At 31.8% G+C, this 137,609-nt stretch overlaps 7 protein-coding genes and 1 long non-coding RNA gene across 14 annotated transcripts; 5 read left to right on the top strand and 3 right to left on the bottom strand.

Annotated features, from left to right (window-relative positions):
- Window positions 1-9,866: 9,866 nt before the first annotated feature.
- LOC110013179 (uncharacterized) lies at window positions 9,867-10,710 on the bottom strand. Its single transcript, XR_002288381.2, has 2 exons — window positions 10,490-10,710; window positions 9,867-10,319 (listed from the first exon to the last, which is right to left on the bottom strand). It is a non-coding gene; the product is annotated as an uncharacterized LOC110013179 (long non-coding RNA).
- A 29,183-nt stretch (window positions 10,711-39,893) lies between these two features.
- Window positions 39,894-48,810, top strand: LOC105178225 (uncharacterized). 3 transcript variants are annotated; one of them, XM_011101651.3, is made up of 17 exons: window positions 39,894-40,160; window positions 40,239-40,330; window positions 43,504-43,579; window positions 44,489-44,610; window positions 44,746-44,799; window positions 44,928-45,044; window positions 45,145-45,264; window positions 45,379-45,514; window positions 45,737-45,907; window positions 46,087-46,242; window positions 46,325-46,431; window positions 46,580-46,670; window positions 46,760-46,901; window positions 47,107-47,263; window positions 47,345-47,458; window positions 47,527-47,653; window positions 48,514-48,810. In XM_011101651.3, exons 2-17 carry the CDS (start codon window positions 40,251-40,253, stop codon window positions 48,772-48,774), a joined length of 2,031 nt encoding a protein of 676 aa, XP_011099953.2. In that variant the 5' UTR covers window positions 39,894-40,160; window positions 40,239-40,250; the 3' UTR covers window positions 48,775-48,810. The 3 variants fall into 3 exon arrangements, with proteins under 3 accessions (XP_011099953.2, XP_011099952.2, XP_088741507.1); XM_011101650.3 differs by having other exon boundaries at window positions 39,894-40,330; XM_088885381.1 differs by lacking the exon at window positions 48,514-48,810 and having other exon boundaries at window positions 39,894-40,330; window positions 47,531-47,655.
- A 6,966-nt stretch (window positions 48,811-55,776) lies between these two features.
- LOC105178227 (uncharacterized) lies at window positions 55,777-63,508 on the top strand. Its single transcript, XM_011101653.2, has 15 exons — window positions 55,777-56,040; window positions 56,929-57,004; window positions 57,361-57,485; window positions 58,008-58,061; window positions 58,476-58,589; window positions 58,699-58,818; window positions 58,907-59,042; window positions 59,965-60,135; window positions 60,587-60,745; window positions 61,426-61,532; window positions 61,863-61,953; window positions 62,074-62,372; window positions 62,480-62,596; window positions 62,880-63,006; window positions 63,162-63,508. Exons 1-15 carry the CDS (start codon window positions 55,892-55,894, stop codon window positions 63,390-63,392), a joined length of 2,076 nt encoding a protein of 691 aa, XP_011099955.1. The 5' UTR covers window positions 55,777-55,891; the 3' UTR covers window positions 63,393-63,508.
- Window positions 63,509-71,063: 7,555 nt separating this feature from the next.
- Window positions 71,064-77,632, top strand: LOC105178228 (uncharacterized). Of its 3 annotated transcripts, none has more exons than XM_088885220.1 (16): window positions 71,064-71,171; window positions 71,255-71,354; window positions 72,083-72,146; window positions 72,935-73,056; window positions 73,178-73,231; window positions 73,330-73,449; window positions 73,789-73,908; window positions 73,984-74,119; window positions 74,201-74,371; window positions 74,531-74,683; window positions 75,076-75,273; window positions 75,376-75,517; window positions 76,309-76,465; window positions 76,557-76,673; window positions 76,766-76,892; window positions 77,112-77,632. In XM_088885220.1, the coding sequence occupies exons 2-16, from the start codon at window positions 71,266-71,268 to the stop codon at window positions 77,355-77,357; spliced, it is 2,016 nt and encodes a 671-aa protein (XP_088741346.1). In that variant the 5' UTR covers window positions 71,064-71,171; window positions 71,255-71,265; the 3' UTR covers window positions 77,358-77,632. The 3 variants fall into 3 exon arrangements, with proteins under 3 accessions (XP_088741346.1, XP_088741345.1, XP_088741347.1); XM_088885219.1 differs by having other exon boundaries at window positions 73,306-73,449; XM_088885221.1 differs by lacking the exons at window positions 76,766-76,892; window positions 77,112-77,632 and having other exon boundaries at window positions 73,306-73,449; window positions 76,557-76,677.
- A 2,403-nt stretch (window positions 77,633-80,035) lies between these two features.
- On the top strand, window positions 80,036-83,753 carry LOC105178229 (cinnamyl alcohol dehydrogenase 2). The gene is made up of 5 exons (XM_011101656.3): window positions 80,036-80,194; window positions 81,248-81,361; window positions 82,533-83,046; window positions 83,164-83,314; window positions 83,400-83,753. The coding sequence occupies exons 1-5, from the start codon at window positions 80,097-80,099 to the stop codon at window positions 83,600-83,602; spliced, it is 1,080 nt and encodes a 359-aa protein (XP_011099958.1). The 5' UTR covers window positions 80,036-80,096; the 3' UTR covers window positions 83,603-83,753.
- A 7,839-nt stretch (window positions 83,754-91,592) lies between these two features.
- On the bottom strand, window positions 91,593-93,183 carry LOC105178230 (dof zinc finger protein DOF5.7-like). The gene has a single exon (XM_011101657.3). The coding sequence runs from the start codon at window positions 92,918-92,920 to the stop codon at window positions 91,904-91,906; it is 1,017 nt and encodes a 338-aa protein (XP_011099959.1). The 5' UTR covers window positions 92,921-93,183; the 3' UTR covers window positions 91,593-91,903.
- Window positions 93,184-101,914: 8,731 nt separating this feature from the next.
- Window positions 101,915-110,260, bottom strand: LOC105178231 (Di-glucose binding protein with Kinesin motor domain-containing protein). 3 transcript variants are annotated; one of them, XR_016067505.1, is made up of 20 exons: window positions 109,884-110,260; window positions 108,941-109,239; window positions 108,668-108,839; window positions 108,505-108,575; window positions 108,203-108,386; window positions 107,035-107,144; window positions 106,847-106,946; window positions 106,686-106,772; window positions 106,411-106,587; window positions 106,007-106,277; window positions 105,755-105,916; window positions 105,434-105,649; window positions 105,301-105,338; window positions 105,030-105,193; window positions 104,691-104,942; window positions 104,543-104,608; window positions 104,380-104,454; window positions 104,218-104,286; window positions 103,235-103,770; window positions 101,915-102,458 (listed from the first exon to the last, which is right to left on the bottom strand). XR_016067505.1 is itself a non-coding variant. In XM_011101658.3 (19 exons), exons 1-19 carry the CDS (start codon window positions 110,110-110,112, stop codon window positions 103,300-103,302), a joined length of 3,213 nt encoding a protein of 1,070 aa, XP_011099960.1. In that variant the 5' UTR covers window positions 110,113-110,260; the 3' UTR covers window positions 103,046-103,299. The 3 variants fall into 3 exon arrangements, 1 of the variants encoding a protein (XP_011099960.1); XR_002288299.2 differs by having other exon boundaries at window positions 101,915-102,425; XM_011101658.3 differs by lacking the exon at window positions 101,915-102,458 and having other exon boundaries at window positions 103,046-103,770.
- Window positions 110,261-115,457: 5,197 nt separating this feature from the next.
- On the top strand, window positions 115,458-121,734 carry LOC105178232 (tRNA/rRNA methyltransferase (SpoU) family protein). Its single transcript, XM_011101659.3, has 4 exons — window positions 115,458-115,852; window positions 117,964-118,258; window positions 118,371-118,421; window positions 121,292-121,734. The coding sequence occupies exons 1-4, from the start codon at window positions 115,545-115,547 to the stop codon at window positions 121,691-121,693; spliced, it is 1,056 nt and encodes a 351-aa protein (XP_011099961.1). The 5' UTR covers window positions 115,458-115,544; the 3' UTR covers window positions 121,694-121,734.
- The last annotated feature ends 15,875 nt before the right edge of the window (window positions 121,735-137,609 follow it).

Below are 137,609 nucleotides of genomic sequence, written 5' to 3'. Positions count from 1 at the left end.
CTGATCATTACACTCCTTTTCTGTCATGATTGGTATAATTACACGTAGATTGATTTATTTTCATCTAATAAATAAGTCCCCACGTTAGTTAATATTCACTGAATTTGTTGATACTAACAAAAAAAAAATTAAATGAAAATTGATATTTACCCTCGATTGACTTATTACTGACTTACTGCAGGTCAAATAAGTTTTTTCGAATTAAACCACCCTTATAGCGATGAAGATATTCCTCCTCATATTCATTAACGCATTTGACCTATTATAAGCCAGTAATAAATCAATCGAGGTAAATATAAATTTTTTTGGTTAATATTAACAAATTCGGTGGATTTTGACTAATTTAGAGACTTATTTATTAGAAGGAAGCAGGGTTGCTACATGTAATTTTCAAATTACAAAAAATTTACGTGTAATTAAATCAAACCTTAGGAAGGGGAGTGTAATTATTCCTTAAAAAAAATAATGGATGTTTGCATGATTAACACTTTAAACATGTTAATAGTTTACAAATAAAATACTCCATGCATGTCCCAATATAAAGTGTTTTTTTTTTTTTTTAATAATACATTGAATCAATCAATACATATAACCAGAAAAAATAATAAATTATATTGATTCAATCAATATATTAATATAATAAATTATAACAACTCATATAAAGTGAAATAAATACTAATATAAAATAATATATATATATATATATATATCCATATATTCGATTGAAATTTGAACTAATAACCTCAAATTTGCTCTTAATTACGACTCCACCTTTATACTGACAAATACCAATATAAAGTGTTATTCATTGAAATTGGATTCTGAACCAATACAGCTGTTATAAGCCATTAATTGAAATAAATAAAAATTTATATGTATTATAAGCAAGAATTCCGAAGCCAACAGTGCACAGTCGCAAATCTAATGGGTTCCTAAATTGAAACAGCTGTTTAAGGGTAAATTGCATTTTCTTTTTTCTTTTTTTGTCAATAAAATTTCAATTTCATTAGTTACGAGAATTTTGAAAATAGTCATATAACATCAAGAAATTCCCATTTGAGTCCTCGTACCAAGACCCATTAAAAAAAAAATTGACGAAAAAACTTACGTACAAGTTATATCATCGTTATCATTCCACATGACATGTGCCTGGTTTTTTTGTTTTTTTTATCAATTTCCTAATGAAAGTTGACAGAAAGACCCAATGGGAAGTTTTGAAAATTATGAAATTATTTTTTGAAATTTTCGTAGTCAAATTTTACAAATTTAAATTATGAGACGGAAAATACAATTTATTCACTTGGCTAACTATGAAATCCCACACTCACATTCATATTTTTATTCTATTGACATATATATGTGACATACTTTATTGCACATAATTCATAATCTTATGGAAATGGAATATTAGGCAAACCGAAATGAGATAATTAAGTGGACTTAGAAAGTGTGAATGCAGTTTGTTCATCTTTATCTTATTTAACCAATATTAGCTACTTTATATCTATGTCACAAATATTTAAAAATGTCAGTGTCCAATATATCTAAATTATTTATACTTTTTCTACTGAAAAGGTAGAGCTAAAAGAAGGAACGAAAATTGGACATGACATTAGTTTAAGTTATCATCATATTTATCCATATACGACTTGCTAGTGTGAATCCGATCACCAGCCGTAACCAAAAATGTCAAAAAATGTAATTAATTAGTTATGATTTCCATCTACTAATAAAGTAATTAAAGCAGCCAATACGGTCTAACTTAGTTGATAAAATTAAAGCCTCATGACTTTATGGGTACGCGTTCGTATCCCAATTTATGCGTAGCATATTATTTCTACTGAATAGTAGGTGTGTTGTTTTTACTGTAATAATAGGTGTTGGTTAGATTTAGTTTATTTGATATTATTGATCCGAGTACGATTGCTGCAATGTCTTTATTAGATATTGATATCCGTTAGAAATGATTATAATCAATTTATTTCAGTTAACAATAGTTTATCGCTCTTACTTAAAAAAAAAAAGTAATTAAAGGCCTAGTTCAATTGTCAAAGTTGCGGTCTCATGACCTTAGAGGTATTGAGTTCAAATCCTACTATATGCGTTGGTTGTTGTTCTATTGCATAGTAATTATTATCCACTGTAATAGTAAGTGTTGATTGGAGTTTATTTATCTGTTATTGTTGATCAGAGTATGACTGTTGTAAATGTGTATTGATATTTAACAAAAATGATTATTTGTAATCGAATTACTTTATTTAATAATAGTTCATCGCTTCAAATAAAAAATAAAATAAAAAAGTTAGAATGATCATATGGTGGATGTGTGGTCTCATGCATGCACTTGTTATTTGACGTGCATAAAATTCGTAGTTTGAAGTTAGACGCTGCGAAAACGTCCGTAATTGGAAAGTCTACATCAGTTTTGTAATAAAAACAATGTATCTATATATCAATGTTGTAATAAAAACAATTATTCTTGACTCAAATCGATTAGAGGTATGAGAATTCAAATGCATTTAGAATTTTTGGGACAAGTAAATTATAGAAGAATAATGCAGTAATGTTTACGGAGTTGGGATTTTGTTGACTTGAACTCGGACGATGAAGTCAAGAGTATGGGGTGAAATGTCTTATATATATAGTTAAAGATTGTTGGAATTGTAATATGTAGACTTTGCCGATTTGGTGCAAAATGATGTGGTCCTCATTTATTTATTTTATAACACTTTCTGACATCTTGAAATGTCCAAAAAAATGTTTTTGTATGTCTATAGATAAAATTGTACTTTTTAACTTTATAAAATTGAGGAAGTATATATGCTATTTACGCCCTATGCTTTATGCAAATTTTCCTAAGATGTCACAAAATTCTGAAAGTTTCACAAGTTTGGCTTTTTAACAGATATCAATTAGAACTTATTTGTTACTTCAAAAGAATATTAATGCAGAGTAATGGGAAATTATCTTGTTGGAAATTGAAAAACTGTGCCGTGGAAAATCACTGCCTTGAAAGCGAAATTTCGGTACTACCGTGGTGCAGATAGTATAAACCGATCGCTCCCCAAGGTTAACACAGCTATTACTTTCTTACATGCGCACGCTTGGAGGAAAGCTTGGAACAACGAACAAAATATAAAACTCAGAAGTGAAAGAAGAGAAATGAGCTAGAAGAGGAGAGTTCTCAAATTTTGGTGTGTAGAATGAAATGAGCTTACCCCTATTTATAGAGTCATACCCAAGTAGTTGGAAAAAATAGGACTCTATCCCATCCACAAAAATTCAATGGATTTATTTTAATATTTTAAAAGCAAAAAATCATTTTAGAAGTCTTAGGGATTAGTAGTCTAAAGAATTAGTCATTCTCCAATAATCCCCCACAAATAACTAATGTAGAAGACGAATATGATTTCTGAGTGAAGGAATAGATATACTTAAGCATTAATATCTTTCGATTGAATTAATGCGTAGTGAAGTGAGGCAATCAATTTGGCTAACGATAGTGATATGACTCTTGAACTTTCGATAGCTCAAATTGAGACCCCCACAATCACGTATGAATTCCTTAGTGTTCATTGTTCCGTGATAAAGTTTCGAGCGCTATTAATGGCCATGCGCTTATACCTTGGGTTCAAATGAGTACTCGAGATAGAACTTTCATTTTTCTTTCATAGAAGGTGGCCCACCTCCACACTCAACATAGATAGCTTTATCAAGTCTATAAACCACTCAACAACTAAGCTATGAGGCTATCTTCCTGAACAGAGTCAGAGTTATCCATCAAGTCCTTATTAGGACCACCCAAACACAGGGCTATGGATTTATATGGTCAATACCATATTTCATCAATCAAGGGATTTTCACCCCATTGCTCTCGAAGACTAAAAAATAATTCTCCTGGTTAGTCCTTTAGTGAAAGGATCTGCCAAGTTCCTCTTGGACCTCACATAATCCAGGGAGATGATCCCATTCTTTAGGAGTTCTTTCACTGCTTCATGCCTGATACGAATATGTCTCATTTTGCCATTGTAATCATAGTTCTTGGCAATTCCAATAGCAGCTTGGGAGTCACAGTGCAGAGACACTGGCACAGTTGACCCCCACAAGGACACATCTCCCAATAAGTTTCTCAGCCACTCTGCTTCTTGACTTGCTAATTCAAGAGCTATAAATTCAGATTCCATAGTAGAGCGAGCTATGCAAGTTTGTTTTGCAGATTTCCAAGAAATAGCTCCCCTACCCAAAGTAAAGACGAATCCACTAGTTTAGCTTACTTCATCATTATCGGTTACCCAATTTGCATCACAAAATCCTTCTAACACTGGGGGGGAGTTTATTAAAGTGCAAACTTAAGTTTATAGTCCCCTTTAGATATCTTAACAAGCGACGTAGTGCATTCCAATGTTCATTATTGGGATTATGGGTATACCAACTTAGTCTACTCACAGCATAAGCTATATTTAGGTCTGGTGTAGTTCATGAGAAACATAACACTCCCTATGATTTTTGAATACTCAGCTTGTGACACACTATCACCTTTATTCTTTCTGAGACGTATACTCGTGTCATAGGGTGTTTTGACTGGTATTTTATCTTGACCACCGAACTTATCCAAGATTTTCTTTATGTAGTGAGACTGACAAAGAGAGAACCCATTTTCTGTTTTTCTAATTTTAATGCCTATGATTACATCAGCTTCTCCTATATCTTTCATGTCAAATTGTGCTGATAAGAATCTTTTGGTTTCATCAATTCTTTCTATGTTGCTGCCAAAAAATCAGCATATCATCGACATATAGGCATATAATAACACATTCTGTCCCAAACACTTTTGAGTATACACATGTATCTGATACATTTATTTTGTATTTATTAGTTTTTAAAGTATGATCAAACTTTTCATACCATTGTTTGGGTGCTTGTTTTAACCTATATAGTGATTTTCTAAGTTTACAAACTTTATTTTCTTGGCTAGGTATAATAAACCCCTCTGGTTGTTCCATGTATATTTTTCTTCTTCCAAGTCTCCATTTAGGAAGGTTGTTTTTACATCCATTTGAGGAATTATTAAGCCAAGAATAGCTGATAGTGCAACTAGAGTTTTAATGGTTGCAATCTTTGTCACAGGTGAATATGTTTCAAAGTAGTCTATGTCTTTCTTTTGTGTATAACCCACAACCACTAATCGTGCCTTAAATTTGTCTATTGATCCATCTGGTTTTAATTTTTTCTTGAATACCCATTTGCATTTTATAGGCTTACTTCCTATAGGTAAATCTACTAAATCCCATGTATGATTTAACATTATAGAATCTAGTTCATTTTTAATGGCTTCCTTCCAGAAACTAGAATCTATGGAGGTTATTGCTTCCGTATATGTCTTAGGATCATCTTCAACTAAAAACATTGCAACAAAGTTTTCATTTATCTTTCCTTCGTCTTCCGTTATGAAAGCAGTTAGAAAGTCTGGTCCAAAACTATGTCCAGTTTTTTGTCTTTTACTTCTTCTAGGTTCATTCACAATAGAATTAGAGGAAGTTAACAAAGGTTTATTCCTTGACGAAGCTATGTCCATTCTAGAAGTTTTAATTAATAGAAAAAACTAGTTCAAAAAATTCAACATCTCTTGATTCACAAAGAGAGTTATCATTTAAACACATGAATCTATATGCGACACTATTTTGAGCATATCCAATAAACACACAGTCAAAGGTTTTAGGTCCTATGTTTGTTTTCTTAAATTCTGGATATGCTACTTTAGCTAGACAACCCCACACTTTAAGATGTTTAAAGTTAGGAGCAAACCCTTTTTCATAATTCATAAGGGGTTTTATCCAATTTTTTATGTGGGACTCTATTAAGGATATAACATGCAGATAAAGCTGTTTCCCCCCATATATTATCAGGCATACCTGAGCTTAAAAGCATAGCATTCATAATTTCTTTTAGAATTCTATTTTTTCGTTCGGCTATGCCATTTTGTTGAGGTGTATATTGACCAGACATTTCATGGATTATTCTTTTAAGAATTTAGTATTGTATTCTCCACCTCTATCAGATCTAAATCTTTTAATCTTCTTATCTAATTGATTTTCAACTTCAGCTTTAAATTTCAAAAATATTTCAGCAGCCTCATCTTTTGATTTTAATAGATAAATCCTAGTGTATCTAGAAAAATCATCAAAGAAAGAGATATAATATTTTTTACCACTCTTGCTTAATGTGTTTTTGAAATCAGCTAGATTTGAGTGGATTAATTCTAATAATTCAGTACTTTTAGATGTGATGGGTTTAAAAGGTTTCTTTACGTATTTTGCCTCTACACAAACTCCACATTTAGAGCATCGATTTGTGTCAGAAATATTAATAAGATTCATAGTTTTCAACCTTTTAATAGAGGAATAGTTTACATGTCCTAATCTACCATGCCAAATATCAACAGATTCCATCAAATAAGCAGAACTGGAAGAAATTTTATTAATGGCAGGCGAAACAGTGTTTAGAACAAATAAACCACCAGATAAGTATCCCTTTCCTACAAAGTCATTATTCTTGTAATTATAACCTTATTAGATTTTAACACAATTTTCAAGCCAATTTTATTCAATAAACTACCAGAAACTAGATTTCTACGTAAGGAAGACACATATAGTACGTCATTCAAAGCAAGTGTTTTTCCAGAAGTAAGTTTAAGGAAGATATTTCCTTTACTCAAGACTCCGGCGGTTGTAGAGTTTTCCATGAAGACACACTCGTCATCTGTTGCGTCGCTAAGTTCATGAAATAGTGCTTTGTTGGAGCAGAAATGTCTGGACGCGCCAGTGTCTAGTATCCAGTCTTCTTTGTTCTTTATCAAGTTGGCTTCTACAACTACCGCAACGATGATCTCATCATTTTCAGCTAGGTTGACTTGTGGAGTAGATTTAGTGGTTGGTTTTTGGTTTGTTTTTGTTGATCTTTTTTATGGTAGCACTGACACGCTTTGTTTCCTAGTTTCCCACAACAGTGGCACGATATTTTGTGCTTTTGGATCTTGCTGTCAGGTCCTTGAACGTCTTGTGTTGATTGTTCTTTTGAAAACCTTTTATTTTATTCTGAGGAAACCTGTTTTTAAATCCAGCAGACTCAACAAGGTTAGCTTTAACTGAAATAGAAGAGAGAGAAGTTTCCTTATCTTTTAGGCGATTTGCTTCCTCCATTCTCATATGGCTGATTAGTTCTTGAAGTGTTAGATCCTTTTTTTTTGTGCTTTAAGTGGTTGCGATATTCACTCCAAGTAGGAGGGAATTTCTCCAGTAGTACGTTGGCTTATAAAATTTCACACGTTTTCATGCCCTCTCTTAGCACTTCAGTTACTAGGTTCTCGTACTCATGGATTTGGTCCATTATAGGCTTCTCATCGACCATTTGAATTGAAGCCATTTGCCGATGACGTATTTTTTTCTTCCAGCATCATCACCTCCGTATCTTGCCTCCATTATAGTCCAGATTTCTTTGGCACTCTTATAGTTGACAAATAAATCGAACAGAGAATTATTCATATGATTCGGCAGATGACCTCTCACCGTTTTATTATCTCTGTCGTATTTCAGTTTTTCTCGTGCTCAGATTTTGTAGTCGTCTCTTCTGCTGGAATTGTCGCTGCAGTAATGACAAGAGTGGAGATTTCAGCTGGAGTTTCCGATGGATTCTGGAACAGCACATAGTCCACGTCCAATTGTTCAAAAAATATGAGCAACTTTTGTGACCATCCTTTATAGTTGGTCCCGTCAAGTGGCTCTAGTTTGGAGAGCTCAAGCAGTGTTTTAGCAATTGGAATAACCATTATAACAATATTTCGCTTTCAATTGTTGGAAATTGAAATATTGTGCCGTGGAAAACCACTGCCTTGAAACCGAAATTTCGGTACCACCGTGGTGCAGATAGTATAAACCGATCGCTCCCCAAGGTTAACACAGCTATTACTTTCTTACACTCGCACTCGTGGAAGAAAGCTTGGAACAAAGAACAAAATATAAAACTCAGAAGTGAAAGAAGATAAATGAGCTAGAAGAGGAGAGCTCTCAAATTTTGGTGTGTAGAATGAAATGAGCTTACCCCTATTTATAGAGCCATACCTAAGTAGTTGGAAAAAATAGGACTCTATCCCATCCACAAAAATTTAATGGATTTATTTTAATATTTTCAAAGCAAAAAATAATTTTAGAAGTCTTAGGGATCAGGAGTCTAAAGAATTAGTCATTCTCCATCATATCTCTCGCATGAGAGTTAGGGTGTCTCAATGAGAGTTTTGTTTCTTTCATGAGACTTAGATTTTAGTGTACGTTAGGTTTTCTATGAATATGTTGCATGAGTGAAGAAGGCATGAGGAGAGGATTGGATGTTAGGCAGCCAGTGAAATGATTTCTGACTGCTCGCATGTCTCAAGGTGATCAATTGACAGTCTGGTTTTCTTATGAGAGATTATCTAATATATGTTGAGTGTCGTATCTTAGGCCACATTACTCGCTATTGTGCGAAAAGGATTTGAGGATATATTTCTTGATCCGGATTTAGAAACATAGTATGGTACCTAGCTCCACGAGTCAATCAGTAAAGCACCTTTCCAACAATTCACAAGTGAGCCATGGATGCCAAACCAATCAAATTCAGAGAGTTGGCATTTTCTTACGTGTGAGACGTTTGCTAACCACGTTCAGCGTGATATTCACATTTTTTAACCTATGTTTTTAGGAGTTCCAACAATGCTTCAATACTGGCGAAGGTCATGGAATGACCGTTTTCAAAAAGAATGAGCTTGGTACTATCTGAATCAGATAGAAGGGGACACATGGTGAACATGTCAGATATGAGCTTGGGGCCGATTACGGATCAAGAGATCGAGCCACATGAGCAACACATCACTCTGCCCGATGGGGTTAGCCCACTCGGCTTGCTCGCTACTATTCACTGGTTCGTCGAACGCAAACCAACTGAAGCTGAGAATCAGCTCCTTATCGCTGAAGCCCATCAGCCGACCATATCTGTTTGCCCAGACCCTCTAGATTCCTACAGGGTTTTAGCCTATAGAACATTAGCCCACACCATTCTACCCCACACCGTGCTAGTTCACAAGCTCAATAATTATAATCTCCCATCTGTAATCCTCCTCTGCACCCGACCCAATCTCTTATCATGTGATAAGCCCATCTTCCCTTCACTAATTCCTTTCTCCCTCATTCTCACCTCCATCCCACATGAACCCACTATCCCAATTCTCATTTCACCCCCGCTCCCTAGTGTCTCCTCAACCATTTTACCCCCTTCTTTCCATCCCTACCCCTCGCGTCCTCTCTTGCCACCATTTCATCTCCTCCACTTGCGCCCCGTAGCTTGAGCCTCATTGAATCCTTCTCCCTCTTATAATCGACGACTAATTTAGCAACTGCCCTCCTTTTATACACCCCTTGATCCTGCTACTGCCTGCCCCTTCCTCTTCCCCACCCACCCTTCCGTTCCCTTTCCCTAAACCCCTATGCTAACATGAACCTCACTACACGAGATTCCCGCAACAACGATTAATACTCATCTCCTCCATATTGCCATTCGCCTATGACGTCGCCAACCTACAACTACAATCTCGCATAATACAAGCTAACACTCCACAATCATAACAAAGATTCGATAGTTGTCCATACATAAAAGACATCGTTTTAATAGCTCCCTAATATCCAACCAAACCCAGATATGAACCTTTGATCCCCATGTAAATCCAGCAAACATATGATCCGGATCCATAAATTCTCCCAGCCTATTTCCAATTACACCATCACCTACCTCGTCATCATTCGGATTAGTAGCCCATGAACATGAATATAAAACGGATACCAATTTAAGTCCACAGTCAACGAATTATCTTAAGCCCCCACCCGATTTAACAAAATCAAATTCTTATGATATGTCCAAAGACAGCCATTCATAATCCTACCCCTATCTAAACTATGATTAAACAGTAGAAGAAATCGATTTTCTCAAACAACTGCACTGTTATCCCCTTTAGTAGCTTAAGTAGATTAATCAGCATCATGCGCAATACCATCAAGCTCGCACGATCATGAAGATAGTAATCGCCCAACAAGCATGTACTCTGCAACTTCTATGCTCCCGGACCCTGCTTCATTTGACAATACGAGGACATCCTCTTCCTCCTTTGTAAGTACTAACTGGTTACCCAACTGCTCCACTCCCAAATCCTTCAAACTTATCATATTGAGATGATATACAACCACTTGCCTCCATCAAACCCCAAACTGAACCTCCCTTGCCTCCCCTCTCACCACCTGCAAAAGAAGCAGAGCCTACACCACTTAGAGGACAATTAATCGAGAAAATATGAACTTGAATTGCACAAACACTGAAATGAAGGTAAACGAAAACAAAAAGCCAATGGATAAATTCAATTAATTAAAACCCAGCCAAACAAAACATATGGGATGGATCCAAGCAAAACCTATGATAAAGATAGCAACTATAAATCCCCAAGGAAGAACACTCATCAAACCCTCACCGCACCACTCCTACACATCTCACACTAACAATTGATCAAAACCCTCAATTCCACTCCTATCATGTGAGAGACGACACTCCTCTCATGCTAGAGTCGGATCCATGTCATCCAAAAAGCATGACATAATTGAGCTTTTTTCTTTCTGGATGTAATTATCCCAGAATTTTGATACCTCTATTTGATAGTTTGGTGTCACTAAGCCGCCTTTGATTAAGTGTTGTGGCCAACTCATATTCATAAATTTAGATTGTGACATTAATATATAATCGTGTGCTTTCTCTGTTAAAAAACTAACAAAATTAAGTTTTTAAACAAATTTACGTATATTTCTAAATTTAAAAATTTTAAAAAATATCTAAAACATGAGCTGAATTTATACATAATACATCCACCATTTTGTGAGACTAAAGATATAATTTTCATCATGTTTTACGTGCAACAAGAATAAAGCTTGTGGTGTAATTTGCTGACATCATTGTCTTTGTTATTAATGTTTCGAGAAGGCTATGTATGCCTGCGTGTGAAAGAATTAAGTGATGATCACTGTGAAATCCAACGAAAAGTGATGAGGGTTGTCAAGTTAGGACAACTTGACCAGTAAACTGTTTTCCTAAATTTGAAATATGACGAAGTGTAAGAAGTTGGGGGGTTAAGGTTGTCTTTCCAACTTGGTACCTTTTGTCAGATGATGGGGGTCGGGGTTAGGTGGCTCACAATCTTTTCTATGCCCCTTTTTATTTTTCTAATCTTTTCTACCTGCTTACATCTCTTTTATGGTTCAGTTCACACCTACTATGTGTGGACTTCCCAGGGCCAATATTGGCAATACACATGGTGATATGCAAACATATTGTATAATTTTTAAGATATGTGATTATGCTTGTCTCTAGATTGAAGATTTGAATTCGAAAAAGGATTCGAAGTAATTAAGGATTTTATCATGATCAATATTAGTTTGATTTGAAATTTGCATTAATGAATAAAGATTAATGCAGAAATTCCACATTCATGATTATTCATAATTACTTAAATATTTGCAATGAATTTATTGTCATGATACATTTAAAATCCATAAATTCCCAATTCTTGAAATATTGACCACTAGAAAATGTAAAAGCGTTATAGAAATTAGGAGAAAAAACTCTTGTAATTTAAAACAATAATTTGACAACTATTTATCAACCATTACTAAAGTCAATATTGATATGGGGCTACGTTATGGCATTTTGAAATTATATAAATGCCCCTGAACTTCAAAATAAGTTAACTAATGATGAAAGATCAGTGCCCATATATATTTTAATTGGCTAGTGTCGATTTGGTCCTGACCCGACTTGAATACGGGCATAATATATATATATATATTTATGATAATTGCATAATTATTTGTGAATTAATAGTTCATGTGTAATATATTATTTGGGAAATACCAATTCTCTGTGCTTTAAATATAATTTTTGCTACTTTAAGCAATTTTATAACCTCATAATTCCTCTGACGAACTTACGAGCATCTAAGAGCTATAATTAGAATTTTCCCCATATGATTTTCATGTGTGTCTTCCTTACAGGACACCCAATTGAATTTCCGACTTACCTAAGCACTTTACAAGACTTCCATAAATAAATTAAATATATTTTTTAAATTTGAACACACAACATAAATGTATAACGCAAACTAATACAAAAATCTTCCATAGTTCTTAGTCATAATATTGATGCATTTATCGAACTAATGTATTGTTCTTTACCTAGTTTATTGGAACATTAATATAATTATGTAATATTCATTTCTATAAAAAGAATAAGGATGACACAAAATTCCTTCATTTTTTATTCTGAACTAAAGTTTTCACATCCATTTACGTAAAAAGTTCTCACTCTAAGATATTAGTAGAATATAATTTAAATTGGTGGCTAATGAAACGTAGTTCAATCAGTAAAGTTAAGTTTCTATAACTTTAGTGGTAATTTCAAACTCCACAAATGCATGAGATGTTATTTTATTGTATGGCATATGTTATTTAGATATAATTTATATTTAACATAAATGATTGTAATTAATTTATTTTAAATAATAATAGTTTAGTGTTTTCGTTCAAAAAATAATAATAATTATAATTTAAATTGTGGCGCACACGCAATCGAGCTCTAGAATTGAGAAGTTGAAACATGGAAACAATGGATTAGTAAGAGAGTAGACGATTGAGAAAGAAAGAAAGAAAAAGTATATTTTTCTTTACAGTCGGTAGCCAACTTCTATTCCTAAACACGTGGAGCCAAGAACCGTCCATGAACATATTCTAAGTGATTTTTCTTTGTCTCAATTAAGCTAAATGCTGAAAATCACCGCCCTCTTGCGATTAAACTATTTCAAATAATTATGAAATTTAATCAAAAGAAAATGATAACGAAAGAAAAAAGAAGAATTAAAACTCAATTTTCATATATATTTCTCTCTTGTTTTCCCAGACCTTCAGCAGGAGACAAGACAAAACACAGCAGAACTTGTCCGAGGAGAAAAACACTAGAAAACATCGAAAAAAGGAAAACCCACTTTCCAATTCATGCTGCTTAGACATTCTCTACAAAAGATAAGAATTGAAAAACCCAAAAAAAAAAAAAAAAAAAACCATCAAAAGGCAAACAAGAAGAGGAAAAACTAAGTAATATATCTACTTATTTACATTACAAAAATTGAGTTTGACCTTGCTATTCTTGCTTGAGCATAGGCTTTCTCTCATCATCTATTGACACCGAATTCCTCTTGATGAATTCCAAGCAATCTGCTATGGCTTCCGAGCAGAAGGAATTCGAGTGCGCCATCGTCCGTACCCCACCAGAACTATACACATACCCTCCAACTTCCTTCCTGCTGCTGCTGCTTTTCCTTCTCACCTGCAGGTTTCTTCTCAGGGAATTTCTCCATCTCCTGAAGAGCCCGAAAAGATACAAGAACTTGGTGCGCAGTCTCTGGACGGAAAATCTCCGGGGGTTGAGGCGAAGACCCTTTATTCCGCCGCAGCATTTCTTGCTCACTCTGTCGTAGTTTGCACTGCTCATGATTGTTGATGATGATTATGGGTGTTGGATATCTTCAGACGGATGAATGGAAACTAACTATGTCAGCAAATCAAACCCTTGTTGCAGGTGTATATAAAGGGAGAGAATAAGAGGGTTTTTGAGAGAGAAGGGCAATGATTTTTTTCAAGTTGTTGTTGGGAGGGGGAAAGTGCGTCGAAAACGATGGTTTTATTTGGACTTTGTCGGGTCGTACGCGGAAGCAGTATTCAAAAAAGCGTGAGAGTTCATACTTTATATGCATATACACTAAATTAAATCTGGTAACCAGCACACTCGAGGGTTTTATTAATTATACATATTTGATGTGAAGTTTAATATAATTTATTTATTTTTAATATTATAAAAAAAGTAAATATATTTCTTCCTGATAAAAAATTAATAGTAATTTATTTTTTTTATTTTTTAAAATGAAATAATTTATCTTCCTGTTTAAGCAAGTAAATTACTTCATCTTAAAAAACAAAGAAAGATAAATCGTTACATTCTTAAAAATATTGAAAGGTAAATTGTTATTTTTTTCATAGGAGATAATTTGCTCATTTGTAATATGTTATTTGTATTTTTCTCAATTTGACATTGATAATCGATATATGCTGATTATTAATAATAAAAATTTATTATACTATTACAATCGATTTATTTTAGAAACAAATATATATATATATATATAATATGGTACATAAACTAATCTCATTTATTGAATGAATTAATTTTTTAAATCAGTCTTAAGTAAAAATACAAATAAACATTAATGATAATTGTTTACAAAAAAATCTAAAATTATAAGATTAATGAAGAATGTATATAAATATAATAGAAAGCTTGAAAATATGAATTTCAATTATGATTAATTATAATAATCTTTCGCATTTAACTAATAGTATAAATGATAATAATGGATGTATTGTTGATGAAAAGCTTTTGGTTTTTATTGGAATATTAACGTGGGACAAACGAATAATTTATAAATAAATTGGAAAGGAGTGGGAAAAATCAGCGGAATTCCGGAGGGGGACAATGGGACCAGGACAAAGAGAAAACAAATTGGCTGCCTAAATGAGTGATGGGAGTTGTTGTAAGATTAGACGGGCATAGCAAGGAGCCATTACAGGTGTCATCAACCACCAACCTGGTACTCTCCATCACTATATATATATATATATTATGATGATATATTACGCTAGGAAAAAAAAAAAGGAAATTAGTACTAAATCAAGTGGTAATTTTTGTATTATTATTAGTTATATAAATTAAGTGACAAAAGTTTTATTTTTATCACAATAATAAATTTTGTAATTTTAATAGTACAACTATTTCATAAAAGTTCTCTACGGGTGTTTCTTTTTTTGTTTTTGGAGAGGCACTGATAAGAGTGTTAGTTCAAAAAAAATTGCGTGAGTTAGTCTGAAGATTTGAAATGAATAAATTTTAAATTTTTTGAATTTCAAATCGACGTATTCCAAATCTCTTATTTGGATTTATAGAAAATTTGTGCAAGAATTTTAAATTCGTTTGGCTGACGTTTTTAGAGCATTTTAAATGAATTTTTTAGTGGATTTACTAAAATGTAATGAATTCAATAAATTAAGATTTAAATTTCATTGATTTATTTTATAGGGCAAACCAGTTAGATGAATTTTAAGTCTGCATGTTCAAATTCATTGATCTAAATGCACCTAAATATAATTAGTAGCATGCACATGTTTAGCTATAAAGATGAAATAAATAATTATAGTTTGAATTCGAGACGTGTAATTCTCCCTTATTCGTAGTCATTATAACTCATTCATCATGTATATTGTAGTACATCTTTCATTACTATGTTGTTTTAGTTTTTAGAATAAAACTCCAGTATTTATAATTTTGGAGAAAAAATTATATTTTTTGTCTCATAATTTAAATTTTACGTACTTTTTATCCCATTGCTTGTGGGGTTCAAGTAAATAATCCTATCATCTATCAACTTTTATTAGAAAATTGTCTAAAAATATTCGTGTAAATAATGTGGTGGTTCTCCTCCGTTCTCGAAAAAGATTTAAATGACTTATACGTGGTTATTTTTGTTAATATTCTAATACAAGTTGGCAAAATAACTGAAAATTGAGATGTTTTGTAAGTTTCAAGACTATTCTTCACAACCTCATAAACAATGGGATTGAAAATGTATCGAGCGTAAATTGTGGACGGAAAATGCATTTTTCCCAATTTCGTACTTAGAAAATCGAGGAATTATTCTCAGTGTTGTAAAAACTTTTGTAGAAGAAAATTGGGCAAGTTACAACGAGCTCTCTTGAGATTTGGCACAATTACAAATACCTCATCGTTGTTTGAAAAATTAATACCTCCTTGATTTTAACGACCGTCTAACAGTTAGCTCAATCTGTTAGGCTTTCCCTTATTTTTTGAGGTGAATTGACCAAAATGCCTTTGTGGATTATTTTATTTATTTTTAATTTTTTTTTATTTTTTTATGGACTAAGTGGATAATTTTTTTATAATTTTTAAAAAAATTTCATCTGCTCCATTTGATTTTTTTATAAGTTTTTAATTTTAAAAAATAAAAAAAATACAGTAAGAGCAAAATTGACAATTTCATACCCTCATCCAAGCATTATACAATTTTATCAAATATCAGGAGGGTATTTATAATTTTTCAAACAACAAAGGAATATTCATAATTATAATAAATTTCAGTGGAGGTAATTGTAATTTACCTGAGAAAATTTCCATCTTATGCATTATTGGATAACAAACACTGGAAAGCAATTGTCTCAACCGTGTATAACTTAGATAGCTAGATTCCGATCAATTTGATTATGAACAAAACAGCTGTTCAGTTAAATTATTCTAAACATCACACCATTAACAATGACAAATTAAGGCCAAACATGAAGATGCCTTTGCGAGGACACTCATCACCAGAATTATTTTCTAATACTTAATTAATTTTATATTTAAAATTAAAACTAGAATAATCAGCATCAACTACGTACCACTCAAGACCAACTTGTGTATACAAACTAAGAGTAAGAATTATTATTAGCCTAATAATTTGAGCTGACTTGAGCTACATAAATTCAAATTCAGACATTATTTGAGTAGCTATGCCTGATGAAAGCTCATAATTTCTGTGCATTCATTCCCAGTGCAACTGCAAAGTACCAAATGTCATAAATAATGTGATTAGTCTAATTGAATTTTGGGATCATCACACTTGGCTTTCTTGAAATTTGATATAATTACTTATAAATCCTCTATAATTTAAAAAATTACATCTAATACTTCTGAAGTTTGCTTCTGTCTAACAAATAAGTCCATTCATTAGTCAAAATTTATTGAATTTGCTGATATTAACTAAAAAATCGAAAAAAATCTATATTTACCCCCATTTGACTTGTTACTGATTTATTGCATGTCAGATAAATCTTTTTATGGCCAAATTATCCTCATATGTCTTCACGTATGTTTGCATGTAAGAAGTATATTTTTATTATTATAAGAGCAGTTTAGTCGAAAATAAATTATTTGACTTGTAATAAGTTAGTAACAAGTTAATCGAGGGTAAATATCAAATTTCATTCAATTTTTTTGTCAATATCAGCAAATCCAGTAAATTTTAATTAATGGGGACTTATTTGTTAGACAAAAGCAAACCTAAAAAATATTAGATATAATTTTTCAAATCAAAAGAGATTTACGTGTAAGTTTCAGTTTTCATGATGAAGGTTAAATTTTTGACCTTCTCGTAATCGTGCTTTCAGATCAAACTAATTTTACCCAAGTTGATTGGGTCAAATATCCGGTCCAATTTAGAGCATATTATTTTGCCAACCTGGGAGATAATGTAGGCTGCGGGCCTCATACAATGTGGGATAAAGGGCTCATTACAAATCTACCAAGGACGTGGGGTTCATAATTTGGTTCAGCCCACTTGTGGGTGATTAATTTGTCTTTGTCAATTGGTCATCAAATTAAAGAGAGAATTGTCTAATATGCCCTAGATTCTAAGCGTAATATCTAAAAGAATCGGTATAGTTCAAAAAATGCACACATAGTGGAAATTGATAAATTTTTAAAATATAGAAATCATAAAACTATGTAGGGATCAAATTCCTTTCTCAAGTATCGTGGAATACCATTTTTGGTCCCATATACCTCACTTCTTGTCTCATTCTTTACAGGATTAGCACTGTCAGCCCCATAATTTTTAAAAGTACTTTTGGTTCTCATCCAATTTTTTGTCTATAATTTAACGACGCAAGTCACATGTCGGGCATCTGCCCATTAAGTATTTCTTGTTGGAGGGAGAATTGACGCATCTTCTAGTTTGGGACCATTTTCAGGAGGAAATATAACTACCTACATTTGAGGAAAAAAATAAATCTTAATGAAAATGAGGGCAAAGAAAGGGGATTTTTGTCTTCTCTCACAAAAATTGAATCACAGTCTTCCCATAGTTCTTTAAGTTGAAGCCAAGTAAAAGCAATACAAAGAATCATGTCTTTCACAAGTGAATCAAGTAGGTCAAGTGGAGCATTCATATGCTACTATGGAAAGAACGGCTAATTTTTCCTCTAACCAAAAGTACTTAATAGCCACGTTATGGACACATGGCCTACACCATTAAATTATACATGAAAAAGTTGATGAGTACCAAAAGTGTTAATTTTTGTAAGTTACGGGACTAAAAGTGCTAATTTCATAATGAATGAGATCAAAAGTGAAACCAACCTAACTTATGGGATCAAAAATACTATTTTTCCCTTGGACGTTCAACACTAATAAAATAAAAGAACATTAACGTGGCTAGATCGAGAAAACTAAACACATTGCATGAAAACGTAAGATGAATATTAACTTTTGTAGTTAGTCTTTAACCGGTACAAGCATTGTTCCATTGTTGTTCTTTTTGGCTTCCATAGAGGAGCTAAATCAAAGTCCCTCTATTTTGTCCATACCTCATCGTTGGATTTGTACAATCCATTTTGGTAGAAACTAAAGTGTATGCGGCAAAAACACAAAATAAGGAGGTACTATTAGATTAGTACTATCGTTTTGTTTTTTAGTTCTTCACTTGCAATATTTGTATATTCGGCTGAAGCAATTCAAACAGAAATCAAAATCCAAAATATAATAGAGTACAAAGGTGCAGGTGACCCCTAAGATCATTTGGAACAATTCATGGAAAAAGCTGACCTCCTAAGCATAAGCAATGTAGCATACTACAAAATCTTTAGAACGTCTCTCCCATGAAAAATCATGGCTTGATTCAACCAATTACCTTCTAGAACAATTGACAATTTAGAACAACTCCCCCAACGATTTCTACATCACTTCTTGATTAATAAAAAATACCCCAAAGGAGGAGTCTTTATCTTATCCTTATCACTTACAAACAAAAATTCAAATTTTGACAAAGGATGATACCTCTTTTTAAGACCATCAAATTCTTCCAAACTCACCATATTACAACAACTATCAACATCCATAATACGACAACGGAACCTAAATTGAGGGGCTGAGGAAGATCCAGTTCCAACTAACTCAGACTCATGGACAATTTTAGAAGAGGAGAATCATAAAGTTTCTTTGAAGATTTGCATTAACAGATTAAAGATCGATGGGACACTATTAATTTTTTTTTTTATCAATGATCTCCAAAGAAAAATCAGCACATGACAACCCAACCAGGGGAACCCGACCATCCGCGAGTTTAGGATTGGAAGCCTCGACTCCATTAGCCTAGGTCAAGAATCCTTGGCCGAGGCCAAGAATCCTCGGCCTCCCCTTGATCTAGACATGATGCCTCGACTTGAAGAAGGCCGAAGCAGAACCTCGATCTGATGGATATAGGAGGCCGAGGAGATTTGTCTCCCCCACAGCCTCTTCCACAAATTTGTGGGGGGGGGGGTTAACTTATCCCCCTTCCCGGGTAAATTTCTAGCATCACGATTCACACACGAAGGCCATCTAATAGTCCCCATGCGTGTCACTCACTGCTATTTGAACTTAAATTCTCATTAGTCATGATAAATAGTCCCCATGTTTATCTCCTCTTGCTTCATAGTTTTTTTCAAATGTCTTCTTATATCAATTATCATATTTCCATAAAAGAATACTTTTGATATAAAACAAAATGAGATGCGAGCATATGATATTCCTTGTTGTGTAAATAATGAAGTGCATGTGATCGCTATGATCTTTTGTCAAATATTGGCACAACCTTCAATTAAATCATTGAAATTTAAAATTCAATATGTTATGTCGAGTTTGCTTACTAGGGATAACTTGGGAGGAAAATCTGACTTCTGATAACTAATTTTTTCTTACTATAAGTGAAATTTCTTGTTGGATATTCTTGAAATTGAAAATGTATGTTTAAATATTGTTTTCTTATCAACAATGTAAGGCATGCTTAAGTTCATACAATTGATGGATTTTCCATGCTCAATTGTAAAAGAAATCCAATAATAATTGGAAATTAGAGTTGATCCAAAATCTCTCTATTGGGGTTAAAAACCAAAAGCATAAATTAGGACTGTTTTTGTTTGGATTAAAGATTTTAGAACATAAGTTAGAACTTCTCAATTAGGGTTTAAAATCGAAAATACAAGTTCCGACCGTCTCATTGTGGGTTAAAGACTGAGGTAATATTAAGACTCTCTCAGTTGAGGTTAAAGATTGAGTTTATAAGTTTAATTAAGATTCTTTCGATCGAGGTTAAAAATTAAAGATTGTACAATTGGTTCTAATAATAGTAACAAATAAATTTAGTGTACATTTTGTTGCTAGTGAATAAGAGAATAATTCAGAATACTCACTCCTTAACTATTCTTTCAAAATAGGTTGGTTCACATTAGTGAAAAAATATGATTCATGTTTCTGTCAATATTATTTTAACCCTATGCAATCACTTTAAATATATATATATATATATATATAAAGTACTACAATGAAAGCTTTTGAATTTTTGGATGTCTTGGTGGTATACTTTCATGATAAATGACCATTTATAAACTGGTAATGTGATGTCATATCCAGTAAGAGATAGACTACTTACTAAGCGATTAATCGCTCACACCACCTTTGATATTTTACAGAGAAAATAAATGAATTGTTTGGGAAAGCGCTACATTAGGAGTTGCAATTAATTTACTCTCGATATCTCCTAATAGCTATAGAAATTGAGTAAAGGTGTTTTATATTTCTTATGGATAAGTTCGAATTGTTTTGGTTATGATGTAGTTTGGAATTGAAATTGATGGAAGACCTCTTAAGATAAATATAATCGGTTGCGATAGTTTGAATTTATTCATTTGTGATTGCTAATATAAACTTTAGAATTATGCATTACGTTGCATTGATTAAGAGTATTATTTTTGGGATGTCATCGATATTCGTCAATAAGTTGTTATGATTCTTGCTCTGTATTGATGGCATCATGTTACTGAGTTTCTAGAGTCAGTGGTATGGTCGTGTCATGACCCTTGATTTAGGGCACAACTACAAAGCTCATCTAAGACAATCTATTATAGAAGATTATGTTGTCGATGAATACTTAAGATTTATTCAAAATTATCTTGAAGGAACAAGTTGAGTTATGGTTGAAGGTTACCATAATAAAAATGTCATTGAGTTCTATTGCATCATTACTAAATCATTGAGTTAAACTATATTGAGGATCCCTTTGTACTTAGATAGGGCCTTCGAAACGGATATAATCATACATGACTTCTCTAAAGAGCCCTCGGCTACTTGCCTGTGTTAAAAAAATTGTGTTCATTCCAGTGGCAAGCCAACTTCCGGCAATTCCAATACTGTAAAAATGATACACTCCATGAATGCCATGTCTTGCTAGCGTGTTATCCTTGCCTATTGGTCCCGTTGTGAAATGTGGTAGTGTTTTAGGATCATTGAAACGTACCTTCAAACATATGAGTAAACAATGATTAGCATCACTTGAAACAAAACAATAATTCATGGAGTTACTAATTTTCTCCAGGGCAAGCATTTCAAGTGATTTGGCATTAATTCTTTCAGGCATGTCATATTATACTAGCTAAGAAAGATTAAATGCAATTTTCATCATATATCTTTTGTATTTTTGTATTTTAGTCCTTTATCTTTCTAGGTAGCAAATAGGTCTTGCAACTTTTTAACTTTCCGTAATTTTGGTCCTTTAGTTACTAGAGCAAATATTGTTGGAAAAAAGCATGTATCCTGCACATATTTTTGGGCCTTTTTTTTCTCATTGGTCAATTTAAAGAACCAAACTCGCAACAAATTAAAAGTTATAGGACCTATTTGCTACTCTAGAAAAATAAAGGACTAAAATATCAAAATGCAAAAAATACAGGACCGATATTTTACTTCCATGCTGATAGAAATTGGCCAAAGAAAAAAAAACAAATTAAAGAAAGGACATGCAAGACATATGATTCTTTCCCATAACATTTACAAACTGGGGTAACTAAAGGACCAAAATCAAGAAAAATTAAAAAGTTGCAAGACTTATTTGCTACTCTGAGAAGATAAAGGACTAAAATGCCAACACAAAAAATACAGGACGAAAATTATATTTAACCCTAGCCAAAAAATGATGCTACATAAGGGAATATAAATTTCATACTTGTAATTCAGCCCTATTTGCTGATGCTAGGGCCAGTTGGAGGGTGTAGTTTGCTCCTTTGTTAATATTTTTCAGGTCGAATAAAATTTTCCATGTTGTTGGTACGTACTCATCATTTGTCGCTTTCCTAACCCATGAAAAAATAATCTCACTTTTTTGATTGTTCAATAGTTACAATTTCACAAACATTATAGAATAGAAGTATTATAAATCTATCTTGCATCTCAAGAAGTCAAAACGGACAACATACATGAAAGATTAATAGACAACATATATAAACATGTATTATCATGGTCAATTAATTTTACTGCTTTGCTACATAAAATGAAATTAAAGATTAGAAGTAGCTATCAAAGTAGATACCTACTAAAACAATAGTCCAATGATGACCTTGCCTTGTTTGTCTTTGGGTTTTAAAAAAAAAGTACAAAAATAGAACTTTTACCTTGTCACATGTGCAAAAAACCAATCTTTCTTATAATTACTGATACCAACTTTGAAAATTAGATCTTCTTGTGGATACAAATCCTCATATCTTGTCCAGAGACCGTATTGTCTAAACCTGTAAATGAAGAACAAGTCTAATTAGAACAATTGATCTACCAGATACTATTAGTTTGAATTTTAGAGATATATCTATGCCCATAAGTTCTAAATTCAAACCGTACTTTTCAACTTCAACTCTGTATTTATGTATCTTGAATTTCGGACTAGGATTTGGAATGAAAAACTCAGCAGCTGAGCGATCAGGGATTCCAATCTCCCACAATGTTTCACCTTCTCGTGGAGCCTTAAAAATCATATTTCTAGCCTCAACAACAGTTCCTTGGGAGATGGTGATGTCATAAGCATATTTATAATCTCCAAGAGTTCCAGGAATCCATGCAAACAGGCTGTAAGTCCCAGGTATCACATCTTGTATCAAGAATTTTCCATTTTGGTCTGTCTTTGTCCAAAATTGATAACCCTGAAGAAATAACAATAACCCTAGTTAGATTAATATAACTTAATAAAGTTCCCTATTTTTGGTGAAGAATGCTATTTAGAAGTCAATATAGAATGAAACATGATATTTACCTTGCTTTCTAATTGCCATGAACCAGCAACTCCTAAGGGTGCTAATCCCACAAAAGCTGAGGCTCCAGGCACAGGTTGCTTATTTATGAACCTATAAAAGCAATATCAATACACAATTATATGCACTAGTAGACTCATGGTTTTAATCCTTAAGATAAAGAAAAAAAATAATTTACTCTCTTGTTATATAAGAAATGAACAAAAAATTCCTTGTGAAGCAAAAAATAGCAAATTATCCCATGTATTTTGAAAAATAAAGCAAATTTCCCCCTATCTAAACCATTGATAGGAAGTAATTTACTTCATTTTTCAAAACACTGAAGGTAATTTGCAATTCTTTTTTTATTAAATTTTTTTTGTTCATTTCACATGTTAAGAGTAAATTGCATTTAACGCTCTAGATAAATAGGGAAAATGAAGGGGGAGGAAATGATTATGTTTAGTTTTCCTCTTAGTTTCTTTTAATCTCAGCTCTTATATCATGATGGTACAAAATTTATTTTCCAAGACCTACTCCACCTCATAAAATTTAATTTTCGCAATAAGTTGAGCTATAACGTAATGAAATTATTAACTATAAACTATGTATTAAAGTATATATATACCAATCGTCAACAAGTAATTGACCGCTTACAGCTCCCCTTTGATTGGATTTAACATAGTCTTTTGAAAAAGGAAAACGGTACGGCCAACTAGCTACCTCTTTCTGCATCTAATCAATTACCAAAACAAATAAGGAGTGAGTAATTATTAATTAATGCTCTGAAATAAATGGTTCTATAAGCTGTGTGCTGTGTGGAATAATCGATTTAAATTGAAATGTAATACGGTAGTACTCTCTGTTTGGCGTCGTTCCAAAGGACAGATGGATGGGATTTTGCCGTAGCATCAAAATTGAGATAGATAAAAACAGGACCAAAAACCTTCTTCCAATACTCTTCAGTTTGAAATTTGAGATCTATATCGTCCCCCGCATAGTGTCTGCTAATAAACATCTTTTCATGGACAATGTAAGTAATTAGTCAATCCAGCAGATATATGCTAAACTCAGCTAATTTCTTTATTTATTTACTTTGCATAAATTTGTTTGAAGTCATAATTTTAACAACCTATTAACTCATTTTTTAAGCCGGCAAATATATTTTATTTATAGTAAATTATTTATGATATTTGGATGAATTGTATCTCCTGCAAATATTCAATCCTCTAATTATTTGGTGGATTATTTTAACATTTTTTAACTAATATATTAAAAATCCAAATTAAAGTATACGGACATGCTAATCTCATTCAGTCTAATTGGGAACCAATCATCAGTTCAATTTTTCATTTGCCAATTAGGTTTAATTCAGTTGGCGAAGTTGAGGCCCCATGACTATATTATCATGAATATTAATGATTGTAATTAACTTATTAAAAAGAAAAGAAAAGAATAATAATTCATAGCTTTCATTACAAAAACTTCAATTCTTTATTTAGAATTTTAATTTGTTTGCCCATTCTCCCAAATTATTTTCAATTCTTTGGGAAAAGAAATTTCCTTCAGGTTTTGTAGACAACTCAAAAGTATTTTTAAATCACAAAATCTGGAACTCACTTATAAATAGTATATAGCACAGAGATCTTCAATTTATAATTTCTTCTATTACTATTTCAATACTTCTTATTCATTTCATCAGTTTAAGGTTTTATTTATGAAAATCAAGAAACTAAAAGGCAATTAAAATCTAGCTTTTTCTCCCCCATCGATATAATGTACGCATGGATAATTTGTTTATTAGGTGAAATACTTATAATAAGTTGAAATTAATAATGTTTTAGTCTAGTGGTTAATGTTAAGGTTGAGGTCCCATGAACAAATTCGATATCATGGCTTTGAGTCCCACAAAATGAGTGGATACTTATCTCACGTCATGTGAGTTATTGTAATTTGTTTATTTTTAATTATTTGTTGAATTAATATACTATACTTACTAATTTTAATTATATTAATTGAATAGATAAAAACTCATAAAAGAAAAAAGAGAAATACTTACAGCAAGAACATATGGACCAACATGGGATGTAAGATCTTGTTTAATGGGGCCGCCTGTACGAAACTCATTACTTGGCGTGATAATCCAGAAACCCACAGGGGGATCACTGCTTACCCACCCATGAACTTGATTGTCTTTATTGTCACATGAGTACAAGTACTTGTCATCCACCTAATCATGTTACATAGTATTATACGAAACTAGATACATTAGAGCTAATTATATTATCTGACAAAGTGTATTGCACAAATAAATCGGAGAAAAATTATTTGTTTAGCCTAATTCTATCGAAAAAGTCCAATTTTCGTGAAAATTTGCAGCCTAAATCCATTGAAAACAACCTTCTCGTATGCAATTCTAGGCCTTATCATTTCTTTTGTTTTTAGCTACGTGATAGAGCATGACAAGATATGTTCTCATGTCATCTTGACGTTTTTAAAAATAAATGTAATATTATGTTATAAATGCAAAATACAGTATTTACAAAGTATCTATATAAACAAATAAAAAATTCAAACACATCCTCATTTTTCACACTTATAAACCTAAGTTTAAAAACACACAATCCAAATATATTTTAATTTCTCCTACAAAAATCAATAAAGCATTTTGACCCCATTAAAAATATTGAAAATTAAAAATAAAATTAAAAACAAAAACCAACGCCCCAAAATTTCACAAATCAAGCCTCTAATGTAGTTGTTGAATTAGTTGTTCAAATAATAATTTACACCAACAAAAAGAAGAAAAAGAGAGAAGCACCTCGCCTTTGAATTCAGGATTGGTTGGATTTGTTAAGAGAACTGCTTCTTTATAATCTAAGGTCTCGCCAGTAAGACGATCCTTGGGCATTGGCATAAATCGTTGCCTGTCATCTGACATTGCCATGTAATGAAACCTATATATAAATTTATAGTTATACTTATGTATTATATATAAGTAAAAATAAAAATTACTATGATACATTACATAAATAAAAATTAAGAATAGAGAGAGTAAGGACTTTTTTCAGGTACTTATTTTCTTGAAGCTTGAACACAATTCTTCCTTCTTCGATGTTGAAAGCCGGCCATCCTTTCAAGCGTTCAAGCACAGCATAGGAATAGAATCCAGGGGAATTACGCAACATCACGAATCTACTTACCAATTTCAAATTTTGACGCAAATCTTCATGGATTAATAACAAGTATCAACAAAGTTATGATATTAGAACATGAAAATTAGGGTTACGTACGTACCTTTTATCAACATTTAAAGGGGCATCAGAGCTGCCAACTTTCCATGTTCTAGTGAAGGAAATCTCTGTTTGATTTTCATTTTGCACTATGATCTTGTAACTTGTTCCTTCTAAGCTGAACAAAGATCCAATCTTTATTGTATATTTGTTATAATTGTAACATGAACATGAATCGAAAATGTTGTGAATTTATTTATTTTCTAAATAATAAGATCTTGTACGTACAGTGCTATTAGAAGTAAAATCAAATAAATCAGGAAGTATTTACTTTTTATGAAAATTTGAATAAAATAATAAAAATTAAATTAAATAACACTGCAAAAAAAGCAATATTTAATCATAGCTAATTGCCATGGTTAAAAATAAAATAGCTGTAACAAATAGTTATTGACTACAGTTATGCAACCATAGTTGACCATGGTATCTGCAAGGGTGGCAAAAATATTTTCCATGGCTTTTAATCTTAGCAATGGCAAATTACTTTTTTTTTATGGTAAAATCTATATTTTTGCATTGATTTTATTTAACCATGATCAATAAAAATTATTTACTACGGGTTTTAGTCTACAACTATTAAAATTACAGCCAATAATTTTTTTTTCTAGTGTATATAAATTGATAATTAATAACTATATGCCTATACTTTTATTAATAAAGTATTATACTCTTAAAAATATCCTTAGAAATAGTTTAACTCTTTTGATGCATATAGTAAGTTATTTAACTCGATTATAAACAACATATTATTTACAAAAATTCAAAACTTAAAATATTCAAATACACTTTATTGTAAAATTTAAAATCAATCTTGAATCCATGAGTAATTAAATTTTGAGTTTTAACTACGTGTTGTCGATGTGTCTTAATAAAAAATTAAAGTAATAAATATTCATATTAACTATAAATAAATGAATAGTTCACAAAGCAGTATATATATATAGTAACAATTATTTAAAACTTATTTCCACAATAAAAATCTTCTAGAAAATTGCACTTTGTTGTAATAACAATTACTTTTACATACAACTTTATTTTAAGTAGAAAACTCATGTTCAGTACTCTCAATAAATCCATTTACTGCAAGTTATAGTGGTACAAAAACTTACTTGTCAACCATATTGCCTCCTTCTGGCAGCTTGCTCCAAACAACATTCCAGTGCCTATATATATATTTAGTGCATGTTAATGTTATAGAGTACTCAACCTGCATTCTTGATCAAGAAAATGTACAGGCAGTTGGGCAGGGATTGCACTGAGTATATATATGTAAATGTCTTCCCCTATACAAAGGCATATATACTATGTTAGGGGAAACATAGTATTTTCGTCTTGTAACTTAAAATTTTTTTGTTTTTGATTTAATTGGTAATTGGGATTCTGATTTTTGGTCATGTATATTAAAAAAGTAGTACTTTTTATCTCATGACATATTTTCGTTAGATATTTAACGAAAAATGCTATGTGGATGCTAAGTGCATCCACATAGACCTTCTTTTTCAATGTTATGAGCAAAAGTGAAAATTTAGTAATCAATGGGATCAAAAGTGTAAACAATTTATCGATCACGTACTAAGCGGGTGCAATTTTTCTTTAAAATATCTAACAGAAATGCGAGTCAGGGGTATTAAAAGTGCTACTTTTTAGAAGTTACGGGACAAAAAATGATAATCCTATAACCAATGGGCTCGAAAGTGGAAAGACCATCAGTTACGAAACAAAAAATATTTTTTCCCTCTTTTAAATATGTGTGTGTTTGTGTGTGTGTGTGTGTTCATCTTGTAGGAAAACTATATTTTTCATCCCATGATTTAGATCCAGTACATTTTCAATTCCATTTTTTACAGATTTTCAAAAAATAGTCTCATAATTTGCAAAATGTCTCATTTTCAATAATCCTACCAATTACAATTAGGAAATTGACGAAAAAAAGTATATGCAAATCAAGTGTCTGCTATCTTTTCAAAATAGAGAAAAACAATCACGTGAATTGCACATGTTTTATTTTTTTCCCGGACAATTTCATAACGAAAGTTGGAAAGAGAACTGAAAGTGAGACTTTTCGCAACTATTTCAAAAATTTTCCAAAACAATAGAATTAAAAGTATCCAAGAACTAAATTATGGGACGAAAAATACAATTTTCCACCATATCTTCCACATAAAAAAGAACTTGCAAGACAAAAAAATCACAAGAATTTGCATACCCTCGGTTATATTCTTTAGTGTCTTTGGTTTCAAGCAAATTGCCACTGTCTTTGTATGTTATGTTGGTAACTGCACCACCTGGTACTGTTAATGTGATGCTTACTATTCCATTACACATTACAATCTGCACACATGTTAAAAATATTTTCATGTATAGATAATGAAAACAATAATAAGATTTTTCACTGGTAGTTGTAGTTTTACTTGCTTATCCTGTTCAAGTAACTGCACACCAGCAGATGGCAAATCAGCTTGAATTTTGTCTTCTGAAAGTCCTTCCCTGCTGCAAGAAAGTATTTGTTAATGACCGTAGCCAAACAAATTTAAGGAAAACTAATTTTTGTTCTTCATAGAACATATTAGCTTTTCAAAGTTATCTTACTTATGGAAACATGTGATTTTTAGTTCTGTAAGTGTAGGGTTGATAATTTGTTATAATGTTGAAATCAAAATACTGCAATTTTGATCCCGAAATTTTAAATATTTTTGCAATTTTAGGACAACTTAAGTTAATTTTGTTGGAAAATCGCATGTGACTTGGATATGATTCAATTAAATTGGGGAATTTGTTGAAATTGCCCGGAGTTATCCTGAATATGCAATGTTTATTTAGTTACAGGATCAAATTGCTAAATTTGATTTCAACAAGACCAAAATTGTAACCTCTCAATTGTCACGGGACTAAAATTGTATTTTTTTTCTTTTTATTCTTCATACAAAACTACGAAATTTCAGTAGTACATTACAACGAGTCTTTTTGAGATTTGACATAATTACAAATACTCTCACATTGATTAAATAATTACAAATGCTTTCCTGATGTTTGATGAAATTATGTTATCCTTCAACTAAGGTTTGGAATTATCAATTTTGCTCTAAGTAATTTTATGGTATTTAAAAACATTAAAAAGTATAAAAGAACCGGACAAAGTGGATGAAAAACTTTGAAAAAAAAAAAACTGTAAACAATTTAGGGTTAATTACACTTGCATTCTCTCCGAAAATTTACTGTTTATAACTAGCTCTCTTTTGTTAGGATTTGAATGAAAAATGTCGATGGTAACAAAAAAAAATGCATAAATTTTCATTTTACCCTTCACTTAACGTGTTCATGTAATAAATTTATACTTATAAAGAAATAATTTAGTAATGTTAACCTTACTCTACACACACAAACACACACACACACATATATATATATATATATTACATTTATTTTTTTTATAAATGCAAAAATATACATGGGAATGTTCAATGAGTTGCAAAATTAAAAATTTATGTACTTGTTTTTTGCTTGCATCAGGAAGGGGGTCATGTGTAGATTGAGAATTTTTAAGGGGGGTATATGTGTAGTTTAAAAGAAATTAGGGGAAAATGTATTTTTAAAGGGGGTCATTAACCCAAAAATTTATCCACTTACTCTATAAAATTTTTTAGAAAATTCTGAAAAGTAAGTTAAATTATAATTCATAATCCACAAGGATAATTTGGCGAGTTCACTACAAAAAATGGATGAAAACCTAATGTAGACTAACAGATCGGGCTAATTATTAGACGTACACTAAATTCAAAACGTATTGATAATTTGTTAAAAAAAAAAAGTATTTGTATTTACACCAAACCTCAAAAAACTCATTATAATTTACGCAAGTATCAATACATGAGTATATAAGCTTATAAAAAGCGAGAAGAGAGAAATTAATTTGTCAAGGAAATTACACCACCCGTGCATGGCTGCATATGTCTCAACTCACCCCTGCAAATTCTGGGCATTGCTAAGTAAAAACAACAGCTGCAAAACCACTCCGACCCACCAAATAATCAAGTCACTCCACCTGCGTCCGCGTCCTACGACCATTGGCATTCTTGTTTACTGCGAGTAATCAGAAAATGCTGCAGTTCTTTACCTTCTTTTCTCTGTAGTCAATTGAAATTGGGAATGAAGGAAAAGAATAAATTTTATTGGTTGTTGGATTGAATTTCTTCTGACAAAAACAAGGGCAGAATGAAGGAGATTCTTGATTTTTTGCATGCAATACATGAAGGAGATTCTTGTCTACTTTTTTCTTCATTTTTTGACTTTTATAGATGTTGGTAATTTGATGAGAGGAATTAATGTAATCTTGTGTCTTATGATTTTGGGAGTATGGTATTCAATTCAATTCCCATATTTAGATTTTCTTTAAGATATGTGTTTTAATATATATGCAAAAATATAAGCAACCCCTGGGATATTGCAGATGAGCCAATTACCCTCGATAAAAAAATTAGCAATTACCTCTCCGTGTTTTTTAAAACGAAGCAATTTACATCCTCAGACAAGGATGTAAATTGCTTCGTTTTAAAAAACACAAAAGGATAAATTATTATTTTTTTAATAAGTGAGTAATTAGCTCATTTGCATGATATATATACAATTTTTTAAAAGATAGGAATAATTTATTTAAACAAACTATAAATTAGTTTTAATAGGATTTTCATTATGATAATCTTGATTATCCAGGATATTATTATATCTCTCCATTCAAAAAGAATTGTTGAATTTGCTAAAGAGTCAAACTTTGTAACTAGATGTTGTGCTATTTAGTATAATTCAAAATTCAGTACATTATTTGTAATTAACCAAAGAAAAAAGTTATATTGATAATCTACTAGAAGGGTTCGCTAATTTAATTAAGAAGGTGGTACTATAATCATCTACCTATGATAATGCAATCTTTGACCTAGCTATATAAATTTAATTGTTGACTACGAAAAGTTCATGACGAATGTAGCAGTCGACTTGCTAAGAACGAACGTAATTAGAAATCAAATAGTATGTCGATAATTTATTTGGATTATCAATAAATTTGACATCATTGCAAGAAAAAGAGTGTAACTATGTCTTGTTTAATTAAACATATGTACATCGGACGTAAAAAGCATTCATATATAGTAAAAAATTGTAATGGTAAGTACAATATTGATGATGTTTTATTAATTTTAGAAGCAGTTTGCAGGAGCAACATTGGAGGATAGAATTTTGAAACTGATTATGTATGTATAGAAATCAATGTGTTTGAATGACTATGTATTTTGAACAATGTGTTTACTAATTTTCATGGAATGAACATCATCATTTTGTCTATGCTATAAATTAATCTTATTTTGTGATTTTCATTTCGTTATTTTACTTATGCATATTCAATAGGATTTTGTACATTTTCAACAACCTTTTATTTCAAGTTAGTCCTAAAAATATTACAATTTCATCCAATAGTGAATATCAATATAACAATCACACACTATCTTATTAGTCCATAAAAATATATTAATTTTTTCAAAAATATATAAAATTATAATTAATAATATAATTTCTGTCAGTTCACAATAAATATTGGATGAAAACCTAACGGAGGCTAACGGAGTGCGCTTGTCGTTAGACGATAATTAAATTCAAAGGGATATTTGTAATTTTCAAAAAAGGAAATGGATAATCGTAATTATACAAAACCTCAGGGAGATAATGTAATTTATCTTAATTTTTAACTCACCGCATTACATTCCATAACTCTAAAAAATTTGCAAATTTAGTGACGAATCTGAATTCCTTTAAATTTTTTACAGAAACATCATTTGTATGACACGAGCTCAATTAAGTATTAAGGAGCGGTGACTGATGTTTCCACAAAACAATTATTAATATTAAGGTTTGGAACTAAAATTGCAAATTAATTTTTTGGAGGTATGAGATACAATATAGTGAATTCAATAACAATAGAACCAAATTTGCGAAAGGCCGAACTAATTGGACGTAAAATGCAATCTTTTCTATTACGAGCTTATAAACTCCTTAGAAAATAAGTAAGAAATTCCCAACTTAATTTTAAAATATTATTTTAATTAAATTATATTAATAAAAAATTATGTATTTTATAAACTTGAAAAATATATTATAAAATATGTGAACATATAAAATATTTGATATAAACTTAGTCAAAAGCCCACTAAAATTATCAGTGGCATAACAAAATAAAAGAAAAACACCCACCCACCCACCCACCTTTGAGTATAGACAAAGCAAAGCCCACCTCAACAGCATTTAATATACAAGAAAGACACCAAAATGAGGATATTAACGTGCATGTTGGCAGAGCCTTTTTAGCCAATTTGATGGACCCACCATCTCCACCTCTTCTTTTTTAATTAATAAATTTAAATATTATTGACACTTTTCTCAACGAAGCAATGACAATTATACCATAATTTTAATCATTAATAATTAATATACTGATCATCAATATTAAATATTTATAATTGATCAACAATTATTATTAAAGTAATAGATAACTTTTAATATAGAACAACAACGAAAAAAATACTGGTGAAATTTGAACCCATCATCTAAGCTTTCCAAATTAAATTAAACCTCGTTACCCTAATTTAATATTATTTGCATTTATTTGATCAAATTTATGATACGAAATAGGAAAGTAGTTAAAAATAGGAAAGAATAATATTAGCATCAGATATTTTTTGCAAAACATCTTATATAAGTACATAAAATTATATATTTTGACAAATCAATGTATTGCACATTAACTCCAATGATTTACTAAAAGTAAATTAAAGTATTTTTTCATATATATGGTGAAGTGCTCTATCATGGTTAAGTATACAACTAGAAAATAAAATAAAATTACAATCGGTTACGATATTAATGGTTGTGGCTAAAAATTATAATACATAATTATTATCAATCACGGTTAAATAAAATTGATGTAAAAAATTAATTTTTCTACTATGAAAAATTATTTGTCACAACTAAGTATCATGGTAAAAATATTTGTCATAGGCTCATAGCTTTTAGCCATGGCAAATATTTTACCCACCCTCACAAAAACTACGGCCAATATCCGTTACATGACCGTGGACAATAATTATTTAATATGATTGTTTATTATTAACCATGCCAGTTAATTATAGTTAAATATTATATTTTTTGTAGTGTGCTATAAATTGATCAAAGCTATGTATATATGCGCAATCTTTAAGTTCATGAGTAGTAATCAATCATGTCTCAGTTTAGGCTAAGGTCCCATGAGTGATTATAAATTTGAAATTTATGGGTTTGAGTTCCACAAACTGTATGAGTCTTTGTCTCACTTAAGTGTTGTTATTGTAATGGAATTGTCTCACTTGATGTGACTTTATTGTAATGCAATATTATTAACCAACCGATGCATTTTTCAATTTATTGATATTAATATAATTACCGTTTAATTTCAATAGGGAAAAAGAATTCACGAGTGGTAGGAATGCTCGAAGCTATTGTCCAATGAATCACTTAAAATACCTGAATCGGATCTTATATTTGAAATCCCGTTAAATCTTCTATTCTATTTAATATATCCACGTCACATGTACAAATTTTTTTCTTAAATCAATATAATACTTGCATGTACACTGAATACATATATATATATATATATATATTAAATGAAATAAAAATTACTATATGATTTGAAATAAATTATCCAATTCCCAAAAATCCCATTTTTGAACATTGAGTAGTAAAAACCCAATCAAATAAAATACAATAGAGAAATAACTAAAAGAGAATCTTTAATTTCTACTTTATTTACAACCTTTATTACAACATTGAGTAGTTATGTACAACTTTAGATTATGTCACCACATTTAGTAGTTCTATCAAACGAAATAAAAAATACATAAAACCATACCTCTTTTTTCATGTTGTCTTTTTTTTTTTTTTTAAATTAAATTTTGTGTCTTTCCTTTTGAGTGCGTATATAACATTGGGGCGGTGAGAACAACTTACGCTATACGTAATATATATGCCATCTTTTTGTTTTGCTTCCCACTCTTTTTATTTAAAATTAGCAATTGGGTACGTTCGATCAGTGTGCAGAACTATTAAGAAAAGCATTAGTGATGTATTTGTGGGGAAAAAGATAATAGTAAGCACAATTAAAAAGTAAATTTTATTAATAATGAAAACAGCCTCATTATGTATGTATAATTTAATTTTTTGTTGTACTTTTTTGTTGAATTAAATAAGAAAATGAAGGTAAAATAATAATGGATCGAAATTCAGATAATGAATTAGTAGTAAATATGCATGAAACAAAATTGTTGATAATTGGTTATCGGATTTGTAATTAATTGACTTGTAGGATTCAACAGTGCCGGATCAAGCGGCTAAATAAATGGATTCGAGTTTGGTTATTTTATAAGTGGTTTATTTCCCCTTGTGGTAAATATTTTATGATTTTACGAACATGAGTTGTATGTTTTGCACTAATTTGTTTCGTTTGAATATATTTATTTACTTGAATTATTGATGTACATTGGATATATCTCTGAATTTGAATGTATAGAATAATACAACAATTAAAGAAAATTTGCTTATCTTGTGAATCGATGATATTTTTGTCAATAATCAATTTATCACCTAAGTTGCTTTCTTAAGAGTTACATTTTTAATGAATAGTATTGATAAAGGAAGTAAATCGCATATATGCGGGAAATAAATCTCTCCAAATAAGGCAAGCGGAATCTCCCCATAAAGAAAAGTTTGAAATCTCAAGATTGACACCGAGCTTATCAAATCGGCATGATACGGCAAATTACTGGAATAGCCCTAACAAACTAATCGCGACCATATAATAGGAGTAGGACCATATAATAGGAGTAGGTGAGGGATAAAGTAGTACTTGACCCTTACCTACCCTAAATAGTACAAATTCTTACTAGTATAAACACCCCTCCCTATTCTTTTAGTTGATGGATGAGTGAAATTCTTGTAATAAATATAGTCGATCTTGCTTTCTGCCGACATCAAATATAGATAATGAAATGGTACTTAAAACAAAAAACATAAAAAATAGTTACATTCCTCGTCAGAGTCTAGAGTTTGCCCAACATTGCGACATAATTTCTACTTAGGTTAAAATTATAAATTTATAAATTTTGCAACATCCTAGTATAAATAGTTATGAGTGACATTTTCTTGTAGGTCATAAGAAATTAATCAAATCGAAGCATTTTGAGCAATCACGGACATAGAAAAATGCTCCAAACAACATAAATCTTGTGTTTTTGCAATTATCTTCTTCAAACATTTTCTACACATATTCACAATTTGGGCAAAAACGGCTTCTAACAATTATGAGATGCACTTTCCTAGCATTTTACTACCAGTCGTTGACATATAAAAACTCTCGCAATTACGACTAAAACAATGTTGATATAATATTTACTGTAGAATTTTATGAAAAGAATAAATTATCTTTCAAGTGTTCAGTTGCTAGAACAGTTCGAAGATGTTTGATTGAGCTTATAATTTTTTTTAAATAAAATATATTAAAACATAAAAAATATGTTCTATATATATTAATAGGAAAAAGTACTATTTTAGTCCCCTAAGTATGTTTAATTTTAACTTTAATCCGATAACTATGTCTATTTTTGTTTAGGTCCAGTAACTTACGAAATTGCTTACTTTTAGTCCTCTGGCAGATTTTCGGACAATTTTACCCTTATGAGTGCATATGGATTAAAACTGCCTTTCAAAAGTTGCATAAGGATAAAATTGTCCGAAAATCTGTCAAAAGACTAAAAGTAAGCAATTTCGTAAGTTATTGGATCTAAACAAAAATGGACATAGTTATCGGATTAAAATTTAAAATTAGGCATATTTAACGGATTAAAATAATACTTTTCGTATATTAATATGCCAAGTTTATATAAAATGGTTCAAAGTAGACTACCAACTGGATATAATTTAAAGCCACAAATTATATTATTTCCATATTTAAAAATTCTACTATGCTCAACACCACTACAATATTCAAAACTTACTGCTCCACATTTTTTCTTCTTGACATCCCAAATTGTAACATTCCATTGCCGAAAGTTTTTTGCTTCTTATATTAACTATCGCAGTCCGCACATATGTCCAAAATTTAAAAGAAAATAAATATTTATATGTTTGCTTGTAATAAATAATATTTGTAAAATAAAAAAATACTAAGTAAGGTATGTATGTTCTTTTACTATAACAACATTAATTAAGAAATGAAATTACAACAATAGAAATATTTAAAGAATAAAAGTTAATAGAAGATTAGCGGCAAAATAATAAAGTAACAATTTTAATATCGCCACTAATTATACATATTTAGTGACAAACTTTTATTTTCTCCAAATAATGAATTTTATGATTTTAATGGTCATATATTTTGTGAAAATTAATTATCACCGACAATAATTATTGACAAAAAATTGTCACTGAAAACAATTAGGCTCCGTTTGGTTCATGTGATTAAACATGATAAGATCATCTTATCATGTATAACGTTTGATTTATATTATTAGAGCATGGTATTACTACTGGTCCAGGATCTGAACAATTCTAATTTATGGGATAGTATATACAACCTATGAGGTAGGTACGCTATTTCATCGGTTAGTTTAAAGTAGGATTAGAATATTAGTGACATATGTATGGTTACAATTTATTTGTTCTCACTATATTTGTGTTGTCATGCACTACAGTGTGTCATTAATTATTTATAGTGATAACTTTATGCACAATTTTTATCACTTAATATCTATTTTTAGCGACCACTTTAAAATCCCTTCTTAATATTTTGTCACTAATATCATATTCTGTTATAGTAAAATTAAGCGTCATTAGTTACTATTCTTTTTGGATGAAATTATATTTATAGACCTATATAGTATATATATATATATATATATAAGGGAAAAGTATTATTTTAGTCCGCTAAGTATGCCTAATTTTAATTTTAATCCGATAACTATGTCCATTTTTGTTTAGGTCCAGTAACTTAGGAAATTGCTTACTTTTAGTCATCTGACAGATTTTCGGACAATTTTACCTCTATGCAACTTTGAAAGGCAGTTTTAGTCCATATGCACTCATAGGGGTAAAATTATCCGAAAATCTACCAGAGGACTAAAAGTAAGTAATTTCATAAGTTACTGGACCTAAACAAAAATGGACATAGTTATCGGAATAAAATTAAAATTAGATATACTTGGCGGACTAAAATAATACTTTTCCCTAAAAATGAATATGAATAATAAGAGTGTTTCCATAATTTATTAAATATAATTAAATTAATTCCTATAAATCCTTCCAAATTAATTAATAAATAGTTATAGTGATATATGCTTATCGTCAAAGTTTGGACAACCAACTCAAAAGGGTTTGAAAGAAATTGTACTAAAATCAACGCAGCAAGTAGTGTACATGTTTCTTTTGCCTTTTCGGTCCCATTAACATTAGCTAGTGGCTAACATGCGGATTTCAAGAACTATTGACAATTGCAAAGCCATCAACCAACCATCATATAACACCTGCCAACTTTAAAGTTCCCGATTTGTTTAGGCTGCGTTTGGATTGATGGATTGGATATTATAAATTTCAAAGGATTAATTACACTTTATTTTTCTATTAAAATAGAAAATTATACTTTCTGTAATTTTTTTTTTTAAAATTATACTTACATTCCCTTCGAAAATTTATTATTTACATCTGGTTTTCTTTTGTTAGGATTTGGAGAAAAAATGTTGGTGTTAACAAATAAATTAAATAAAATTTTAATTTCACTCATTTAACATTCTCATGTAATAATTTTGTATTTATAAGAAAAAAAATATATAATGATGTTAATATCATTCCACATATATATATATATTGCATTTATCCCTTAATAAATAAAAAAAATTATATACATGAAAATATTAAATAAGGGGTAGATTTCAAAAATTTATATAATGTTTTTTGTTAGTGTATGCATTTTTCGTCCAAATTTTAACGGAAGGGTATCAGGTATAAAGAAAGATTTTTCGAAAAAAGTGCAACTATAATTTTAAAATTTCTCTGAGGAAATGTATAATTTTTCATTTTTGAAGGAGGTTTAAGTATAATTCACCCAATTTAAAATTTATAATTGAAATTCATCTCACTAATTGTTTGGCTCAAAAAATGATGGTGCTGAAGCAATACATTTCGGAACAAGCAAATTTTGAACTATTCCAAAAATTCAAAAAATTGTTCATACAGTGATTGAAACAATGAAATTTTGTGACGAACGATGGCCCTCACAAAAATAGTTATCATTATTAATTAAGATGATGTGCGAACGATCTGCAACTTAATACTTTTATATTTTGAGGATTGTTTGTAATAACTTAAGCTCTTAGCAACTTTATTTATTTTCTTTTTGAAAAAAATCTGAAAATTTTGATTTTTTTTTTTGAATTACAGTGTATACTTTTAAACTATTCTTGTATATTTTTCATCCGTAATTTTGGTACTTTCCACTTTTATTCCTAGGGATTCTCAGTTTTGATATCGTAACTTCTAAAAAGAAATACTTTTAGTTCCATAACACATTTATGTTATATAACAAAAAATAGTACGTGGTCATTGAGCCTTTATACTTTTGGTCTCATATGTTACGAAATTCTCATTTATGTTCCCATAATTTTAAAAGTAGCACTTTTGGTCCTGTGCACTCGACAATGACGTGGCCTTTTTCGTTAAACATTTAATGAAAAGATGTCATAGGACCAAAATTGTTATTTCTTTAAAATTAGAGACCAATAAAGTGAGAATCTTGTAACTAATGGGATCAAAAATAGAAAGAGCCTAAATTACAAGAAAAAGAATGCTATTTTCCCTTGAATTTATTTGAGTCAAAACTTATAAGTTCCTCCCCAAACTTGACTCCAACTTCATATTTTTTTCCCTTTTTTACTTTTATTTTCAAATAATACTCTCCAACATTTATTACAACAAAACTTATAATTTTGTGTATAATTTATTTCCAACAAAAAAATATAGATCACTTGTAAGAAAAGAATATCAGAAAACCACCAGCTGATTCCCCTAAACAACCAAAAGTCATTCTTGGTGCATAGATCATCACAAGAAAACCAACCCCCCCCCCCCCCCCAAAAAAAAAAAAAACCCATAAAGAAACGACAAAAAGTACGCTAATTGATGGAATTTTTGTTTCCCGAAAAAGTTGAAAAAATATTTACACATTCATATTCAAGAATGCTCTTTTGCATTCTCTCTCTCTCTCTCTCTCTATATATATATATATGTGTGTGTGTTTGGCAGTTTTGATTGCATAAAGTTCCTTGAAACGAACATAAACCTCTACAGAATTTGCACTAACTGTTTGCTCACAGATTCACATATTTGCCCACAAATTACTCTCAACCAATCTTTTCCAACACCTCAATCCAACCCCTAACCTTCATTACAAGAACAGCAACTCTCATTGCCTGCTTTGGTTTCTGCAGAGGTGAACTCTCAGCACAAATTATGTCTGAAAGGCACAATTCTTGAGTGGTAATAATGAATGGTTGATGGAGAGGTGCAGGTGCTGAAGAAGATGGGGTGGAATAGAAGCTGCTGGCTGGCCATTCTTCTCCAGTTCTTCTTGCTTGCTCAATGTGCAGTACACAGAAGGCAGTTAAGTTTTATTCCAACCTTAATTTGTGTTATAATATGTTTTTGTATATGTTGTAGAGACTCTTGCTTAATTTGGGTTTAATTACCCATCCTTTCTGCACGAACCCTAATCAAATTTGATCCGAACTCGATTTGAATTAAAATTTTTAAAAATATAATTTATATATATGCATGCCTCATGCATAGGGATAATTCTTTACTAAGATAATATATGTGTGTGTGTCTGGTTCAAGAACTAACATAATAAAAGATGAATGCAGAGACCGATCAGTCTCGAGAAGTTAACCTTTTATGTTTGATTAGATTTATATATGAGATTTCATACATAGACAGGACATGACCAACCTAAAATTGGAAATTGTATTTTTTATTTGAATCATAGGTTCAGTACAATTTGTCTTAAAGTTTCATAATTCTCATTAATATATAATTTGTTAAGGTCCAAAAAAAAATTGATTTTTACTCTTTTTCGTCATATTTTATTAGTATATTTATCAAAAGACACGTCAACAACGACCGCGTGCCTTTCCATCGAAGTACTAATGGAATATGATGAAAATTCAAAAAATAAGATTTTTTGTAACTTATGAAATTATTAATGAGAATTTCATAATTAATAGGTTGGAACAAAACAAATTTGATGATTGCTGCTCTTTGGGATCTAACAACAGCAGCAACCACCAAATCCCAAGACCCGTGCTAGGTTCCAACTTCCAAGTGTCTTGTGTGTTTGTTTTCAAGACATCTGCCCCTCTCCTTCCCTTATACCCTCCACAAACGAGAAAATTATAATTTTAGTCCTAAAGTACAGGATAATTAATTTATATTATTAATCTCATATTTTTTAAAATAATTAATATTAATCATGCAATTTAGAAGACGTCGCAGTATTACTGCCACAGTCAGAAAATTGTAATATTTGGGATTAACTTTGTAATATTCGGGACTAATTTTGGAACTAACTTTGTAATATTTTTCAAATTGTGGGACTAATATTGAAACAAAAAGATTAATTTTGTCATATTTTCTTAAAGTATGGAACTAATATTACAATTCACCGTTAATTGAAGTCGAAATTGCAAATTTCTCCTCCACAAACATATTTTGGTGTGGAAAAGAGCTCTCTCTCCCTCACATGTACAAATACATACACACATGAAAACACAGACATACGCAGGGGTTTGTGTGTGTGTGTTGTAGGTTGATGGTCATGGATAACAGTGGGAGTGCAGTAGGGGTATGATTATGTGGCAGGGAAAGTTCGAGAGATCTATACCCCACAGTAGCACTCCCGTGATCACCACCCCAACAAAACTTCAAAAAAGCCCCATTCCTCTACATTCTCACCTCTCAAACCGCTTTCCCACATCCAACCCCTCTCCCTCTCTCTCTCTCTCTCTCACACACACACACACACACTCACACCACACACCACTTTTATTTACTTCCAAGTTCCATCCAGCCGTAATTTTGAGTATTAAAGGAAAAATTTCAATTTAAATTGGGTTTGGTCCAATTTAAATTAATTATATTACAAGTGTAATATATTTATGACATAATTCGTATACAATTTAAAAAAAAATGATCAATCCAATAGTAATTGTGATAAGCAAGAATTTTCCGGGTACTAAGAACATTTGTTTTTCTTATTCCTATGTATAATTTAGGCACAATTATGAATATTAAACAAGGAAATAATGCCTACTTATTCCTTAATCCATTCCCATTTTTTTTTAATTTTAGAAAATATATTTATAAATATAAGATATTTATTAAAAAAAAATAATATTATTTTAGGATCACATCATAGAAAATATAGCACATCTATACATGTTGTTTATTAAGTACGAGAGCGTTAAGAGTAACTATTTTAGTTGGGGTGCGGACTAAATTATTTTTCTATGAGTATGCAGGTTTTTGGTTGATGCGCATATTAATTTATTTATTTTATCTATGTTGATAGTTATTTATTTTATCTTTTTTTAGATTTAAATAAATGAATATAATAAAATATTTAAATTATGCACACACATCGAATATGCGATTCGATCATTAGTATTGAATAAAAGCAACAAATGATCGATTTTTCTTATCAATAATATATGTATATACACTAGAAAAAAATGACTATTGGCTAAAATTTTAATAGCTACGGACATAAAATCTGGGTAAATAATTTTTATTGACTACGGTTAAATAAAACCGATACAAAATCATAGATTTTTCACCAAGAAAAAGTTATTTGCCATGGCTTTTAGTCATGTCAAATATTTTAGCCACCTTCGTAGATACCACGGTCAACAACTGTTGCATGGCCGTGGTCAATGACTATTTACTAGGGCTATTTTCTTTTTAACCATGAAAATTAATTATGGTTAACTGTTGTATTTCTTTGTGGTGATAGATATATAAGGAGTGATTTTGCAAATACTGAAATAAGCACTCATCAACTTATTGTTGAAAAGAGCATTTTTGTTTCACGGTTTCTATTTTTTGAACAGTTTAAATTAAGTTGATCTAACAGACTTTTACAATTTATTAATAAAATTATAAATATTAAAATTTGTTTTTTCAAGCACTCAAATTTTAATTTTTTTTTAGTTTTTCACTTTTTATTTCAAGTGCTTTCAATTTTTACATTGTTTAATTACGACTTTTGCTGAAAAGTTATTGCAAACAACAAATTAGCGATTTTAACTTTATTTGATGGAAGTGAGAGAGACAGACATACTGTGGTTAGTTATTGATGCAACCCGTGAAATTCTGCCTTTTCGTACTTTTACGGGCCTTCAACTCTCCACGTATATGTGTTGGGTGGGATTCAGAAGCCCACAATCCATTTTTATCTCCACTTTTCGTGTAATAATTACTATAAATTCAGATTATATATATATATATATATATGTGTGTGTGTGACTAAGAAAAGAAAAAATATAATTTAGCCCCCTGTAATATTGCAAATGTGACAATTTAACCCCCATAAAAAATTAACAATTTACAGGAGATAAATTGCTTTATTTTAAAAAAATACAAGAGAATAAATTACTATTTTTTTCATAGGGAATAATTTGCACATTTACAATATCATAGGAGTAAATTGCATTAAATAGGACTAAGAAATATGCAATGTTATGTACTATTTATATGTTTAAGTTTATTTATTTCAATTGCAGAAGGATTCACAAGAACAGTACTAGCGACGATGAGAATTATTACCCTCCAGTCCAGTTGCATTTATTGGAAGACCATGTAAAGTCGCATTTTAATTATTTTTATCACTCCTTTTTCCCCCTTTTCTTGTGTATAACGTCTTTATATATATATATATATATATATATATAAATATGCATGCTTAATTATCTTATAATGATCTCCAAATAATGGGTCCCTTTTCAAAAACCTGATAATAATATTCCTCTGGTTTAATACTCATCGTTTTGTTAATGGAATTACTGTGATAATTAATAATAAAATACCTGAGTATATGCATGGATTATTTTCTAACAAGAATAGTTTTTAAATAATAGAGATAATTACCTTCTCTTCCTTGAAGTTTGATTTAATTATGCATAGACCTCTCTGGTTTGGATTATTGCGTCTAGTACCCCTAAGGTTTGTTTCTGTATAACAAATAAGTCCTTTCGTTAGTCAAAATTCACAAAATTTAATGATATTAACAAACAATTTGACCCTAAAAAAAATAAAAAAATTGGATAAAAATTCATATTTATCCTGATTGACTTATTACTTATTTACTTTAGGTCAAATAAAATTTTTTATGACTAAATTACCTTTACATATTTTCGCATATTAATGCATGTGAGGAGGTATAACTTCACCATTATAAAGGTAGTTTAGTCACAAAATATTTGTTTGACCAGCAAAAAATCAGTAATAAGTGAATCGAGTGTAAATATCGATTTTCATTTAGTCTTTTTTCTAATATCAACAAATTCAGTGAATTTTGATTAACAAAGGAACATACTTGTTAGAGGGGAGCAAACTTTAAAAGTACTACATGTAATTTTAAAAACAACATGAGGTTTACTTGTAATTACACAAAATCTCATATCGAAGGAGTGTTATAATCCCTAAATAATATTGTGACATTGTTATTTTCAGTTGATTTTTGGCTTAAAATGCACACTTTATTTGCAGGTGGTATTGGACAATGGCATCCTCAACGTTACGTTGTCGACTCCCGGGGGCATGATCACCGGAATAGAGTACAATGGAATTGATAATTTACTGGAGTATGAGTACAAAGAAAACAACAGAGGGTACACTATTTTCTACCTTATGCATGCATGTCATTTTTAACTCTTGAAATGTTCAATTATTTAGAGCTATGGTAGCCAAGAATCAGTTCTGGACACCCTATTTCTTACAAGTCTTACGATTCCAAAACAATGCAGGTACTGGGATCTCGTCTGGAGCAAACCGGACCATCAAGCCGACGTTTTTGACAAGTATGTTTGACTCTTACGTTTGTTGCCTTCCTGTGTTGCTTCTTCTCTTGAGAAGCATTTGTTTGCAGAACGAACTAGAAACCGAATCTATGAGCTCATGTCGTTAACTGAGGTGCGTTTTGATCCAGGCTTGAAGGGACCGACGTGTACGTTATAACAGAAGAAGATAACCAAGTCGAGCTCTCATTCGTGAGAACATGGGATTCTTCATCAGACACAGGACTCCCCCTTAATATTGACAAAAGGTGCATTGTAAGTCTTGATCATCGCCCCGTTTTTTGATCATTCATCAAGTTAGATTGATTCCCTTACCTATAGCTAATAACTTCCTGATATATTCTAAAGGTTTGTAATGCTGCGTGGTTGCTCGGGATTTTACTCGTATGCAATTTTCGAGCGATTGGAGGGTTGGCCTGATGTTAATATCTCGCAAGGACGAATAGTGTTTAAGCTTCAGCACAATCTGTAAAAACAACACACTCTTGCTCTGCTCTATGTTTAGTACTTAGCTTGAAAAGAACTACATAAGTTCAATCAAGATTTGCTTATATATATGGCTTTGTGATATTTAATGTTTAGGTTTCAGTACATGGCGGTATCTGATGATAGACAACGGATCATGCCGACTACTCATGACCGTGAGAAAGGTCTAGTTCTCGACTACCCGGAGGCTGTTTTTCTAACAAATCCAGACAATTCTTTTCTTAGAGGAGAGGTAAATTTTGATGCGTATAGGGTTAAATGCAACATGACCCTTTATGAAATCACTAATAGAAAATCGAATCTCTGATGCGGGAGTGAGTGAGCTTCTTTTCTAAAAGTTCAGGAGTGGTAGTTGCTCTGGTTTGTTTGTTTAGAGGGTTTTGTGCCTATTACTGATTTTGCAGGAGCAATAACTATGAAATGTGATCACTTGATAATGCATGTTATAATACAGGTTGATGACAAGTACCAGTATTCGAGCGACAACAAGGACAGTCGAGTCCACGGGTGGATATGCACTGACCCCGCAACCGGATTTTGGGTAATCACTCCAAGCAATGAATTCAAAACAGGAGGGCCTGTCAAGCAAGATCTCACTTCTCATGCCGGTCCAATTTCACTTTCCGTATGTATATTCCATTGAACATATATCCACAATACTTGTTAGAAGTTGGAACATGAGCACGAATGAAGAGCTTAAAATCAGAAAAAGACCAGTTACATCTACGATCGAGTACAACTTTATTATATCAGAAAGAGGTACAATTTCTGGATTATGTACTAATAATAGAAATGTATATGCAGATGTTCTTCAGTACTCATTACGCAGGGCTGCCTTTAATTATAGAATTTCGCGATGGTGAACCATGGAAGAAGGTCTTTGGCCCTGTGTATATGTACCTAAATTCAGTTCTACCTGATGAAGATCCACTTACACTGTGGGCTGATGCCAAAGAACAGGTACTGGTGACAATTCTATTGGATTACTTGCATGAAGATCTGATTTTCTTTATCATCCATTCTAACATTGATGTTCGCTCAGATGCTCCTAGAAACAGAAAAGTGGCCATATGATTTCCCACTCTCGGACGACTTCCCATACGCTGATCAGCGGGGTACAGTGACCGGCCGGTTACTGGTTCGTGACAAGTATGTTCTTCTCCCTTGCTAAATTCAGTATTCAAGAAAAATTGTCTGCAAGTTTAATTAGAGGGGTTAAATCAATCCATACTCCTGTGGTTTAGTTAACAGACTTCTTGCTTCAAATAACTAGCAAACTTTCATATATGGATTCCAGTTACATCAACGAACGGCTTATAACTGCAAACGGTGCTTATATCGGTTTGGCTCCTTCAGGCGACCCTGGATTTTGGCAAAGAGAAAACAAGGCAATTCATTGATTCTTCAATAAAATAGTAGTTCAGTTCTTCACAAGGTCTCGATAAATATAACTAAAGTTGTTCGACTTTCATTACAGGGCTATCAATTCTGGACAGAATCTAATGCATTGGGGTACTTTGTAATCAAGAACATTCGAGCTGGGAACTATAGTCTCTATGCTTGGGTACCTGGATTCATCGGTGATTACAAATATAACATCCAAATCACTGTCCTGCCAGGTTTGGACAAAACTTTTAACTTGTGATGACTATACATATCATAATACATGTTTTAACCTTTGTCTTTGTAATGTGATGAAGCGTAGTATATCTAACGGTTAATTGCATTTCACCCCCTCTCAGAACACTAATAACCACAAAATTTCATATTACAAAGAAACAACAACGCAATTCCTGAAACATGAAATGGTTACTTTTGTGTAAGGAAGCAAGATAAGGCTCAGAACTCTCGTGTATGATCCTCCAAGAAACGGCCCTACTCTGTGGGAAATCGGCATTCCTGATCGTACTGCTGATGAATTCTTTGTGCCTGATCCGAACCCAATGCTTATGAACCAATTATACGTGAGCCAGCCCGACAAGTAAGTACTTGTTCTTCTGAGGTATGTTCTGCTGCACTCTACAAAAGAAATGTGTTGATGATCTTTGTCTGGATTCAACAGATTTAGACAATATGGTTTATGGGATCGGTACACAGACCTCTACCCTGAAGATTTAGTTTACACAATAGAATCCAGCATTTATCAGACTGATTGGTATTTTGCTCATGTGAACAGGTGATTGTTAAATATATTTTTCAGTTGTTTAAATTTTTGTAGTACTGGTTCTGACCTTGTCAGTGTAGGAAGGTAGACAACAAAACATACGTACCGACCACATGGAAAATTGTGTTCGACCTTACATATGTGGATGAGTTGTCAAATTACACCCTCCAACTCGCACTGGCGTCAGCTAACGAGGCTGAATTGCAGGTAAACTTGAACTCTTTTCAGTATGTTTCTTGTCAGGTTAAATGCAACAAAAATTCTTGTAAAAATAATGATAGGCAAAATGAAGAAAAGGGTAAGGTGATAGACCCTCTGAACTTGGAAAAGAGGATAATATATACTTTTTGAAGTGAGAGGCAGTATGCATAACAAAATGCAATTTTGGTCCACTAATTATACAAAGGTGGAACTTTAACTCCTGTACGATTTGAAAATTACAATTGAGGATTGTAATAAGAAGAAATGGCATATATTTAGATCAAATCTTGCCAGAAAAAGTTAAATTGGTCGGAAATGATCACATGCCTTCCATGTGATTTAATTAATTTGGCACTTTGTAATTTTTTTTCCACCACTTTTACTGATGTGGCATGAGGAACGCAAAGGGAAAAATGCAATTTTGTCATAACTATAGGACGTGACACATTTAGTCCAAATGTCATTAGGGCAAAAATGCCACATTAGCAAAACTGATCGAAAAATTAAAAATTCTCGAATTAAAGGAGTCACATGCCAAATGCGCTAATCTCCAGTGAATTTTTCATTTTTCAGTGACATCTAAACTAATATACTAATTTTTTTTAATTATAGTCCTCAATTGCAAATTCAAATCGGAGAACCGAAAGTGCCACCTCCTGTAATTATAGAACCAAAATGCATTTCTCCTGATAGTAAGCTTCTTTCTCAAAAGCTAAGGAGTTGTCTTCTTGCCTTTGTACTTTTCAAGTGTATGTTGTGTTATTAGTGTGTTAATTAACCCATTTATTTCATTCCATTTTGTGTCTTGGATATAATAACTTTTATTTCGAGAAAATAAATTGATCCTTCTATTTTATAACGTTTAGGTTCGGATCAATGATGAAACAACAGAAGTGCCTCATTTTACTACAGGCCTCATAGGCCGGGATAATGCAATTGCAAGGCATGGAATTCATGGATTATACTGGCTATATAGTGTCGACGTACCAGGTTCACTGCTTGTCACCAGTACTAATACAATCTTCTTGACTCAATCAAGAGGTTTGAGCCCTTGGAGAGGAATCATGTATGATTATATCCGTCTTGAAGGACCATCATCGAATAATCAAACTCAAAAACATAAATGAAATTATTTGCTTATATATATATATTATTTTTGTGCATGTGGGTTCGTAATATGCTCCAACTTATAGGAGCTAGCAGGAATTAGTTATACTTGTATTTTTTATTGAATTTAGGTCTAGTTTTGCTACTATTGTTCCACTTAGTGTTCTGAAGGAGATCATGTTGTACATTATTTTGTAATTGTTATTATGAAATGCTAATTCGTACCAACAAAATTATCTCATAAATTGGACGCTAATTTAAAAGTTAATTTATATATTAGATTGAAAATGAAAAATAGTGTTTATTTGTCCCACGTAGGAAGAATGAGGAATTTAGTTGAGTTTTGATAAGTATATATATGTATATATATATATATATATATGTGTTGGGGTCCTAAGAATTAAAATAACTCGTGACTTGTAACACGATTGGAATGAGATATAATTTAGTTGATGGGTCGGGCCTAACGTCAATTAATATGATTCACTTGGAACAGGATACCTCCCACAAACACTATTTTCAAAATCGACAGAATCAATCTGTTCGACCGAGAATTGGTCATGTGTCCGACCCTGGTCAAGGCCATAAAATTGGGGCCTATCAACCCAATTCGAGATCGAGCCCAATCAAAAATCAGTACAAACAAAGCCCAATCTAGTCAATTTAGATAATTATTTTAAAAATTAATGATATGATAAAATATATATTTCACTAACAAATATAGTAAAATATATAAAATGAGAAGCAAAAAAATGCCATGTTTCTCCAATCTTTTTTGAATTTTTTTTATAAAAAAATTATATGAAGGCAAAGATTGCTAAAATATACTATCCCTATAGAGTCTGAAACAGATAGATTATGATTACCAACTGGAACATCACGAACTTGAATACCAAAAATCTTAGTAAATCCTAAAAATGCTTGGGGGATCCCACTTATAAAAAGACTGATTTTTGGCGAGGGACTCATACAACTACACTTATGCGGATACGAACACTGGTGAGACTGCTACACGAGGGAATGCTCCTACCATGACAAGTTATAGCCCTATAACTAACCTGTTTATTTAATCAATTCATATATAATGTATTTGGGAGCTTTCCAATTTTAAATTTTTGTTAGTTAATTTGAATGTTAACTTAATTTGCTTCCTTAAAGAGATCTGTGCCTTTTTATTGTCAAATTATTATAAATTGTATTAATTTATAAATTGTATTTATGTAATCTATTGGTGTATAATGTATTATATGTTATATGTATGTATATTACAATGCCCGCATCAATCGATTTTTTTAATTCGGTTGGACTAGTAACCCAATAACTTGACCGGTTTGATCCCTGGTCTAGTTCTGAAAACAATGCTTACAAGACTTTTTTTTATGTGAATCGTAAAAGCGGTGCGTAGAGAATTGCATTTAAGTCCACTAGGAAATGGTTATTTCCAAAACCCCATTTGAGAGGGATGGGTTTTCGCAAAAATAATGGAAGAGGTTAAGGACTAAAGACAAGTCCTTTGAACTTAATATTACTATAATCTACTTACTATTTTTTCGTTTTATTGAAAAATGTCTAAGAATCAACTAACTTCAATACTTGATGCTAGTAAATTTGATAGAATAACCTACAACGATTGACTGCAAAATCTTAAGATAGTCTTAGATTTTGAAAACCAAACTTACATTCTGAATATTGATCTTCCTCAAACCTTGCCACAAGGGTCAAATACTGAAGAATGCTTGGCGTTCGAGAAGTTGCATGCTGACCACCGGCAGGTCCACAACATCATACTAGTCTCGATGACCAACAAGATTTATAAGCAGTACAAAAGACCGGATGATGTGGGTCGAGTATGTTTGAATGCAAGAAGTCTGTGCGGTCCCGAATTAGTGTGTTAGATATGCTGCAATGAAGTCATTCTTTGGAGCTAAAGTAACTAAAGGATCATTTGTATAGGAGCATGGAATGATGATGCTATCCCTTATGTGGGAGCTCAAAGCCCTCAAGCTGATCTTGAAAAAGAGACGTACAATGACGTGGTCCTTCAGTCTCTTTCTCCCTTATTCTACGCATTTATTGTCAACTGCAACATGAATGGGCTTGACAAAAACCTTCATAAATTGATGAAAATGTTGGTCTAGTAAGAGACCACGATTGAAAAATCTACAATGTCAGTACTAGTGAGAGAGATTTCGAATTTTAAAGTGAAAGACAAGGATGTTGGAAGCCGAAAAGAGAAAGAAAGCTAAAACAACATCAACTGCTGCTAGCACTTCGAGTGTTGATCCTGTTACACTACAAGGGGGAGGTAAAGGAAAGAGGGAGAGGGTTGGCCGGTCAAAGATTCCAAATGATATATGCATTAACTACCATAAAAAGGACATTGGAAGATAGAGTGTTGTAAACTCCTCTCCAATGAAGGGACATTTGAACTTGAGTAATAACATGTTTACTGTTATACTTTTGGTATTAGATACCAATTATTCGTAATCTGCAAATGGTTTGGAGGTTGTGATAAAAAGTAGAAAGCTAAGACTAACGGTCCTAAAGCTTAGCAATGATCGAGATGTTGCTGCTGCAAAGGATTGGGACTTGTTAGGCTTATCATAGCAATGTTAGGATAGAGTTTGATAGGAAATTATTTAACCTAGCATGATCAAAGTATATTCATTTTTTCATACAAATTTTACATCACGTACATTTGATCAATAAAAATTGTTTTACTTGACAAAGAATGACTATTCTTGTCTGCTAAGTTGGATACACAGCTGTCTTTATCCTATAATTCGATTATGAACACTCAATATCAAATGAGTAAAAATGGATAATCAAGATTAACTTACGGATTTGACATCCATAGGCTAAAATGGTTTCCTCTAGTTAAGGATGAGGAAATTGGAAGATTCAAAAAGTCCAACGATAGACATATTGAGTTGACTAACTTACAAGTTATTTATAAGAAAGAAAGACAGTAAAGCTCTTTATTGGACAAAGTGGACTTATTAAATGGTCTATTAGATTGGATCCAGTTAGACATTTGTAGGTTACTGAATACACAGGGCCAAAGTTAAATATTTTTTAATGGGATCAAAAGGGGCTTGTATCAAGAGGTTCATAAGTCTAAGGACCTTAGGTAGGTTTGGGAATTAGACTTAGAATGGTGAACCAAATTGGCTATAAAATTACACATTTTTCAATGGGATCAAAGGGGAGTGTATTTGAGTGGGAGTTCTTGAATATTCAGTTGAGAATGGAATCTTCTTGAAAGAACCATTGTTGAGTGGTAGCTAATAAAAGAGAAATTAAATCTTGTTGGATTTTGTTTAATCGAGTTTTCACTGAATTACCTTAACCCATCTAGACATAGACTAGGAAAAGATTGCAAACATGGCATTTCCTGGTAGTCGTGATCTAGTTGTCGTATAAGATATGGTTTGGCAAACATGTTTCTTAAAGTCCTAGAGCATATGGGAAGGTCTTGCATAGGTCAAGGGACTAGTGGGAGACAAATCAGACTTCGAGTCTGATTTGTGCAAGTTTCATATAGAATAATACAAACATAATTTGTAATCGGCTTAATTCCACTAACTATATTTCAGTTCCTCGAGGGATGGCCAAAACACCTCAGATACCTGAATGGTAAAGGCCTCTGAATCGATCCGATCAATTGGATTATGATAAAAATAATACATAGAGAAGCGATGTTGGACATTAGGTTTGGATCAACGGCATGGAGCCGTAAGATCTGTCATGAAACTGAAACTAGGTTTGAGATTTTGTGTAACTGGAATATTCATTTTGACAAGCTCGTATGGAGTATGACTCGCCCTGTAATGGATTTTAGGGTCAGTCGAAGTATACTAGTGTTTTAATTGTTTAGTGTGTAGTGTCTTATTTATTTGGAATGAATTTAAGATGTTGGAAAACATTAAAGCACGAGCATCATTCACGCAATTCTCCATGAAATGAGTCGGATTCCTACATAGAGAGTTAAGCTGTTCAAGACTCAACCACGAAAGATTGATGAGAAAGCTTAGATGTTTGATATCTCCTAAATCTTTGCTAGGCAGCATGAATAGATACCATGATGTTCATCATAAATTCAAATGTACGGTGACTTTCGAAATCGTTTATTAAAAGGTTTGGATTGAAAACTACATCAATTGGATAGATGTGATGCCTAGCATGACCGAACTAGTAGTTGCCTTAGAGGCTAATGACTAAGTTAGGACAAAAGCCACGGGGCTTGAGATCTCATCACAAGATTCGGTAAAAATTCTTAGATAACTACCATCTGCAGGTAGTGATGGTAAGAATAGGTGAGGGACCGTTGACCCTGTTGCTTCAGTAGAAAAATATAGTAGACCTACAATACTTAGTCGGTATCGCAGATTGCTCATGCTTAGAAGGTTCTGAGTTATACGGGTAATTGGTTATCAGGTCAAGTGGGAGATTGTATAGGTGACGAGAAAGCCAATTGGAATGATTGTTGTTCATTGATCTTTCTCAATGTATATTATCCAGATGAATAGAGTAAGTATTCATTATTGACTTATATGATTGTTGTGCTTACTATTTACATTAAATGATGTTTCAATGTCGTAATAAATATCCATAGATCGAAAGGTCAAACTCGTGGAGTTGGTTTGCGCATAGGTTGGCTACTAAGAGACCAGCTCTTAAGGGTTGATTTGAAACGTTCCAAGTCGATGATCTCAAGACAATGTATCTCAAGACAATGTATCAAGAGTTTTATTGTGACTTGCACTAAGTTTTGTAGTGCCATGTTTCATCGGCGGGAAATAAAAGTCGTCTATGAAATTTTAGTGAGTTAGTTGGCAATGTAGTCGACTGACTGAACTGACTCATGTGAATCGTCATATGAAAACCTTAGAGGATTGGACGGTATGACTAGAACTTCCAGCTCCAATAGTAGGAAATTAGTATTCGGGCTTGAGGAATCACGATAGTCGCATACATACCAAAACTGTATCTTGAATAGAACCTTTGAGACTTTTAGACACACACACACACTCTTTATATCTTTGTGTGATTTTATTATTTTGTAGGGATAATTACATTTAAACCCCCTCACTTATTGTCTTTTGACACAAACCTCCCTACCTTTTGAAAAACTACAAAAACTACTTCTGGCAGCTTTTAAAATCTAAATTGCCCATGTTGACTAGGTCAACCTTTAAAATAATTTTCAAGGACAGAAATGCACTTAGGGTATTTCTGTAATTATCAAAATATAGAAGCGGTATCAAAACAATATTTATGAAGATGAGTAATATGACCTATATTTTTTTTTATTTTTACCAATTTTTAATTTAAATTTAAATTATTTTATTAACCTTTTTTTATTGAATCTCTATATAAAATTGTATTTTTTAATAACTAAAATATTAAATTATTTAATTAATATATAAATAAAATTAGTTAATAGATTATAAGTCTAAATTAAAAAGTTATGGCACTTGCATAAATTATTTAAAATTATTAAAATTAAAAGATTAGTTGTCCTCTATTTTATTTATAGCTAAGTTTTACTAAAATGAAAATTTTCTATAAATCTAAATAAAATAAATTAATTTATTTATTTAAATAGGTGAGGGTGTAAGTTTAGTCGTATTATATTACAAGTAATAGCTATTTATTTTATAGTCCAGATACTGACTTTTTCTTTTTCATTGTGTTGAAATTCTTAAACTTTTATAAATCAAATTAATAAAATGATTCATACTGACCGATTCGATTCATTTGCGGACCTATATTGAGTCCCTTCATTTGACCCCATTTTGGACCTGATCTATTTTGGACCCGATCTATTTTGAACTCGACTCAACCACCCCATTTGACATCCGTAAATACAGATTAATTTGTTCCAATTTTCATCAGAAACCCACCATCATTCAACTTTATTCCAAATTACTTGTTAGTATATATAAACAATTCAATAATATTACATTATGTAATTATAGAATTATAATGGATATCATAAAAAAGTTAAGAAATGTAAATCGATTCCAAATTATTCATAATCCTGTAATATATGTAAATATATATAATATGTACGTAATCTCATTTTATGGATGGATGCATTCGCTTGGTCAAAGATTATACTGCCCATGTCTGTCTTAATAACTCCCTGTCTATAATCAATAAGTCAAATTGACCATTTTTCTTTGCTGAATACAAATAATTTGGTCAAGTTTTCTTTCAAATTATAACCGCAAAGTTTACTTAAATTTATCAAAGAATTCAGACGATATATAGTTAAAGTTATTTAAAAAATTAAAGAGCCTGGCTCAGTACTTATAGTAAATAGGGTTTGGAAATCTAATCATGAAAAGTTCTATATCAGGAAATCTAGTTATGGTAATTATTGAATTATTTCAATGAAATATTCCTAAAATAAAAACACAAGCATTCAAGATTATATTCTGTAATTGACTTCAAGATTATATATATCTTCTAATTAAATGAATATATATTACATTTACGTTGGGGAAAAATGCAAGTAACGCCTGTCATATTGCAAAGAAGCAAGTAACCTCTTTTTATTTTTTAAAATGCAGTAATTTATCTTTTTGTATTTTTTAAAATGCAGTAATTTATCTCATATTTTTTTAAAATGAAGCAATTTACCTCTTTAGACAGGGAGGTAAATTGCCTTATTTTAAAAAGCACAGGAGGTAAATTGCTATTTTTTTTATGGATGATTTGCTCATTTATAATATCATATAAATAAATTGCATTAAACCCTTTTATATTATAAGAATCTGATAGAAATTAAACCCATTACAACTTCTTGAAAATTCAAATTTATACATACAATTCTTGACCGAATATTTGGAATCCTGAGCAGTAAAAGAAACCAAAAGTTTATCATAAAATCCGATACCTCGATTTATTATAAACAAAATTCATTTTTCTTTTTCCTAAAAAAAGAGACGAAAAACCCTTATATATAGAGTCCCTGAGGCCTCATCAGACTAATGATTTTTGTTTGTTAGGAGAAATTCAGTTCAACAATCTATCTGCCTAATCCCTTATAAGAAGCATAGCAGTGTCTATCAGCTTCATTTTCTACTGTTCAATCAAACTAAGTTTGAACTCTTCTTCCCTTCCGTTTTCATGATATTTTTGGCGAAAATTGTGCTGGAAATGATCGAAAGAATGGGAAGATTGATGGCCCGGCAACGGCATTGGTGGAATCATTACTTGATTCTGGGAGTGGCTCTGCAGTTATTCTTTTTGGTTGGCTGTTCCCAGAGTTTGCATAGGTACGTATATAGACCTGTGCAGCCTACAGCTCTATTTTTACTTCATTTCTTCTTTAGCTTTTTAATATTATTAAAGAATTGGATTGAGTTAAACCCGCTATATTTATCTCAATTAAGGTGGTTAACTGTTTGGATAAATTATGACGGGATTTTCTGAAATGTGTTATAATTATAAAATATTTTTTCTTTATTTAAAATATTATAAATATTCAATCTATGGACGTCTAACGAAAACCCCTCATAATGAACTGTCACAAGAGAGTATTTGTCAAATAATAATTAATTTTAAAAAATATTTATAATTATAATAAATTTTAAAAAACGAATTATAAAATATTCCTTTCATTAAAACTCGACAGCCCATCCCAACTTAAGCGAAGCACTTAATTCAGGACGAATCAAGTATTATAATTAAGTTGACCAAACCGTAGTTCCTGTCAAAATTTTAGGAATTAAGTTTCGATCTTTTAATTTTTTATAATTTTAGTCTATTAAATTGATTAATGGGAACAAAAGTCCAAAATTAAAAAAAAAAAAAAGCACGTGGGTCACATTTTTTTTCCTGACAATTTTTACAAATTTGAGTAATTGAAGTATTAAAATTATAAAAAATTAAAAAACTATAGAACCTTTGCTACCCAAAAAATATAAAGGACTAAATGTCAACAATTTTGACAAATTACATTCTTTTTTATATATAAACATATTACTCTGCATGACAAGAGGGGCAAACAAGTCCTTTTGCCTTTTCCGATCACTTTACGAATGATAAGTGTGTCAGTGTAATTACCGATAGTATAAACGTCTTTTGAGTGTTTTGACCATTTTTTAGGGGTGTTACTGCAATTTTCCCTCTATAATATGATAATGGGCTCTTCGTTATTGCAGTAAAAAGCTTATGGAAGACAATAATCAAGTTGATTTGTCATCTCCGGCTGTGCAATTGCTTCGACAGGATCAGCATGTAAAGCTAATCTTGCTCATTGACCAACAACAATTTAATTATGGTTTGATGAATACATGCATGTCTTAAATTAGACTAAATTCTAATGTATTCTTTTGAAAATTTGCCATAATTACAGTTATTCGTTCTTATTTGAAAAATTATAAATATCTTTTTAAAATTAAAAATGATCTAACAAAAATCCCTCGTGGCAACCAATTATAGGGAGGTATTTGTTATTAGACATTTATTAATTTCAGAAAGGTATTTATAATTCTAATAACGAGATACATTCATAATTATAATAAATTTGAAGAACCCGCTGTTATTTAACATATTAACTATGTAGCTGACAAAATCTCTAACATTTATTGCAGGTTGTAATGAGTAATGGATTAGTCAGCATAACACTGACAGTACCAGGTGGTGCAATCACCAGTGTGACTTACAAAGGGAGTGACAATTTGCTCGACACACAAGATCGTAGAGAAGATGACAGAGGGTAAACAAATTACCATATGATTTTCTTTTTCGGGGTTTGTTTGAGTATAAGGTTCACCCACCCACACAAACACACACGGACAACTCTCCCAATTTTTTTCACAATTTTTTTTTAAAATTTTACGACAATATCTGTTCGTCGTAAAACTCCTGTCTGAATGAAACGAACTTAGCCTAGTAGATTTGTTACGTATTCTTATCGCCCGTCGCAAATCCTCAATATATACGAATGTCTCTCAAAGGTGATTTGAGACAGGTGGTTTAGCGGCATCCTTTTTATTGTGGAATTTCCGTCACAATTTCAATGTTGTGATGAATTTTTCAGGTTATCTACCACAAATTTCCGTCATAATTAATGTATTTTTTTTTTTTCCCTCATAGTGTGTGTATTTGAGAATATATATGTAGAAAGGTTTCAGATATATAGTATGCTGCACACATAATTGCAACCCCAATTGCTTGTTTCTTGATTAAATATGAGAGCTTAATTGCGTAACGAATATTCATTGCACTAAATTTGCAGGCACTGGAATATTTTTTGGAGCAAGGTACCAGAAGGTGGCACATTGGTTGACAAGTAAGCATTTATCTTAGGTTTAGTGACATTTTTGGTCTCGTAATTTTGATCATTTAGCATTTTCGTCATTTAACTTCTTAAGTTAGTATTTCTGATTTCTGTCCCTTTTTTAATGGAATTCACCACAAAATGCATGTGCATTTCACATGACCTTTTAAAATTGGACTTACATATTGTTTCTACTAATGCATTTTTGTCCTCAATGAAAAAAAAAGGATTGGAATCGCAAAAATTAGAAAGCCGCTGAACCAAAACCCTACTCTGAAAAGTTCAAAGGACGAAAATGCCAAATAACTTAAGTAACGTGATAAAAAATACGTTTAATCTTTCATATTATTTTAGCACGCACACATATATATAACTCTATCAATGTTATAAATATCCAAAAATGTTTGGATCTTGTTGTTTTTGCAGCTTAGAAGGAACAAGTTACAAGATCATAGTAGAAAACGAAAATCAAATAGAAATTTCATTTACCAGAATATGGACTTCTAATAGTTCAAACGCTCCTTTAAACGTTGATAAAAGGTATGTAGTATATACGTACCTACCCTAACTTCTCATCTATGCCAAAAATTTCATATAAGTCTTTATTAGTTCACAAATATCTGATTTTGAATTTCAATTTGCAAATAAGATATGTAATGCTGCGCGGCTCGCCTGGATTCTATTCATATGCTGTGCTCGAACGTTTAAAGGGATGGCCCGCATTTGACATCGAAGGAGGAAGAATTGTCTTCAAGCTTCGGAAAGACAAGTAAACTTAAAAACACGTTTCTTTTAGTTTGTATATACACTTTTCTTGCTTAAAAATGGTCCAAGTATATAGTTATTTCCATATGAAGGTTTCACTACATGGCTATGTCAAATGAGAGGCAAAGGATTATGCCAACATCTGGTGATCGTCTTACTGGCAAGATTCTTGATTATAAGGAAGCTGTCCTCTTAACAAATCCAACCAATCCCGAGTTCAAAGGGGAGGTAAATTCTTTTGTTCTAGTTCTTATTTGGAGACATAATTTAACATTTAAAAGTAGACATGACACCTCAAATTTGGTTTTTTATAGAACTTGCAAACAGAAGTTGATGTTGTTATTCCTTAACACTGCAACAGTAAGTTGTAATAAATCTCTAGAAAAAATGCAATTTTTGTCAACTAACATACTTTGGTGGTAGTTTCAATTCAAATCAATTCAAGATATGCAATAAATGATTGTAATTTATGAAAAATGGAAATTTTGGTATAGAAAATCTAATTTGACTGAAAAGTTAAAAAAAAAAAAAAAAAAAAACCCAAAATCTAGGTTTCGTGTGCAGGCCATGTGATAAATTCCGCCCAAATTAGGACTTGTTGGACCAAAATTGTCATTTTTATGAAATACTGCCCTTTATTGCAGATCGTGTGGGCTGCAACTGCCACCACTCGTATGTTAGTGGACCAAAGTTATATTATTTCTGACTGAAATTGCATTAAGGAATAATGCAGTTTTCGTTCACTAACATAGGGTTGGTGACAGTTTCAATCCAAGTTAATTCAAGATTTGTAATAAAGGACTATAATTTATGAAAAATTACAATTTTTGTCTAACAAATTCAATTTCGCCGAAAAGTTTAAAACTCCTCAATTTCTAGGTGTCGTATGCAAGGCAAATTCCAGCCAAATTAGAGTTTTTTGGACCAAAATTACCATTTTTCATAAATTGTAGTTTTTTATTGCAAATATCAACATTGATTTGGACTGAAACTGCCACTTATATTAATGGACCAAATTTGCATTTTGATCCTAAATCTCTAGTAGTTTGTTTTTCCTTATTACATAAAAAAATTCAATGCTTTTAAGGTAAACATGCTCAAGTGGATCAAACTCATGGCATGATTGCGTGATTATGTTCTTATAAATTAGGTGGATGATAAGTACTTCTACTCATGTGACAACCAAGACAGCCAAGTTCATGGGTGGATAAGCAGTGATCCTCACATGGGTTTCTGGATGATAACACCCAGCAATGAGTTTCGTACAGGCGGACCTAATAAACAAGATCTTACTTCTCATGTTGGTCCAACTGTGCTTGCTGTAAGTATAATTAGTTGCTAAATAATGATTTTGTAGAAAATAAACGGATAAAAAGTCTTTGTTATTGGGTAAATTACTTAACATCATATGACGGTAAGCTAAAATACACAAACACTTTTTGTCTTTTTGAAGAATTACAGCGACGCTCCCTAAGGTTAAGATGTAACTGCAACTAAGCCCCCTATTCAAAAGCAAAGCTTATAAAAACATCCTTTTGGAAACCAATACACTGACAATCCTCATAGGTCTAACTGTAATTTTACAAAAGATAGGGAGTGTTTCTGTATTACACCCATGTTCCTTTAGCTACATTATTTCCTTATATGAAAATGAAAAGGATAAGATGAAATTGAAGCACATAATAGCAAATCATATCTAAATTTAAAAATGAGAGATTTCTTGATTATGGTATACATTTCTTATTGTTACTAATACGTTGTCCATGTCAAAGGTATTTATGAGCAGACATTACGTTGGAAAAGATATAGATCTCAAATTTCAGACTGAAGAGTATTGGAAAAAGGTTCTTGGCCCAGTTTTCGTTTATCTAAACACAAATTCTTCTACAAATTCCGATCCTTCTCTCCTCTGGAACAATGCCAAACAAAGGGTACTAATTTTTATTGAAAACTAGTTGTTGCTTTACACACTATTCACATTCATGAGGGTAAATAACACTTTTCAACCCATAACTTATATATGGTCTTTTTATTTTTGGTCTCATTAGTTATAGGATTAATATTTTTGGTTTTGTAACTTCTTAAAAGTAACATTTTTAGCCCTATGCCACATTTCTGTTAGATATTTTAAAGTGTGCTATTAGGGCCTTTACAAGAGTCCATTAGTTACGAGATTTTCACTTTTCGTCCCATAACTTTTAACAAGTAGCACTTTTATTTCATTCACTTAATGGCCACGTGGTCTTTTCTTTAAGTATCTAACAAAAAGATGTGATCAAACCGAAAGTGTTACATTTTTAAAGTTATAAATCAAAAGTGATAATCTCATAACCAATGAGACAAAAAAATAAAAAACCCTTAAGTTATGATATGAAAAATGCTATTTGCCCATACTCATGAAATTCAAAACAATCAAACAACTTTCAATTATTGATTTTCAACCATTATTGATATGTATATAGTACTGGAGATTGGATTAATGGATTGTTGTTAAGCAACATGATGCATCTAGAGAAAATTATATATTTTTAATTATTGCTCATTCTATTTTCTTCTTTTTGGGATTGGGTTGTGGGGATTGGGGATGGGGGTTGGGGTTGTCACTGATCAGATGCAAAAGGAGATAGAAAACTGGCCATATAGCTTCCCACTTTCAGAAGACTTTGTTAAAGCCAATAAAAGGGGAACTGTAAGCGGCCAATTATTTGTTGATGACTGGTATGTATTACTTCAACAAAAATATGAATATAATTATATCATAAATTTTGCATCATTAACAGTATTTTATTACACTAATGACACCCCTTTGATATTGTAAGAACCTATTGCCTTGAAATTTGAATAAAATATATTTAATTTTAGTTATTTTTCCCAAATAAGGAGAAGGTATAAATTAGTAACCATCTTCATTTACAATATTATTCATTAAAATATCCTTTAATTGTTTATACTATTATTTCCTTTTTATCAAAGATTGGAAGGCCGAAAAGAAATCTCAATTTTTATATACTTGTAATAGAATGACAAAAAATATCTATTTTTCTTAAGGTACAAGAATAAGCATGTCATGCCTGGAGCCTCAGCTTATGTTGGATTGGCTTCACCAGGAGCAACTGGGTCATGGCAGTTTCAAAGCAAGGTTTATCTTTTTCTTTTCGTTTATTTTATAGAAAACATTCTTGAAAAAAGACAAAAAAAATATATATATATGATTCCTTAACTTGGATTCTAACTAAATCTAGTAATACTTGTTTATCAGGGTTATCAATTTTGGACGCAAACAAATCATAACGGGAGTTTCTTGATTAAAAATGTGATACCTGGAACCTACAACTTGTTTGCATGGGTTTTCGGAACCCTTGGGGATTACAAATATTCGTCTAACATCACTATCTACCCAGGATCTAATGTTAAGGCAAGAAATGTGGTTTTTAAGGCTCCAAGAAAAGGTCCAACTTTATGGGAGATTGGAATTCCTGATCGCTCAGCTGCTGAGTTTTTTATTCCAGATCCTAGCCCGGAATTCAAGATACATAAATACAGAGTTGAAATTGAAAAGTTCGCATCAAATTTCAGAAATAGTGCGCCTAGATAAAATCTCTCAAAATCAAGCTTGTATTTTGTGTAGTGGATTCCTTACTATAATTTCTCTTTCTTATCAACAGGTTTCGACAGTATGGACTTTGGACTCGTTATCAAGATTTGTATCCACAAAATGATCTAGTTTTCACAATTGGCACCAGTAATTATACAAAAGATTGGTTTTTTGCACATGTTACAAGGTACAATATTTATTTGTGTCTTTTTTTTTTTTCCTTTCTCTTTTTAAAAATCCAAGAGATTAGTTTGCATCCTTCTTGATAGACATATAGCTTTCAGAAGCCCTTTAAATTTTCTTAATCTCTTATTAAATAGTGAAACAACAAACAAGAACCCCTTACCATACTGTAGATATATTTTTGTCTATTTTCTATATATTTCTAGCATATTATCCATTTTGATTACTAAGATAGAAACAAATATTACTCAATAGCTCTACTGAAATCATAAGTATTGCAACATCAGGAAAGTGAGAAATGATGTGTTCATACCAACAATATGGCAAATTTTGTTTGACCTCAAAAATGTCTCTCAAGGGGCAAATTACACTCTACAATTGGCGCTTGCATCCGCAAATAATGCTGAGTTACAAGTAAGATCATTTTTCAATATATCTAGTATGTTTTTTCACATGTCAATATAACATACATGAAAGAATTAACATTGAATTACTTGAAATACTTTTCATTTAGTTACCATGTGTGTTTATGTAATGTGGAATATCAATGGCTACTTTTATATTTGAAGGTGCGTCTCAATAATCGAAAATCACCTCCAGATTTCACCACAGGGGTGATAGGCAAGGACAATGCACTAGCAAGGCATGGCGTTCGTGGATCGTACCATTTTTACAGTATTGATGTAGCAGGGAGTAAACTTGTAGTTGGGAGAAATATAATATATTTAACACAAGTAAGAAGTGAAGGGCCATTCACTGAAGTCATGTATGATTATATCAGTTTAGAAGGTCCTGCATAAATGGATTCACATAAAAAAAAAATCATTTATCTTTTCATTCAAAATATATAGTTCTTATGATGTTATCACTTTATAGATCTACAATAGGACGCCATTTGAGATTTATGGAATGAGTTTAGGGTGACTTCTTTTTTATATCCTTGTTCAAATTCAATTGATACACTAAATTCCTTCTTTTTGTTGGTTCTAACTTGAAATATGACTTATAACAACTTTGAGCTTATATTATTGAATATTTGGAGTGATGCATACTAAAAAAAAGCATTCAATTGAGTAAGTGGTGTAGTGGGGGTGATGAAACTTTTAATCCAAGCAATCTTCTTGAAAAGGCTGAGCAAGTTGTGCAATGGGGATGTAGGGACAATTTCCTAAAGTGATAAATTCAGCCTCTGACCCCATCATGAAGACGCAACCTTTTTTTCCATCCACTTGTCATTATAAGTTATTATCTATCTGGTGCCCTAAAAGCGTTTCAGCTACATCCGCAGGAACATGGCTCATTAGTCCTCTAGCATTTTCATAAGCCTCCTGAAAATAAAAATTATAAATCAGAAAAATCCAAAATTAAATATAAAATATAAACAATATAAAATAATTTTCATCAAGGAGGGTACCTACTCAACTCCTCAATATGTCCACAAATAATGGTCGATTAAACATAAAATGAATAATCAGCTAATTAGCTAGTTATTACACTTAGCTAGGTTAGATGTTTAATACTGCCTGATCTAAACTTTTTTACGAATTCATATCAATAAAATCACATTTTTCTCATCCATATATTTTGTTGCAAACTATGGAATAGGCTGAAATTCCTTGGCTATATGTTGCTATGGCGCATAGTCAAGCATATGAAGGTGATAATAAAATATGTTCTAGTGACATTATTCTTAAATATTTTAAGCCATTGATTATTAACATGGAACATCAGCAATCCCATAGAAACACATGATAAGGATGTAATGTTTTATGGACATTAGACACTAGTATGTGTACTGGTGTCTGTTTGAATAAACTGAACGAATATGTAAGAACTATTGTATAGGTGTGATAATGAATAAAAAAATTCTGACGACCGACTGTGTGGTGGTGGTTAACCATTATTTGTCAAATCAGCATCCACGTAGAATGTTGACTGTGTAAGTAATGTCCATTTATCGTCGAAATAGGCTTCCTACCCAACCACCAAGTCTTTAGGATCCAATATTTTGGACCATTTTTCTTCATTGATGAAAAGTATTAACTGGAACTTACGCTCTTCATCAAAGGATAAAAGGCGAAACGAGCTATCGGAATAAGCAACCCATTTGGTAAGATTAATTCTTAACTTAGACAAAGACAAAATTCTCAGCTAATTAAATTTCATCCTATGTAACCAAAATGTTGATTGAATGCAGCTTCCTGGAACCATAAAACATAGAGTGGTTCAGTTCCGCAGATTCAGGGAGCAAAATGGTTCTCCATTATGCACCAATAAGTTTTCAAAACCAAATTCATTTAGTTTTGGAGAATATGGAAAGGTTCTTCTATTCTTAGTTTTTTTGGTTCAAGATGCATAGTGGGCCGGACTGGGCTAATCCAACTCTGGATCGGATTTAACCAATAAAAAAATAAGCTGGTCCGGTGCAGGCCCACTTGGAGCATGGCTGGTCCTGGGCCAGTCCTAGAAATCAATACCTAGGACCAAACCCAGCCTAGTAGCCCCTGTCTAGTCTTGGATCGGGTTTGAGCCAAGTCTGTTGGGCTTTTTGTTTAAATAATGCATGGCATATTATTTTTATTTTTATTCTTCTAAGTTGACTATTCCAATAGTTTTTATACTTTTAAAATTCTAAAAGCTACTTTATTGTGCTACTTCTAAATTTTTAGTACTTTAATTTATTAATACTCTTTTTTTATAAAAAAAAAATATTTTAAGTCCTTTTTTAATTTATTATCATTTGAGTTTATTATTTTAAGCTTGTTAGTCTAATTACTATATAAATTCATTATATATTCTTAACTATTATTTTTCTATATATAAATTTTCTTGTGATTTAATTTATTATTTATTATTCCATAAGACAATTATAAATTTAAGTAATTGTTTATAAAAAGACCTCAATATCATTCAAAAAGTAATAATAAAGCAAGTACATTCACGCCTGGTCCAGGCCTCAATTGAGTCGGTCTACGATCTGGGCTTGAGTTTAAAAATGAACCTTATTGAGGTCCACTTAAAGGTCCAAGACCGCTCCAAGATCGGCCATGAATAATCGTGGGCTGGTCCTAAGTGAGGCTTTTGCTAACTGGAACGTGCCGGTTCTGGGCGGATCCTGACACAATGTGCACCTTGAGTCTTAGTTTTCTCATTTGTGAAATAAAATTATTTTTGTATACTTGGCCACTATCCTAATAATAACCTTCGAACTAATTGTGGTTAGATGTCCAAATTTAACTACTTTTTTCATACATTTCATGCACAGTGTTTGAGGCTTGTCTTCTCGCAATCTATATTATTTGGGTAAGTTTTTTTTTTTTTTTTTCTATTCTTTGCTCAAGCTAGTTTCACGGACTCTTCCTCGTTTATGGGGTTCTCTTATCTTCGCAAGGTATGTATTTTAGATTCTTTTTCTTTGTAGTGTTCGTAATTACTTTCTTAGGCTATTTTTTAAGTGTTTTTGACTTTATTATGAGAGTGTCTAAGCAACATGGAGAAATGCCGATTATGTATGTCTCACAAGTATTCTACTCCAGTTATCATCCCAACCCTTAGCTTTGCATGGAGGAAAGATAAAGAAAACAATAAGATACGAAATTCGAGTTAAGCATGTTTTTTTGTTAAGATTAAATGCAATTTTGGTCTTCTAACTATAGTCATTTTCCACTTTAGACCTTTAACTTCCTAGGGTTGCGAAATCAATACATGTGGGTACTGTTTATTTTCCCTCTCATTCCACATCAACGTATGATGTGGCAATTCATGCCACATCAGTTTTTTTTTTTAAATAAAAAAAACTGCAAATTCAGCTTCAAATAGCCAATAATGTCTCACCCCTAATTTAAAAGTCCACATGGGCCCCATATGGAATTTTCCGGCAAGCTGCGTAAATTTTCAGCGAAAAACGTCCTAAAATTGAGCAATTAAAAAAGGTAAAGGACCATTCGCAACCATAACAAGTTAAAGGACTAAAATGAAAATAATTATAGTTAGAGGACCAAAATTACATTTAATCCTTTTTTCTTATATCATATTTACACCAAAATTTATCACTGTAAATTTTAATAAAGGTATCTTGCCTTTATTGAAGTTGGTGTTGCAAAAAATATAACTTTTAAAGAAAACTTGATAAGAAGAAGTATTCTAAAAGTATAAAAGTAAAACACAATTTATGTGTATGTAGTGCTTATAGCCTATGTAATATATTTTTGAATATAAATGTGGATGTCCCCTCAAACATTTTTTTTAAAGATTAAAGTTAAGAAAGTGCAGCCCCACCAAACAGTGCAACCTGCTGGCTTATGAGCAATTAAGGTATCAAGCCCATGGTATACTTATCTTTGTTAACTTGGCAGGCCCATAAAATGGAGATCGATCCAACAAGATGATTCAACATACAATACGAATGATATGTCACACGTATTTCTGATATCACAAGATACGTCATGCTAAAAAATCTCCAACTAATGCCACGTAATCTTCAACTCCTCAAGCAGTAGGTAAGCTGATTCTAGGATTCTTGGATTGGCTGGTAAAACTCGATCAAGAGGTTATATCTTCGTCCAAATAAGTCTTTATCACGAGCCAATTTTCTTTTTTTATATTAACACGTGCAACTTTCTAACGGTGTATGATTTATCCTGACTACTTTCCCAATCTTGTTCACGACTGCCTATAAGTTGAAGTCTTGTGCAGTTATTTTGGTGACTAAGTCTCTCATACTCTCACTCTTATTCTCTCAAGAAATTGCTACTTTTGAGCAGACTTTTGCACTCCACAAGAATTTTATCAGTCCATCATCATATTAAACTATTATGGTCATATTATTTCAATTTTTTCTATATTGATTCAGTAAAACCATTACTATCTTAAGAATCAAATAACTAACTTTGTTTTGCAGATTAGTCTTCTTTTGATCTTAAAATATTACAGAAAATTCTTCAATCTTTATGGTGTTACTGAACTCCGATATGCATCAAATATATACACCAGCTAAAAATAAAGAAAAACTAGAAGTACCTCATTTAATATTGAAAAATTAAAATAAAGTTTAAACATTTTCCACTATGTAATTATTTTAATCATAATTATAGTTTTAAAAAATTATGTAATTTATTCATGTACTAAAAGAATGAAAATATTTGTGAATACATTAACTATTAGTTTAATAACTAAAAGTATTTTCATATTATAATAATAAATTTTGTTATTACGCATTCATTATTCTTAACCATGAAACATGTCTCAATCTTTGGGATTCTATATTTAATACTAGCTATTTTCCATGAACTTAATATTTTTTGTAAAGTATCGCAACACACAAATTAACACTATCTTGTATAATTAAAAACTACAATCGAATTATAATTTTTCCTTATTGTTTTTAATCAAGAAAATATATGTAGTGTAGATTTTCTTTCAAATATATATAGTTATAATCAAATAAATAAATATATATATAGTAAATGTATAAATCAAATATCAATCTCTACCAAACAAATCACACCAGCTCATAAACTCCAAAAATTTTCAATAAATTGTCACTTAATCTTTCATTAATATCCCCAATTAATTTGGCGGAGTTTCCATCCCCAAAGCAATCAATTTGTATTCAGTTGAAATCCATAAATTAAACTGATCCTTTCTTAATATTTCCTATTCCTTAATCTCAGCTCCTGTTTTCCATATTTACCTTCCCACTCTGCACAATATTAATCCTAAATTACTATATATTTCACAATATTTGGCCATTGATTTACTTAAATCCATTCTTCCCATTTTGCAATTTTAGCCTTTGAAAAACATTCACTTTTAAATAATTTATATTCTATTTTTATGTTTTCTGCACTCCTTTATTTTCCATATCTTTCACTCACAAATTGGTTTAGTACTGTCTTCTCCTCTCCATTACCATGGTTCTTCTTCAAGAGGATCTTTTCCCAAGGTATGTCTTCCAGACTTCATCTCATCACTACCATGGTTTTTTCTTTTAACTATTTATTTCTTGGAATTTAGATCTCAAGTTTCTTAATTTTTTTCTTTCTTCTGGTCTTGTAAATTAATTATATTTTTAGTATGTTTGTGAAAGTGTACAATGCTTCAATTTTTACGTGCAATAGTGATCATGCCACACTCGATCGATGTCTGTGCAAATTAAATAAGATAAAAATTTACTTGAGATTTATGCATGTAAGTGTATATATATATTAAGGCAAATGTAATGTTTTGTTATTATGCATATTGTATTGTGATAAAAATTAAATTACATGAATGTGGTATGTCCTATTTATGTACAAACAAATACAACATACATGCACTCAATTATATAAAATATATATATCTATATATATATATATATAGATTCTAAATTTTTAATAGCAGAAATGAATTAAAAAATTTGCACAGGATTAAAAATGCCACCCCTATATGTTACGGGACTAAAGTTGCGTTTTTCCTAAAAAAATTATATAACATTATAGTTCTCTTTTATATAGTATGGATGATAAAATTGTCTCTATGTCAAGACGGGAAGTCGCATCGAGCTTCTTATTTCGTCCTAATACATTGATAGGAACAATTAAATGTATATTTGATTCCAAAGATTAAGGTAGGCGTAATCCGTTTTAGTTTCTCATTGTAGATTCGGACGATGAGCTGTTACAAAAAGGATTAAATACATTTTTTATTTATAGAAGTATATAATATAGTTGTATATATTCATATCCTAAAATATAAGAAGTAACAAAAACTCCAGTAATAACTTTTACTATAATTGTTTTAGTATGAAAATTTATTAGTACCTCCTCACGGCTTATACCTTAAATATTTGCATATTCAATCAAAACTTTTTCCATAAATTACTTTTGGTAATTTTGAACTTTTATTTAAAAATAATATTTTAACATTATAACTTTTATAAAAGAAGAGAACCAAAAAAGATTCATAAATATATTATTTCATAATAATCTCTAGACTTGTTATATAGATATATTGATTTTTCAATTTACTTTTTCGGATATAAAAATCTCTCTAGGTTCATTTGAATTAATTAGTTATAATAACTACAATATATTATTCAATATTAAAGTATTTCTAATCTATGGTCTGTTACACAAATGGCTCCTGCCTTTTGAATATTTACACATACAATTATCAAAAACATCGACATTTTTTTATAAATTGTTCCTATTTTTTAGAAAATTAAACATACACCTTTTAAAAATATCAATATCGTTACATAAACTATCTCTATAGTTTTTACTTTCAAGGATACATAGTTTCTATAGTTATACAAAAAACAAAGATAATTTGTATAAAACGAACATAGATCAGAATAATGAGTGTTAGAATAGGTACCGATTCTTTCAGAAAGGATGAACATAATATGAAGGAAGAAAACTGTCCAAGCTTACAAACTACCACAATATGGGCATTGAGACCTTTGACAATGATGTTTATGTGATCTTCAAATTGAATTTTCTTTTTTATTTCAATAATAGGAAGGGGTCTATATTATATGCATTTTATTTTGAAACTATAATAATTATACTTTTAAATTTTTAAATGGAACACATATCTATTACATTGACATGACACCAATATCAAGAAAATTGCATTTTTCAATTGGTAATTTAATCTCATTGCTCATCAAATTAACGAAAATAGTTCAATAATTTTAAAAAAAAATTCTAATTCTATAAAATAGGTCGATAATTTTAAAAATTTGTACTTTCAGTCGTTCCACCAGCTTCCGCTAGGAAAATGACGGGAAAAAAATAATGCGTGTAAGTAACGTGGTCGTCTTTCTTCAATCCAAAAGAATGCCCCCTAACTTGCATGTGGTTATTTTGTCAATTTTCTTAAACAAATTGGTAAGATTGATAATTAAGTTTAATTTTCGCAAGTTATGAGATTATTTTTAATAATTCTATAATAATGAGACAGAAAATATATATACTAACCTCAAATTATGAGACAAAAAGGGCAATTTCGTTGAGTGAGTGACACCAAAATATGACAAGAAATCCCACCACCCAACTTTTGCAGTCTCCCAGAAAATAAGAAGGAAAAATGTCTAAACACCATAAATGATGATAATAATAATAATAATAATAATATAGCACTTCCCTATCACCATTAATTTAGAATTCCTAATAATAGGCCAAATTCCAATCTGGTGAGGATGATACCGTAGTTTTCTTCAGAAAAAAATTGCAGTTTTACTCCTTTAAATATGGTGTTGGCGATTTAATTCTATACGAATATACTTTGATAATTTTGTCTTATAATTTAAAATTTCGTACACTGAGGAAAAAGAATGATCGAGAAAGTGCATTCAATTAAACTAGTTACGTGAACTATCCGAGCCATTTTTGCTTGAAATGTGCGAAATTCTTAAAATTACATACAGAACAAAATTTGCAACTTCCACACAGTATCATTATATCTCTTTTTATTTCTTCTGAAACAACATTGTATACCTCTCTTTGTACACCATATTATTACACCTTAGAATATTCTTGATTTTAGAACTTCAGTTCTAGTTGCACTATTATTAAAGTTCTTGTATTTTTTTCGATGTAAACCATAGTATTATTAAACATTTTTTTTTATTTTTTTGAAAAAGGGGATGGGTTTTTTATTGTATTAATTTATTTCACAGGTTGTTTGAATATGGAGAAGGGTCGAAAACAGGTACTCGTTTGGGTCGCGTTTTATTTGTTCTTGATTGTTGATCGCTGCGGGAAGAGCGTCGCGGACAGGTTAATTACATTGTTGTCTCCACTACTAAATATTGTTTTATGTACCTTTGCATGAGTTGTGTTATGTGTTTCCTGTAGTAATCAATTTTTGTGTGTTGATATTACGGATTTAATGCAATTTATCTCGTGTGTTAATATTATGGGTTTCTGGAAGGATCTATTTTTCTGCCTAGATTATGATAATTTTTATTTGTGAAGTCGGGATATAAATTGGATTAAAGTCTAAGTAATACTAAAAAAATAGAAAAAATATAAGCAACCCCCTTGTGATATTGCAAATGAGTAAATTATCACCTTATGAAAAAATAAATAGTGATTTACTTCCTTTTATTTTTTAAAATACAACAATTTATCTTCCTGTGTTTTTCAAAATGAAGCAATTTACCTCCCTTTATAAGGAGGTAAATTATTTCATTTTAAATAGTACATGGTTGTAAATTGCTATATTTTTTTCATAGGGGGTAATATGCTCATTTTCAATATCATAGGGGGTAAATTGCAATTCACCCCTAAAAAATAGTGTGCCCAAATCACTCTTATTTTTTAAAAAATTACAAATATACCACGCGAAAATATCATCATAACACAACCACCACTATTTGTTAATTGTTAGAGGTAAATTTTATAATTATACAACAAATGATAGTAATTTGTGTAAATTAGGTAAGGGGATAAACGCAATTATCCCTTTAATTTATCTCCTGACCCACATCTATGAGCGCATGCAGGTGTACTCCACAGAGTGGTGAAGACTCATCTCCCCCACTCAAGCTCCATGTATCCCGTCGCCATGTAAGCCTAAAAATGACTAACAATCCTTAGATAAATTCTTCCATTTTAAGCAGAAAGATTTTCAGGTACATTTTAATTTCACACCCACGCATATATTATATATGGCCTGACTTTTATATTACAATTTAAAATTTTCCAAGAGAGGCATATGTCAGTATAATATCAGAGTGTGATAGAAAATTCTTATAAAAAAAATTTTCTGTTGATTTTTTTGGATAAAAATCTTCGATCACATATGTACACATTATTGTCACACCAATACGTGTGTAGTATGTGGCTCCACTTTTCAATTATAATCTGATTTGATTATATTTCTTAATTTAAGAAAGAACACGTGTCGATATTTAACATCAATGTATGATGCAAATGTGTAACAAAAAATTTGGTGAAATTACATTTTTGGTCCCATAGAATAGGGGGTTCGTTACTTTTCGCCATTTGCGTCACAAAATTTTTGAAATGGTCAAATAATTTTAAAATTTTATACGTTTAATTTTATATTTTATTTTCATAATGATCACAGAATTGAAAAATTTCGACAAATTTAGTTCCATATATAAAACTAGTAATTGTGTAGGTGGTCTCAATTTTTGTGATGGTTTTGAAAAAATGTCATAAATTAGGATTAAATGTGTCGAATGTTTTTAATTTTGGAATCATTTTGAAAATCCTGTAAAGCAAAGAATTAAAAGAGTTCATCCCCTCTTCAGTGGGACTAAAAGTATGATTTTGCGTAGAAGATTCACATCGATTTTTCTGTTGTATTTATAAATGTACACGGATGGCAGGTTGAGATGGACAATGGAATTGTTAAACTCACATTAACAAAGCCGACAGGCATGCTGACGGGAGTAGCATACAAAGGAGTCAAAAACCTCCTGGAATATCGTCATAAAGAAACACGAAGAGGGTAACGTCTGATGAGACGATTGTTTTCCGTTTCCAAACAGGCTAAATCAGACAGCCCTTCACTAACAGTTATTTCTTGCTTCATATATTCTAATGGTTTTGTCAATTTGTGAATAATGTAGGTATTGGGATATCATGTGGACTACGTCAAAGAAAGACAGAAGTTTCTTCGACACGTAAAAATCTTTCAGAAATTCAAGAATACCCATTTTATTACATTGAAGTAGAGAAGGCATAAATTATTGTTCAGGCATCTTATCCTGTCCCTGTTCAGGCTCCAAGGTACTGGTTTCAGGGTTGTAGCACGGACTGAAGATCAGATAGAAGTTTCATTCACAAAGACATGGAATGTCTCCAATGGTGAAAATGATGTTCCTCTCAACATAGACAAGAGGTGTAGTATAAATACAAACTTGTTTTGTTTGCTGGGTTTAACTAACAAGAACGTCATAGTTCTTGGCGATAAAATGCAACAGACCCCCTTGTGAAAATACTAATAAGCAAAAATTCCTTGAGGAGAAACAGAAAGAAAAACGACAACACGACCTCCTGAGCTTTGAAAAAAGGGGAAGGGGTAATCCGATATTCCCTAATGCAGGAAGCTCGGGGCTGCATTCCTTTCGGTCTTTGTTTATTGAGTTTTTGTGCCTATTGATACTTTTAGGGGGTAAAATGCTATTAACTGAGACTATAAGTGAATTTTCCGGTACTAATTACAGTGATTGTTTTCCAGGTTCATAATGCTTCGCGGAGTTTCTGGTTTCTATTCATATGCAGTACTTGAACACTTGCATGGATGGCCTGATCTAAACATCGATGAAGCAAGAATTGCATTCAAGCTTCGGCAAAACATGTAAGAATTCAGCCTTTGATTCACATTCAAAGCATGAAAAATCGCTCAATTTTTGTGATGAAATTGATTGATCAGGTTCCGTTACATGGCTATATCGGACGACAGGCAGAGAGTCATGCCGACCGACCATGACAGGACAGTAGGCCACACTCTTGATTATAGAGAAGCAGTTCTATTGACAAATCCCAGCAATTCCAAGCTCAAAGGAGAGGTAGGCGCCCCAAAGATCATGATTTCTATAAAGCTATACAGACAAGAATTTTAACTTGGTGAGATGTAAATAATCATCCAGGTTGATGACAAGTACCAGTACTCGTGTGACAACAAGGACAACCGAGTGCACGGTTGGATTAGCTCTCATCCGCACGTAGGCTTTTGGGTGATAACACCAAGTGATGAGTTCCGAGCTGGTGGTCCGGTGAAGCCGGATCTTACTTCTCATGCTGGCCCAACTTCCTTAGCCGTAAGCAACTCTTCACATTTATCTACGTTAAATTCAGACAGTAACTAACCACCAAGAATGTTGTAAAAGATTGTCGATTAACATGTTAATGAAATACAAATGACTGATGTAATCAAGTAGGTACTGATTTGTCTTTATCGCTTGCTTCTCCACATACAGATATTCTTCAGTGACCATTATGCTGGGCCAGCTTTTGGAGTTAGATTACGCGATGGAGAGCCCTGGAAAAAGGTTTTCGGCCCTGTTTTCATTTATCTGAATTCGGATTCAGGCGATAAACAGAGAACTCTTTGGGAAGATGCAAAAGAGCAGGTCATTTTTACGTGACATTCTTATTCACATCGTGTTAAAAACAACCGATCACCCTGAAAAAAATAGCAAAGAGAAATAAAAAAGAAAAAATTAGCCGAAAAATTGATTACATTTTTTGTCTACACAAATTAATTTTTATAATTTAAAGCTGTAATTTTAAAAAATTCGTGATTTGAGGAATTCTCAGACTAATTTAGCCAGAAAATTGTATGTCACTTGAACATGATTTGAGGACTTCTCTGTTTATGAGGATTTTGTGTTTTACAATGTTTTACATGAGGGTAAAATGCAATTAATCATATGCAATTCATACCACAAAAACCCTTCAAACACTTATTTCTTCTCTAATTTTTCCATGAACTAACCGGAATTTCACCATTTTCATGAATCAGATGTCAAGAGAAACCAAGAAATGGCCTTATGATTTCCCGTTATGTAAGGATTTTCCTCATGCAAACGAACGTGGTGCGGTCCGTGGTCGATTACTCGTCCATGACAAGTACATCAACATGGACCTCGTACCAGCAAAATCAGCTTATGTGGGATTGGCGCGACCTGGAGCTGTGGGATCTTGGCAGGATGATGCTAAGGTACTCAACAATCATTTCTTGTAAAATGAACATTCATTTCTTCAATCAATCCTTCAATTAGAAGCACTGATTTACCTGAACTTGCTTCCAAATCGTTTCCAGGGCTATCAGTTTTGGACACGAACGGATGAAATGGGGTACTTCATGATAAAGTTCGTTCGAGCAGACAATTATAATTTGTATGCCTGGGTTCCAGGGATCCTCGGCGAGTATAAACACGACAGCGAGGTTATAATAAAACCAGGTTGGTGTCATCTTCAAATAAATTGACATAAACTCTCTCAGTCAATACCAACATGTTTTTTTGGCTCAAATACAATTTTGGTCCTATAATTATAAATGTTTGGTGACTTTAAGAAATTCATTTTGCAATTTAATCCTCTATCTTTGTTAATTTCATAAATTAAGGATATATTTTGCTGAAAATTTGAAAATTGGCCTGAAAATTGCATTTGCGTTCCACTTAAATTTGGAGGGAACCAACCAGGAATACTGATTTGAGGTGATGCGGAAAATGGGCTGATTGTAAACCAAAACAAAACTAGCAATGTCACCAGTTTTTTTCTTTTCAAATCAGCCTATTTCTTGGCAGGTCAGCCGAAATGAGCCTCAAACCTGGTTTTCCTCAAATTTAAGTCAGTAAATGACTTGCACATGCTAATTTTTGGTTAATTTTCAAATTCTCTGCAACATGTGTCCTTAAATTGCTAAATTAAGAAAAAAGGACCAAATTACGAACTCAAATTTCTAATGGACCAAATCGTTAAACATCTATAATTACAAGATCAAAATTTATTTTAAGTGCTTTTTACTCGAGATATGGAGTGACCTACGAAAATACTAATAGATAAAAAATATCCTAAATAAAACAAAAAAACAATGTGACCCCGTAAACCTTTGAAATAAGCTTGTTATCTCTCCCATCAGAAGTCGTATTGCCCTTTTTTTCATTTAGAAGAGGTTTCCGCCTATCAGTACTTTTCTAGGGGGTTTGTTGCAAACCTCAGAAATGAACTCATACGTGCATGTTTCCAGGAAGTGAGATTCGAATAGGTGATCTTGTGTATGATCCTCCAAGAACTGGTCCGACCCTGTGGGAAATCGGGATCCCTGATCGTACTGCTGCCGAATTCTACATTCCTGATCCAGCCCCTGAACTTACGAACAAGTTATACATCAACCATACAGAAAAGTAAGCTCTACAAAATACAAAGTTACTTGAATACATATAAACTTATGTTGCTAATAGCTTTTTCTCTTCTGACATTGGATAATCTGTCCAGGTTTAGACAATACGGTTTGTGGGACAGATATACGGATTTATATCCTGACGAAGATCTGATTTACACTGTTGGCGTCAGCGATTATAGAAAACACTGGTTCTTTGCCCATGTTAACAGGTGATGTTTATTACACTTATCTGTTTCTAGTTCCCACGTTCTTCTGAGATAATGATGATTTTTGTACTGAGATTGTAACTCTTACTTTGCAGGAAAATAAACAAAGATAACTATGTTCCTACCACATGGAAAATCTTGTTTGATGTAAGAAATGTCATCATGGCAGGACAATATACACTGAGGATTGCTCTAGCATCTGCTAGCTTGGCTGAAATTCAAGTATGGACATGTTCTGAAACTATCTTTCCAATAACTACTCCCTCCAAACATTCTGAATTTCCAACTTTCGTAGCATTTTTATGCACATACCTTATTCTATAACCTTACTCATAAGTACTACGTATGAAAACGTGGGATGATCCTCACCGTTAGCTAAAAAAAACATTCGGTGTAAGGAAGTGTTGTTCGTATCTAATGTCGTATTGCTTTTGTGGTTAGGTATGGATCAACGACCCGCACACACAGCGCCCTCATTTTACGACAAGGCGGATAGGTAGGGACAATGCAATAGCAAGACACGGCATTCATGGGAGATACTGGCTGTATAGAGTGGGTATATCAGGATTCCAACTCGTGAATGGGAAGAACACACTCTATCTTAGGCAAGCAAGAGGCTCGAATCCGTTCATCGGAGTCATGTATGATTACATTCGCCTTGAAGGCCCGCCCGAACAAGACTATTAGATCGATGAAGGAAGAATTTTTCTTTGTGGCTTAAGGGTGAAAGGCTGTGATATACTTGAATTCTTTGGCACCAGAGGAGAAAAGAGCAGGTTGATTCTTAATTTTTGCTTTGCTTTTCTGTTTGCAAACACAAAAATCAAAGTAAGCTTCTTGCTTCAGAGACTCTTTGTTTTTAATTGATGAATATAAATGGTTGTCCAGCTCTTCTGAGAGCAGCTGAAATATTTACTTGCTCACGATTGACACAAAGAATGGTTTATTAATTTTGTTTTTCAGTGTTTTGGTTCGAGACCATATACTGGATTTTATTGTTTCCTGTAATGTTTTTTTGAGAAAAACTATGATATGTGTAATGAACAAATGCCCGCTCTCAAGAAAAAATTAGCAAATTAACCTCTTGTGTTTCAAAAGGATAATTTACTTTATTTTTCAAAACATAGGGAGTAATTTATTATTTTATTTTTTATACAACTTTTTTTCCTCATTTCTCATATTATAAGACAGTTTTTCCCGAGAATAAAAAAAAAAGGTAGTTATGTTAAGTAAAGAAGTCTGGGCAATCTGCCTTAACACAAAATGATGCTCATAGCTACTCGAAACTCAACAAACCAGCTAACTCCAACTACTACAGGCACCTAGGTCGCGGCCATCAATTGTGCTCGTACTGCACAGGCAATCATCTACTGTATGGTCTCCAACAACCGCGGACAAACTTATTATATTTAGGGGCATCATGCAAGCATGCTCTCATAAAACTTTTCCTTTTTTTTAAATATTATTTGAATCCGGGTTAATTATTTTTATATTATAAAAAATAAATAAATGATATTAATATAATTTAAATAAATATATTAATATTATTATTACGAGTCGCGATTTTTCGAATTAAATTTTTTTTTTTTTAATTTTGTGCGCAGGTCGCGGTTTACACCCATGACTTTGCAATTCACAAGTTGTAAATGTCAATTGGCCCAATTCACAACTTGTATTATTTTTTCTATAAATTAATTATATTTAATTAATTTTTAAAATTGTATTAAGTTCAAAATATAATGAAGCATACAAATGTAATAGTGTATATTTTTCTATACAATTATAAAAAAATACAATGAACTATACTGATAAGTTTGCGACAGAGTTGGAACCCTTCGATTGAAACCCGAGTCTGGATTCAAAATTTAGAAAAAAATGCAAGTACTATAAATGTATAAATTATTATATTATATAAAAAGTTAGCAGTTTACTTTAATTTATTTTTTAAAATACAATAATAAATAAAGTAATTTATTTTATATTTAAAAAATAAATTATTTTATTTTAAAAAATACAAAAAGATAAATTACTATTTGTGACAATTGGCCCAATTTACAACTTGTGAATATAACTATTTTTAAAAAAAATAGTTACATATAAATTTTAAAAAAATATAACTATTTTTAATTGTAAATATTTACAGTTGTGGAATTAACCAATAATAACATATAATTATAAACATAACTTTTGTGAATATAACAAACTTCTTGCAATCTTCAATTTTTTTTCTTTAAAACACTTGATTAATGTGGGAGAAAAAAGTTTAAATAAAACATAGAGCAAAATGTTTTTAAGCAAAAAAATTTTGAAATTAGACCCATTCTTCAACATTTTAACTAACATATTTATTTTTTTATTTATGTTTTTACCTCAGAAGATTCTTTTTTTTAATTCTAGAATATATGTTTTGAAATTTTATGTTTAAATATCTGAAAAATTCTAAAATATTTTGAATAGAACATTATTTAAAATTGTAAAATTTCAATACCTTTTCTCAAAATTTACATCTTATAATTCAAGATAATCGCTATGCCTTTCCAGAATGTGACAACCATATGAAATTCGACCTCAAAATCGCATTCCTTTTTCGGACAAGAATAATAACTATAAATATTATATGTACCTCTCACCGCATGGGTCGCGCGAGGCCTTTTATTATTTATCTATTTGTTTGTGTTATGTGTAGGGACAGTTGATGAAGCCATGTGGTGGCAAGTGAATGCCAAAATACGTGACCAACAACTATTCTTTTCTTACTTGTAATATAATATATTAAACTTTTTTAATTGTATTCACGTTATTAATTGTTGAGGAAAATACTATTTTTTTCGTCAATTCATACATTTTTCATTTTATTAATCAAAAAATTCTTATTAATTAGACCAAATTTGTAGCTGATTTCAGTGTAAAAAAACACAAGTCTATTTTTCCCTCTTTTTAATATCCACGTGCACTTCACACACTACAAGAAAACAGCTTGATAGCAACGAAAAAAAAATTAGCGCCAAGGTAATTAGCAAGTAAAATTCTCGTTGCTAAATCACATTATTTAATACAAGAATTTACTTGGTAACGAATTGTTTACAATACATATTAAATAGTGTAAATTAACAACGAAAAGCTTACTTGCTAATTGACTCGATACTAACTTTAACATCAAATTTTATCGTAGCTATCAAGCTATTTTCTTGTAGTGATGCGCGCATATTCGTTAGTGTTTGACGGAGACGTTACGATTGGGATCAATTGTGTTCAAAATTGATAAGTTCAGGGGCCAAGAGTGTAACTCGTGAAGAAGGGGGGCCAAAACTATTTTAGTGGAATTGTTCAGTAACCAAATATGTAATTTTTCCTATAATCATATATTTTGCTTTTAAATACCAACTTTGGTCATTTTGCATTTCTCAGCTTTGTAGAAACCTGTCAATGGCGACATCGCCCGAAACAGAGCACCCGGTGAAGGCTTTTGGATGGGCTGCCAAAGACACATCTGGCATTCTTTCTCCATTCAAGTTCTCCAGAAGGTACGTACGTCCCTGCATACATATACTTCTTATTTCAAGTCGGAATTAGGTTAAATGCAACATAACTCCTAATCGACAAAAATGGGGAAATTGCATTTTTCTTCCTATACGTTAGCCTTTACGTTTTTAGTCTTATTGTTCACGAGAATCTTAGATTTAGTTCCGTATCTAAAAAAATCAATTTAGGTCCTCTTTTCAATTCTCGTTAGAAACTTAATGATAAAATTATAGTACGTAAAAATTACGGGTCAATTGTTCCTTCAAATTAAAAACTTAACGGTTATGTGACTTGGATGTGCTTTTTACTGTCAAATTTTTAATGGATGTCGAGGGAAGGACATAAAGTGAGAATTTTTAAAAATACAGAATTAATTTTGAGATTTTCATAAACAATGAGACTAAGAACGTAGAGACCCTAAGTTATGTGACAAAAAGTGCAATGTTCCGTCAAAAACCCTTCAAGGAAAAAAAACAGACACTACGCCCTTGATTTTTAGAAAAACTGGAAGAAACACGGCTACCTAACGCAAGATGTGACGTTCGTCCTTTATAAAAGTTCAGGAATCATATTATTTTTAGGGTAAATTACAACAACCTCCCCTGAAATTTGGCATAATTATGAATATTCCCTCGTTGTTTGAAAAATTATCAATATCTTCCTAATTTTAACGGCCGTCTAATAATTATAATTTTATTTATTGTTTAAAAAAATTATTTTTTTATGGACTAAGTGGATAATTTTTTTATAATTTTTAAAATTTTTTCATCCATCCCATTCGATTTTTCTATAAGTTTTTAATTTTTTTAAGAAAACAAAAAAATACAGTAAGGGCAAAGTTGACAATTTTATACCTTCATCCAAAAATTATATAATTTCATCAAACATCATGGGGTATTTACAATTTTTCAAACAATAAAAAATAGTCATAATTATGCCAAATCTCAAGAAAGGTCATTTGTAATTTATACCCTTATTATTATTATTTTCATATAAGCTAAAATATGTTTAAAATTGACATAATTTTTGGTGGTTGTTTTGGGGTGAGTGTGCAGGGCTACTGGGGAGCATGATGTGCAGCTCAGAATCCTGTACTGTGGTGTGTGCCATTCAGATCTTCACATGGCCAAGAATGAGTTGGGTTTCACTCAGTTTCCCATGGTGCCTGGGTACGTATTTCCATTCTTAAATTGATCGAGTGCGTGTTTTTGTATGGTTTCATGTTGCCATTTGAATATCTATCATGGGAAATTTTAATTCAGATCAGGTTATGCTAAATTTGAGCTAATTATAAGATAAATATGATGAATTTGCTGCATAATTTGTTGACAGTTTAAGAAAAGTGATAATCACGTGGCAAAAATATATCACAACTGTTCTGTGATTGATTTGATCAAATCTGATTTGGATAAAAATTTTCTCCTATCTAATGAACTTTTGAGACATTAGAGATATGTACTATGACAAGATAAAAGGAAAAATACTGATATCATCAATATAATATAGTAAAAAATTCAACTGGACTTATTAGTTGTTGTAAAGCTAAAGTTTGAATCCTTATACACCGTAACAAAAATCAATATTAGTGACAAAATATCAATAATAATTTTATTATGCATATATTTAGTGACAATAACTTTGATTTCATTATGTTATAATTAATGACAAGAATTATGCATAAAACTTGCCACTATAAACTATTAGTGTCAATAATTTGTGGTGACTAGGTCCTGACTAATTGTTTCTTGGGATAATTTTGTACAAAATTTTTCTATTACTATTATTGCTAGTGAGAAATTTTACAAAAATGACTTTTACCATTAAAAATTATAAAATTTATTATTGTGACAATAAAAACTTTTAGCACTTAATACGTATAATTAGTGATGATATTATCTATTTTACTCTGTTTTTTTTTTTTTTTGTTTGGTGGTAATTTTAGCTGTCCATGCTTTAATTTCTTGTTGTACGTGCATTTTACATCCAATAATCAATGAAAAACATAAGAAAAATCCTAACAGCTCCATTAATTATTGGATGAAAAATGCACGTGAGAGCTAAAATTGAAATATTTTTAACTATGGGATTCAATATAAGAAAATCGTAATAAATGAGATTATATTAAAAAAAGCCCACATCTAAGATCAAAAATATGATTTTTCAACCAAAAGTGCGACTTTTCCCCTAACTTGAAATTATCTGATCAATATCATGGAACTTGTATATATGTTAATTTCTTTTTTTTTTTTTTTGATTAATTAGTGTATATATGTTAATTTCAAATTATATTGAAGGGAAGTCCTACATATGGATATGCTAAAGAGGTGGTGTTTGATACAGGCATGAGATTGTAGGAATAGTGACAGAAGTAGGCAGCAAGGTGAAGAAATTCAAGGTGGGGAACAAAGTAGGTGTTGGCTGCTTGGTCGGCTCTTGTCGCCAATGCGACCTGTGCGATAGAGATCTTGAAAATTACTGCGCCAAACAGATCCTTACCTACAGTATGCCTTACTACGATGGCACCATCACACAGGGAGGTTACTCCGACATCATGGTGGCCGACGAGCATTTCGTCATCCTTTGGCCGGACAACTTTCCGCTCGATGCCGGTGCTCCCCTCCTCTGTGCCGGGATCACAACATATAGCCCATTGAGGCACTTTGGACTCGACAAGCCCGGAATGAGTGTTGGGATTGTTGGTCTTGGTGGACTTGGCCATTTGGCGGTGAAGTTCGCTAAGGCTTTTGGGTGTAGGGTGACGGTCATTAGTACATCTATTAATAAGAAGGAGGAAGCAATAGGAAAACTCGGTGCGGACGAGTTCTTGGTTAGCAGTGACCCAGAACAGATGCAGGTATTTTATTCTATCAATTTATCCACAGTTATTAGTTTTCTGGACGTGATATATTACTGAAGTAATGATATGATATGACATGATACGATATGACTAACCGTGTTTGTGTGTATGTAGGCCGCAATAGGCACATTGGACGGTATCATAGACACGGTCTCTGCAACTCATTCCCTTTTTATGCTAGTGAGTTTGTTGAAGGCCGAAGGGAAGCTTATCTTGGTTGGTCTTCCACAAAGCCTAGAAATACCTATTTTTCCCTTACTTATTGGTAAAAAGTCCAATTCCACTTCATTTTTCTTTTCTAGGGTAGTTCAAATGTATCGTTTTGGATAACACGCGATCATGGATGACAGGTAGGAGGGCTATAATCGGAAGTGCAACCGGAGGATTGAAGGAGACGCAGGAGATGATTGATTTTGCTGCTAAACACAACATACTACCGGATGTGGAGATGATCCCTATGGATTATGTGAACACGGCTATGGAGCGTCTGTTGAAATCTGATGTGAAGTACCGCTTCGTTATTGACATTGCAAGTACACTAAAGGCGGAGTAAGATTGGTATTTGGTCTTGGAGTTGTTACGTTGGTCGTCTCTTCTATAACTTTTACTTATCCTTAGAAAAAACAGTGAGATTGTTATCTCGCTTTTTAGAAAATTGTGGGGACATGTTATTGAGATGTGGAATAATGAGAACTAATTAATCATCCTTGTTTTCATTTAATAAGACCTCTTACTTAATTTGGTGCTGCAAAACGTTGATACGTTCCCTTCACAAAATTATTTGACATAGTTCGAACAAAAACGAGTTTCAGTTTAGGCTTCTTTTTTTATTCGACACTTATATCAATGACTTTCTTTTTCTTTTACCAATCAAAATAAGTTAGTTCTTTTTTTTTTGACCAAAAACAAGAATGAGTTAGAAGTAGTTTTCAAGTTAAATACCACTTAAAAAATATATTAATTGCAACGGACAATAACAATCGTCCTAAAACTTAATCGCGACCTAATATTTAATGACAAGGATGTAATAAGAAAATACTATCGTAAATTTTGTTGGAAACATTAGATTACGGTGGATTTTTTACGACAACAAGAATGTGGTAATATATATGTTGATAATACTAGGACCAACACGAAGGGGCCCAATAGAGTCCATTTTTAAAATTAAGGCCCGATCCATATACCAATCATGTGGGGGCCCGGTCCAGACTCAACCCAATCCTGAGCTAGGCTCGGTTGGGCTTATGGTTTTTATCTTGTTATGAAATTGAGGTATCCTTTTAATAATTATTTAAATTTATGATTATTTTATGGAATAAATAAATAATAATTTAAATCATATAAAAAATTTATAACTAAAAAGAATAGTTAAAACTGCGTAGCTTCTATAATCATTTACTAACAGACATACAATAATGAGTCTATATAATAACAAGTCAGAAAAGACGTAAAATAAACTTTGAAAAAAATAAACAAAGAGTATTATGAATTAATGGGCTAAAGAGTTTCAGAATTTCAAAAATTTGAAAAAGCTTCTAGTATAATCAATTTAAAAAAATAAAATAAAAATTACATGTTATGCATTATTAAAAATATTGGCCCAGTATATTGGCCCGAATCAGGCAGTGCTGACCACTAGGTTGGATCGTCCTAGATATCAGTACTTGAGAGCGGCCTAGGACCACCCCATCCCAACCAGTTCTGGGTTGAATCAGGTTGTTCTTTATTGGGCCATATCAATCATGAATCGAGCCGCTATGCATCTTGAGTTGGTTATTATGACATGAAGAGCTTCTTATATACAGTAAAACCTCTATAAATTAATAACCTTGGGACCATGAAATTTTATTAATTTAGAGAGATATTAATTTATCGATAAATTAATATTTTATTAATTAAAAGAGAGACCTTTTAAATTCAGCAAATTTAGTACATATGTATTGAAAATAAATGAATTCATATATGTTTCATTGATTATATTCATGCATCAATCAATTTTTTATAACTAATTAAATATATTCATGTATAATATCAATTTATTGTATACAATTAACTATTATATTTATAGACACATGTATCAATTTATTGAAATTACTTAAATATACATGTTTACAGTAATTCGTTGCACTTAAATAACTATTATAACCAATTAAATATATTCATGCATGATGAATGAAACATATATTACATAAATCTCTATAGGATAATAAAATAATTTATAACACCCAACCATGTCTCATCATCTAAAAGGCACAACAAAATCATCCATAAATGATCAAATGCGTAAAGCATTACAGACTTCATATTTTAGTAAATTACCTTAATATTTATGAATTATTAATTTAGAGTTTTAATGGGACCTAATATTTATAAAGAAATTTTCTAAAAAATTATTATTTTATTATCTTATCGAATTTGATGATTTTTTACAAAGGCCCAAGTCGGGACCGGAAGATTTTATTATTTTAGAGAGTTTATTAATTTATAGAGTATTAATTTATAGAGGTTTTATTGTATATATATATATATATATATATTGATCGTTGCGGACGCCGTTTCTATATACATATAATAAATTATTTTTTACGCTTTAAAATATATTATAAATAAGAGTAAAATAGAAATTAATATATTATATAAAAAATAAATAAAAGAAAAGAAAATTAATTTATTATTTAATGCATAATTTGGAAAGTTGAATAAGTTAGTTATTATTTGTTGAAGGGCATTTTTTACTTTATAAAAAACTAGTGCGACGATGTCATTAATAGCCATTTGGAAGTATGCAACTCCTTTTCTTTTTATATTAGTATAGATATACGCCATACACTCTAACATCTTATTTGTCCAAATATTTAAGAACTTATTTTTAAAGTAGGATTCAAAATAGTATTTGGGTGATCTTATAAATTTTTTAAAGTATCTTATAAAATATTTCAAAAAGCTTATAAGATGCTTATAATGTCTTATAGGATTTAAAATTATCTTATAAGATGTATATCTTAAGAATAATTTAGAAACTGTTTTTACTTTTTCCAAAAATTGAACTTCTAAGCTATACCTTTTTAGTATTTTATATAACATTCTATATATAAAATATTTAGAAAACTTATAAAGACACTCAAATACCATCTTAATTCAATAATTTTTTAAATTAATTACAAATTTAGAACATATTATATAAATTCCATAATCTTATATATATATTATATCCAACACTCAAATAATATATATTTTTTTTAAAAAAAATCTATCATCTTCTAAATTCCAAATATGTCTTATAAAATATATCAACTTATAAGATTTTATTAATCAGCTTACCCCAACACCCTCTAGCTCATAATAGTGTTACTATAAAGTTTAACACTTGGGTGGCGATCACTAGAAAAAATTTATAACTTTTCATTATGATTAATTCTCATATATAATTATAACATTTAACTACTGTTAATTGTCATGGTTAATAATAAATAGTCGTAGCAAATAGTTATTGACTACGGCTACACAGCGGTTGCTGGTCATGGTTTTTGCGAAGGGGGCCAAAACATTTGTCATAGCAAATGTTTTGACCATTGCTCTTATTCGTGGTAAATAAATTGTTAATGGTGGAAAAGCTAGTCTTTTGCATCAATTTTATTTAAAATAGTCATTTACCATGATTTTAGCCATAGCCGTTAATATTGTAGCCAATAGTAATCTTTTTGTAATGTTAATAGTAAAATATTGTAATAAATATTAATTAATTACGACTACGCAAGTACTGTTCACCATTGTTAGTACAAACAAGACTAGTCTATTGTATGCGTACAATAGCATAGGCTAGTTCATCCAAGACAAAGCTAATAGTACGGAATTACACCAACATGAAAGTAGTAGTAGAAGAAGAAATACACACACATAAACAAACAAAAAGGCCCGTGCGAAGAAAGATAAGAAGATGTTGGGGACACTAGTGTGTGTATGGTTAGCTCTCACGGGAAATCCACACACACGCCCCCCACCCCACCCCCACCCTCACGAGAGACACACTGATCTTCCTGAAACCAGAGCTGGTCGGCAAGCTAGCGAAGCAGTTTCCTCTTGATTCACGGCGAAAACACGTTTTTTGCACTGGTAGTTGGTAGACCTAGTTCTTCATCCCTGCTTTCCACTTTTGTTTCAGCTGAATTTATACAGCAGAGGTACTTGAATACGGTATGGGAGAAAATTATACGTATTTAGTGGGTGTTTAGCTAAACATCTTTTAAGGGTGCATTTGGATTAATTAAAATGTATTTGGAATTATGGACTTTAAATTCTTAAAAATAATGATAATACATCTTTGAATTTATTTGGATCATTTTAAATTCAAATGATTTGAAATCTTTAACTCTGATTTCGAACTATATTTTGTTGAATATTGTTTAAATTCTTTTTTGATAGAGAGTTGTTTGAAATTCTTCCTTAGATCCAAATCCCTTCATCTGTAACCTAAGACATGTTATAAGTCGGTTTTGATATTCTAACAGTTTTACTTCACATACTCATGTCCCAGCAATGAGTTAATCGGCACGTGTTCTTTTCAAATTAAAAATAAAAATTTAAGATTATAATTTAAATGGGGTCCACAAATAATATAGACATGGGTTCTGACATTAGTGTGTAATACTGACAAGTATGATAAAAGATCCTTGATTTACTCTTATATATAGTTATACATTTTAATAGATGTTTTTGGAGCTTTATAAGATGTTAACTCTTATTCTAAATTGTTAACTCACATAGCAAAAGAGCTAAGGGAAGGAACACGTGCAATGCTACCGTTCACTGTTTGGATCTGTTCAAGCCTTTCATCCACAGTAATGTGGTGAAGAAGCAACCACTATCCAAATATGATCTCACCAGTCATGGCACATTTTGAATATAAATAAGTTGTATCATTTTTGTGATTAAAGGAACATGCTCTATTCAAACGAGTTATGTGGGGCGACAACTCAGATGTGATTTGATTGATGGGTTGGCCTAACATTGAGTAGTATGATTCACTTGGAGTCTTGGAGATCATATGAAAAGGTGAGACAAAACATCTTGGGAATCTCATTGGATGAGAATGATGTTTGCCATATGAATCATAAAAGCAGAGCATGATAAATTGCTCTTGCAGATCCCAAATCCACTAAGAAATGGTTTTTACCTCACTTTAGAGTGGTGGGCTTTTGAAGAAATAGTGGGAGGGGTTAATGACCAAAAGACCAAGTCTTAACTTGAACAATCTGCTTAGTTTTCTACTTTACATTTTGAATGTAGAAAATGTCTAAGAATCAACTTATTACCATCTTTGAGATTAATAAATTTGATGGAACTAAGTACAATGATTGGCTACGAAATATGTAGATTGTCCTCAATTTTGGGAATCATCAGACTTAAGTCATGGATAAACCGCTTCCGCAGGCCTTACCAGAGGAGTTCTCACTTGAAGAACATTTGACCTTCAAAAATTGGCATGAGGACAACCGCAAGATCCCCATCAGCACCATTGAGCTCAATTTATCAGCAGACATGGCTATTCCATAAACAATTTTAGGGTGAGACACTTATTGCACACAATAAGCAAATTACGGGAATAAAATCACAATTAACTTTGTATATACCTCGATGTATCTGTGTGTGGTCTGCCAAAAATTGAAATAGATATTATATATAAGGTTAATTATTCTTAGAGTCCCTATGAAAATATCAAATTACATTTCCCTCAATGAAGTTTTGGAATTATATTTACACTTCTTCTGAATACTCACTATTTATATCTATCTCTCTTTCCTTAGGGTTTGGAAGAAAAAACGCTGATGTAGCAAAAATGTATATAAATTTTTAATTTTATCCCTCATTCAATATTCTCATATGTAATAATTTTGTACTTATATGGAACAATATGTAATAATGTTAACATCACTCCATATATATATACATATATATATATATATATATTACATTTATTCCTTTACAAATACAAATATATACATGAAAATGCTAAATGAGTGGCAAAATAAAAAATTTATGCAATTTTTTTTCTGGCGTCAGCATTTTTCTTTCAAACTCTAATAAAAAGGGATTTGGTGTAAATGGAAAATTTTCGAACGGGGTTTAAGTGTAGTTTCAAAAATTTTTGAGAAAAAAATATAATTTCGCATTTTTAAAAGAAATTTAAGTGTGAGTAACCCTTATATATGTATATGGCTCGGTAATTTTTGGTTTTCAATTTATTGCATAAATAAACAAGTTAAGTAAGAGCAACGAAATATGTTTTTAGCGAGTTTTCGCTTTTTATTTCCATATCTTCTAATTTTGTTAAACTAAAGGATATATATTATAAATAATAATTTTAATGGATTAATAGCTAATATTTAAAGCTTTTCCAATTAAATATTGCATGTAAAAGACCAAATTAGCCATTAATATACAGTACTTTTAATTTCTCCAAAAAAAAATTAAATATATAAAACGTACGTAGGACGATTGATCTTGTTTCATAATTAAAATAGTAATTAGCATTTGGAGATAGCATTTAATTGTTTTTCACATAATGATATATCATTCCTACAGTAAATTCTCAACAAATAGTTACCTTATAATTGCATGCATGGTAGTGTAACAGGGGAAATAGCATTATTTTTAGTCTCCAAGTTCGGTTCATGTCACTTTTGGTCCTATTTATTATGGAATTAATACTTTTAGTCTCATAACTTATAAAAATTAATATTTTTTGTCCTCATGCACTTTTTCATCTACAATTTAATGATGTAGGCCACGTACCTAATACGTTGCTCTTAAGTACTTTTTGTTGGAAGAAAAATTGGCCATTTTTTCAATAGAAGCATATGAGTGCTTCATTTGGCCTACTTGATTCACTTGTAGAAGACATGATTCTTTGCATTGTTTCTACTTGGTTTCAATCTATAAAAATATGGGAAGGATAAGATTCAATTTTTATGAGAAAAGAGAGAAATTGCTATTTTTTTTTTTTTTTGCACTAATTTTCTTCAAGATTTATTTATCCCCCTCAAATATAGTTATATTTTACCCCAAAAATGGTTCCAAGTTGAAAAACAAACTAATTTTCTCTCCAACCAAAAAGACTTAACGATCACATGCTAGACACGTGCTTTACATCATTAAATTGTAGACAAAAGAGTTTATTAAGACCAAAAGTACTAATTTTTATACGTTGCGGAACCAAAAATACTAATTTTATAATGAATGAGATCAAAAGTGAAATGGACCTAGCATATTGGACCAAAAATATTATTTCTCCTAGTATAAAATTGTGAATTATTTTATTTTGTATTTTGCATACTAATTGTGTTAACTTAATTTTTATTTTTTAAATATATAGTTTATGTGTATAAACTATCAAATTGAATTATGACCGAATATATATATATATATGGAAGAAATTAAACATACCAAAATTGGGTTGAAGTCCTCGCTCGGTGCTAACAATTTGATGGCCTTTTCGTACCAAATTAAAGCACAAAAGAAATTAAATTTGAAATCTTCTATATATTCTACTTAAAGAATAAGATCCAAGAACATGGTTGAATGAAATTTAATTCCAGAAATAATTATTGAAAAAAGAACTAATACGGCACTAGAAATTGTATTTTCATTCGGAACACAAATTAATAGATAAATATATATACATATAGAGTGCATCTATAATTAAAATATAAAGTGGAATTATATTAAATTTTTAAAAAAATGAAAAAAAGAAAAACAGATGATGGAAAATCATGATCAAAGCAACCTCAAATGAATGAACTCAATTAGAATTTTGAAATGGCAAATCAACATAGAGGAGAGGGGCTCACTGTCCAAGACACTCAAAAGCTTGAAACAATGACAATTCTCCATTGCCAAAGGACTAACTCTATGCATGCCTTATTGTTGCAATCTTTCTCCCTTATTCATTCAATTTGCACTTTTCAAGCCCCAACTTTTCCAGACACCCCCCAAAGTCACACCATCTTCCAACTAATTATTATATACAAGAAAGCCCTTCCCACTGTGTGTACTGTGTGTAAAAGAGAGCCCTTATTTCCCACTGTGTGCACTGTGTGTGTGGGAGAGGGTGCAAGAATCAGATCAGGCCCATAAGCTTTATGGTTTGCAGAAGCATAGGTATTGAGAGAGAGCCTATATATATATATATATGTGTGTGTGTGTGTCTGTGTCTTCCTTCATCGGCTACTGTGATTTTCTGTTACATGTACTGCTTGTATATGTTGTCAGAAGCTGATCAAAGTCTCAGAGTTTTAGTTACCTGATAGAGAGAGACATTGAGACAGTGAGGATGAGTTCTGTCTGCACTGACTCAACATCAAACAAATCAAAGATATATATATACATACACATGCCATTAACTCCACAACTGTCCAAAATTCATCATCATCAGTTCCAAAGAGATTGAATTAAGCAAGAATAGAGAAGACAAGAAGCATTACATAGAGCTTTTCAAAGCAATTAATAGCTTCTTTCACTGTTGGTTTATGAATGAATCGACTGTGTTGCATTAATCCGCTCGAGAATTTCATATGAGAATTGTAAACATTACAATGAAGAAAGAACAAAGAAAAATGTAGACATAGGAAAAAAGTACTAAAGCTGGCAATCAAATGTAAAGACACAATCATGAATAAATACAAATTAACACACTTTTCTTGATTAATTGTACAGTATTAATCAGCTTTAATTAATCCTAGTCATATAAAAACTACAAAAGCAACTTCTCTTGCTTTTGAACTCTTAATTCTTTCTCCATCTTGATCTCATCCGGACGACATAAGGGGAATCAAGAGACTGATCACATAATTATTTTCTACACTATCTTCTCATCAAACTGAGTCAATTCACTCCAACCCTGAATCCCACTCCAGTTGCTGGCGTTCTCGTTCACATTGTTGCTGCTGCTGGTTGCCGGGGTCGGAGCCACATTTGCATAAGAATTGTCGAAGAACCACTCAGTGCCATCTTTTCTTGATGATGTCCCAATTAGACAAGATTCTGGGATTGAATTTTCCAGGTTCTGAAACGTAATTGGCTGCTGTCTCTGAATAATTAGAGGCTCAATTGTTGCAGCTGGGATCATGGTGCTGCTTAGTTTGTGGTGATTATCTCCATTGACAAACAGCATTGCTAGCCTTTGTTGCTGTAGTTTCCAGTGAAGCTCTTGGTTGATAGAGCTCAAGCACTCGATTGAAGATATTGCAAGATTGTTGCTGCTGCTGTGAAAATTCATGGCTCCCAGTTCTTGATGAAACCCTGATAATTGAGTGCTGTGATCTCCTTGTTTGAGTGCAGACGATAGGGGAAAAGAAGAGCTGAAGCCCATTAGAGGAGAGGAGATTCCTGAATTAGGGCTTGAAGAAATTCCACCTGAAGTTCTTGATAAGCCCGGCCCGAAAGCCAACGCGAACTGATTCAGAACGCCACTGCTTGGTGATTGAAGCCCACCAAGCTGAAAATCCATGGCCGGCGAGAGGCCCTGAAAGAACTTCAGCCCCCCAACATCGGCTGAGTGATCATTTGATGAGTTCCCGGCCGCCGGAGAAGGCTTTATTTTTTTGCTTTTCCGGCAGCCGCCACCTATCGGCACGTTGCGGAGGGCGCCTCCTTTGGTCCAGTACCGTCGGCAGGTCTTGCAGAAGTGCCGTGGCTGCGTGAGGCTGTAGTTGTTGTAGTAGCAGAACTTGGTGTTGGGCGAATCACATCGTGGGCACTTGAGGGCCGGTTCTTGGGGCCTCGCCGACGAGGTTTTCCGGCCGGTGGAGCTCTGGGATTCACCTTTTCCAGCGGGTTTGGCTGCTATGATATTGTTGTCCTGAGGTGACATCATGTGAGAGAGAGGTGATTAAACCCTAGGTCAAGAAGAAATACACAGGTAGCGAAGTAATTGACAGAGGGAAATCTTAGTTGTTCAGTTTCCGTTTGCAGAGGCAAAGATACTGATGTGAATTCATTGGTTTCATGCATGGGGTTGATGGAAAATGAGAGGATGTTGATGGGCTCTTGTGATCTTCATCAAGAAGAAAAACAACATAGGCTATAGGTGTAGATGTGAGAGAGAGGAGAGAGAGCAGATCTCACTAGAAAGAGGACTAGATTTATTTATATATATATATATATACACGGTGTAAAATTGCATTTACACCACCTAAAATTTTGCCTAATTATTAATATACCCCTGTTATATTGAAAGTTACTATTATCCCACTTAAGGTTTGTTCTATTTTAAATACCTGTAACTTCATTCCATATGGTTTAGGTGAATTTTATACAAGTATTTCAAAAATTAACACCCCTCATAAAATTTTACTTTGATGTACGTATGATTTTTATTATTTTTTTTTTAAACTGAAAGGCCCTTTCAGTCAAATTTTAGGTAAAGCATTTTTCGTCCAACTTCGATGGTTGTTTTTACTGCTTTAAAATGAAGATTGTCAGCAACAACAAAGTAAAAAGAAGGCTGGGTATAATGAATAATGGAGATGATAGCGAGATATGAAAAAAAAAAACAAAATGAATACAAAATATTATTATCTATCTCAAACATTTTTTGCCAAATTTTATTTAATATTCTTTGTCCATTATGTTCTAAAAGAGCCAGCAAGAATTTTAAATATTTTTAATTGTAATTTTCAGTCTAGCTAATAGGAATGTGTTTGTAATTAGATCAAAATTCAATTAAGTATAAATGTATTTTACTCCTATATATATATATATATATTTAACCCATGTTCAAAGTAATGGAAAAAGATTGTGGCAATATTTGTCTTCTACAAATCAATTTGTCTTATAATTTAAAAAATTTCGTCACATTAAGGATAAAAATAATCGAAATGATAAAATACCAAAAAAAAGTGGACCAAATTAAGTAGGTCACGTGCATGTTACGTGCACTTACAAGCCGTTTTAGCAAATTTTTATTATTTTTTTCCTTAATATATAAAATTTTTAAAATTATAGGATAAAATTATCAAAACGAAATAGTAAAATACTAGAATTGTCGCCCCATATTTGTGGGACTAAATTGCATTTTATCTTAAGTGATTAGACAGGGGCTCAGGGTGGGTTGGATTGATTTTTTTGGTGGGGGGTGGGGGTGGGGGAGGGGGGTAGGTAATGTTGTAACAGACAAAGTAAAGCAGATGATGTAATGGGGATGAGGCAAAATGGAGGGTGGGCATGTACCTAAAGATAAATGAAAGTGAAGGGCAAAGGGGAAATTGGGAAAACAGAAGAACAAATGAGAGCCACACTGCCATTTCAGACCCTCACAATTCCTTGAAAACAACTTGGTAAGAACTTTCTTGTTGATGCACAGTGAGCGTACGTACCATGAATATATACGTGTCGCTTCCTCCATCTTTTTTTTTTCTTTTAATTTTGTGTTGGAGAAAATATTGTGCATTTTTTAAGCTGGGGCTCGGAAAATTATTTTTTTCATCCTTTGATTTTTATTTATTTTTAGATTTAGTCCTGTACATATATAGTTTATTAACTAATTAGTCCTGTAAGTATGCAAAATGATGAAATTAAGTCCGATTTAGGGTTTTCTCGTAAATTTTCTAGCAACTTTTTAAATTTATGCCGGAAATTGTATGCGTGACAAATTTTGCTGAATTGTCCGATCACTTTTCCAGTTGTGCTCTCCATGTGTAATGAGTTTTGGAGGAAAAAAGGAGGTTTCTTCCATCGAAAACATTTCCTACATGGCTTTCAAGTCATGTTCAAGACCACATAATATATATTAAAATCCCAAAAAAAATATACAACTCAGCTGACATATCACCTTTTTCGGGCAAAAATACAAATTCCCAACCACCAGAGGACTATATATTTGTCATCATTTTGCAAATTTATAGGACTAATTAGTTAATAGACATACTTAATTACAGGACTAAATCTAATAAAAGATAAAATTAAAGAACGAAAAAAATAATTTTTCGAGCTGATGCCCCATAATAAAAAAATGGGCTTGATTTTATATTTCAAATTCTATTACATATTCAGTTTTATTTAATGTACGCATATAATGTGTACAACAATCACATTATCTATTTTACTTAAAGAAAGTTTTTTACGTACGAACATATGCATATTAAAAGAAATAAAAAAAAATATAATACTTGCACCACCTTCAAAATTTCTCCCTAAACAATTATTTTCTTCTATTATGATTTGAAAAAAAAATATTGACGTCAACACAAAACCTCATATAAACTTTTATTTTTATTGTCAATGAGGCCCAGCATAGTTTAGTGTCAATAAATCATATAAACTAATGGGTGGAGCGTAAAATCAGAAGTTTATATTATTTTTGCTGAGGTTAGCACCGAACCCTTACGAAAGGGATATAATTGTAAACAGAGAATTCTCTACATTGGGTTGACGATTCAGATTTGAGGGCAGAATTTGGATAAAAAATATTAAATGACTTCAATTCAACATAAAATAATTCAAATTTAAAATTAAAAATCCTTTGTATTTAAAGTTAGAGTTAAATACATTGTTGCATTTCTAAACTATACATAAAGTGCATTTGCACCCCTAAACGATAAAATGCAGTAAAATAGCCCCTTATGATATAATCAATTATTTTATGAAGAAAATGCCCTTATTGATTTACACCCTTAAAATATGTTTATTATAATCATTCCCCTAAATATAATTTGAATTATTATAAAAAATTTATTTAAAACAAATAGTACCCAAAATATATGATTTTTATACTGAGCATAGAATCTGTTTAATTAAACTCTACAAAATTTACAATCCTTATATTTTTTACATAACTGGTAAAATATTTGTGTAATTGTATTTGTGTTGTTATACATATCGAACTTTTTGTAAAAAATAATCATTAATAAAATTTTAAAATATTAAATTGATCATATATATACACTGTAAACTATACAAATTTTGTATTATAATTAATATATAATTTTCTACAATTTTTTTAGTAATGTTTATTATGTGGATATATAATTGAATAAAAATTTAATAGCTGTATAACATAACTTTTCCATAATATTATATGCATTACATATTTATATGTACTTTTTAACATAAATTATTTATTTGTAGATATTCAGTTAATTATAAATATTTTTATATTACATAATTTATAAATAAAAGTTATAAAGGATTAAAAGGTCAAACCACAAGGAGCACATGATTTATTCGAAAACTTTTGCAAAAATCTGGAACTAAAATGACCAAAATCGCGAAATGCCAAAAAATATAAAAGACTATTTTACAACTCGAGAAAGAGAAAAGATAAAAATATATACCAAAGTGCCAAAATTACATAACCATAAATATATCTAAGCCTTATAGGTATTATTCAAGGGTTTGCTCCACTGCCTCTGAGTCATGGTCGGCATGTCCGACCATCTTCGTCTAGTACTCGCCCATCGCAGACTGATCCTGGCCTCAAATTCAAGCTCGATAAATAAGTATTGGTCTTGAATGCGTTGTACAAAAGGATAGAGATGCCACAGATATTCCACGAGGTGTAGTAGGTGCCCCAGCCGAGGGAAGCAATGCAACTGGTACCCGAGAATGCTGCAGACCTCGAGCTGGTGTATGAGCTGCAGCCAGAGCCATTAGATTAGAATTTTTTTTAAATTTTAATTTATTACTTTGTAAAATGATAGTATTAACTTTTTTTAATTAATTATGATTTAATTGGAAAATTTATTATCCCAAAAAAAATTATTTTTATAAAATATTAATAAAATAAAAATTAAAACAATTTTTTTAAAAAAATCTAATAAATATTTGGGATAAACTTTGAGACAATAACCATAGAAATGTCATCCTAATCGCATATTAAGTCTCATACTATTTTGGAACGGATTTTTTGAGACGATAGTTGATATATTCTAGGACGGTATTGCAACCAATTCCGTCACAAGTTCCGTCCCAAATGCATTTCAATTCTCAAAGTAATTTGATACGGTTTCCAACGATGTTTCCATCACAATTTTCCGACTAATTGTTAGACAAACTTTTCAACTAACTTCCGACGACAATATATAAGATTTTTTTTGTGCAAAATCCATTGAAAATCCTCAATTTTTGTCCCAAATTCTATTCCAAATGAAACATTATTTTTTTCCTAAGACGGAATTTTCCTACTCTACTTTTTGAGGCAGTCTCTTTTGTCCCATAATCATCAGAAGTTCCCTCGGAAATCCTATTAGGGACAAACTTTTTGTCACAAATTCCATCTCAACAAAGCTTTTCTTTTTTAGCGCTAATAGAAACATATTTAGAGATGAATAATATATCCAACTGAAAAGTAAATTCACAAATAATATCAAAATGCAATTACTTTGGTAAAAGAAATCTTAAATATTTTAAGAAAAAATTTATTTACTGTGGCACATGAAAATATAAAATAAATAAATCATGAATGACATATAAAGTATTGATCTAAACTTAAATATATCTATCTCTACATATATAATAACAAATAAATATCAAAATTTAATTTTGAATAAAAACCATCAATTTTATTAAATGAGAAATATTATTGAAAAAATTAAAAAGAATGGGTTCTAACTAGGTTATAATATCACAAAAAAAAATTAAATTTAAAAATAGCAAAGAATTATAACAAACCTACAAATAAAAATTGATCAAATTTATTGAACTGGAATTTCTTAGAAGAATATCTAAAATAAGGAGCTTTGACTAATTAATTTTATTTTCATATTAATTGATTTGATTCAAGGTAATTAAATATAATTATTAGAGAATATGAAATGCAAAATTTAATTTCGTGAATATTCTTTTATTTAATAGTATTATTAAAGTTAGAAAGTGAATTACAATTAATAAAATTAAATAGTCTCGTTATCAATTAAAATACTTATTATCATTTATTCAAAACATAATTGTATATACTAATATTTCAAGTACGGAAATATTGTTATGAACTTAATATTTTTATAGCTAATTATAAATTGAATTTGGTCGGATCTGAATTAAATATACAACAAGCATAATACACTCATAATATAATTAATATACAATTCAAAGAGAGTGATCAAGCATATATAAAAGTGTATCATTCTTATTATGTGATTATTTGAGCTTATTCAAATCTAATTTGAGTAAGATTTAGTATCAATTACAACGGGCTCCTCTAAAATTTATCATAATTATAAATATTCCCTCGTTGTCCGAAAAATTACAAATACCCCCTCATTATTTGAAAAATTATAAATACCCCCAACAATGGACTATCATAATAAAATATTTGTTACAATATTTATAATTTTAAAAAGATATTTTCAAACAATAAAATCTTTTTTATAATTATATTAAATTTAAAAGAGCTCCGTTATAATTTACCGTAGAATTTTCCCAGAAACGAGAAAAATGCATGTATGAGTGTCACCCCATTTGGAGGGTTGTGACTCCAGAAACAAACTACAACCCATGCTCTCCACGCCAACTCCCCGCCTAACCCATCCCAAAACTCATCATTTCTACTTTGGCCTTTAGTATATGTATTCTTGTTCGTATTCATAATTTTTGTATGTACTCACCGGTTCATACATATTCGATGCGTTTGTATATATATAAGGAAAAAATACTATTTTAGTCCGTTAAGTATGTCTAATTTTAATTTTAATTCGATAATTATGTCTATTTTTGTTTAGAATCAATAACTTACGAAATTGCTTACTTTTAATCCTTTGGCAGATTTTCGGACAATTTTACCCTTATGCAACTTTTGAAAGGTAGTTTTAGTCCATATGCATTCATAGGGGTAAAATTGTTCAAAAATCTGCCAAAGGACTAAAATTAAGCAATTTCGTAAATTACTAGATCTAAAAAAAATGGACATCGTTATCGGACTAAAATTAAAATTAGGCATACTTGGCGGACTAAAATAATACTTTTCCCTATATATAATATATTTACAATAAAAAGATTACAAACATAATATGGTTGAAATCTATATTGAATATTTAATGATAATTTTATGAAAAAATAAAAAAATAAAATAATGTTCCAAAAATAATAAGGTCAAAAAACGTATTTTTAATTTTTAATTTTTAATTTTTAAAAAGAATATGATGTTGGAGAATATACGCATTTGGGTAATTAAAGTCGATTACTATATATTCTTTTCATTTAATTAATCGTGTAATTATATATACAACCATCTGTACGATTTATTAAGGAGATACTTCTAGAATAACTATCATAATCGACAAAATATGAAATACTTGAAATGGCTTTAAATGTATCTTATTTATTTGACCAGTAATCATCTTTTCTAATTAATTAGTTTTTATTAATAATTTAAATCTTATTTACAAGCATTTAAAGTTAATTTCATATCATTAATTAGTTTTATTTTCAGTTATTCATTTTATTTTTATTTTTCCACATCAAATTAAATAAAAATAACTAAGAAAATAAATTTATGCAGATGCATCAAGTAGGCTTCAGTGGCAAATTTTCATAGTTGAAGATGGGTTAATTAGTGTACTTTTATCCTATTATTTCCAATTTTCTCCATTATTATTATTATTTTTTTATCTATGTGGTCTTTTTCTTTGTTTATAGTTGGTTGGTAATTAAAATAAGAGGGTATTGTTACGTAATTTTTCAAATAACAATAAGGTATTTATAAGTATCAGAATAATTCATTGTAAATTTACCTTTTTATATATTATATACTTAAAAGATTATTTGTTAGTGTATATAATTACCATATAATTTACATTCACTAAAAGAACAAAAATTTGTGTGCAAATGCATACATAAAGAAAAGGGATGATTATACTCCTCTACTCTAAAGTTTGGTGTAATTACATATAGATTTTCTATGGTTTGAAAAAATATATTTAGCATTCTTGAGATTTGAATCCGTCTAACAAATAAGTCTTTCCGTTAGTTAAAATTTATCGAATTTGCTGATGTTAATAAAAATATTTTAAAAAAATCTATATATATTTACCTCTAATTGACTTAATTATTATTGATTTATTGCAGGTCAAATAAATATTTTGATGACCAAATTACCCTCATACGTCTTCACGCGTTAATGCATGTGAGGGGGTATATCTTCACCATTATAAGGTAGTTTAATCGGATAAAAATTATTTGACATGCAATAAGTCAGTGATAAATCAATTGAAGATAAATAATTGTCATTGACGTTTTTTGTTAGTATCAGTAAAATTGACGAATTTTTACTAAGCAAGAAACTTATTTGTTAAATGAAAGCAAACATCAAAATTACTAGATAATTTTTCAAACTGTGAAAAATTTATGTGTAATTATACCAAATCTCATAAAAGGGGTTTAATTATCCGAAAGGGAAATTAAAGTTTTATGGAGCCAAAGTCAGGGCTGGGCATCATTTTGCTTATTGCAGACTTTTGACCGAACCCTACCTAATTAATAATTAATCATCACGTTTATTTAAATTTTGTCTTCAAACCAGACTTTGTTAATGTGGATTAGTGGTAATTATTAAGGGTGGCTAAGTTCCCCACTGTTCGAGTACCATAGTTTTGACCAAAACCTGTTCCGCTGGCAACTACTTCACACAATTTAAACACCAGCAATAGGGTGCATCAACACTTTTAAAAATTATACAAAGAATTCTTTTCCTATGTAAAATTGTAAGTAATTTTTGAGATTATAGTTGTAATTATAAGTACATTTTCTGTATAGAAGTAAAATTTTACAAATACAGCCCTTCTATTAAATTACATTGAGGAAAAATGCAATTCACCCTCTGTGTTTTGGAAAATTAAGAAAATTATCCCCCTATCTAAACCATTAATAAGGGGATAATTTGATTATTTCTCAAAATATAGTGGGTTTAATTCGTTATATTTTTTACAGGGATTCTTTTGTTTATTTCACACGTCACAGGAGGATAAGTAACATTTAATCCAATTATATTTGAATCAAGCAACTCATTTTATAATTAAGCAAAACCATATGAATTTTGGCTAATGTGTCAAAGGGAGAGCTTATTATCAAAATTTCATTAAAATATCAGTCAAATTACTCATAATTTAGAGGGGGGTTTTTTGCATTATTTTTTAAATGATAGGGAGCTTTTTTGTATCTTCTTTTTTTGTATGGGGTTTTTCTAATTTTTTTAATTTCACAGGAAGGTAAAGTGCATTTAACCCTTTTATAAGCACTTAAAAATATCTTTGAAGTAGGGTTACGGACAAGCCAAATTGAATCGAATGCATTATTATTCATACTTGTTTGAGTTACTATTTAACTTCAAAAATTGCATTTGGGTTTGGTTTGATTAATAATCAAATCGAGTTTTTTAACGAGTTTTTCTTTAAATCGAATAAGAGTTGAGCTTTTGAGTAGTTTGGTATTTTCAAGTATATTTTATTAGTTTATTTCGTAAATGAATCGAGCTCAAACCCAACCTGAAATTTGTCAATGAAAAATTAAGTTCAAGTTTGATTTGTTAAATTAACGAATCAAACTCAAACTAGCTTATACTAATCAGTTTCAGATCGTACATCGAGCAGCGATATTTTTTCATGCCTATTGTATGGGGTTAAAATTTATAAAAACTCCTTTCCTAAAATTACTTTTGGGTTTAAATTTTATCAAAATCATGTTTTGATAAAAACTACAATTTACAAATTTTAATCCCACCACTACTTATTTTTAAATCTAATTATCTATTATACCCGTTAAATTCTACCAAAACCACTTGACATGAAATCCGTGTTGGAACTTATAATTGTATAATCAATTATTAAACTTATGAATTTGAATGTTATAATTACTTTTCTTAAAATCAATTCTCTCATAATTCTTTTTGAGGAAAAGCGATGAAAGATTATTGCAAAAATAACCAAAAAGTTGCATGAGCAAAACAAACAGAAAGAGACCCCAAAAAAACACAAGCCAAAATCCTGAGAATCAACTTGTGTCCTGATACCCCCTTTACCAACCTGCTCGGAAATAGGTGACCAAGGGAGATTGGAGAAAGCCCACACTGCACATGACCAAGTGCATAGAAAGTGGACATGGGTTTAAGTCCTCTGGCTCATTACCGCAGCAAGAGCAGCACACTTCTAGTCCAGCTCCTCTCCGCCTAAGATTCTCAAGCGTTGGTAGAGCATCCATTGCACATCGCGGTGCAAACAACTAGCCTTCCAAAGAATTTCCCAATGTACTGCTCCTATCTAGGAGTATGAACCGCAATTCAAGGATGCTGCCGAGGTGTAAGGTGCCGCTCAGTGTCGGATCCCCTGGCAAATTGCTATGCACGGATTCCTTCTACCCCTTTGATCCCCGAATGCTTGCTACCACACTTAAGTCTGGCAGAAAACAAATCAAAGCAGAACACAGGCCTAAGGAAAAAGAAACAATGAAAAGCATAAACTATCAATCCGAAAGCCTACGAACTGAAACTCCTAGAGCAACATTAAACTGTAGACAGCAACAAAAGAGCAGAGAAAATGGAAAAACAAGATACTCATAAGCAGGAGAAAGCCAGAAACTTCTCAAGCGCAACATCAGTAATACTGAATCCTGCCATGGAATAGCAAGACAAAAGCCTCGCCTGAACAGCCGTCGGACGCCAGTAGATATCGCTGCCCACCAGTCCCGGCAAAAGAAATAAACCGAATCTAGGACTCCCATGCAGAGAGAACTTACGTGAGTTTACAAACCACAATTCTCTCATAATTAATTATACAATTGTCAGGCCAAATTGGGCCTTATTTGTAAGATTTTAATTAACTCTTTCTATTTTAATCATCTTAATTATAAAGACTGTCGTTATCTATATCTTATAACATTATAAATAATCTTATGGGATTTTAAACACTTAAATGTTCATTTTTTAAACAAGTTTTAACATCTTATAACTTTTTCATATTTTATAAGACGCATGAATCTATAAAATATTTTAAATACATTTAACCAAACGAGAGTATTTGTCATTTTGCCAAAAATTAAAATACGATTGCAATCTTTACTACAGCCTCCAAATATTTAGTTGGAATTAGGCCTCCAGGGGACGCAAATTGGGCCCAGCTACAAAGCATTCATTTCAATGAGACGTTGCACATGTCATGGCTGATTCTACATGCATTACACTGTTACAGATGAAGAAACACACTACCTTATCAATACATGTCTGAACTCTGAATCACCATCCAGCAAGAACTGAAGTCAAGTGAGAGTTCGTTATCTTGACCACATCCTTTTCTTGCTATCCCTCTCTTTAGTCCCCAGTATTGGATCTCTGCTTGTTTTACTACGGATAACGGGCCTCTGAGTTGCCGTGGCTACTGGCTTCGTCGTTTTCAAAACTCTAGGAATGGGTTTTGGCGGATCCGAGTGCCTGCATTTGTTGTCACTTGCTGGAGTCGGAACCACACAGTTGTTCTCGACTTCACTGTTTCTTGACAGTCTCTTCTTTCGGACCTCGTTAAGAGAGTCATATTCCTTCACCGGAACAGACCCCTGACTGCCTCGCCGGTTTACTGGATTCAAACTTCTTAAAATACGATGCTCAGCCTCGTTTGCTGTCTCGTCCCTGACCATTTGCTTGCTTTCATTAGGGGTGGATGATCTTAATGAGATGGCAGATTCTGAGGTCATAGTGGAGGCTAGCTGCTTTTCTTGCTCTCTCACTTTATCTTCAAGTTCTTTGATCTGTCAAAGGCACAAGCAAATGATGAAGTTAGCACTTTTAGCATTCAGAAACAGGTTCTTTTGACGTTCTTCGTCCAGGAAACGAAGTTAAATCCAACAAGATTTGCACATTTGAAGAGACGAAGTTAGCACTTTTGGCATTCATATTTAAGCAGAAACAGGTGCTTTTGACGTTTTGGTCAAAGAAATGAAGTTAGATACAAGATTTGCACATTTGAGGAAACGAAGTTAGCATTTTCAGCATTTATATTTAAGCATAACAGGTTCGTTCAACATTCTTGGTCAAGCAGACTAGCAGTTAAATCCAACAAGATTTTGCAAATTAGATGTCCCTATACTACTAAGCAAAGAGCCCATAAAATTTTATCATTTCTTTTGCTTCTTCATGTCATCAAATGCAACAACCAAGAACTGAAACTCATATCCAGGACAAAGGAAACAACTGACCTTCTGACGATGTGAGAGAGACTCTGGGTTTTCTTCGAGTTCTTTCAACTTTCTTTCGAGCTCTCTGACCTGTAAGTATGAGAAAATAGTGTTCTTTTATATGGTTAATATATGAATCAACTATCCATATATTAATGCAATAATATAGCAAAAACCTCAGACCTGTTGTTGAAGGATTAGAGAACTAGCCTCAGACTGTTGCATTTGCTCCCTCAGCTTGTTCTCAAGTTCGTTAACCTGCATTTACCAGGATATTACTAGTTACAGTACGTTCATCATTTGCAACGTCGAGATAGTGTTACTCAAAAGAATTATTCTCAAATACCTTCTTCTGGTAAGTTGTAGACTGAATTTCTTCTTGCTGTTTAAGCTTGTTCTCTAAATCCGTCACCTTCAGAAAACATAACAAATATTATCACAGATAACTTAATTCAATAGTTTGCAGGACCTGAAGTTAGATAAAATAAATGTACCTTCTGTTGAAGTCTGGAACAAGATTCTTCCTTTCCTTTTAACCTCTCAGAAAGATGTAAAACTTGTTTCTCGGATTGGCAGTGGAGTGATGTCTTCAATTCTAGTTGGCCCTCTAGCTCTTTTATCTTATCCACTTGGTTCTTGTAAACCTGATCCTTTCCTTTGGCCTTGCTTTCTAGGCTATGTAAGTTCTCTTCGAGCTTTTTCAAAGATTCGTCTTTGGACCTAGATTCTTGCCTTGCTTTCTCAAGCTATAAAGGAATCAGAAGGAAATAGAGAAGAATGAGTTCCAGATGCCAGAGAATCATGTCGACATGATGCTTTAAAACCAGACATACCATTGTTTTCAGCTTCTGGAGCTCATTCGTATCAATTTGTTTTCTAGCAGGACCCAATTCAACCCCTCTGACTCGAGTTGCAAAGTTCAGTGAACTCAGGGTCTCGCTCACATCTTGATCCGAGGGACTAATTTGTACAAACATCAACGTCTTCGAGTCACCACCTACAAAAATGAGAAAAGAACATTATTGTATAGTGAAAGTGAAGATGCTAAGACCTCGTAGCTATATGTACTTTGTGGAATGTGGATAAAGAAACAAATTTCATTACCTAATGAATCCTGCAGTAGATGGGTCAGCTTGGAATTCCTGAAAGCAATAACCATGAGACACAACAAGGTCAGTTTTACGTGCATGTACTGATGCACTCGGAAGAATAATGAGAAGGGGTGACTCAAGTGAACCTGTATGGTATATGGCTGCTTTTATTGGCTAAAGCAGATATCACATCTCCGAGAGCTGAAAGTGACCTATTGATGTTCTGAGCTTCTTTCAGCCGATCACCTTGCACATCGGTCTTCGCAAGCCTCTCACTTCCAGCCAAGTCCACAAGCCAAAGCTTGCTTTTCGTGCAGTCTCCAGTGATTAAATTCTTCGCTCTTACCATTATACAAAGCATGCTGAGAAAGAAGGAAATCATAGGATAAAAAGAAACTCTGACAGTCGAACACGGTGTGTAAATGCTAGACGAGCAAGAAAGTATTACGGGCTGCAAAAGTTGTTACCAGTGAGATCGACTACTATGCTCGTTCACATTATTTGAACCAACAGAGCGAGCGCTACTTCCTGCCTGTAGAACATTCCACACTTGTTGTATGTTTTCCACTTTGGCTTCTACAATTCCAGGGATGTGATGAAATCCTTCGGAAGCTTGCTTTATCTCCAACCTGGAATTATTTAACAGAAATATAAGTTCATTCCATAGTCATATGCTATAGAACTATTTCAAATGTATGTATTAAAGAACAAAGGTTTACTTCTTGGATGTTTCTGTGGCCAGCAAATCCCTTATTTGTTCATTATAGACTTCAAGAACACTAACTGAAATATTATACGTGCAAGTGTCCTTCCTCTCTTTTGAAATTCTGAACAATTCTTCCAATGTCCTGTAATTGACTCCCCGATTGGCCTCAGTTCCCTCCATTGTGAATGTCTTGCCTGTTCCTGTTTGCCCGTAAGCAAATATACAGACATTGTATCCGTCCAGTACGGATATCACCATAGGTGCGGCATCGGCAAAAACATCAACTGTTCAAAGAGAAACAAAGACTTGGTAAATAATTGATACTTTCAGCTGGACTGTTATATCTTCCTTCAAAAAACTTTTTCAGTAATTTCATCACATAATTATGCATGGATCAGAAAACCTTATGTGAAGCACCTTGATCATCTTTTGGCGTGTAAACGCGGTCAAACTTGAAAGTTTTCTTTGTTGAGCCATTACTTAGAACTCCAAGTTCTCCGTCCTTGGCTGCATCAAAGTCCACGACTGAAGCACAACCAGCTACGTGCTCCGTCTTGCTCAAGGGACGGCAACGACAGAATACCCTGATATTTCCTAATATTCGAAGCCACATAGTAAGAACTCAAAGAAAGAGGTTGGTTACCCTAAATTCAATTGATTTAATAAAAAATGATACGAGAACCATAAATGACCTTTCGCCTCCTGGACTTGATTAAAGAGCTTCCGTCTCTTCACTTGCTCTTCATTGTACTTCACTTTGAGATCTTCACACTGTTCGACTGCAGAGTAATCCAACTTACATAAAGTCCACCTCTTATGCAAGATTTAAAACATTTATTTGGAAGAAGCTTACCAAGTGCCTGAACTGCAAATACCATTTTATTCAGGTCGGGGATGGAGTCAGCACAATCATGTGCTTCACGAGAAAGCTGAGCATGCTCTCGTTTCATCACCTGTACAAGACCATTTCAGCTTACATCAATAAGAAACATAGCGAACAAACATTTACCACCAAATTTTAGTAGGAAAATGGCTAATCACCTTTACTTTCTGCTCTAGATTATTGATGGCTACTTTCCAGGACTTCTGGTCATTTTCGTACTTGCTCGAGATGTCCCTAAGCTTGTCAGCTTGCTTCTCTAGAGCTTGGTCTGTATGAAATCCAGATACTCAATTATAGAAGTTTAAGTTTCCACATATTTTGTATATGACATCTGAACTCAACTGATAATCAGTCTACAACAATCATACAAAGTCAGTTGTCCATTCACAACGAACATATAGGATAAAAAAAGCTTTTTTCCAGGTGAGAAAGAAGAGATGAAAGCTGAAGAAGAAATCTACTACTCTGAGATTTTCTAGCCCTTAAGGTCCACCCAAGTTGCATGTAACCACCACATTATGTTCAAATAGAGCAAGGAAGAGAAAGATGTTGTCCATCACATTGAAAAAGCCATTCTTTTTATTGGTCCTGATTGCCGAAATACATCCATCAACACAAGAAACTAATTCCTTTTCGTCCAAAGACATTCTCTATCCTGTTATCCTTTGAATATGTGCTGTTAAACCTAGCTGTCATAAACAAAATAGAATGATACTATATTTTCATACCAAAATATGAAGCTTGTATGCAAGGGTGATTGGCACCCAAGAAAGAAAGCGATAACTAATTTGGATTGCATTCTAATAGCAAGCTACATGATTTTCACTGGACAGTGATGGGCTGACGGCAGTAGCTTGGAGAATAGCTCCCTCCGACCCTTTCGGATTGTCACTGCCATAAAAGTAATACAGAATCTTACAATGGGGTTAGTTCAATAATGGTTCTCTCCAGAGTTCTTTGCTGCTCATTTACTAGGTAATACAGATTCTCCCTCATTGTAATCTAATATAGTTATTTATCATCTACAGAACTTTATCACATTATAACCTTAATAAACAAGAACCTGATGGAAGTTAATACCATCTATGAAAATGCATTCGGACTGCAAATGCAAGTTGACGGGTAAGTTCAACATAAGCAAATAAAGCAACGGACATAACCGGTGTTATCATTGCTGGGTTTCAATCCAGAGGAAAGAAATTACATTTTCCATAAAAGATAAGCCACACTATCATGCTTATGCATTCAGAGTATCCAAATGAACATCCAAGAAATCGAGCATGAGGGTAAATAAAAAGAACTCCAGTCATTAGCTCTAAAACTTACCAAGGGAATATGTTCGGAATGTCTTCTTGTCAAGGTCCATCCTAACCTTCTGTAGTTGCTCGTTAGCAGCAGTCCAAGACATCCAAGATTGGTAGCATTCATCAGTCTTCCGTTGCAACATATCTTTCAATTCTTGTATATTTTTCTCATACTTGGCTATTGTTTTCGCTTGCAGAGCTTTTTTCTGAAAGTTCGAAGGAAGGCATGAATTATAAGAAGATGTGGATGAGTGAAAAATCATGACACAAAACTAGGGTCCTCGCCCTAAAATTCGACAAGGCGTGGGCTTAGTTGTACCATACCTCAGCTGAAGGGTATTCAGTCTCAGCAGAACAGTTCTTACATACAATATATTCACGATTCCGCTGAGGGGCTGCGACCAATGAATAATAGCTCAAAAATTCATAAGTTTCTCACTAAAAACGGAAACCAAAGTAATGAATTTAGCTGCGGAACCAAAAATACCTGAAGTTTTAGGTGCTCTCCTAATACAGATTCCACTAACTACTGGGCTTCCAAGTGTCCCTTCAAACCTTAAGGCGAGACTTCCATCGTCCTTTACACAAACTCTAGCACCAACCAATTGCAATGGTTTGTTGGATCCAACAATTGAGAAGATATCAAAATCAGACAGAATCTGCATTGAGGATGATCCTAATTTGTAAGTTACAAGCACCAACATTTCAAAAGCTTGCTCATTATAAAACACCAAAAGCTATACATAATAAGTTCACTTGCCTTTTCATCTTGCATAAAAACATTGAACACTCGCATTCCTTTAGGCCCATATGTGTTTATAATTTCTACAAAATGAAGATCGACAAAATAATCCCCAGGCAGGAGATTCTCAATGCGGTAGCAGAAATCCCCCAATCTTGCTGATTGATAAATGAATGAAAAGTCTCCACCTTCAGCAATGAACTCCTCAGTTTGAAATGTATCTCCACCTTCAAAAAACTCGTCCGCCAGAAACTTAATGCCGGAATCTGATTCTCTCAATGCCGTGGCACCAGCATTAATAAAAAGCACAATTTCCTCTGATTCAACCAAGAAATGAGATCAAGTCAGAAAAAGAAACTCCTGAACCAGAGAATAATATAAAAGCAAATTCATCTAACTATTACAAACCAGCATGAAATTTGTGTAAATAGCTACAAAGGGCTTACAAAATGAAAGCCATTTATCAGAACTCTTCCCTATATTACATTGGTCTATCTATGCTGATCAACAGACGCACAATCTGCCTTGTGAATTATCATTATTGTATGAAAGATAGTTCATTATAACCACTAGTACAACTAATGTAATTCTCAACAAGATCTCAAACAATATTCCACAAAGAAATGTTAAAAGAAAATTCTTTCTTGATTTGAACAGACTCTTTCTTCACAAGCAGCAATCAACGTGCCGAAGCTATAAACCCCAAATATCCTCCTGAACTCCTCAAAATTACATTTCTTGAACTAATTTTCGGTAACATTTCTACTTAAAATCACTACTAAGAGAACTAGTGTTTTGGGAAACCAAAAAACAAAAAAAAGAACTTAAAACTGTGGAAATATTTACAAGATAAAATTACCAAGTAAGAAATCATATCTCTTATATTCCAGAACTCAAACCCATCACGAGAACCTTATTTTTCAGTTTCTTTTTCCTTGGATGAATACGTATAAACACCAACCTGTACAACAAGGATTCGCGAACCCACTTGGGACTAGTCTTGAACCAGAATCACAAACCATCGAATCAGCTAACGACTCTTCATTTCCATCTTCTTCCATAGCAGAACTCTCGGTTTCCTGATTCAAACTTCTTGACTTTTCCCAATCAAAACTACTCGAGAAAACACATGGGTCTGCGACATGAAATTCCGGGTTCTGCTCAAATGAGGCCGACTCAGCGTTTTCCATAGCAATTCGGCTTCTGGGTGTTCACAAATTTGAAGAATCTTGAAGTGTAATGACAGGAAAAGAAAATGGCAACTTTCTCTGCAGCAAGACTGCGTGTGTTTCCGAGCGTTCTGGCGTTTGAATTTCTATCCGTTTGAATTTTGACCGTTACTCTACTCACTACCTTTTTGGACAATACAGATTTTTCTTTCCCAATTTTCTGAGAGGAGGGCAAGTGAAATTAACTAAAAATGCAAGGGGCGAATAGCAATTAATTTGAGGTTTTCAGTAGGGAAAATGTCATTGTCCAAAGGTTTGAAACAACCAATTGAGTCCTAGAATTTTGTAAGTTGTCGAGCTCACTCCAATCACTTCTATTTTCAAGAAGCAAACTGGAAAGGTGACTTACAATCATATTATTTTTCAATTTTTTATCCGTATAACGTATTTCTTTCTTCCCTTTTCTTTTTTAGTTCTAATATTAAAGTTGATCCAAAGATTTTTTAAAGTCTTGTAGATATTTTGATCTACTTGACTAACACAAGACCCAATATTATATATCCAGTTAGTCTAATATCAAGGTTCATGCACGATCCAAGCAATGTCATTTTGCAGCCACTAAGAGAGTTTTGCGATACTTTTAAGGTACGAGGAAACTTGGTAATAAATATATCAAAGAGAAAGACAATAAGCTTAATGGATTTACAAATAGTGATTGGAATGGATCCGGGAATGATCGTATAAGTACGTTGAGCTATGTATTTTGCTTAGGTACGAAGATAATTTCGTGGGCATCAAAAAAGTAAAAATCAATTGCACTCTCATCAACAGAAGTAGAATACATTGCCGCAAATTATCCAGCTTGTAAAGCAATTTGGTTAAGAAGGATTTTACATGACGTGGAGCAACAACATGAAGCTCCCACAATATCCTATTTTTCATGCAAGGTTGAAGCACTTTGAACTTCGTCACCATTTCATGAGGAATTGTGTAAGTAATTTAGAAATTTACTGGAATTCATTAACACGAGTTAGCAGTTAGCTGATGGTTTCACTAAACCTGTAAGTTCAAAAAAGATTGAGCAATTCCTAAATCAAGTCAGAATTACAAATTAAGAGGGGGTGTTGGAAAGTGTAATTTGCAATTTTTAAAGTATTGTGCATGCATTTAACGCCTCAAAGTTATCAAGTCAAAAATTTTATTCATAGAAAATTGTTAGTCAAATATTTATTCATTGGAATATGTATTTAATGTTTGCTCTCCTATATAAAATCTTGTAATCTTGAAATTGTGGTATGAAAAAAATAAATAAATAATATATTTATAAGACAAAAATCTCTCCAATATATCTATAATTTTTTTCATCGCAAAATCTTCCTCCAAATTTTCAACATTGGTTGTAACATATAGGACGCCTTTTAGCCATGCGGCAAAACCTATGAGCTCATTTCAAATTTCAATTCCCTCATCCATTACAAAAAATCATCCTGGAATGCATAAGAAAGGAGGACGAGGAAAGTGTTCGTCGCTAAATTTTTTGGAAAATTAGTCGATTTTTTTTTTTTTGGTTGAAGATTTGAGATGGTATTTCTGATGGAAGACTCAACGTCCGAAATTTTTGACGGTTTTACAACGTTATTAATTGCCTTTTTGACGGTTTGCACATAATTCAAATTTTCAACGGGAAACTAAGAAATTCGGAATGGATTTTCCGATGATTTTATGTCAATCTAAAAATTCAAAAACTATTTTCAGAAATTGTCGTTCCAAATACCGTTGCAAATCTGGGACGGAACCTTTGAGAACTCGGTCCCAAATTTTTTTAACTTGACATGCAAGAATCAAAAAGATTGGGAGAGTTTAAATTCAATTGTCCATTTCAAATCATTAAATACTGTGGGTATTACCCTAATTTTGGAGGAAAAAAAATTAAAAAATATAGAAACATTAGCAATTAATTTTGGGATGGATTTTTCGATGAATTGACACTCTCCGTCGGAAGATCAACCACAAAATAGCATTCATATTCGTCCAAAGATAATAGCCTATTTTCTAGATACAATAATCTATATCTATTAACGGTATCTACCGTCTTTTTCGATGAATTGACACTCTCCATCAGAAGATTAGTGGGAAATGGCGTCCATGCTCGTACAAGATAATAGCCTACTTTCCAGATACGATAATCTATCTCCATTAAGTGGACTTGTGTAGAACTTCAAGTAAAGTAAAATGGTATCAATGCGATCATATTTAATGGTCGAATTGTTCGATTGAATGATGTAGTGTAACAATTGTTGATTACAATAGTATAAGTATTAATATTCAATTATTGACTCAATTGTGTAGTAATACAAATGTATTACTCAATTATGAACAATTACGTAACATCCAAAGATTTCAATATATAATTGTGGGACTAATTAATAAGTCCTAGAGAAATTTAAATTAGTCATAAATAAATTATAGGTTAAAATTTAAATATATTACGACTTTAAGGGATTGTATTAGAATGCTATTAAATTTTCAGGGTTGAATTATATAAATGTCGAAGTTTGGGGACCACATTCTCATTTTGTGAAAATTTAAAAATAATAATAATGATATAAAGACATTAAAAAAAAAAAAAAAAAAGACGAGGATGTTGTTCGATGGGGTACGCGTGTCTTAATTCGGAACATAGCACGACTTGAAATTTTGAAATAGTTTAACGATACCGCCCTATATTTTGAGATGTTTCTTTGTTCTTTAATCATGAGATCCTTAAAGTATATTAGTTGATATCATTTTACTTCAATAATTTCACTATCTTTGTCTAACAAATTATAAAGTGTTGAAAAGGAATGTATTTATTATTTGGGTTTTAATTAATAATTTTTTACTGTTTACGAGTTTGATTACTCACGATTTTTTTCATAGAATGAAAGCATTTGAAAGATCTGCATCTGAGATATTACGTTCTGTTATTTAGGAGGTTTCAGCTTCTAATTTGCAGGAGTGATTGGGAGATTCCTCTCAAGTTTGAAACCTATACCAATTATAAGAAGGGAGGTTGATTGGGGAAAAGTATTATTTTAGTCCGCTAAGTATGTCTAATTTTAATTTTAGTTCGATAACTATGTTCAGTTTTGTTTAGGTCCAGTAACTTACGAAATTGGTTACTTTTAGTCCCCTAGCAGATTTTCAAACAATTTTACCCATATGCAACTTTTGAAAGGCGGTTTTAGTCCATATTGATTGCCCACTGATTGGTGTGGGCACTTAATGCAGCCTTTAAGATTTATGCTAGGCGATTGCCAAAGGCCGAGTTCGTTATTTTCTATTTATTTATTCCATCAATTTTGAACAATTGTTTTATATTGATTAGTACGGCCTGAAAATTTATTTAGAGCACACATGGAACAATAATTTCACCTACTCTATCAAAAAAAGGAATTTTTTATTTGTTAGTTTTAAGCAAAAGATTTGATTAGTGAAATTAAGTTATATTGTATCCAACGGTATTCTATTAATTTTCAGACGACTATTATTTTTCTTTTTTTTTTTCAACTATACCAATAAAGTTCTAAACGCTCGTATTGAACTCATATGTGATCTAATCCAGATTAAGTATATGAACACAAGGGACAACTGGAAATGCTAATCAAGCACACTTAGGTTACATGTAACATAATTTAGTTGTATTAAGTCAAAGAATTTACGAGTATGAAAATTATATGTATTCAATTAATACTTAAAAAAAAAATTATATGCATGAACATCGCGTGCTATGGTTGCTAGTAAAGGCATAAAAAACATGAAGATGCTGTTTGGTTGGGTACATGTGCCTTAATTGGGAATTACTTGAAATTTTAAAATAGATGTTCTGTGTGAGAAAGGACTTTCATCTCTATGTTTTATTTTTTATGTATTTTTCTATTTTTTTTTTGGCAAAATAGAAAATCATGTGTTATTTTATTTTATTAACTTTCAGAGCTTAAATCAACCTTTATAAAAATGATCTTGGCGTGGTGCACACTTCATGAATATGTAATTTAGATTTCTATATGGTAAAATCTTTATAAATTAATAATTTAGGGACCATGAAATTTTATTAATTTATTGATAAATTAATATTTTATTAATTAAAAGAGAGACTTTTTAAATTCAGCAAATTTAATACATATGTATTGAAAATAAATGAATTCATATATGTTTCATTGATTATATTCATGCATCATTCAATTCTTTGTAACTATTATATTCATGGACGTATGTATCAATTCATTGAAATTACTTAAAATGTACATGTTTACATTAATTCGTTGCACTTAAATAACTATTATAGCCAATTAAATTTATTCATGCGTGATGAATGAAACACATACTATATAAATCTCAATATTGGAAATAAAATAATTCATAACACCCGACCATGTCTTCTCATCTAAAAGGCATGGCAAAATCATCCATAAATGATCAAATGCGTAAAGCATTACAGACTTCAAATTTAATATTTATAATTGTAATATTTATGAATTATTAATTTAGAGTTTTAATGGGACCTAATATTTATGAAGGAATTTTTCAAAAAATTATTATCTTATCGAATTTGATGATTTTTTACAAAGGTCTAGTTTGGGACCGAAAGATTTTATTATTTTAGAGAGTTTATTAATTTATAGAGGTTTTACTGTATATGAAATATTAAACTCTTCCAAACAATTAATTGATTTTATAAAATTATTTTATATATATAATTTTAAAAAGAAAATTATAATCTTAGTCCTGCAATTTAGGAGTTGTATTTTTGGTACTATACGTATTGATTTTTACAGTCTAATCCTGTAATTTAATAATTTTGGCAATTTTAATCCTTTTTTTGGTCAATTTATCATAAAATTTGCATGTAACTTGTACATGACCTAATAAATTGCAATTATAATCCTATACATCAATTCATGTAGAACCAAAAATGCCAATTTTTTTAAATTGCAGGACTAAAAATGCCAATACTCTCTAAATTATAGGACTAAAATTATATGTTAATTGGATCATATGCAAGTCATATGTAATCTTTTGGCCAAGGACAAAAACTGCCAAAATTTAGAATTACAAAGCTAAATTATGGAAATGAATTCGTGCAAAATTAAAAATGCCACCCCATAAAATTATAAAACTAATATTGTTATTTTTTTCATTTAAAAGATTAAATAATATATATTTAGAGGTCGGATCTTTTTCAGCTTTTTTAGTACTAAATCCAAACCAAATCAATAAATAAACATACGAGTTTATTTTAAATTTAAAAATATGATTTATTATAATAAACGGTATGCCTCCCTCAATTTTGGTAGGGGCTGTTTGGGGGGGTTTAAACTTTTTTTTATCACCTTTTATGAAAAGAAACGAACATTTGACATTTTCTCCTACTCGGAAACACTTAAGTCGAGGGACAAAATCACAGTACAAGAATGCAATGTCTGAACAAATTCTTAATCTCAACAACTCTCTTTTCCCTGAATAATTCACCGAATTCGCGGAACAAGCCTCCAATTTTTCAACCCAGGATTACAACCCGCAAAAATTATCACAGGCCAGAAGCTTATGATGACAATGACAGTGAAATTGCGTCGAAGAAGAGGATCCTTTTGCCGCCAAATGTGAAAACTATTACAAGCACGTCAAACCCATTTGTAAAACACTGTGTCAAGCTCCGCCAGAGCTCCTCTTATCGCCATTTTCATGGCTTAGTTCTTGTTGTTGGCACTACACCTATAAGGTACTTAGTTTCGTGTTACCTGTTTTCCAGGTTTATTCTGAATTTTCAGTTTGAAATTGTCTAGGTTGTTTTCAAGATTGAAAACGCCTCTTATCCTTATACGTTTTCTTTTCGGTTTGGGGCTGTCTTTTGTGGCGGTACTGCTACATGTATTTGATTTTTTCTATACCTGTGAATGATGCATACATGTGTTTGTTGAAAGGTCTCAAGTTTAGAGCTTTATGTTGAGAGTTTTCTGGTATCTGTATGTTTCAGTGAAAGATATGGAAGGGTTCTGGAATTGTAGTTGCTTTGTTTTAATCTTTTCTAACAAAGATGGTTCATTGATTTTGATTCTTGGTTTCTTGTTATGTGGTGTTCTAAATGAAATTTCTGAAGGAGTTACTTGATCGAGTAGTGAATTTGCTACTTATGTTTTGTAAATTATCAGAGACAGCAGATTTAAACTTAGAACTAGCACCTTTAAAACTATAAGGAATTACTGAGAAACTAGATCTTCTATATCAAGTTTGGCTTGGTGGACGAAATAACCAAATTGGCAATGCACAGATCAGGATAAGAAACTGCGATAATAAGAACCATTTCTGAAGTTGATGATTGTCTGGCAAATATTTTCTATGTGATGATGCAGCTATATGTGGCTCTGTTACAAAACGAACTAGATGTAATTTAGGATAGAGTGAAAATAGGGGTAAATATCAAGGTAATATAAAGTGAAACATGAAGCGACTGCATGGAATTTCATGGCAACTTTAATAAGGCTGTTTAAAGGTTTTGGTTACTTGTTTTGAGTATTGAATTCAGGCATGGCATATATTTCATTTCTCGTTTTAAGTTTCTTGAGCTTACTGTCTTCAGTTACCTCCTTGCAATGGGTTTTCTCATCAATATATGTTGGATTGGATGAAAGTAGAGCATGAATAGGGGAGAAGGTCAAGGGGGAAGGGAAGCAAGAACGGGAAAGTGCCTGTGAGGGGTTCTTTGATAAACTTCAGCAAGGTTTTTATGCTTCTTTGATTATGGCATTCTGGTATATATTGGGCTTTCCTGCTCCTTTTTTAATTTTTCTCCTAGAACGAATTGATTATCTTCTACAGATGTACAAAAGTATACATTCATCTGCTACTTTTTATCTCTCCTAACAATCTTGTGGTGAGCTGGTGGTCTATGCCATACAAAATGAAGAATGACAAGGGGTTTGTGAGTCGCAACTTTTAGATCTCCGAATAAAGGTGCTATTGGCATGTTGAACTAAACCTTGAGATACATTTTCTAATTGGAGACGTGTATGAGGATAGATCTATTTGATATTGTGAGTGAAACTGCAACAAATCTGACATCATAGAGAGTTTATCATCATCATAATATAGATTCTCACTAGATACGAATTGATTGACTTTTATTTATGGTTTTTAAATAAATCCTCTGGATTTTATTGAATCATTTTAAATCCAAAGGAGTTCAAACCCTTCCAACTTTATTTTAAAACTATATTTTGTTAAATATTGATGGATTTCAATTTTTTTTGGATATAGAGTCATTTGAAATAGTTTCTGCAAGTCCTTCATTTGGCTTTGATGTTCTGGAAATGTTATTGCAAGCCAATTCTTACTTTTGACCCCTTCAACCCTGTGGGCCCTGCTAGTCTAGAGATGCTAGGGACACTGCCTCTTTTAACCTACATTAATGTCTTCGTCTTTGTTCAAGCTTGTATCACATTTGAAAAGTTAGTAAAGCAGAAGTGTTCAACATCACTTAACTAAGAAGCATGTCTGCATTATTGGTGACTTCCTCTGGCGCTAACAGGTTTCAGGATGCAAGGCAATTTCTTTGTATGCTGGATTTGACATGGGATTTTGAGGGGTGCATGTTTGGTTCTATTGTACCATGCTTAGTGAATTAAACTTTAAGAATGCATTTATCTTTCTTTGCCTAACTACCCGTGATGCTCATTTATTGTGCTGTTGGCAAATTGTTGGTTTACTCGGCCAGGATTGTTTTCTTGAGAACCTTGTAGTTGCATCAGAAGTTAAATCTCTGCCAAATAACAAAATGCTAGGCATACATGAAAATTTAATTGGGAAAACATAGACTGATATTACCTTTTGCAGGGAAATATACAACTTCCATAAAGCATGGTCCAATAGGCCTATAATCGAGTGCTTATTTGTACTTGATAACTGTCGTATACCTGAAGAAATAGAGAATAAGGCTGTTCGTGTTGTTCATGTTAATTTAGAGGTAATAAGAAAAATTTCTGGTGTCCAGTCCGTTGATTCTGTTGAAGTCATTGCCTTGGTGAGAATTCCTTCAACATTTCACATTGTCAGCAACAACCTGCGTGCAGAAGATTGCCATACATTCTTCTCATTCCCACAGCGGATTCTTGTTCTTGATAGAATCCAGGTAAGCTTATTGAAATTTCTGTATAAAAATACTTGTTAGAGATATTTCACTGATGATTAAGTCATTTGACTACATTGTGGGACTTTTATGAAAGCATAACCTTTTATGGTAGGATCCTGGCAACCTTGGCACACTAGTTAGATCAGCTACGGCATTTAGATGGGTAAGTAATGTTACTTCCATGTAAAATTTTTAAATTTAGCATGCTTTCTCTTCAAAATTCCAGTAGCTCTGTCTTGCTCAAACTTTCCATTTAGGGATCATTGCATAAACCCCCAAAGGATTACAAGTTTAACTAGAAAACCATTTAAATATTGAAATTCCCAATCTTCTGTGAGGTAGATTCTTCACAAAAAGAACAAATTAACTTCAAAATTATGTCTACCCCCTAAGTCGAATGGTCGGTAAAAGAATTGATGTAAGTTGTAAAAGTCGATTTAATACCTCGCACTAAGTTAAAAAAAAGTAGAAATTATGGAGAGATCGTTTTACCTCTACTCCCAACTCATCCTAAAGACACGGGATAAGTAAAAGAAATTCCTAGAGGTTTTCACCTAATTTTAACTTACAAACAACCTAGCTTCCTATACAGGAGAACCGGTAAAGCCATCCAATTTATATGCCTATTGAAAATTATGATAAGTAATGTAAAAGTTACTAAATATATCATCTGAACCTTTTAGTTATTTTGTTTAATAAAGAATTTAAATCGGAGTATTAGTATTTAAGTTGAAATTCAATCAACATTCTAAACATATTTAAATTTTATAATAAGATGTAATATGAAAAATAGTGGCTAAAATATTTTTTTGTTTGTTTAAAATTTTTATATTCTGTTTAAAAGTTTGAATTTGAATATTTTCATAATTTTGCAAAATAAAGGTGTAAATTACATTTTGTCATTTGAACTATGTTGGTTTTTACACTTTGCCATCAAAAAACTTTTTTTTTGTGTCAACTTACCCTCTCAACTTTGAGAAATTTGCGCTTTGCCAAAAACGATCATTTTCTTTTGTTGATTTTTCTGGTCGAAAAACATCACATGTTGTGCATATGGTGAAAAATATCACATCACATAAGCATTAAATATCACATATCAACTGCATGTGATGGCAAAATATAATTAACCCTAAAATAAATTCTATTGATACTTTATGTTTTGTAATTTGCATATATGATAAATATTTAAATCATTATAAGAGGATTTCTTATTTAAAGTCTTTCACTTTTTGTTTGAAATTACGGAAAGTATAAACACTTTTGTAAAAGTGATAAAACTTATAGTAACTTATATTTAGCCCTTTCTACAATAATGTAGCAACTATAAACCCTGAAAATTGAAGAACCTTACAACTAACACCAAGGCGTGTCACAGCACATAGGGGAAAACTAAACCGGGCGCAAAATAGAGTTTTTGCATTTATTTTTCATTGAATTCAGAATTTTTTATTACTGTGGCAAGTGTAACCTGGAGGAAAATACTGGGGGGTATTTTGTAAGTTTGGTAGTTGATCGGGTTGTTTAAATGAAAGTTCTCGAAAACCATCTTTGAAGGCTCCCCATTATTCTTTTGGCTATTGCTACACAAATTTCCAGTTCTCAAAGTGAGATTATGTTTCTCATCCTGAAAATCATGAAAGATAATGGATAAATATTTGTTACTTGTTCCTGTTTTATGCCCGTTTTGATACTACAAACAGAGTTTAAGGAACTTAGATACTTCCAAACTTTAGACTTACTTTACACTGTTGGTGCATTGAAGTATAGGGAGATAATTTTCCAGGCATATAAAGAAGCCAATTATTTCGACGTTTGCTCTTTACTTCCACATTCCTTCTTTTTGCATATAAAGATTAGCTTTTCACATAGACAAGATTTTCGAAGACTTTGATCCCCTTCTAAACCATTGTAATTTTTCCTACTGTCCAATTAACAGGCTGCAAATTTTTGCCTATAATTTCTGACAAAAGTGTGAATTTGTAATCTTTATCAAGTCATTGCCAGGAAAACTAAAAACGTTTTTTTTTATATCAACACATTTAGAATGGCATGTTTACGTGATCAATCCAGGAAAACTGCATGTCTACGTAATAAAAAAACAACATTCTCCATAACTCAACCTTTATATTTGATAGAAGTAGCAAATGCTCTTCCAGAAATCACAATGACATATCCAGTATGCTTTTTGCAGATATATGTGTTTATTGTAACCTAAAAGGTGGTTGAAAAGAATGAAATCATGGAAGGAGTCAAGTGATTGGGTGTCCAAAATATCAGATATAATTCCTCCAGTGTGAACTATCATTGTCCCTTTCCTTTCATTTTCTTATCAAAATGCAAGGGTGACGATGCAAGAGTAAGGGTGAGATAGAAACCATGTCTTATTTCTTAAGTTGAGAGATGGTGACTCGGGAACCTCTCTCTTTTAGCCCTTCCTAATTCCACATCTCTACCAAACAAAGGGACTGGCCTTTAGGCGCAAAGTTCTCTCGTATGTATTCAATCCTCTAAGTCATGAGGGCAGCTGTGGTATTCGTAGCTCTGACTGTGAACTCACCTATTCCTTCTTCCCAGCTCCTCAAAAACACTGTTCTACTCACACTATAATCAGAATTTAGTTTTTCTGCGGCATAGACGGAGCTATCTGCATAATCTGTTGTATATCATATTTGGTATTAATTATATCGATGTGTCTTATCCAAATCTGAAATGCAAAAGTACCAAGATGTAAAATATGCATCCACCCTTATTGAGTTGAAATTCTCATATGCAGTATGTGTATGAGTATGAAAGACGATGACCAAGTCACATTGGCAGTGAGACCTGCGTTGCATCACAATGTTAGATGATTTGGCGCTTCATGGATATAAGAATTTCCCTAGCTGAGTGTTCATTGTTGCAATGTAACGGAGTGCTTATAATACATGCACACAATCTGATACATGAAGAAAATCAGATATTTGGAACACTTTAGTTTCTCAAATTGATTTTTAGCCCCTTCACTGTTTACATTATACTTCACTGATCCAACAGGATGGGGTCTTTCTGCTTCCTGGTTGTTGTGATCCTTTCAACGACAAAGCCCTCAGAGCTTGTCGAGGGGCCTGCTTTCAGATTCCAATAGTTTCTGGTAACTGGAAACACATTGATACTCTCAGACAAGAATTCCAATTGAAAATGTTAGCTGGCCATCCTGCAATGACTGATGACCCAAATCCAGTGATAAGCCTTTCTAAAGATTTTGCAGATTCTGTAGCAGATTCGCCTCTGTGCTTGGTTTTAGGCAGTGAAGGAGAGGGTCTTTCTGATTTCAGTCGGAACGCTTGTGAGCTTGTGACCATTCCAATGGCCGGAGAATTTGAGTCTTTGAATGTTTCTGTAGCTGGTGGTATTTTCATGTATATGTTGCAGCATGAGAACAATAAACCGGTTTGACTTACTAATAATTCAATTCTTTTGTGGTATTTGTTATTTCACCTCTCTTTCTTTTGGTAACTCAAATCGGGTTTAGTCTTATCTGAACCAGTTAGATGACAAAGTGCAATATACTTGTCGTGTGATTGGTATACAGGTCAGGGAGAGCGACCAAGTCTATTACATTTGTTATGTGATTAATTTGATTTGATCAAATTTAACTTGGATAAGAATTTTTTAGCTTACGGGAGAGCCAACCTAGTGCTAATAAATGGCACCAAACTTCATAAAGGATGTTTTGTTTTATATTCATACAAGTCTCGGAGAAATTTGTTAATTTTAAAGACATACATCTTAATAGTCAATTTTATCATATTGAAGCCACTAATGAAGTTAGTAAAGGGTATTTATCATTGCACTTGGAGTCACAAGCTCATCTTGAAAAAATTGCTAGCTTCCTCTGGGATTTATGTCATAGGAATAGATAACGCATCCATTGTAACCATATCATGACTTGATGACATATGATTTGTTCACAACACATTTTGAATATTGTTGATTCGATGAGTTTATTTTTCTCCCATTGTATAGGGAGGAAAGAGTCTGTGCTTGAAGCACGATAAAAAATTATAAAGTACGAGACAAAGTTATCTCATTTTGATAATCAGGTTAAATAATGTAACTTAAATTTCAAATATCAATCATTCGTGCAAAAAATTACAAACCAATTGCCTGATATTTTTACTGACATTCGAAATATTTCACAATTTAACATCTAAATGCACTTATAAACATTGAAGTCCCTAAAAGATGACAAATCAACACATAGCAATATATGAGTCAACATCACGTCTGAACTGGAGCGGGCCAGTTTTCGAGAAAGATAAAATTCATCGAAATAGAAAAATGAACATTTTCTGCTCGCAACGGTTAGGTTCTGGGCAGGGAACAGAAATTTCAAGATAAGGGTCATACTGGCTCGACATTATATATAACTTGACATTCAAATAACAGAAATTAGCAGTGCGATTGGACATTTGGTGTATCAAAAGAGGTTTTACCGAATGAAATCTGTATTTGCCTTGATGGCTCTAAAGTCTTGTAGAGAGCAAGTCTTGAGGTAATTAGTGATGAAATCACAAGCACACAGAATTCCAGTAATTCCTACCTTGACATCACATTTCTCCTTTTCATGCCTTTATTGGCTATTTCTATTTTTGGGTTATAGAAGGCGTGTTCATGCTTTTATAAGTGGCTAGCATTTTTATCCGAAAAAAGTGATGTAATGAAAGAACAAGTGAGGGATGAACTTCATGAATTGTTTAATGATTATAAATTGATATACGGTCATAATCTTCAAGGAACGCCAGGAAGCCTCAGGATCATCATTTAGACGTGTTTCTTCATCATCTTCCTTTTCAGTAGGGACATCTATGCAATATACTGACAATAAGGCGGCTCGTACGTTTATCATAGAACAAGAGTTCAGTATGTACAAATCAGGTGGGAAAGGGGATCGCGTAAAATCAGAATTAGAGAAATATCTTGGTGAGGATGTTGAAATGCATAGAGACAAATTTGACATACTAAATTGGTGGAAAGTAAAAGCCCAAAGGTTTTCCATTCTTTCCAAAATGGCTCGAGATGTATTGGCAGTTCGGGTTTCAACTGTTGCCTCATAATCCACATTTAGTACCGGTGGTAGTGTTCTTGACACTTTTAGGAACTCTTTGTCTCCTAAAATTATACAAGCACTTATTGTACTCAAGATTGGATACGGAAAGACTCCAAACCAATTAGCATTGAGGAGGATCTGAGTGAACTTGAAGTAGTTGAGAAATGTACTTATTTATTTTTTTCTTGTATTTCTCTTAATGTTCAATTCTATGTATTCTACTTATATATTTTACTTGTCTAACTATTTTCTATTTTATTGTAGAGTTGACTAAGTTGGGGGTTGATTCAACAATTATTGACATTTAATTATGGTAACTGCTACTTGTAAATTTTTGACAAGGTACTAGAACGGTAAAACCTCATTTGTATAATGTTACATTTTTTTATTTGGTTGACTTTCTCTAATATTTCTTCCACTTTGTATGTTTAATGCTTGACAGGTCGAGGACTCGAGGATGAAAATGTGATATGAGCTTTCTCAGTCTGTAGGCATTAGGATTTAGGAGGTCTTGGCCTTATTGTTGTTATTGAAATAATTTACAAAAACTTCTGATAATTTATGGATGTGATTGAACTTTTTTTTTGGTATTTATGTAAAGCTTTAATTATTTGTGTCCATAAATTACATTTGAGACTTTCATGGATTTACTTTAGTGAATGACTTTTATTTTGAAAAATTGACCTCTCTACATTTTTGGAAGCAGACAAAACCCGAACCCGATGGGTAACCGATTCAGTCGGGTTCAGATTCATTTTCTCCCAGCCCAACATGTCGGGTACCCGATCTGAATAACCCGAACCCGAAAAACCCACCCCGATGCCCACCCTTGAATAAAAAAAAGTTCAAAAATCAAGTGTTCACATTTTAAATTTATATTTTTATATATATAGAATATGTAATATATATATCACATATATATCCATAAAGGATTCTGCCATTGCCGGCAACAGTCAATTCTTGCGGTTGTCACTGCCCCTTTATTGGGTGACAATAGTTCCCTCCTTTAGGGAGGCGGATGATTGCCCCCTTTTCTTTTCAAAAATTAAGGATTATTGTCCGCCCTCACCTTCTTTGTTTAGGTGATTTTATCGTTCAAAAAATGAGAAAAATATATAAAAATAAAATACAAAATAGTCATTTTTAATGGACAAAATGACGTGGAAATGCATAAAAGTCTTCCTAATCACATGTGAGCGCTTGCAACACCACCACCGGTATATATGACTGGAGAGGGGTATTATTGCAGAGTTATATAATATTAGGAGGTTTTTAGACTATATTTATATTAGAGGTGGGTTTTTTGCAAGTTCCTAAAACACAGGGGGCTCTTTTGCATTTATCCCTTTTTTCTTTTTAAATATCATATATTGTCATTGCAATTTAAATCTAAATTGCATTATTATCCCCATTATATTATCGTGAAAAAATAGTAAAAATACGATTTTTAAAAAAATTATCTAATATTAATATTCAAATCAAATCAATTAGTTAGAAGCCACTTATGTTAAAATTTTCAACAGGACTTCTAATTTCATTAAATTGAGGGATTATTTTATATATTATTTCATGCTATTCTTTAAATTTTACTACGCTCTAACTAAATTAATCATTTATTGTGATTTATTATTCAATAGATTAGTTGACTAAAAATATAAATATATTCTCACAATGAGAACATACACTTGAGAGATCATCACTTTTATACATAAAAAGTCTAAAAAAGTGAAAATAGAAGCCCATGCAAAAAAAATAAAAGGGCTGCCAAAACTATCACTCACACTTCCCAAAGATCTTGAAAATTTTAGCCCAACACTAAGTAGCATTAAGACCAATCCGGAAGGCCCGAGATGGATTGTTTGCCCTCTTTAACCTGCATCAACCTAGGTCTAGTATCTCACGAATCATCAATATCAGATAATTATATTAAATTAATATATATTATTAAAATAAAATAATATTCCACATGTTGATGGGTCACGCCACTTCGACTTGGACAATTGAACCAGATCTCGTTCGCAGACCATTCTTTGTTCCGATCTTTGTTTTTCTGCTTATAATTTTTCTTTTCATTTTGCTTATTTTCTGATTCCTCCTTTTTGCTTTCTTTTCCCCCACCCCCACCTTTCTACACTTGTTTTTTTCTAGCAAAACTGCACCAGAATTGGTGGAAAAAGGCAGCCATGGAGCACATCAAAGGTGCTAAAAATAGAAGCTCCCAAGAGAGTCTAAGGTTGAAAGGACACATGCATGATGCATAGGATGGCCAAACTGAAAGTATGAGAAGCAAGATTTGGACCAGAATTCGGAAACAGATCATGTCAACAAATGTGGACTTCTGAAAAGAGCAAAAATAACCAAAATTAGTCATGAGGGGTACCACTTAATGTAAGCAATATCCGTTATAGGTGTTCAAGTCAGTTAACCGAATGGAATTGAATTGAAAGTTCGATTAATTAAAATTTCAGTAAGTTATTTCTAAATCGAAATATTTAGTTTTGTTCGAATAAATGAACTTATTTGGTTTGGTTCGATTTTTTGTACTAAATTAATTGAAATTTAAAAAAAAAGGTAATGTTGATTTATTTGTTATAAAATATTAATAACTATAATAGTTATGTAAAATTATATTTTTTGTTATAAATATATATTAAGATATTTAATATTTATATATTATTTTTATTATATTCATAATATAATATATATAAATATATCTTTAAAAGTTGGGTGTTTGGTTCGGTTCGGTTAACTGGCATAAAAAATAAAAAACAAACTGAATAATCCAAATCTAAAAAAAATAATCAAAAACCAAACCAAATTTTAGGTTTGGCATTTAGAAAAAAAATTGAATCTTTGTATTGATTGTTTTCGGTAGGTTAACCAAAAATAGCACACTCCTAACGTCCAATGCTATCATTGCAACAAATAACCAAATTTATTAGTGTCATAGCATTTAGCATTTTGCTTATCGTAAATTACAATGATCTTTCCTGATATTTGTCATAACTATAAATATTTTATTTTTGTTTGAAAAATTATAAATATCTTCTTAAAAATAATAGCCTTCTAATAAATATTCGGTCATAACAACCCATTATAGAAAGGTATTTATAATTATGACAAAATTGAAGAAAATTTATTGTAATTTACCGTTTAGTAAGTAATGAAAAAGGTAAGAGAAATGAACAAGAGAACAAGGGAACAAGGCTTACCCTCTCTAGAATAAGGGAAAAGTATTATTTTAATCCGTTAAGTATGCCTAATTTTATATTTAGTCCGATAACTATATCTATTTTAGTTTAGATCCAACAACTTACGAAATTGCTTACTTTTAGTCATCTGGCTGATTTTCAGACAATTTTACCCCTATGCAACTTTTGAAAGGCAATTTTAGTCCATATGCACTCATAGGGTCATAGAGAGATCGTGCTTCCACTTCCCTGAAGGGGAGCTTAGATACCTATCCCCTAGTCCACATAACGAAGGCCCTATTGAGATAGCCAGCGGAGATACTCACTCTGCAACCAAAAACCAATCTCCATTGGTTGAAGAATCTAATGAAGAATTTGACTCTGAGCCACTCAGAAGAAAATCCAAGGAAAATGAGGTCAACGATGATCCCAACAAGCTAGAAGTGCATAAAAAGAAGCATAGGAGCCTGCGATCTAGCCGCTCATCATCCTCCCGAAAGAAGGCTAAGGTTGCTGCTTCAAGGGCAAAGGAAGAATAAAATTTGAAGGTGCTTAACGAACTTATAGTCTTGTGGAAGGAAGCCAAGGTAGAGTTTCGATCTCCTTCCTATAGATCTGCTGAGATGGAGGGTAAAACTGATACCCAACTGGGCTATCTCTGCTCAGAGCTCCGTGTTGAAAACCTACGCAGGCCAAGATTCATGGGAGTTGTACAAGTCTACAGTTCTGCCTCGCATTTAGGCTCTCTTGACTCATTTTTCGCATATACGGGTCGAGCAGAACCTAGCTCATACCATATCTCAAGTAACTCCTTTTAGAAATATAGATTGCATATTGTCCTTGATTGATAAGCTAACTAAGTCTATTCTACTGGATGCATGTAAGCTTCTGCTTTCAGCCATCAACTCTCACTAAAGTGTACATACTGGCGACACGAGAAACCTGCCACTGATAAGCTACTTGAAGAGGAGAGAGCCAAACTGGCAAACCTACGAAAAAAAGAGGGCTGAACTCGACGCACAATTACAAGCACAAGCCCTGAAATTCCAATCTGCGATCAATGCTGCTGAAGGTTCGACCAAGGCAGAAGGCTTTTCTGCAGGTTGCATGGCCGACCGAGAAGAGGGGTTGAGGGAAGGCCGACTTGAAGGTCGCGAGGAGTACCTCACTTCAGAAGATCACAAGCATCAATCGGAAGCTGCTCGCGATCAAGATCGCGACATATATCTGGCATCCAACGATCACAAAAACTTCTATTAGATACTCGATTACAGAGTGCCAACCACTTCTTGAAGTCCTTTGCATTCTAGGTCGCTGTAGAGATCAAATCTATTGACTACCTGATGCAAGGCTTTGATCGTTGTACCTTGCAAGTCCAAAAGCTGAAGGGCTTCGTAGAGGGTTTCGACATCAACTGGCTTGACCCCACTCTAGATAGCAACCTCTCTGCATTTCCTGAGGAAGAACTCCCTAACTATAAAGACGATAAGTTCGGGGCCTTGGTAGAAGAGATCGAGAATATGGATGAGGATGAGGCATATGAATAGATTTTAGGACCCTTAAATCTGACTTGTAACTTAAAATTTTTATGTAAATCATATTCGTCATCTTTCCCTTAGTATTTCTGTAATAGGAACGACCTCTTCATTCCTAGCAGACATGTACTTAGAACCATTTTGCAATACAATGACCATTTTCTTTATATGAAATCTATTGCATGCCTGCAAACTTTGAATAATTCCCTAGAATAAATAGAACCAATAATGTTATCTCTTAGACACGACCTCCTTTATATCGAAATTATTAGGTCGTTTTCAGGTCCATCTTTTCCAAATTGCACGGTTGCTTAGTCTTTTTCAGATGCACAGTCTTTTTCAAATCATATAGGGTCCTTTAAATTACAATATTTTTCAGGTCGTGTGGTCTTTTTTAGACACAGGATCTTTTTCAAATCACATAGGATTTTTCAAATGACAACTTTTTTCATATCGCGTGGTCTTTTTCAAACGCACGATTTTTTTCAGATCACATAAGGTTCTTCAAATGACCACCTTTCTCAGGTCGTTTAGTCTTTCTTAAAAACAAGATCTTTGTCAAATCACATAAGGTTCTTCAAATAACAACCTTTCCCAAGTCGGTAATTATTTACTGCAATGTGAGTGTATCCCAAAAAATGTTTTTAGTTATGCCTGAGCTTACTTAGACACAGTACGTGATCGTTTTCAAATCCATTCATGAGTGATCTTTCTCGGAATGTTACAGAAGTGTACACATGATCCCTTAATTTTAATGCTAGCAAAAATATTGATTCCTGCAAAAGCTAATACCCACCATATAAAAATAGTGGAAATACAAACTGACATATCTATATTATGGAACTCCCATCTTCTTCACCAAAATAACTCCTTTTACAAGAGCATTATCACGTTATCATTCCTTCCCTCTCTCCTGCTTGAGTTTTCCACTGCTAGGCGATCTGCTCCGTGATCGATTCCTTGCTCTGCTAAGGGATTTTCGACCCCTACTTCCTGCCTTCAATACGATCTCCTGGAAGTTCCCTATCGAATTAATCTTTTGATCTCATCCTTTAACTGATAGCAATCCTCGGTGTCCCCTGTGAAACTTACAATACGTCTTGGAATCCCTTTTTGCAAGTGTTCCTCTAGTCTTACTAAGCCATTGCAACAGGTCGTCCCTTTCAACCATCATCGTGGCTTCAGCTCTAGAAGTAACCAACGGTGTATACCTTTGATATCTCGCCTAGATAGATATGTCATCCTCCGATAGCTTTTGCCTATCTCGACCTCCGATCCATTCCTTGTCCTTGATTGCATTCATCTCCTCGTCGATATATTTTCAAGCTAATCGCATTAATTATTACACATCTGCAGGAGGATCCCTTGCCAATGCTAATGCGAACGGTCTTTTCTTCAACCCATGAATCAATATGCTCGTTATCATATTGATCCTTAGATCGTATACCTCAAAGGTCTCATTATTAAACCTCCCTATGAAGTTCTTGAGGAACTCATCGCTTTTCTGTCGGATCGTGAAGAGGTTGGTCGTTGACCTCTTTGCTTTCCTTTTACTAGCAAAATGAAATGCAAACTTCTGAACCACTGTCTATATGATTTGATGGTTCCACTCGGAAAACTGGTAAACCACTCTTGTGCCTTCCTTATCAAAGTTGTCACAAATAATTTTGTGTTAGTCGAATCAGTTTGTCCATACAAGTTCATTACCAATTCGAAGGCAGAAACGTGCTCTTGTGGATCTTTCAACCCATCATATTTAGGTAGATCGGGTAGTCGAAAACTTGAACTTACGACTTCAGTTAGGATTTTGTTGGTAAAGGGTGAGTATCTATTCCCTGTTACCAGCTCGCCTCGCTTTTTCAGGTCATATATCTGTTGCCTCAATCTTTCTATCTGCTTCCCCACATTTTCTACTTCTGTTCTCGATATCACTGGCTCCTTCCTTGTCCTGCTGTTAGTAGATGCTGTGTCCGACACCTCTCTCGCTTGGTTGGTTTCTAGTATTGGCACTACGTTATGCTCTGTGCGACTCGTGTTTCCCTTATGGTCATCTGTTATCATTTTTCCCTTTTCTTCGAGCAACCTTCCCCTTACTGATTCTCTAGCAACAAGTGTAATCGTTCTCCTTCATACTTTACTATAACATTCCTGGTAGTTATATCGACCATTCGTTGCAATTCTTCATTTGTTAGATGCAACATTCTCCCCTCTACTTGCAGAGATACCCGTTCCCCTTGTTCTTGCCTTGATGGTTCTGACATGGCGAGTTCTCCTTTCTAAAGATCTGAATCATTCGACCACCTTGAGAACAAATAAAAAGGTTCTTTTCTCAGTATTCCCACAGACGGCGCCAAATGATTCAGGTTGAAATCAATGCAACCTCCCTAGTCGGATGAACCGGTCCTCCAAGCGGTTCCAGATTGTTACTCTCCCAGACTGATGTGAGGGTCCTGAAAAAAGAGAAGCAGACCGTTAGGCTTGATAGGGTGGCCCACAATTAAGATTCTCCGATGCTTAAGTTAATACTTGGTATCAAGGTCATAAATAAGTAGGTCGATGTTGAACTAGAGAGCATAAACGATCTAAATAAAGAGGTGAATAAATATAGCATACCATATATGCATTGAGTATGGGATATTTATAGTGTATAAAGGGGGGTTCCATTGGCCAATAGACGCCTGCCACGCATCCCGAGTTACGAGTGGCGTCCCGCCGGTCTTCTGGGTAAAATCGCAATTTTGAAGCCTTTGAGGGATAAAATAGTATTTTTCAAATAAAATTAGGGTTATACACATCATTAATAATAATTTTATTAGAAAAAAAATGATCATGATATTTGGATCCACTATTTCATGAATGGATTGATGCTAAATTTCAAAAAATGATCTCATTCTTAAAGTTGACGAAGAAATTAAAATTTTGTTTAAAGGGCATAATGGTTAATTAGGAAAAGGATAACTCAAGTGGGATTAAAAGCTACCACTTGTAGCTTTTATTAAAATGTAGCTTTGATATAATTTCATTCTAAAAGTGATTATTGAAAAATGGATCAAACAACATAAAACAAAAAAGATGTGTTTGCATTCTGAACTCGTTTTGAATTGTTCATTGCAGGAGCATAGGGCTCAATGATAGTAGAAGTTGAGCTTTCAGTTCAAGAATTGAAATATTTAAAAATTATGCACTTGAAATTGTTAATAATAATTTTTTTTTATTTGCTTGTATAGTTCTAAATTGAGAAAGATTCAAGCAACTTTCTTGAAATATTATAAATGAGCAAATTACCCCTTATGAAAAAAAAATAGCAATTTACTCCCTGTATTTTTTAAAATGAAACAATTTACCTCCTTAAATAGGGAGTTAAAATTGTTTTATTTTAAAAAGTATAGAGAGGTAAATCACTATTTTTTTTTCCATACGGGGTAATTTGTTTATTTGCAATATATAGGGGATTAAATTACATTAAACTCATGCTGAATTATAAAATTTCAAATCCTTCAATTCTAATTTCGAACTTTTTTGTTGAATATAGATGAATTTCAATTTTTTTTTTAAATAGAATCATCTGAAATCTTTTATCCGAATTTTTCTTTCAAATCCAAATTCATCAAATCAAACGCAACCTAAAATCTTGGCAAAAATCTTGATAGTTGATATTTGTTGATTGTTAATAATAACTAACATCATTGTTGATTGATACATGATACGTAGTGTATCTGACTGCTTAACTTTTTTCCCCAAAACAAAAGGAATATGATGTACTAATAATTAGAAAGGTAAATTCCACTTTATCCTTCAAGCTATAGTTGGGTATGAGATCACTGCTCTGTTTTTTCATATAGGAATAATTACGCTTTAACCCCTCTAAAATATAAAATTATATTTTTCTCTACAAAATTTAAAATTATACTTATATTTTCTTTGAAAATCTATTTACACCTGACTCCCTTTCGTTAGAATTTAAATGAAAAATACTGATGTTAATAGAAAAAATTACATAAATTTTCAATTTTGCCCCTCATTTAATATTTTTATGTATATTTTTGTATTTATGAAGGGATAAGTGTAATATATATATATATATATATATGGAGTGAGGTAAATATCATTATATTTTTCTCTTTATAAGTATAAATTTATTACATGAAAATTTTAAGGGTTAAAATTAGAAATCTATATTTTTTTTTTTCTAATATCAGCATTTTTCGTCCAAATCCTAAAAAAAAGGGGGTCAGTTATAAACAGTAATTTTCAAATGGGGTGTATGTAATTCTGGAATGTCTTTGAAGAAAAGTATAATTTCATATTTTCAAATAAAGTTTAAGTGTAATCAACTCTTTCATATATATTATATTAAATTGAAAGATTTGAAAATAAAATTTTTTAATTTTTCACTATAATATTCTAGATTTATTTTTATATTTTTATATTATAAAGTATTTTAGTCCTTCAATTCTTATTTTGACCCATATTTTGTGAAATATTAACGGATTTTAATTAAATTCCTTCAGCACAGAGTCTATTAAAATCCTCTGCTCAAATCCTTCCATCCAAATATAATCTTAAATTATTAGGCCTCCCCCTATTTTACAAGAAATTACTTAAATTGTTAAATTCCAAGAAACACAACCATGATTTCCTAATGCCATCAACATGTATAAATTAGGGGGAAATTGAAAATTAAAGGGGAAATTAGGGATAAGGATACTCCAACCTCCTCATATCCTATCCATAATCTCCTAAGTTGATTAATTAAATTGGAGTTCACACTCAACTTAAAATAAGTCTTGGATTTATTACAAGGAAAAAAAACAAAAAAAAAAAAAAGAAAGAGAAAAAGTTCCTTGTATTGGTGAAATTGCATGTTATCCAATCACAAGGGAAATTAGTTTTTGTACAAAGTCATGGATGACATAAAGCACTAGTGAAAGTTAGGTCGCGTTTGGTTCTACTTTTAAAAATTTTTATTTTTAAAAAAGAAAAAGAAAAATATGGAGATAAGTGTGTGTGTGTGTGGTTAGAGTTTTTAATATATTTTTTATTTTATATTTTGTATTGGTGTAAGATAAATAATTACGGATAAATTAAATTAGACTGAATTATGTGTTTCGCAAAGATATATAAGTAAACATTCGAGATACGAGTGATATCTTAGTTTAATAGTTAAAATTGAAGCCCCATAAATAAATAAGAAATTATAGGCTCAAGGCTCACTATACGTTAGGGGTGGCAGATAAGTCGAGCTCGTGAGCCGGCGTGATTTTGAGCTCGACTCGTGCTCGAGTCAATTATCTCTGTTCATCAGTTCGCGAGCTTTTTTTAATCTTTTTTATTTTATATATATATTTTTATATATAAAATCTTTATATATTTAATTTCATGTTCAATACTTTATCAATTTTTATTCAAAATTGACCATATATTATAATTATTAATCAATATTATACATTTTATTTTGGATAGTTATGAATTATGGTACTTTTATTTATACATTTGATCTTTATACAAATACAAAATCAACAACTTAGTAAATTATGATATTTTTTATAATTAAAATTATTATTTAATCTGATACATATAAACTTTATGTTATATTTTAATATATATATGTATTGTGTTATATTTCTTTTTTAAATTGACAAGTAATTCACTTATGATTTTTTTTTATCTATTTTTGAATTTTATATATATATCAAGATATATACTATGAATTATGCAATCTATTTTATTATTTATAATTTATGTCAAAATTTTTAGTAATTTCTATGAATTAATCTAAAAATAATGATAATAACAATAATAGTGATGGTTGGACAATTTTAATTATTTTTTTATTATTTTATTATATATATAATGAGATGAAAAAATTTAATCAACAATTAGGATATCTTAAAATTCGGGGCACCCGATTCATATTAAATTTAAATATATATAAGATTGTGTCCATTATATCGTATCAGACAGTATGATTTAAAATAACATAGCCTGATTCAATGATACACCATCTTGTATGATTATTCTTATGTTTCGAGTACGATATCTCGACATTCGTATATCCAATAGGTCTAAAATTTTACCAAATATATTTTTTTGTAAGTTTGATCATATCTAACGATTTGATCTGAATTTTGATAGCCCGATTAACCCATTTTGTTCACAATGTAAGATGATAGTTACATCAATGTATTTATAAATATATAAATTTATTGCAGATTGTTAATATATATTAATCTCAACTATAAACTATTTTTATGTAGTTCAGTTGCATTATTCCAGATAACGGATACCTTTCTACAATTTGTATGAATTTTTTTTTGGTATATTGTACTAATTATATTACTACTAAACTAGTTAGTAGTTTATATTTATAACAATAAATTAAAATTTCATACTATATTTTGGTATATATATAACATAGTATACATTATGCAATTTATTTCATTACTTATAAATTTATGTAAAAATTTGGTGATTATCATTATCTAATCTAATAATAATAAAAATAAAAATAAAATCAGCTCAAGCCATACAACTCAAAATTAAGCTCGAACTCGCCAAAAAAGGTCGAGCTCGATTGGTTTATACCCCTACTAGAGGAATGGGTACTTGTCGATTTCATGTGAGTTTATTATACTTTTATTTATCTCATTTAATGTGATGTCATGTGAGTTTATTGCTCGAATCGGCATAATGTTCAATTCATTAATATTGATGTAATCATGTACTCATAATTTTTATAAAAAAACTAAATATTCGAGATGTGTCTTAATATTTCTTAGAGAGGGCAAAATTTAAAACAAATAAAGAATATATCAACTTTCGACTATAACATGAGGGGAGAACGTGGGATTCACCTTAGAGGGTGTTCGATTATACTTATTTAACACGTCTTATAAGTTTATATATCTTATCATATGTTCTTAAATTTTACAAATTAGTATATTTTATTTTAAAAATAAACCCTTAAAGTATACGGATAAATAAAATTATAGAGCTTATAAGATATTAGTAATGAAAATTTCGTATTTAATACGATAAAAAATAAACGTCTGGTTAAAATTCTACAAATAAATGAGAAACTCCTTTTTTATTTTAAAAGAACTTATAATCTTTGAACGTCTGCATTTTGAATCTTATAAGCTCATTCTCTAAAAATTTTGCCAGACATTTTTTAACATTTTATAAGATATTTTAAAAAGCTCGTCAGTTTTCTAAATACCCTGTCCAAAATCATCATATCAGAATCTACTACATCTATTTAATTTCGAATTTAAATCCCATCCATTAAAAATTTTATTTAATTTGATCACAAATTCTAATTACTCAACATAGGCACAATCATTATTTTTTCTTTTTGAAAAAAACAAATCACTTAATTATTGGTTCTTTTCACCAAAATATCATTTGTACTCATTCTCCTTTTCATTTTCTGCAAATTTTTTTTTTTTTTTTGTCTTTGTTCTTTTGGAGGAATACTTTCCTTTTTATATTATATTCAACTAGGCCGACAAATAAATTGAATCGAGTCAGACACATTATTATCTAAATTTATTTAAATTAATATCAAATTTGGTTGAGTCATTCGTAAAATCAGCTCAAACGAATTTTAATTGAATCAAATACAGGTCGAGTTCAACAATAGACTATTTTTCAGTATATTTATATATTATTTTCAGATTAATCGAATCAAACTCAAACCGGCCCAAATCCAAATTGGTTCGTTCAACTTAATGAATTGAGCTCAAATATATATTTTCTAGTACAGCTCAATCGAATAACGAATAATTTAATTTATTTTTCGTTTTCAGATCCAACACCCAACTATATAAATATATATTTTAATTTAATGATTGCAGACACAAAACACGTGAAATTTACATGTGCACTCATTGCTTCCATCCTCACCATACCCCATCAATGCAGCAGCCACCACCACGAGCACCACGCATATTAATATAATATGAATTACATTATCAAAATAAATAGTAATATATACTAGGGATAATTACACCCTCCTCCCTGAAATTTAATATAATTATACGTAGATTTTTTGTAGTTTAAAAAGTTATATTTAGTGCCCATAAAGTTTACTTCTGTCTAACAAATAAGTCATTCTATTATGCAAAATTTATCGAATTTGTTGATATTAATTTTTTTTTTTTAAAAAAGCTCATAGTTATCTACGATTGATTTACTACTAATTTATTACAAATCAAATAAATATTTTTATGATCAAATTACCCTCATACGTCTTCACGCGTTAATACATTTGTGGAGGTATATTTTCATCGTTATAAGAATAGTTTAGTTGAAAAAAATCATTTAATCTGTAATAAGTCAAAAGAGGATAAATATCAAATTTCATTCAGTTTTTTCGTTAATATAAAACAAATTTAGCGAATTTGACTAACGAAATGACTTATTTGTTAAACGGAAGCAAACCTCAGGAATGTTAGATGTAATTTTTCAAATCACAAAAAAATTATGTGCAATTACACCTCAGAAAAGAAAAATGTAATTATTCTTATATAATATATTCAACTACAAAAGGGAAAACAATATTTTAAATTCTAGAAAATAAAATAATATATAAGTATTATTGTGTAGTGCGGACGAAGGAGATCTTCTGAGATCAATAATATCAAAATACAGTAGAATATATATCTTCACTTATCACGAGGAAATGAGTTTTTTGTATTCTACTAATTATTTCCTGATTTTATGGGTCTACTGCCACATGTGATATCAAACGTGTATATAATAAAATATAAATATTTATATTTTTTTACGTTTCAGTATTATTTTACGATCGCATAATAAATTATGAGAAATTTAATTTTAGAATAATTGATTTTAGAAAAAGTGATTATTGGATCATAATTTTAATAATTTGTTATACAGATGCAGATTGTAGTTAAATTTCAGAATTAACTTCACGGCAAGAAGTGGTTTTGGTAGAATTTAACGGATATACTACGCAATCAGATGAAAAATAATTTTTGTCTGTATATTTTTTAAAGGGGAAGAATTATTGTTCTTTTTAAATAAGTCGATTATAATTATCAATATTTATATCGAATAACTATCGTAATTATAACAATAATATATTGGTCATCAGCATTAGATAACTACATCTAATCAGCACCCACTATTAATGTAGAATATCATCCCACACATTAATGGGATAAGAGCCAATGACTTTATAGTCATGAGGCCTTAACTTCGAATTAAGTTAGGCCTCGTCGGCACTTTTATTATATTATTCATTGAAAAGTAACTCGATTGTATTTTATAGTCCTTGTGATAATTAATTATTAGAGATTTTTTTATTATATATATTATTGGTATTACATAAACAAAAAAATTAATAAAAGAGTATCTCAATTCGAAATTTCCCTTAAATTAAAAAAAAAAAAACTAATTAACTAGACTTGTTGACTATCGCAATTATCAAAATCATGTTGCGGTCCAAAGCGAACTCCTCATTTTTACCCCCAAATAAAATATGTACTATTGGTCGAGACATTAATTGGTAC

This window comes from Sesamum indicum, linkage group LG9, assembly GCF_026168435.1.
Source record: "Sesamum indicum cultivar Baizhima isolate 11 linkage group LG9, ASM2616843v1, whole genome shotgun sequence".
In the NCBI taxonomy this organism is placed as follows: Eukaryota; Viridiplantae; Streptophyta; class Magnoliopsida; order Lamiales; family Pedaliaceae; genus Sesamum; species Sesamum indicum.
Note: the sequence above shows the minus strand (reverse complement) of the source record. Positions and strands in the feature narration are given on the sequence as shown.

What these genes read in the sequence shown, in the direction of transcription:
- LOC105178231 (XM_011101658.3), bottom strand. Translation starts at nt 110,112, where the DNA reads ATGGAAAACGCTGAGTCGGCCTCATTTGAGCAGAACCCGGAATTTCAT. An exon ending in GAGAGCACCTAAAACTTCAG is followed by an intron (nt 108,576 to 108,667) that starts GTATTTTTGGTT and finishes CATTGGTCGCAG; the next exon opens with CCCCTCAGCGGAATCGTGAA. An exon ending in GTTCCAGACTTCAACAGAAG is followed by an intron (nt 104,609 to 104,690) that starts GTACATTTATTT and finishes TGTTTTCTGAAG; the next exon opens with GTGACGGATTTAGAGAACAA.
- LOC105178225 (XM_011101650.3), top strand. Translation starts at nt 40,218, where the DNA reads ATGGTTGATGGAGAGGTGCAGGTGCTGAAGAAGATGGGGTGGAATAGA. An exon ending in CCCCTTAATATTGACAAAAG is followed by an intron (nt 45,045 to 45,144) that starts GTGCATTGTAAG and finishes TATATTCTAAAG; the next exon opens with GTTTGTAATGCTGCGTGGTT. An exon ending in TTTAAGCTTCAGCACAATCT is followed by an intron (nt 45,265 to 45,378) that starts GTAAAAACAACA and finishes TTTAATGTTTAG; the next exon opens with GTTTCAGTACATGGCGGTAT.
- LOC105178229 (XM_011101656.3), top strand. Translation starts at nt 80,097, where the DNA reads ATGGCGACATCGCCCGAAACAGAGCACCCGGTGAAGGCTTTTGGATGG. An exon ending in CCATTCAAGTTCTCCAGAAG is followed by an intron (nt 80,195 to 81,247) that starts GTACGTACGTCC and finishes GTGAGTGTGCAG; the next exon opens with GGCTACTGGGGAGCATGATG. An exon ending in GTGACCCAGAACAGATGCAG is followed by an intron (nt 83,047 to 83,163) that starts GTATTTTATTCT and finishes GTGTGTATGTAG; the next exon opens with GCCGCAATAGGCACATTGGA.
- LOC105178232 (XM_011101659.3), top strand. Translation starts at nt 115,545, where the DNA reads ATGCAATGTCTGAACAAATTCTTAATCTCAACAACTCTCTTTTCCCTG. An exon ending in GTTGGCACTACACCTATAAG is followed by an intron (nt 115,853 to 117,963) that starts GTACTTAGTTTC and finishes TACCTTTTGCAG; the next exon opens with GGAAATATACAACTTCCATA. An exon ending in CAGCTACGGCATTTAGATGG is followed by an intron (nt 118,422 to 121,291) that starts GTAAGTAATGTT and finishes CTGATCCAACAG; the next exon opens with GATGGGGTCTTTCTGCTTCC.
- LOC105178228 (XM_088885219.1), top strand. Translation starts at nt 71,266, where the DNA reads ATGGAGAAGGGTCGAAAACAGGTACTCGTTTGGGTCGCGTTTTATTTG. An exon ending in TTCAAGCTTCGGCAAAACAT is followed by an intron (nt 73,909 to 73,983) that starts GTAAGAATTCAG and finishes TTGATTGATCAG; the next exon opens with GTTCCGTTACATGGCTATAT. An exon ending in CTTGGCAGGATGATGCTAAG is followed by an intron (nt 75,274 to 75,375) that starts GTACTCAACAAT and finishes AATCGTTTCCAG; the next exon opens with GGCTATCAGTTTTGGACACG.
- LOC105178230 (XM_011101657.3), bottom strand. Translation starts at nt 92,920, where the DNA reads ATGATGTCACCTCAGGACAACAATATCATAGCAGCCAAACCCGCTGGA.
- LOC105178227 (XM_011101653.2), top strand. Translation starts at nt 55,892, where the DNA reads ATGATATTTTTGGCGAAAATTGTGCTGGAAATGATCGAAAGAATGGGA. An exon ending in CGTAGAGAAGATGACAGAGG is followed by an intron (nt 57,486 to 58,007) that starts GTAAACAAATTA and finishes CTAAATTTGCAG; the next exon opens with GCACTGGAATATTTTTTGGA. An exon ending in TTTTTTGCACATGTTACAAG is followed by an intron (nt 62,597 to 62,879) that starts GTACAATATTTA and finishes TTGCAACATCAG; the next exon opens with GAAAGTGAGAAATGATGTGT.